At 33.9% G+C, this 133,285-nt stretch overlaps 3 protein-coding genes across 3 annotated transcripts; 2 read left to right on the forward strand and 1 right to left on the reverse strand.

The window, feature by feature from the left end:
- The first annotated feature begins 10,451 nt into the window (after nt 1-10,451).
- LOC107187315 lies at nt 10,452-28,039 on the forward strand. Its single transcript, XM_015575388.1, has 5 exons — nt 10,452-10,506; nt 16,110-16,328; nt 22,104-22,371; nt 27,808-27,942; nt 28,024-28,039. Exons 1-5 carry the CDS (start codon nt 10,452-10,454, stop codon nt 28,037-28,039), a joined length of 693 nt encoding a protein of 230 aa, XP_015430874.1.
- A 1,952-nt stretch (nt 28,040-29,991) lies between these two features.
- Nucleotides 29,992-121,607, reverse strand: LOC107187316 (chondroitin proteoglycan-2-like). Its single transcript, XM_015575389.1, has 3 exons — nt 121,583-121,607; nt 36,297-36,707; nt 29,992-30,302 (listed from the first exon to the last, which is right to left on the reverse strand). Exons 1-3 carry the CDS (start codon nt 121,605-121,607, stop codon nt 29,992-29,994), a joined length of 747 nt encoding a protein of 248 aa, XP_015430875.1.
- A 3,729-nt stretch (nt 121,608-125,336) lies between these two features.
- On the forward strand, nt 125,337-133,157 carry LOC107187317. Its single transcript, XM_015575390.1, has 4 exons — nt 125,337-125,463; nt 126,958-127,341; nt 130,278-130,420; nt 132,639-133,157. Exons 1-4 carry the CDS (start codon nt 125,337-125,339, stop codon nt 133,155-133,157), a joined length of 1,173 nt encoding a protein of 390 aa, XP_015430876.1.
- Nucleotides 133,158-133,285: the final 128 nt, after the last annotated feature.

Genomic DNA, 133,285 nt, shown 5'->3' on the forward strand with positions numbered 1-133,285 from the left:
ACATTTTGTACACTATTTTAATTTAACACGAATTAGAAAAAAAACTGCTTTCTCATTTTACACGATCTGTTTTGATTTAACAAGATCGACCCAAATTCTAAGAAACAATTTTTTATGAAAGGTCTTGAATGAAGGTCTTTGAACTGGCCAGTAAATTGGGCAATCCTTTGTCAAACATGATCCTAATGAGGAACGAGTAGGAAAGTTTCAACGTGATCTGAAGTAATTAATGGTCGGTTACAGAGAACTGTATAATGGCCTAACTAAAACACGAACACCCACGATTAATAACTGAATTCGTTCCTGAAATGAGTGAAACATCGTCACCACAGTAGACTAGTGCTAGTTTTGTTCAAGAGATCACAAATAGAATTTCACCAATGGAGCAAGAAGACGATGACCAAGATATTTTTGTTTTCTTGAAATGATAATTTACTTTATATAATACATTGTTATGTACATGTGTAATCTTTATAAAATAAGAACTGTGAACATGTAAAAATAATAAAAATCTAACATGAATTTTCATATGGTTTATTGTATTATTTTTGTTGATTTTTTAGGACTGTAACCAATCTCCTATTTTTCCATAGATATGTAGTATATTATTTTACATGAATGTTTTCTGTATGCATTCTTCCGGACTGTATCTATCGTGTGAAAATAGAATTTGGAAGTCTAGAGGACAAACGAAAAGTTTGAATATACAATAATGCTTGAAGCTATACCAGAGCTTACAAAGATTTATAGCAACTGTACGGAAAGTTTAACAAAATTTATCAAAAGTTCTGCGGAACTATAAGAAGACTTACAAAAATAAACAAACAAAATTTACAGAAGTATTTACAGGAATATACAGAAAGTTATTATTATGTAGAAACATGGGCGTAGCCAAGGGTGGGCAGGGGAGGCATTTGCCCTCCCTCTTGGACGGAAAAAAGTGGCTTTTGCCCCACCTTACAAGAAAAAAATTGGATTTTGCCCACCCCCCCCTCTCCCTTCCCAGAGTTATAATATTTTTGCATGATATAATTATATATAGTACTAGTGTTAAAAACAAAAGAAAGTGTGTCTGGCTACGTACCGCCTTTTTCACTGTGGCAGTCGATGTGTTAATATTTTTGTTCCTCCATGAGTGGTAACTTGGCTACGCCCATGTGTAGAAAGGAATCCGTAATTATTGATAAAATAACAAATAACGGAATAGGAAATAGAAACAGAGAACGAAATATGTAAGAATATAGAAAATTAACAATAAAAGATAATAACACACAAGAATCTAATTTATGTGTTGTGGAAAGTGGATAATACGGATCCTTTAAACGCAGGAGTTTCTATTTTGTATCACTTAGTAATAAATAAATTACAGAGATAATAATATTATTTTTTAGACTCATTGAGTTCTTATAAAGATATGGGGAATACAATATATTGATGCAATTAGTCTTACAGATTATTATTTACTTAATGTACTGACTGCCCGAATTTTTACTACTGCGACAATATCGTGAGAAATTATGTTTGTATAAATTATTACTATCAAATATTTAACTACTTCTGAAAAGACTTGTACAGTCATTATTTGAATTATTATTCTACCACTATATTTACGAGATTGTAAATAAAGCTCTTTAGAAATTCAATGTTTTTTTCGTATAATTAATGACACCAATGACCACCGTCGTCGTCAACGTGTTAGTTGGTACCCTAAATAACATTTTCATTAAAAAGTCTTCTATTACTTAAGAGAGTGTAAAGAATGATTAAGATTTAGAAATTTTAATAAATCCTTGTTTGTCTCATTCCGTAGCAGTAGAACAAGTTTTTAAAGTCAGACCATCGCTCTACGGATGATTTATAGTTTGAGATAAACGAAGACTTTCCGTATACGCATTTATGTGTGTGTTTTTTTAAATATTAAGTTTTCTTTAAGATCGCAGATCAACACTATATTATGAGACTCATGTTTTACAAATAATTCAGATATGAAGTATTTCTATGGAATAAATGTAAATAGTAAAGAAGATAAAATAACTGAAAATATAATTTTTAATTTGGTAAATTTTATGTAATATGGTTTTTAATATAGTAAAATTCAAAGTAATAGACTAATAACAAAATGGTGTACCTGTATTATTAATATTATCAATAGACTGCGAGTGTGTATGCAAATTCATATGTTTATAGGATAAATAGAAAAGTAGATACTGCATAGACAAATAAAGAATCATTGGTTTAAATCTGTAATAAAAAATGGATTAAGTCTTTCTTATTCAAATGCTACATACGCACAAAATTCGCGGTGTAATTATTAAAGCAATATTATTATTAATTAGATTATTCGATTAATATTAGAAATTAAATACACATGCAAAGATCAAGGATAAATTCAAATTGAAACAATTCAATTTAAGTAAAGTTAAATTATAAATCCTTTGCTGAATTTACAAAAATCTAATATTTATAAACATGATAGTAACAATTGTTTATCTTAATGTATGACCTTCAAAATCTGACAGTTTCTTCACCTTTACATTGTATGAAAAGTATAAAAACTCGGAATACTAAAGATTTCTTTTAACGAATGGATAGTTACTTCATCACTTGCTGCAATTATAATTGGAATACCTATTACCGATGCAATTATGTAAATGGCGATTATCTAAATAATTATAACCTAAGGTTTCCGCTTGTCTGTGCATACTGAAAGGTGCATGGAAATGTTAACGAGAAGGAACACATTACTCATGCAATGAAACATCACCTACCGGTTCTATGTGTTCATATGTAATCAAAGAGCATCATCGCGAATCGCGTTCATCGAACGCCGAACAAGTTGCTTCGGTCAAACGATTACAGCAATCGACGATGGGAACGAATTTTTTTTTCGTTCCATTATGTAATTTGGTTTTTGCGATGCTAGAAGCAACGAACAGTATGAAACTTTTTTCTTTTTTCCAACTATGAAGAAAGCGAGGACGAGTTCCTCTACATGTATCAAGTACCGTAACTATTTTGTTGGTTGAATAATCATTGATTAATAACCTATTAATAATTTCCATATGGGACGTAGATTTACAGTAAAAATTAATATTTATAGATTTACAGGAAATTTATATTTACACATTTGCAGAAAATTTATAATTCCGAATTACTGAAAATATATATTTACAGATTTAGAGAAAATCTACATTAAAGATTTACTGAAAGTCTGTATTTACAGATATTTACAGAAACTCTACAATTATAGTTTCACAGAAAATCTACAATTATAGATTTACAGACAATCTACAATAACAGAATTACAGAAAATGAAAAATTACAGATTTACAGACAATTTACAATAACAGATTTACAGCAAATCTAAAATTACAGATTTACAGGAACTCTGCATAATGCATTTTTCGAACGAAAATTAGTGTTATAAAATTTTCAGAGTTATAAAATTTTTGCCTAATATTTAATGTTGCAGTATAATTTGAGTCACGACTGACAGCTTCTATTAACAAAACAAATACATTTCCAACAATTTATGACTTACAAAACAAAATAAAGCGTGTCTTACTACGTATAGCCTTTTTCACTGTGGCCGTCGATGTGTTAATATTTGTGCCCCCCCTGACCAATAACCTGGATATGTTCATGCCTCTACAGCCCCGAATGTTGCAATAAACGAGCGTCTACTGTATTCCATCATAATCTAATGTCTATTTTACCTTGCAGAACTACATTACCGACTGATATTCAAAGGTAGCGTAACAAAGAAAGTTTACATGTATATACATATAGTACATACCTTGTAAAACGTCAAGGTGACCTATATTTTTTGAAATGGCATAAATATTTTTGACTTCATAGTACTCTACCTCATGTCAAGACGAGTTCAACCACCTAGTATAGTGTGACCTTGAAATGACTATGAACTGAACTGCAACTGAACACAAGAATTGTCTTAATAGCGCGATAGTTAAGCTATCACATATTTTTTCATTATTGTGAAGTATCGACCGTACAAGCAAGGGCTTCCAATTGATGTTGTGCAGCGTATTTACTTCCGACAAGACGAGTGTCCCCCGCGTTACAATTTTCCACGAAAACGTTTTCGTTCATTGATTCTACATTTCTGGATTCAAAGTCATTTCAAGGTCACAGTGTGTTAGGTGGTTGAACTCGTCTTAATATGAGCTACATTACTATGAAGTAAAGAATATGTAATGCCATTTCAAAAACAAAGGTCACCTTGATTTTTTATTCAAAAAAGTTTTCTGAAAATTTTTCTGTACCATATAGTCGATTAAAAACTGATAAACTTTTGTTTAAATCACTTTTCCGTCACATCATCGGAAGTGCTGGAAAAATCGTGGTAAGTCTTACGTGGGACACCCTGTGTATGTTCAAATATACAAAAATAATCTTTTTCCATACAAAGCGGTGCTGCTAGTGCCACTTCTGTAAAGCACCTTTTTAGCCGACTGTCTCCGGAATGACATTGATGACAGTCGCTAGGTTTGAACTAAAACAAGAAATAAGAATTTTTCATTTTCTGGAAGAATGCTGGCGAAATACCTAGGATTTCTTCGATATCTTAAAAACTTTCATGTGTTACTTCGTGTATAAAACTTTTTGGTCAAAATTGATTTTTCTATTTCAAATATTCACTATTTTTACAAAAATATTTTCAAAAAATCCTATGTACTTCGCCAGCCAATTTCTTCAAGAAATTGAAAAATTCTGGTTTTTTACTTTAGTTCAATCCTAGCGACCTTGACCGACGCCACCACGAAGACAATCGACCAAGAAAATGCTCTAGAGAAGTGGGACCAGGCACCACCATTTTGCATGAAAAAGAAATGTTTTTGTATATGTGAACATAGACATTTTATAGGCTTTGATTTTGTTTTCAGTGTATTTTATTGTATTCCCAGAAAAAATCATAAAGATACCCATGATTTTCAGGCGGTAAGAGTGGGCTAACCCCTTAAGGGGTCATTCTATTTTGACGGTCAAAAATGTTAAGCTATCTTTAGGCATTTTTCCCCCTGTAAATACAATATGTAATCAAATTCACCTTGTTAGTATTTATTGAAACACTTATAAGTAATATAAAAAGAATGCAAATATAATTTTATTATGTTCTGTTTTAAGTTTTTTCTTAAGCTGCGTCTACACTCTATATCACAATAGTGTTATACATATAAAAAATTGTTATATAACTTTACTATATAACATGTTTTTATAACTTGGTACAAGATTATGCCTTCTGGAAGAGTCTGTAACAAGTTTCTATAACATTTCGTATCTGATTATTTAATAATGGCGTCACATTTGAAGGATAACATATAACTTGCTATATAACACGAAAACTGTTATATAACATTTTTCTTCCTGATTTCGTAACAAGTTTTATAACTTTGCTATACATATAACGTGTTATGGTATATGTATAGTGTAGACGCAGCTTTAGCAAGAAACTGCTACGGTATCTACATGGCGCAGGTGATTTATCAGCACAGACTCATTTGAAACAAAAAATTCAAGAAGATTCTTAATTAGTATGAGTATCGCTATCACAGGAACCATAGTCATGTTTATATCTTCAACATATCATACTTTTTACATAACAAAATCACCGAGAAAAGTGCTTTTCTCTAATCTTTTTATCGGCCCACATGCCATTTCGTTATTATTTAAGAAAAATTATTAATTGTGGTTCCTGCGATGGCAACACTCATACTAATTAAGAATGTACTTGAATTTTTTGTTTCAGATGAGTCTCAGCTGAGAAATCACCTGCGTCATGGAGATATCTTTTTTTGAATGTCACTTTCACCATAAGCTACCATAAAAAACTTGAAACAAAATATAATAAAATTATGTTCGCAATCTTTTTATTTATTTATAAGTATTTCAATAAATACTAACAAAGATAAATTTGATTACATAGTGTATTTACTGAGGAACAAATTCCTAAACATAGGTTAACCTTTTCGATCGACAAAATAGAATGACCCCCTTAACAATTGAAAGGCTCACAAGGGAAGTCACGAATGTGTCCCTCTCCGATTTTGATGAAACTTCGTATGTTTGTTAAGCAGTCAAAAATAAGGCATACCTATTTTTTTTATCGGCTGAGACGCGACTTTAAGGGGTGAAACCACCCCTCTCGAAGTTTCAACCCGAAAGTACTATCTCGAAAACCAGAGGAGGTACATGAAAACTCCTAATGGACGAGGATTGCGGTGTTTTATGTAGAATAATATGGTGCTAACAAATTGTCCAAAATATAATTTATTTATAACAATAAAATTTCGGATCGAAACTTCGAGGGGTGGTCTCACCCCTTAAAGTCGCGTCTCAACCGATAAAAAAAATACGTATCCCTTATTTTTGAATGCTTAACAGACATACGAAGTTTCATAAAAATCGGAGGGGGACACTTCCGTGTCTTCCCTTGTCAGTAGAAAATGGGTACATGCCATAATACTATAAATTTACAAAACTACTTTTAAGAAAAATCATTTTCTCAGGAAATTTGGTATTAACTAGTAGTTATTTTAGTTAGTAATTAAAGTAGATGGTAAATGGCAGTAACTGTCAAATCTTGACTTTAAATTTATATTACATGACACGTCCTCTAATAATCTGAAAATGTTCCTCATTCACATATCAATTCGGATTGAATGAAAAGGGCACAATTATATGTCTGTACAAAATTTTTTTTGCCCAAATAGCCGTAATCTTTTTTTTAGATTATTAAGAACGTGTTGTATGATATGTACTTTCAAGTCAAAATTTCATACTGTAGTAAATCCTCGATGAGTGTTCGAAGGCTCCTCAGCACTGACAAGGAGAAGTCCCCAGGTGTAATGCTAGCTTTTCAATAAGGTTTAGCACAATGATAAAGCTTGGAATTCTGAAGTCAATGGTATTTGTTGCAGCTGAATGTGGCCGTTAGTTTATAAAATATTTAATGTTTAGTGCCAAGGAGCCTTCGACACTCACCGAGGATTTACTGTAATTGCTATTTACCATCTACTCTGTTACCAACTAAAATAACTTTGTTGTTATTGTAGATGGAATAGTAGATGGTAAACAAATTCTTAGCGGAAAAGAGACCCATGCCACTCTGTCTCTTTGGAGAGCTTGTAGCAAATGAAGGGCTTAGTGGCAAACTGACACATACCACAATACTATAAATAAATTTACACGACTACTTTTAGAAAAACAACTATAACTTAACTTGTGTTAATACTGAATTTCCTGAATTATAGTTGTTTTTCTAAAAGTAGTCGTGTAAATTTATTTATATTGGGTTGGCAAGAAAGTATTTTCGGTTGTGACGCATAGACAGCGTTGTAAGCGTTTTGAAGGACTCCTGTCTGCGTTATGGTTTTTTCCTTTTGACATTTGATATCAGTCACATTTAGGTTACTTCAGAAGCAAGTTGTGCAAATTTTTGTTTGTAGCTGTTAGTTCAAGGTCAATTTTAACATGGAGTGCAAAAACGAACATTTTCGGCATATTTTACTCTTTTATTTTCGTAAAGGAAAGAAAGCTGCTGAGGCCCACAAAGAGATATGTGAAGTTTATGGTGTTGATTGCATAACAGATCGCACGTGTCAGAATTGGTTTAAAAAATTCCGTTCTGGAGATTTTTCACTCAAAGATGACCAACGTTCTGGTCGACCTACTGAAGTTGATGATGACCAAATCAAAGCCATAATTGAAGAGGATCGTCACATAACTGTTCGAGAGATTGCAGAGAGGTTAAATGTATCGCATACAACAATTGAAAATCACTTAAAATGTCTTGGACTCGCTAAGAAGCTCGATATTTGGGTTCCGCATATATTGAAAGAGATTCACTTAACACAACGAATCAATATTTGCGATATGCATCTCAAGCGCAATGAAGCCGATCCTTTTTTGAAACGTATCATCACTGGTGATGAAAAATGGGTCATGTACAGTAACATTATTCGAAAACGATCATGGTCCAAGCGTGATGAACCAGCACAATCCACATCTAAAGCTGAATTGCATCAAAAAAAGGTCATGTTGTCAATTTGGTGGGACTACAAAGGTGTTGTGTATTTTGAGTTGCTTCCAAGAAACCAGACGATCAATTCAGATGTTTACTGTCAACAACTATTGAAACTGGATGAAGCAATAAAAGAAAAACGGCCAGAATTGGCAAATCGCAAAGGAATTGTGTTCCACCATGATAATGCAAGGCCTCACACATCTTTAGTAACTCGTGGGAAATTATTGGAGCTTGGTTGGGAAGTGATGTCGCATCCCCCATACAGCCCTGATATGGCACCATCTGATTACCATTTATTTCGAAGTTTGCAAAACTCTTTGAATGGTAAAACTTTTACAAATGATGATGACCTTAAGTCGCAGTTGGTTCAGTTTTTTGCTGATAAGGACCAGAAATTCTATGAGCGCGGAATCCTGAAGCTGCAAGAAAGATGGCAAAAGGTCATTGAACAAAATGGAAAATATATAATTGATTAAAGTTTATTCTTTGTATAAAAAAAATGAGTTTTATTTCACACTACAAAACCGAAATTACTTTCTTGCCAACCCAATATTATTGTGGTATGTGTTAGTTTTCCACTAAGAATTTGTTTGCTTTCAATATCAAGGAATTTTAATATGCTTCTGTTTACGAAAGTGTATGTGCCACGGAACCTGAAATTCATGGCATGGACGCCAGATGGTTAGAGTTTGTTGATGGTACAAATACCTAAAAATCGACGTAGATGTGGCATGTGCTCCTTTTCCGCTGAGCCCTTCAATTCTGTACCAAAAATTACCCTGCAGCCGTTGAAAATTCGGACATTTTTCTCTCTTAGTATTATACAAAACATTGTATAAAGTTCAATACAAAATTAGCAGTTAATAATAAACCATAAACTACAATATTAACAATATTACTCAAATGGTATTATTATAATACTAATTTTTCACATAATACTTTCTCAACGTTGCGCAAACTACGTAACTGACGTAGCACAACTTTAATCTATTAGTACACTCGTGTGTCTAATTAACAATATTATCCCTCGACAAGTTTCTCGGCAAATAAGAAATTACTATTTCGAAAAGGGCTTGCAATCGTAAAATTGTCAAAAATGGAGTGTTTTAACATACATTTGAAAACATTCAGTGTTACCCCTTAGTGACGCCACTGTCTACACTAGAAGTCGTGATTCTGAACGTGTATTAAAAGCATACGTGTACACGTGTATCTCACATACACGTATGTCAATACGTGTCATTTTAAGTACACGGGTACACGTGTACTCTTTCCGTGTATTTAAGTACACGTGTACTATTTCACGTATATTTAAATATACCGTCTGACTTTGCATTTCGATTCGTAGTAATTTTGAAAATACAGTTGCTAATTTTGGAAAGCATAGTTCGCATAGTTAGTTGCAGTCTAGTCATAAGTATTGTTCTAAATTTTCTGGAGATTTTTTGTCACGGTATGCCGTAGTTTTAAAAATCGAAACCCGTATTTCGATTTTTTCGACGTCTTTGCATGGAAATAGCGTACACTAGTACTTTGCATTTTTTAGTTTACTTTATTAAGTAAGTATATTATACGATTTTAAGTACATCTACATTTAGCAAAACAATATATAAATTAAAGAAGTTGGACAAACGTAATTAAAACTGTGCTTCAACTTTATACGTTAAAATATTGACGTTATTCCCAAGAACACCGTTGGTGTAGTCGGTTAAGCGTTCTACAATGTAACCGTAGAGAAGTTTTTGATCATGGGTTTGATGCCCTGCATATACTCTTTTTTATTACATAAATTATATATTTTAAAATTTCTAACTAAATGACATTTAAGGATTTAGGTAGGATAGGATTTAGTCATGTTGTTAAGAATATTACGAGGACCAGATTTATGAGGCTTTTATGTATATTTTAAGGCACGTTTATCCCCTTATTCGGCTTCACCCTATATTAATGGGACTGGTTGTTAAATTTAATTTTACATCTATTTTGTATAACTATATTTTGCTCTCGGAAATTAGTAACTGTATCCTAAAAATAAATAGGAATCAATATGCATGTGTATCCCTGTACTTTAAATGACACGTACTTAAATACGTGTACACGTGTATTTAAATACACGTGAAATAGGAATCTCTAGTCTATACCCTATCCGGGCCATAGCCCGAAACGAAACCGAAAGCGACGAAACGCGACGAGACGCTCGGCTCTATTCGCCATCGGACCGAGACCGCACGATCGCTTGCCATGAAATCCCGGTGAACGATTCTGGTGGGGTATCGAGATACCCAAAGAGCGTAGATGGCGGCAGCCAAGTGAAGGGAGGAGCACTCTGTCCCGAGGTCGATAACTAAGTGTCAGTAGTCAGAGTCGACCCGTGCCGGATCAGACCCCAGCAGTCCAGCTGTGTACTATGAGCCATCTGTGGAGCCTGACCTTATTGGCCCTGGCGGCTTTTCTGGCCTGCGGTAAGTTTTTTTTGCCACCAATCAGCACCCAAGTGCGCCACCTCGAACCACCAGCACCACCACCACCCATTCCACGCGTTTCTCCCCCATGGGACCTACGACGCATCATCCCATGGGGCCCCCACGATGCATCTCGAACGGTGCACATCGCCGTTCTCCGGGTTGCATCCCGGCAGGCGTATTATCTCTCCTCGGATCTTGTGCTCCCCTGTTCCACGGTGTTACGACACCCACGTGGCTGAATTTCAATAACTTTCACTAACGGTCCCAAGCCGAAGCAGGGCTCCTCTCTCGCCATATGGCTGCAACCGTGGCGACCTATGATATAATGGCGGCCGAGTCTGGTCTAGCGTTTTACGCCTTCCTAGTCTATTATTCCGGACGTGCATCGGGCGTATCGATGCTTGCCATCTACCCGTGGTGCATTACTCATGCGCACCTTGAAGACTATTCGTCTCTCGATTTTTGTTTTCTTCCTTCATTTCTTCCAACCCCCTTTCTCTTTCACTGTGGGTTTCTATCTTTGTTCTACCAGTGTGATTTATCATTCGTATGTCCTTACTATTGCGCTGCTGGAATCTTGGTGTTCAGGTTTGTTGGAGGATACCTGGCGCCTAGAAGTTCCTGAATTCAATTAGCCACCAGTACTGGGTTGTTTATGGCCTCAGGTGCTACTAGTCTCACCTATTATCTTGAATATCCCGGGTATTTATGACTTTATTCCCGCGGTTCATTAATCTTGGATCGACTATGTTTCCTGGGTGATCTATGCTCGTGATCCTTCCGGTTACTTGGGGCCTTAGGGGATTCAGTGTTGATGTATCGAAGATGCCTCGCAAAGTTCGCGTGAAACTATTCTATGCATTCATGCAAATTACAAGTATAATACCATTTTCTTAATTTTAGTGTTATTAACATTGTGATACTATCAATATTGTAATATTTTGGATATTATAGTATTTTCAATATTATAGTATCTTCAATATTGTAGTATTTTCAGTATTGTAATACTTTTTATATCGTAATAATCTTAATATTGAAGTATTCTCAACATTGTAATATTTTTAATGCTGTAATATTTTCAATATCGTAATATTTGCAGTATTGTAATACTTTTAATATTGGAGTATTCTTAATATTGAAATATTTTTAATCGAATAGCAGCAATTAGATAGTAATATTTTTCTTTTGGAAATAGTTATAATTGGAATATTTCAGTTACTTTATCCTGAATACCTGAACGAATTTGATAGAATTGTGTAAGGTGAATATTGTTACAGTGTGTGAGTTTCTCTTTCTATTAATGTATTAAGTTCGTTCCCTTTCTCTTTATTCCCTCGTCACTACTCTACTTCCTTTCTATTGTGACGGTCTCGGATATCAACGACGATTTTTGTGATTTCGTTTTCCGGAATTTTTCTCCCTATAAAGAAGCGGCGACTTTCGATTCGACGGTGCATGAACGCATCGTGATCCACTTTTTATTCAGTTTCTTTTACCAGCGTGCTCTCTCATGCAAGACAAAATCGTGAAGCTTCGTGACTGCCGGTCGATCGTCTGTTTGCAGCCTCCGATTGCTTTTACGTTTTGATATTCACAGTTGTGAATTTATCATTTCAATGTTTCGATACATTATCAGCATTGTTTCTAGTGGAATTTATTTTCATCGCAAAAGAGACTTACTGAAATTTCAAAGTGTTTTACAATGATTCTAACTGGATAAAGTCATGTTAATTCATATCAATACTTCTTTTGTAAAAGTATTGTTTTTAAAAATGTATAGAAACAGAACAAATATATAACGAATAATATACTTATCCCATAGAAACAGATGTAAACTACATGTAAACATAATACCGTAATTTAAAGTTTTATGAATTTTATTATGTACTCGAATAAGATTTCAACTCCTACTGATCCTATGTATTTAAAAAATTAAAGAACGCATGTTGTATAAACATTTTATAAACTTTGTAGTTCGGTTCTAATTATTAGTTAAAGTTATTTTAATTTTACACGAAGGTAAGACATTCTCTGTTACGGACTTAAATTTTGTTTGGATGTATAATTCAGAATCTGATCTTTTCATTTCAATAAAATTTTATGAAAATCAATCAAATGTACGATATTAGAACACAAGTTATTGATTTCAAAGATATTTCTGCTCTACCTTCACACCGTGATTGTCTGGCGACTGGTTTTCTGAATATATTTATGTATTTTATATCTTAGAATTGCAAATTACTAACAAAAAATGGAAACTGTCTAAACACATTCCGCAACTTAGGCACCATAATGGAACATCTATAAGCGTAACAACAGTAAGCGTAATTGTAAAAAAAAATATTAATATCATTAATTTATAATATGAAAGAACTCGTTAACTTACTCTCGATTTGTAAAATGTTAATCTTTTATAACAATACACAATTTCATTTTCTCAGAGTCTACTATCGATGCTATTTTATATTATACTGTGAATTTTGGGGCGTTTTTTTCTTACTTAACGAACAATTTGCAATATAAACCCTTTTTATAATTTATATATGAATATATAATATATTCTATTCCATAATTTTTTACAAAGAAATCGGGTTATGGAAAAGGATTTGCACAAACCCATTCTTTGAACGGAATTTTACAGGTTCCTATGTTATAAAAGTTTTAATTACCTTACTTAACGTTAACTATAGGAAGACTTGCAAATGATATATTTTATGTTATTGTATATTGTTCGTTTCACTCAATATTTTTATTATAAAAGATCTGCGTGTGCAAACACTTATTTTACCCCCTAGTTATTAAATTGTATAATTTTTAATGGTTGTAAATTGCCGTGAAAGTTTAACAGGGCGCCGATGTGCGTATTTTCTATGCACTATTTTTACGTTTTTAAGAAAAGTTCTTTACCTAGCCCGAATTTGCTGCACAGTATCGGATTCTGTAGACATTTCTGTAGCAGAAACCATCCAAATAAAGTGTCGGAACGGTTTTTAATTCGGACAGGTCGAGAAGATATCCGTCGGCAACGTGTCCGCGGCGTTTTATCATCACGCGGCCATTGTTCGCTCACCTGGACTCCTCAGTGCCGTAGCTACGCGTGATCGACACCGAAAGTACCAATGGAAAACTCAGGACCTGTATTTAGATACTTGAAAGCAAAATTTCCACGCATATCTAATGCGAAAATAAAAAAAGGCATGTTTGTTGGCCCTCAAATCAGGGATTTGATAAGACCAAAATCTTATCTACACGTTGAATAATTTGAAAAAAGCAGTATGGTTTTCATTTAAAAAAAACCCAGAAAATTTTCTCGGCAACAATAGATGAAAAAATTACCAATCGCAGCACGTAGCCAACGTTACCGCGGGAACTCGGCTGGCAGACTTGTGCTCTGATTGGTCGGGGTTTTTCATTAATATCCCGTTAACAAAGTCTCAGATAACATTTTTGCTAAGGAATAACTTGTTTCAAATCAACTCACGAGTCTCCCATTTCCGTACCCTCCAACATTTTTGTTACACTCTGTAGAGATAATAACAGATAATAATGCATTTTTCGTACTCAAGGTCACATGAAAGTCATACTATTATAGGTCATTGAATCGGTCTTGGTCTCAACTATTATGTCACGACAATAAAAACATCTAGAGGAAAGGTGTCTAGAACGATCCCTTTAAGGCGTAATTTATATAAAAAATACAAATGCTCATTATCTAAATAAAAATAAAATAGTTTTTGTAAGTTAGTCTATCTACCTTACCATTGGCTTAAATAAAATTTAGTTACCTGATCAATTATATTTTTTATTCACATTTCTTTGAAGGTATACTTAACCTGTCAACCGAGGAAAACGAGTTAATTCGTCGTTTACCTTCAATTGTATCTTTGGAAAATTCCAATCAATCAATTACAATGTCTGTGGTAGTGTAAATTACATCGTAACCGATGTCTACCGCATGCAGAGTCACATTAAATCGTCGTTATTCATTTTTAATTGTGTCCATTTGGAAGTTCCTCGGCGAGAAATCACCCGGTTAACAGGTTAAGGATCAGTTTGTAATGTATCTGTATAAAATGATCCCCGGGTATATGCCTACTGATAGTAAATACGACGAACATTAAAAAGCATTCCATTTATTGCATTTTATTTAAATAAAAACATCTTTGAAGCGTTGTTTTTCTTTTATACTGACGGAGCATTATGGTAACTAGAACAAAAAACAATAATATAGCATATGGGTAAAATGATTCCTGGGATTATTTTATCCTACTAGAGAGAGATTATATGACCCCGAACGCCCAACTCACATTCAGTGGTTGAATATAACCTCAACTTATTACATGCAGTAGCAAAACATCAATTAGCTTATTATTGAATTGTGGTTAAATTCGCGCAAGAAGCAGCTGTCACATTAAACCGTTTATGGCAAAAATTACACAACATTGAAAAAGATCTTATCTTAGATAAATTGCAGTAATTTTAAAACAAAACTATTTTTTTTATATTAAATTATTTAATTATATTAATTATATTAAATTATATATTAAATTTTTCTTGTGGACAAGACACAGAGCACTGATGACGTGTGAGGAGAACTATTGTGGAACCACATTACGATATAGCACCACTAATAGCCACAGGGCAGCCAGGAATCATTTTACCCCAAGGGATCGTTTCAGACACCTTTCCCCTACCTATGTAGTCCGATTTAAAAAAATATCGATGACCTTAAAATTTCCAAAAGTATGACCTTAAGAACGATTTGTTGATTATCACAGTATTTTCCCCTTCCAACCCAATAGTTTTGTGTTATATTTTATTCTATCTTTAAAAGCAAAAGAGATATTTAACCCTTGTATAGGCAACCGGGTACTCGGGTACCCAGGTATCCGTTTCTAAATTTCCTTTCACAGTTTGTTATGTTCTTGTCTAAAACAGCACTTGATATATTATAGGAAGGTAAAACTAAGAGTTTTGGTAAAGTATGAAAGTAAAATTATCTATGTTTAACTAATCTGTCAGAATAGGAATATTCCGATTGCTCAATAATCGTCAATATTTTCACATGATACGATCCTAATAACTCTCCACTCCCCGCACGAGTACTTCCCAACCTTGATGTGGCTCGGGCCTAAAAAAGCTGGAACGGTTGGAAAGTCGGGGGTAATAAGCTCCCCGGGGTAATGCCTACCCTAGTCCCAATTGAAGGGCTTTGTGAAAGCAAGTGTGCATGAGCCGAGTTGTGGCCTTGGAGGAGGTACCGAAACCTCCTCTCCCGGGAGACACGTTCTTAACTAACTAACTAAGTAGCTAACTATGGTTGGACATCCTGTATAATCCACACTGAACTGTTTGAGGCACACGATTTAAAAAAAAATAAAAACCCTAGTTGCACAGAATTGTCTTTAATATAAAAAAAATTATATAAAAATAAAATATTAAACTGTACGACGATGAGTAACTTGAACTTTTCGAGGTGGGTTAAAATATATCTCACCATGTATAAAAAGCTAAGCAAAAGGTGGGACAGTTTTCAACCCACCTAACCCTAAAGAGTTAAAGGGATGATTTGTTTGATTTTCGTTTGAATTTTTTGACAGGCAACGGAGCCACCCTTCTGGGCGCGCCACCCTGCCCCCAAGCGTACGGCGTCCAGGCGTACGCCCATCCGGAGAGCTGCAACGCGTACTTCCTATGCACGAACGGCACCCTGACCCTCGAGTACTGCGAGAACGGGCTGCTTTTCGACGGCCATGGAGCCGTCCACGACCATTGCAACTATAACTGGGCGGTGAAGTGCGGAGATCGCAAGGTTGACCGTAAGTATCGCGTTACGCTCTCGATAATCGTTGGATGGTGTCATAACTAGACTGCGAATTTTTATGGAAAATAACATTTTCTAAAGTAATTTATAGAGACAGGAGCAAATGTAGAAATTTATTTTTCCTCTTAAATATCTTATTGGGTTCAGAGGAAAACAGAAAAATCATTGGAACCGATGAAAGTTTTGTTTTTTATTGTATTTCACAGAGCCTTATGAGCTATAAATGTATAAAATACGCAGTCTAGTCATAACAAATGCGTGGCGAAGTGTGCGCCAAGGTTTTATTTTTTGTCGGTAACTATATGGATTTACGCGCGACAACCGTGGATTCGTTAATGAGAACAATTCCGTTGTTGGGTTATCCCATAAGTAATACGGTTTTTTCAGTATGTACATTCCCCTTCAAAAGTTTGGAAGCAGTTAATCCTTATATTCACACATTATCTAATAATTACGAAGAACTATTTCTTTTTGTACTTTTGTTTATATTACGCGACACATAAATAATTTACAACAAGATTTCGACATTTTATTATGTCTCAAAGTTATGTATAATAATAGACATTATAAAGTTATTATACGTAATAAGATCCATTTATGCTGCCTTTGATCGGTGAAACTTTTTGAAATATTTAAAAGAAATTACAGTTTTATAAGTTCTTATTGTATTGCTGACAATATTGAACACTTGAGTTCCAGCAAATGAAAGAAAAAAAGAACAATAATTCTTATTTTACCAGTAAGCCTTTAAAAGCATATAAAAATAATGTATCGTGCCATTTATTTATACAAGACCAGAACAAACTATTATGTACATACATACAGATACGAAAACATATATGATATTAATATATTATTTTGTAATTTCGAATACGTAGCCATATAGTAACAGTGATTTGCTGGTGGCTTTGCTGCTATTGAATATCCAACTTAATATTACGCACAGACCATTTTCAAGAAACAAAGTGAAATTATTCGTTAATTATTAAGTTTACGACTAATAGAGGTCAGTACTTTTTTACTCAAAATTTAACGCTCTTCGATATTTTGGCATAAAACATATAGCATTCCATTAAAAAAAAAGAAGTTGACCTTCAAATCTCTGAAACGCCTCCACTTACAAAAAAAATATATGCATTACATAATGTATTCCTCCAAACCATACAACTTTTCTACAAAAAAAATGTTTTCATACAATGCATACTTTAGAAGTTATTCAGGGTGAACAAGTTGCGTGGACCACCGTGTATATTGGAATCTGACAGTGAGGACGCCACTGTAGTTCCGAAGCTTTGCGATCAGGTCAGAATGGGACTCATGTCATACGAGCGTCGTATACCGTTATAAAGAAACGAATATTAAAAAAGAAGTTACAATAATGTTTCTATCGTTAAGTAGTTTGTTTGAATTTACAAATTCAACATCAAACCGTAGCAATTTTATAGAAGTAGAAAAATTAATTGATGCGAAGCAGTTAAATTATTACGGAATAGCTACCGAAAACGATGTCCAGTATGAATTAACGGCTTTTTGCCTGCAAATGTCCAATTTGACCGTAGGCCATTCTCATAAAGTATAAATAATTATTAAATAAAATAATATAATTGAATTTGCAAAATGCAGCTGTAAAAGTGTGATCTTAGTGAAAAGTGCAAGAATCTTGTTTTAAACATCTTCGTGCTTTCATGCTTCAATTTGAGATATCAAATGATAAAATTGACAATTAACTTATTGTATAAAAAATTAACATACATTGTAAATACAAATATTTATGATTGTGCAAGCATACGTACATTATCTGAAAAAAGTAATTGTATTTTTTGAAATACAAAATGCAGACATGCATATAGGATGACACTTTCTTTCCAATTTTTAATATTTCTTTCCACATTTTTAAAAATTTTCTCACAGGGTTACGAAATTTTGATTACTTATATTTATTATTCGTGAGGGAAAGTTAAAGCAAGTTTTTACAGATAATAGAGTGAAGGAGTAATTGAAATAGCTGAGTCTATTCTTGGACAGTTGATTGCGATTATTATTCATTAATTTCTTGGTTAACGTGTATTCATTTTTTCTGAAACTCGACTTTTTTGTTCTGATTTCAGTGAAAAGTTAATTAATTTCTACAAAATTTTTAGGATTATTCTGTTCGTAATGATAGAATCTTCCAATTGGATGGTTAAAGATTTTTTTTATATAAAATTTTTTATGCGATATTAGCCAGTGAAAAAATAAATAGAAATTATTGAAAAAGTAAATAACATTACCAGCTTTACAAGAATTTGCTATACATATAAAGAATCTATAAAAATATTCCTCTTTTGATGGAAGTAGGTAGTCAAGAATATTTCTTTATAAAAAAATTAATATTACCAATATAGAGCCTAGAAAACGTGTTCAGAACAACTCTAAATTTTAAGTAAAAGTTGTATTCTGAGAAAGTTTCACTCCCGATTTCGAGGCAAAGAAACTTATGGACACACGTGTATCATCTGTGTAAGAAAGTAAAAGTTGCATGACTGAACTGAATTTTGGTAACCTTGCTTCAGTGTGTCACGTCGGTACCATTCATCATGAACATTTGACGCGAAGTATATTGTATTTCACTCGGGTACAAAACTTGTTTTTGTCAGTTTACGTCGTTATTGAGAATTTAATGACTACTTTCTTCGGTACTTTATTTTCTCAATGTCGGATTCTAGTCTTATTTAGATGAAAGTGAAATTAAATAGATCAAAGTTTAACACAGTTTCATTTATAAACTGCTCGAAATAATTAAATGATTGTTACCACGAGCAATTTTATTGAAATGAATGTTGGTTTTATAAAACATACTTTTCTTATGGTCCTAACACCTAGATTTTCTTGAATAAAAAAAATTTCTCGGAATTGTACGCTATTATTGGGGGCACAACGGGTGCAATATAAGACCTGTAATTTCTTTTGAGCCATTTAAACATATAAAATGTCCTTGTTTACTATTAAAGGAACTAGTAAATAATCCACAATTATTGTGAAATTCCATGTTTCTATATAATTCGAATCTCTATCCTATTTTTACAGTGTACGTTATTTGCTTCCATTATCCACCCTTATTTTATCCAAGCAGAAGACAGGAAAAATATTCTGAAATTCAACTATACTGTTGCCATATCGAAGCCACAATGAATTACTTATTGGTGCATCTAGTAAATTTATTATTGTCCTCTTTTCTTCTTAATATTTGTACACATATTCTACTACTATCTGTTCCCCATTTCTTTGTCCCTAACTTTACAGTCACTTTCCTATCTAGACCTCGCCTTCAAATCTCCACCTCGTTATAATATATTAGACATTACCGCCTAAAAATTTACGTTTGCGGCTGTTTGCACAAGTTCACATTTCTGTAAAATAATTTAAAGATTTATGCACAGACTTAAGACTGAAGTTAAAAATGCATAACAGTAAAACAATCTACAGTCTAGTGATCATCTAGTCAGCTATTGTGCAAGGTATTTGCAATGTATTATATGGAAATAGGTACGAATTAATGTAAGAGCTTGTTCGTGTTCAAGTTATTAGCCATAACTAGAGAAAAATAGTAAAACAATACACAATGGGTGTATTTATATTATCCACTAACGGAATCGCCCACAATGTTATGCATGAGGCGGCATAATTCTATCACTAGTCTGCGGATCTTTAAGCATTATTCAGATTTTTATTAGTCAATTTACTGAACAGAAATTTTCTCAGAGATTTCTTTTCTTTATAGACAGTTTTTTGGATCCAGTGTAAAGTAAAATTCATACTAATCTTCACGAAATATTTTACTCACATTTACGAAAAAAGTATAATATTAGCAGTCTACCTAACAAGTATAATAATACAATATTTAAATATACGTAGCGTTTAAGACTCACCGTCCACTTGGCACAAGTTTTTAAAATTCCCGCCTCTGTCCGCTGCACGCGCGTAGTCTTCTGCGCAACACCCCCGAATTGTTTGAAATAACATTGTTCACTCACTCAAATTTTGTTTCAAAACTTCAGATATACACTCACAGAATGCAATAACTAGACTGTGAATATTTATGTAAATTTAAATTCTTCGAATATCAAAGATGATCAAAAGTTGGTTTTCTTCAACGATAATTCCATTAGGCTGAAAATAAATGGCGTCTTTATCATATTAAAGTCTCCATTTTATCGTGTTTTCTATATTTAAATATTTCAGTAAATGGATAAAATACACAGTCTAGATGCACGTAGAAGAGAAATTTAATAGAAAAACAGAAACAAGAGTAAGACGACAGAGTATTTCCGGAAGTGTGCGGACTTCCTTTCAACGCGACTGAAAGCGTACATCGATGCGAAGCGGCCGGATGCTTGCAGGAAACTGACCACATTTGACCTCCCGATATTTAATCGAGCTTAAGTTTTCCTCGAAGTAAGGTTTGACGAATATTATATCTGAAAGGGAATTGTTTTGGAATTGTTCTTCAGCCGACCTTCTGCAATGTTTTTGATTGGCAAATTCCAGGTGTATTATTCATGCAGACAGATGTGCGTAATAGGGCACGAAATAATATGAAAAAAACTTAATATTGTGGTAGTAATAAAATATATACGTTTCAAAGAACAAATTGTGATTTTCTGATTAAAAATCGGACATACAAAAATTACCCATTTCCATTTATTTTGAAAAATAGTATGTACTCAAATTTGTCACAAATCTAACCTACAAATTAACCATTGAATTATAGACTTAATACTAGGATTTTGCTTTAGAATATAGAAATTCCGAAGAATGTAATAACCTTTTAATAAATAATTTTTGTTTGTACTTATTAAGTCCTTATTCTTATTTACAATCTGTCATGATGACTATAAGCAAATACACGTATTATGTAGTTATTAAAGTTAACATGTAGCTCAACCCACCATTGTGGGAAAAGCGCTTAATTCAAAATAGTTACTATATTTTTGAATAGATCCTATCTTTTACTTGAGGAGATCTATGAAGTGTTTCCGTTTTAGTCTTCTCAAGATTGGTTCGAAGCGTATCAAAGTTGTTAGGTTGGTGTGAGAATCTATTCGTTCTTTGTGTTTTTTTGTGTGGCGGGTTATTTCTTCTAGAACTTGAGCTACTTTTACATCCATGCGGATGGATTGTAATATGTGTAGTGTATTTATGTAATTAACAGACTGTATATTTTTTTATATACGCTTTTTAACGCGTACTATTTGTACAGGGTGATTCCGAATCATTGTCACAGAATTTATCAGCGTATTCTAGACAGCGGAATACATTTCTTAGAGATAGATTTCTTTTGGATTTTAAAATAAATTGAGAATTCCTATGTATTTTAATTTATTTAAGTTACAAAAAAATGTTAATTAGGTATTATTTTTGACAAGTTCTTTTTTCTGTTCACTACTTCTTATGAAACTATTAATTACTTATGTTATGATAAATAACATACTCTTAATTAAATAAATATATCAATAATATAAGATTATATTGTTAAATAAAACTACTAACAGTTTGGTATTTTCATTTATCTTATGGAATTTTCCGTGGAACTTTTATTACACAGATTCTAAAATATCTGTTCCATGAGAACACTTATTAAACAAGTTCCCAAGGGTAATATTTCTTTCCATAAAAATTCCATAGGTCCAAATATTTTCTTAAACGAAACATAAGTTCGAACAAAATTTAAAAAAAAAATGAAAGACAACTGTTTATTTCGATCCCTGACCTTACGGAATATCATTTTCAGTTACACCCCTCAGCAGTCCCGGTTGCGAGTACCAATTCGGCTTATATCCCGCCAGCGATGCTTGCAGTACCACATATATCCGGTGTGTCCACGGTATACCGAAAGAAGCACACTGCGACGCTGGATTAGTGTACGAAGAAAAGAGTCACACCTGTGTCTGGCCAGATCAACTGTTGCCTTACTGCAATCCAGAGGAAATTGTCGGTTTTAAATGCCCCCACAAAGTGCCTTCCCACAGCGCCGCCGCTAAATTCTGGCCCCATCCAAGGTACGTGAATCACATAGGGTAAATGTTCCAATTACGGCCAGTGCCCCTAATATTGCCACTTTATTTATTTTACTTGATAAAAGCATAATGTATAAAGAATTGTGTACAAAAAACATATTATTAAATTGAGACTCTGATTTATATAAAAACAAACAAATACGTGTACTTGTATGTACCTGGTGTTTAAAAATTAATGTTGCAAAATGAAAATGGAATTTGAGCATCAAAAACGCAACTATGTACATACGTAAATGGGAAGCGATGGTGAAATCATCTTAGACAAAGAGTCGTAATTTTACAATTTAACCTGTATCTATTGCAGACAATGAATTGTTGAAGTATTATATACATATAAGTATTGCTTTAATTTCTGTGGTGACAATTATAGAGACAATGAGTTTGCTCGCAGACTTTAATTAATTATCAATTAATTCTTCATGTTTAATGTATGAAACTTTGCCTTTTACTGAAAGAGATGTTAAATAACATTATTGTCCAAACTGGGACGATTTTTAAGTTAAATAACACATAAAATGATTAAATGAAGTTATGCAAGAATCTTAAGGTGGCAGTAATTGGGATATCAACCCTACAGTATCTGAATTAAGGATACAGTCTGTTAAGAAATAATAGATTCAGTCATAGTTATAGCCATAACTCATGAACAGATGTATCAATGAATTTTGAAATTTTCAGGGTATTAGGCACTTATATTATCAAATTTTTCTGAATGTAGTTAATTTTTGACTGTTAATAAATGATAGGTTCACTTGTTAAAAAAGTGGTTATATGTATACGATGAAAATTAGTATTTAATAAACTTATCATTAGACTGCGAATTTTTATACAAAATTACATTTTATGAAGTAATTTATTAAGACAGGAGCAAGTGTAGGAACTTCTTTTCTCTCTTAACTATTTTACTGGGTTCAGAATAAACCAGAAAACCCGTTGTAAATGATGTAAGTTTTGTCCTTTATTGGATTTTGCAGAGCCCTATAGACTGTAAATACATAAAATCCGCAGTCTTCTTATTACTTTTCATGATATATTAAGTTTTTTGGCATTAACACATCACTTGACCACTTTTTTAGCAAGTAAACCTATCATTTACTCACGGTCAGAACTTGACTACGTTCAGAAAAAATGTTTAATTTTGTTTTGACACAATATCTATAAATAATGTTTAACATATAAATTTCATAATAAGTGCCTAATACCTGGAAAATTTCAGATTGATTGATACAGTTTTTCATGTGTTACGAGTTACGAACATAACTATGACTGAACCTATAATTTTTTAACACACTGTACCATCGATGTTACATTAAGCAATCAATGTTTGATTGTTTAAATAACCAACAAAACTGCCTAGTTTGTTTTGTTTAATTGTTTCTTTCTTAGAAAAGTAAATTTTTCAAGAAATCAGTTTCAATTTATTGTAGCAGAGAATTATTTATTACTCAACGGTTTAACAATACAAAAATTCTTTTTCTTTTACATTTTAACTAATAGTCTTTAGGTTTTGAGGAACTGTAATTAATTATTGTTCATGGCTTGCTACTTTAAAACAGCCCTACTCTGAATTGTAACAATGTTTTTGTTAAATAGTACAATTTTATGATAACAGATACAAATAGTTCACTTTTAGAGTGAATTTTTGCAGATATCTCGATGATTTTTTGATATGTCATTCTTCTAGCAAACCGACGATATGTTTTAAGCTTTGACGACATGTTATAAAGCCTTCAACCCTATCACGGATTAAAATGTAATACTCTATTCAAAAACAATCTACAATATGTACTCCCTAGGTTATCGTTACATTCTCCGTTTTCTGAAAAGAAAAACAAATTTTGATTTTATACCGGTTTTAAGTAAATCAGTCATAATGACGATTTATAAAGCTTTCAACCCCATGGTGGACTAAAACTTAATCCTGATTTCTTGATATCCTCCAATAAATGTTCTCTACGTGATCGTTACATTCTTCATTTCTCGAAAATAGAAGTAGATTATTACATTATACCGATTTCAAGTAAATCAATTGCCCTGTTGATATATAAAGCTTTCAACCCCATCATGGATTGAAACGTAGTTCTGATTTCTTGATATCCTACAATAAATGTTCCCCACGCGATCGTTAGATTCTTCATTTCTCGAAAATAGAAGTAGATTATTACATTATACCGATTCCAAGTAAATCAATTGCCCTGTTGATATATGTATAAAACTTTCAACCCCATCATGGATTGAAACGTAATTCTGATTTCTTGATATCCTACAATAAATGTTCTCCACGCGATCGTTACATTCTTCATTTCCAGACACCAGCAAAATTTAAAGTTTATCTTCCATTGATCTCGAGTAAATAAGTACCAAGGCTGACCAATCCTCAAGAATTCTTACTTCACATTATCCTAAAATATTTTCTTCCTGAGTGGGCATTAGCTTCTTTCCTCAGACCCAAAAGGAGGAAAAGACGACGCGTGTTCCCTTCTGCTTAAAAATACATACCCACGATCACTCGTAGATCGTATTTTTATCGTCAACGACTTACGCGACCGGCAAAAAAGGAATATCGCGTGAAAGTCGGGGAACCTTTCTCGATAAACAACATTGCCGGGTGAAAGAGTCACCGCGGCGCCGCAAGAAAATATACTGACCGGGTGTGTTTCACGTTAAAAGCAAAAAAAAGGAGCGGGGTACCTTTTAAATGTCAAGTGATTTGCGTGTACCTGGCGTGCAAATTAAAAACCGGTCTACCATCGCGGAGGGCTGAACCGAGTACACCCGCTGAGAGACAAACATGTGTTCTACGGTTACTCGGTTCATCGTCTGCCGTGTTAACATTAGAGTAACGACACCGAATATGAGACGCAATTTAAGTTTGATTAAGGTGGTTCGTGCTAAATTCGAAAGACTACCCTAGTAGCATTAATAGTTGGCCAACGGCATTCAACAGTTGGGAGTTAGTAGGGATATACACTGAGCGTCAAAATTAAGGGACCACTAAAATTTGCCGAAAATATGGTTTATTTTTAAATGACTATATCTCTGCGAAGAATAGTTATAAAAAATATTGTATACGACCATTCTGTAGCCTGAAGTTTTTAGTTTTTGAATAGGGAATTCACAAATTATTTTCATGTAGTTTGTTCCTTCTTTTATAAAGATGAAGCGCAGCAAGCAAATGTTAAAAAATGTTGGTCAACTGTAAGGGAATGCGTGGGCCAAATAAAATTTTTTCTGGTAATCCCAATGGAATACTTTTAGAGAACAAACTTTTCTCCTTAATTTCGTTTGTTTAATTTTATTGTACAATTTTTATTGGCTGAGTTATTCGTCATCATATGAGAAAAGGCACTTTCCACTTTGAGCGCCTGTAACTTGCGAACGCATGATCGTATAGAAAATTCCGAAAGAATTTTTGAAAGCTGTGAGATTTCTCTTTAAAGGCCTTCAGTTGCCAATTTGTTGAAATTTTCCTTCGTCGTATACAGTCCATTTCAAAATAACGTAAAATATTGCATAATTACCATTTTTCACAAAACACGATGCCATTTTAACCAAAATCGTGGAATCTTTCATGTGTCCACGTTTTTTTTCAAGTTAAATGTACACGTAACCCCTGTGCCAAAGGCCGAACTCATCACATTTTTTTTACCTTATGCCCTCGATAGTGAAACTTGCGATATGGTCTGAAAAATTGGTGAATGACTCTTTTGCGGTACGTTTCCTCTTTAAAACGATGTCGCAGCGTTTGAACTGTTATGATCCGTTTTTTTTTTTAGTTTCACTTTATTTTAGAAGAAAGGAGAGATTTCAGAAATTTAGCAAACACATTTCTAGCCAATCTCTTCGCAATGACAAAAAGTGCTCAATGCGAAGTGCAGATGGTGTGTACATCCTACCCTTCCTTAGTTATTGTGATAGATGCACTCTTTTTTTTACTGAACTTAATTTGCTTTTTTTTTCACCAAACTTCTTCCTTTCCATTACATCTCCTCGCCGTGTAATGAGATGAGTACCCTGGCATCTGCCGGCGCAAAAAAAAAAACGCTGCGCAAGTAAGTATAGTATAGCCAACTGTCTTCCTATTATTGGTTTATTGTAGATACTCAACAATTGGCCCTACAGAAAGAAACCTCCAGTTGGCCCTTCGTATTATAGTGACATGGGCCCTACGTTTGGTATGATAGTTGGCCCAGTTGCAAAAAAGGGTGACAATTTTAACTGTTGGCCAACCAATACTGCATCAAATGCTCATCAAAATGCCAACAATAATTGCTACTAGGGTAGATAATTAAGTAAAATTCATGCAGATTGTTTATTAGAACGAAATACACACACTTGAAAAATTTGAGACATTGTTCGCCGATAAAATAAATAAGAAAAAGCTTCTCGAAAATTCAGTTTTTCACACAGTTCTTATGGCAGTCTTACGATTTCTTACCGGAAGTATAATCTTTTCTTTTCACAGAAATTGGAACTTTTAATCAAAAACTAGGTACTGAAAGTATAAATCCTGATCTTTCTGATGATTAATTAAATCTTGTATTACGCCGAACATTACAGGAAAATCTTTGATAATAAAGTCCAGGATGTGTTGATTGTTGGATAGTTATTGGAACTATGTTGAGACTTGGCAACGTTGTTGAAGTAGTGTCATACCCGCGAAATTCAAATGAACTTAAAAAATATTTTTCTTATTTTGTGTTTTAGTGAATTCTAATTTTCTAAATTATAATGCACGAGAATACAATTAACTTTAGATATAAGAATATTGAATATTGACTATACGCGGGAAATCTGAACAGGCACAGACGTATATATAGGCATGCGTGCAAAAACAACATTGCCATACGTACCAGAAACGAGCACAGTGGAGTCATACGACTAACTAAAACATATTTTTTATTTATAATATAATGACGAATGATTATTGGAAATGTCGTTGAGTTTTATCCCAGATAGCACATGACACTTTGAAGACGGCTTAAATGCGCCTTAGACTTAAAACAGCCGTAAAATGTATGTCTTCAAGGCGTCATGTGCCATCTGGGAGACGTAGCATAATACAAAATTTTGCAACGTAACCTATAAAATATTTCAGGATAAATAATTTATGAAAATTGTGTGCATAGCAATACTTTTTGAAGCCCACTATTAATACGTTATCCTCTTCTTCTTCTTGATCCTTTCGTTTCAGGGCCAATCTTGTTCTGCAAAAGCAGAAATAGTTTCGAAAAGGTGACTACCATCTTGGAATCAAGATGGCGGTCATCGAGATAGGCTCAGAATGTCATAGAAAAGAATCAATGAACACAGTTCTATATTACATAAATACATCATTCGATTGATAATTGTTAACGTAAGACAACTTAAACGTTCATCGAAGGATATTCTGAGCATTGGGACACATTTATTTTTCAGATTCCCTGTACCAGGTGACTGCGGTAGACTGATTACCTGCGTCGACGGTTATCCCCGTTTGTTGACGTGTGGAGATGGAAAACTCTTCGATTCCGTGAGCCTGTCCTGTTTGGACCCCGACGAATTGCCTCACTGGTACTATACTAGTTCCAATTTCACGGTTCCAATCAACAATTTTCAATCGAGAATTACATGAAATAATATTTTCTTTTCCAGCGCTAACAACCTTTAAATAACATAGGGAAGTCAGTCGAACAATCCGAAGATCCCGAAAGTCGTCTTCTATGTTTACTTCAGTCGGCACTCTGTATAAATGGAAAATTCTAAAATAATAATAATATGAAAATAATAATTTGGAAAATTGTGAAACAGGGATATGGAATGAACTTAAAAAAATACATAAGCCTGTTACAATATCTTCGAAATTGAAAATTCGTGTATATCCAGGTTAAAGGAAAATTCTCTACCCGATGAAGATATTTTCTAGATAAATCTCTGCAATTAGTAATAATTCACCAAGAAATTTGTAAAACTTACCTGTATCCTGTATTTAAAAAGTCTTATTTAATAAGAGCAACGGTATGTACTACGAATATTATTCGAATAAAATGTGGACACGAGTACAAAAAAAAAATATACAACGTACACTTTATTTCAACGAGTCTACAATCCGTAGAAGTGTGAACGTTACACGATAGTACATCTTACGATTAACGCGAAGGGCAAGGGGGTGAGAGGAGATGGGATAGAAGAGTATTTACACTTCGACTATTATAAGAATGATACAGAACGGATGGTGATACTTGGTAAACGATCCTCGCGGTGATCGATGGGATTAAAGAAAATGTGTTCCTTACAATTAAATCCTCTTAACTTATAGAACGTGCACGAACAAAAATAGAACGGTCAATGGACTCAAGAATAGAAAAAGAGGAGACCAAAAACAGAGAAGGGTAAGAATATCTGTCCGACGAGAACGACTACATATATGCTATAACGAAGCGGTGAATACACATAAAAAAAAATCTTAATTTACCACGTTTCGCGCCGATTACGTGTAATTCACCAAAATATCAGACCCTTATTATTGTTTTCAATTTGCAAGTGTGTGGCGTAATGTCTCCAATTTAAATTTCACAATAAAAGTATTCGGTACACATTCAGTTATAACAACTTTTCTACAGTAAAATTTAACGCTTTGACTGTCGTGTCATCATCTTTTGGTCTGCAGCTAAAAATTAATAGTAAAGTGTCGAATGAAAAAAATTTTGTTAAATACAAATAATTTATGTTTCAATTATACAGTTCTCATTTGGTCGAAGAAAGGCTTCTAACCCTGTAGAAGTTTCACAGAAGCTGACAGTCGAAGTGTTAAAGCAGCGCGAAACGTGTGGACAACTGATTCACTCGCGAGACTCGATCGACAAGACATCATCCAATTGTAAAGTCTGCCAAGAGCGTACTGATCGTATCTACTAAAGACGATTCGATGATTCTTAATAAAGTTTCTTATTGTCGTGAAATGTTGATTTTCTGGGGACGAGTGTTGTCTATCCTAAACTGGTTCACGGGCCTCTTGGCCTTAGCACGTTTGCATACTACAATTTTATTTTGAAAACATCCGTCACAGACCACTAGAGCTTTCTATCATTCTATTCAGGGGGCTGTTCTTAGCTTCTTGATTCAGTATCAAAAGAACATAAAACAGAGATTAAAATATAGGTGAGCATTGCAAACCATATTCTGCTTTTGAACGTCACACACCTATGACACAGGTAGCAAACGTCTTAATTCAAGTAACACGAAGTTGCCAGATGCAAAACAGGTACCGCAGTTCTTTCGTACCAGAAAACAGAGTCTACATCTGATAATTATACTTCATCATTGACATCCATTAATTCGCTACAACCACAAGGTGTTAAAGTAAATCTATTTCAAACACAAAAACGCAAAACTGTGTGAAGACAGATGGCGCAGACCCCTACACGCAAAATAAACGATTATTATTATTAACTGACAGTGTATGCAATTTAATTCAAACGCAGATATCATTAGTACGCTCCCGCGCGACAGACAGCACCGTCGAATTTCGTGTTTCCGGTCACGATTCGCGACCTGCGTTTCCGTTTCTCCGCAACCCGTGATCGAACCGCCTCGATCACGTCCCTAGCGGATCACTTCTATCTAGTTTCTGGGACGAGCTCGAAGAGCAATCGGCAGTGCTCCTGCTGGCAGTGGCGGTACACCTGGCGGTAGATTTTCTTCTTCCGGTTCCTGTTCGTTTCGACCGTCCGGAAGGTCGCCGTCGAGGTTCGGGGGCGTCGTGGGCACGTCGCAGTCCTCCGTGGGCGGGACCACGCACCTGAGCGACCTTCGATCGAACACCAGCATCGCTGGACACCTCTGGAGCCGTGGATAGCCGCCTTGACATTGCCAGTAACGGTTGCAGGACTTGCCCAGAGGGACGTTGCCGTTCGCGTCGTCGTTGCAGAGAGCTGTTGGAGGTTTTTGGTTACGTGTAATTGGATACCACGGTTCAGTAAGAACGTCTTACACAGTGGAGCTTTGATACATTGAAGTTGGACTGTCCTGTTAACACTTAACTGTTCCCAGATAGCACACGATGTCTAATGACGCCTTGAAGACACCTTAAAGGCGTCTTAGATCTAAAATAGTCGTAAAATGGACGTCTTTAAGATGTCCTGTGCTATCTGGACTATGGTGAAATTCGAATACGTTAATTCTAGTGCGTTATCTGAAGTGTAATTAACCTGCTCATTGCATTTTTTTTGGTATCTTGTGTAAAAAATTTTTATTTTCATAAAATCAAGAAATAATAGACATTTCAAGACTATTTAAGATGGTTTCCGCGTTTGGTACGATTACGTTTGGTATGATTAAGATTTGAAACTATTTCAAAATACTAAAATGGAAAACAAAATGTACAAATAAGTGGAAAAAAAACAAATATTCTTTTCCTTATTGTCACCCGGAAGCACCACCAAAAACCAAACGCATTAAATCTTAAGTTTGCATAAATTGATCTTAATTTTTAGTTTTATTCGATCGTTAACATACATTTTTTTCATACCATCATAATCTCCGTAAAAAAAACAGCCAATTTTTTATAAAAATATTAAAAAAAAAATATATTCAAAAAACATTTTCTGTAGCTGAATAAGAAGTGATTAATCCTTCACTATCAACTACATTTTATCGTTGATTTCGTGGTTTTTGGTAACAATCGAAAGTTGAAGCTGTTAAGAATGTTCTGTTAAATTTTCAACTAAATTTATAATTATTATAAATTTGCGGAAACTACCTTAACACATTTTTAAAAATATTTTGATTTTCTTTAATTTTTTTTTTATAAGCATGTGTATAATCACGATAAATAACGGCGCTAGTAGTCACAGTACCACCGTTTTTGAAATGTTTGGAAGTTATTTAACGAAGGTTTCTACTGCAGATCGTCAACGCCCATTTTACGGCTATTTTACGTCTGAGGCACCTTTAAGCCGTCTTCAAGGTAGCATGTGCTATCTGGGAAGTGATAAAGTAGACGTCGACTATAATGGACAAATGCAATTAGCGGGTTAAGTTTAATTAGTCAAACACGTGTAATTGGTAAATTATAAGGCTTCATTTAACAAAAGATTACTAAGCCACTTAGCGCCACCTGCTCTACTTGAGAGCGAAATTATGACAATTTTTATACTGTTGGGGGTGCTCCAGGACCCCACCATAGCAGTTAAGGGTTAAACTCGTGTCGTCTTTTTAAGCTCATGCCACTTAATAAGTTGATTTCATTAGGTGTATGTGAATGTTGTGGCTACTTCCTTCCGAATATATAACAAAGGAAGTTACCCAGATATTAATTTAATTTCGACAAAAGAATGGTTGAGAGTTGTGGGACTCGATCTCTTAAGAATTGAAACATCAGTTGCCCGGAAAATTCACATATGGGTTAAAAAAATGATATCATAATCCGTCATAAGTAACTTCGGAAAAGGATATACATAACTTCTTGATTAAGATTTTTTGGAACTTTTTAAAAATAACTGAAAAATAAACAAAGAACACAAAATTGGAGTCCAAGTCCACATTTCCGAGTTTAAGGGATGTACAAGTCCAGCTCACCAGTCTGGTGGCACAGAAGATTTTGAAAGGTTGCACGATTCACAGCGTGGATAATTCGATCAAGGTGAATAAAACCCCATGTTGGTGATCTTTGTTTCTTTCTCAGTTATTTTATTTACATATATCCAAAAGAATCTAAAAAGTAGAAAAACCATTTATATTCATTTACAGAGGTGCATAGGACGGATTTTGACGCCATTGTTCTGGTCGATACTGAACTTTCGGAGCGAGTAACGCTTATTCCAGTCCTTAAGAGGTCGAGTTCTATAACTTCCAATTATATTTTCAAAACCAATTTAACATGTGGGTAACTTCCCTTGTTAGTCGAAATGTTACGCATGGCAATGAGAATTCAATCCAATAGGTTAATATGAATACTACAGGAATTATTTACATATGTAGTAAAAATAGAAAATAATGTTTTCTGAATGTTATAAATAGTATATTGGAGGACCTGGTTATATCTTAGGAAAATATTAACAAAAGAATAAATATAGTGTTTCTTGTAATCATTCTTCCCTATTTTATAAGTAGAAATAACCAGTAATAAACAGACACCAGTATTAAAAAGAACAGGTAATCGACTGAGTTTTAAAATTAACCTTTCCTATTCGGAAGTAATGTTGTTCCTCCGTTTTTGACTGATTTTTAAATTGTTCCTATTAAACACAATATATCTAGAATTTGTTAAAAACCCCACTGTGATGCAGTTAATTGTAAAACTTGTTAGCGTTAATGTCTAAGCGTTTCAAGCATTGCAGTTAGAAATTAGGTAGGGGATAGGTACATATTATGCATTGAATGATTATTGTGTTTAAGAACCTGGAAGTTTTATTTCAGAAATATTAGCACATTATGTTCTTTGCCACTGTCAAATGAACTAAACGGAGTAGTACTTTTTAAAAGTAATAAGGATAAAGATTGTTGAAAGAAAATAAAAATATCAGTCTCTAGTGCAAATTAACCTAGAATTATTTTCAGATAACTAACATAAATCTCAGAAATGTATTTATTAAATTTCCATTACAGTCTCTGATAAAAAAGTTGTAAAAATTGACCTTTACTATTTTCTTTGCGTTTCCAACTAATTGCAAATCTTTCAAAATTTCTTTTCAAACATTATTTGGTAAATCGATCTATCCATCACAAAAACACTCAAGTCCCTTGGTCGAATTTTAAAAAAAGTTGTTCTATTTTAAAAGGTTTGAAAATACTTTTTTTACCCGCTGTAAATCACAGGCGAATTTCAGAAATGCCCATCAGTGAAAGCCTCAAAATTTCGGTCAACGGGATTCTGCATCTATTTTCGTCCCGAAACAGCTGTTCCCTCCTCTCTTTCGCAAATCACATTTACCCGGGGGCGACGTTCGAGATCATTCTCACTTTCGAAAGCGGGCACCCGTTCGTGCGCGCGCGTGCACGCAGCTCACCTCCGTTTTTTCTCTCCTTGTACGATAGTTCGGCCGAAGTCACTGCCCTCCGCCGAGAAAAAGAGGCGAGCCGCTAATTAGCATTCAAAGCGAGTCCTCGTCGCGACATCGTCTGCCCCACGCGTCACCGACACGGTGAGAGAATGTCCTGACGACTTGATGGACGAGTTTCCCATTGATCGCGATGCTTTGTGAAGTTATATTGGAACGCTTATACTAATCACTATGATCCAAATATGAAACTAAAAAACGTAACGATTGTTGAATTATGATTGACATTATTTTCTACAATCTTCATATTATCTAAAACATTACATTTTATTATGCTACTATTTTACTGCTACATTTTCTGTAGTACTTTGTTTTCCCTTTCCCTAGTAAGGAAGTCGTCGTTTTTACTTTTCCGATCAACTAACAATTTTTTATCATTTTACAAAAATTAATGGAAAATGGAAATTAAGTGTTGCTTTTTCTAACGTGTGTAGTATAGTTTCAATTGAATTCAGAATTCTCTTTATGCATAACTTCACAACGTTTCTTTGTTATTTTAAGTAAAACAGTCTCGGACGACAGTAACTAGGTAGGTGGCAGTAAATGGGTCTTCTACCCTATCGCCGATTTTGCTTTGATTACGTAGAGAATTAGTTTTTTTTTTCACTTCTTGAGTTATCGAGAGTGTGTTAAGATTGACGCTGGTTGAGAGCATTCATTTCTTTGTCACCTTCGGTGCCGCGTGGATCACCGGTGATAATCCAAAAAAGATTACGGCTATTCGGGACTAAATTGTTTTTGGGGTGTCAAGGAGAAATATTTTTAAATTGTTAAAAAAACAAGTGTCATATGATCTGAATTTTCAAATCAAGATTTGACAGTAATTGCCAATTACCATTTACTTAAATTACCAACTAAAATAACTGCCAGCTAATACCGAATTTCCTGAGAAAATTATTATTCCTACGAGTAGATGTGTAAATTTATAGTATTTGGCATGTGCCCCCTTTCCACTAAACCCCTCAAGGTGGCAACTATTAAGGAATACAATTTATTTAACAAATATATTGAACATACTGGATGGGTAATTGGTGCTTGGAGAACAAATTACATGAAACGGGTTTGACACTGAATATCTTAATTGAACTGTTTACATGCCAAATTGACAGACTCCATTTTTGGAATCTTTTCAGATTTTAGTGCCGAAAAATTTGATCGGTGCTTGACGTTTTATATTTAAAATAAAATTCTTTCATAATTTTTGTGAAGTTGGCCATTGAAAGTCACTTCGGTACAAGGTGCAAGGGATAGGTTAAGTAGCAGAAATTAGAGGCATTTGGTTTAATATAGTGCGCTTCATAAATATACCAATCCTATGAAAACTCCATATTACGCGAATTTGTAATGACAGATTATTAATAGCTTTATTTTTTATTAATACGGGATACTACAAAGGTTTTGGTAAAACGTTCTAATAAATTTACGCATATACATGGTAGTTTTGGCTCTAAGACACTAATTTTCGAGTGTTTCATAAATGTAAAATATTGGGCTTAGTTTTCAGTCTACGATGAATCTTCGATTACTTTTGTTTTACATAAAATGAACAGCGTTAATTCTGTTAATATGGTTCAAAAGAATTTGTTACCATTTTACAAGCTAATTCATCGTTATACAGTCAATGCTGATCTACAGAAAATATTTAGTATGCCATTATTACATTGGGCTCCTCGAATTTAGATACCATTGAAAGTCATGGAACATTTAGTACTGCGTATATATTCTACTAAATCTCAAAAGTGTGGGAGAACGTCCATGAAAACATCCTCAAAATTGATATAAATTCGTATACACAAGTTAATAAATCTAGCGGTTAAAATAAAATCAGTTTTATTTGTGTTTGCTGCACGCACGAAATAGTCCACATTTAATTACTATAATTTTATACACAAATGTACTTATTCAGCATTAAGTTTTTTTATACAGTGAATGTTAAAGATTAATAATTTCGGAAACCATACATAGAAAGCGGACATCTTGTAGATTTTAAGTAGGTTCATAGTGGGAGTGTACATCCTGTTATGCACAGCAGAGTGCGTTCTCGATTCTACACATCCGGTTTCTCGTTCAAAACTAATAGCCATGCGTTTCCAAGTTGTAAGAATTATATCCGTAATAATCTTTATAATCTTAGCGTTCTAAACATTGATACTGTTAACTTTCTGTTATTGTGATTAGAAGTTTTTATGATAAATACATATACAGGTTGTTAATTTTAATTCGAGCACCTAAATTATTTCCGCTACTATTGGAAATAAGAAAAAAAATGACTAAATACGTTGTGCATGGTTTAAAGCGTGCATCTGATGGTGGTAAAAAAAAAATCCTGTGAAGGTCATTTTAACGGTTTTTTAAGGTCGTTGTATTTTTTTGCATATTAACATGTATTTTTTATAACGCGATATGGTAGTCGGCGTCAAGATGAGTTCAACAATCTACACACCACGACCTTGAAGTGACCTTGAAGGCGAAGAAATCAGTTTCAATTTCAAGAATGCAGAAGTAAATAAACGTAATAAGAAGTAAAAAAATCATTTTATCACCATCAGATGCACGCCTTAAAACCATGCGCATCCTATTTAGTTATTTTTTCTTACTTCCAATATTAGCGGAAATAAGATGCTCGAGTTAAAATTAACACCCAGTATACGTTTGTAATTATTTCCTTGTGTCTCAATTTCCAAAGTAAAAGTAAGTACCACGTTTCCGACAGTAGCAGTAACAAAGTCCTACACCGGATTCTTACATGATTCAATCTTTGGAGGTTAGCTATACTTATGCAGCGCACTGTAGAGTAGAATACGAGGGAAAGCAAACGAGCAAAAGAACTGAGCAAAAAGCAAAAGATCATTCTTCCATTTTACTCACGATGCTTCTGGCATCCTTCGACGTTCTCAGGCCAGTCGCAGGACCTGGCTCTCTCGTTGTACAGAAGTCCACCTATGCAAAGTTGCTCGGTCGCAGTTCCGTTCCAGCAGGTCCAGTACCTGGTGCAGGACGTTTCGTGGCCGAATATACCATAAAGCCAGTCGCAATGGTCCGCGGGAATTGGCGGATTTGCCTGACGTTTCGCGTCGCAATAGTTCGCCCTCCAAGGATAATCGCAACCCTCCGTCACGCCGCGATGTTTTCCAGCGAAGACCAGACCATTTGGACAGTCAAACAGCTCCGGGCGGCCATTCACGCATTCCCAGTAACGATCGCAGTATTCTATGTCGCCCACCACTCGGGACTTTGTTTGGCAGGGATCTTCTTGTTGCTGCTTCTGGGCGTACGATCCTGTAATAATAATGTTCAGTTAATTAACACTAGAACTATCGAATCCGTTAAAATGACGGATTCTAGATTTCGTATTCTACAATTATTGAAATCCTAGAGATACTTTCATCGGAATTTATGTTAACCTCTAATTTTTTATACATTCTTTATTATAGTATACTAAGATATATTGCATTATATATTAAACATTCAATGCTGGTAGTTCCAGTGTTAATTGAGGTTAACCCTTTCGGACATGAATTTTCTTTTAAGAGTAAACAAAAATTTGTTTACACAAGTTAACTCGGTAGACTGTTTGGATGATATTTTGTTTACAAAAGATGTTTATATGTTCCATAGTTTTGTACATATTAAATGTACATATATGTGTAAACTTGGATTCAAGTATGACATGACACCTAAGAGAGCACAGACGAGGAAAGGAACATACACAGCACTTTATAACACTTAATAATAATGTATTAACACCTGGAACTGAAGTTGACGTGTGGAAGATTGTAGTGCTTTCAGGATCCTATTATTAGCTGTCACTGCACAGTATGCAATGTTATTAAAAATATTCAGAATATGAAAAAATTCAAGTTTATAACAAAGATATGGAAATTGTAAGAAACTTCATGTACACAAATGTGACCACCAGGTTTGAAAGGGTTAATTGAATAAATTTCTGGGGTACTGAAAAATCACAAACTTGATTTATTTAAATAAGATAATTCTATTCGAGAAGAGGGTTGATTTGTACCAATATCGAAATTATCGATTGTACAGGGTGATTCTAGTAACTGGGCTGGGCTATAGCCTTGTGTCAAGTGAAGTTAAAAAAATCGTAGAGGAAAATATTGCGTTGTTTAACAAGCTCTATCATCCGACTGTATTAATTGTTATACAAATCCGTCGAGGCAATTGCAAACTGCAAAAAAATAATACCCTGGTGAATTTAAGGAAACAACAATATGACTCGATTATAGAACTTACTAATCTCATAAAATTGAGAGCAGGACGAATTTAGAAAAGAAGCGAATGGATCTGTTGAAAGACTCTCGTAAAAGTTATTTACAAGCAGAAATTCTTTCCTCGTAGTCGAACGACAACCATTACTCCGTTAACGAACGCCAATTACGAAACCTTTGGCAGTAGATCAAACGTCTCTTTAGTATGTTTCTGAACGAGAGGCGGCGTCGAGGGATTCGTTTACAAGTTTTTCTACCGGGAACAGGAAATTACGCGTTAATTCGATTGGGAAGGCCAAACGTCTCGCTGTTTAATATCAAGTTGCATGACAGCACACACGTTCGTTCTCCTCTTTCGATTCAGGTACGCGTGCCCGCTGGCCGTGAGGCATAGTAACATGATTTCTCGCTCGATCCGATCGAACGTTCCGTGAGTCATCCGTTCATTGGCACATCGATCACGGGGGACACGTTATGATCACGATTTTCTTTGAGATTCCGACACTTGAATGATAATGCATGTTTCTTTAGAGAACGTTAACATTTGCGATCATGATTATTTTTTCGAAATTCGAAAGAAAATTAGTAAATTAGTTTTATAAAATTCCTTAAGTTGTTAATAACTATATTATGCAAAACGCAATAAAATAAAGATTCTAGTAAAATTTAATAGTATTTATGTACTGTTATTGACATATTAAAACCCCTAGTATTAGAAACGAAATTCTGTTCAATTTTGTTTTTTATACATATATTAAAGTTCAAAATTGTAAATTTGCATAAACATCCGCAGTTTAGTTATTAATTATTGTATTGGAAAGGTACTTTCACTTTCCATGTTCGGTACATAGTTTTTGGGTTGCGTGTGTGTGCTGTTGCAGGTAAGAAAATTTTGAAGAATTTGTATTTGAATTCGAATAAGAAATATGTATTGAAGAATTTACAGGTTTTCTGTACTAGAAAGGTGCTTTCACTTTATTGCAGTATTCGTATCAAGTGATACATATGTATATGTAAGTAGTTTTTGAAGTATGTACATAGGTATCCGTATCTTTCACTTACTACTTTCAGTTTATTACTGCATACATGACTAATTTCGAAGAATTTATAATTTTATGAACATAAAATTTCGATAAATAATAAGTATCGATACAAATAATTTTCGATTTTATTATACTAATACAATGCTTTTACTTGGATGTAATTTTCGGATCATATTTATTTTATTCCATTTCTTTCTTTCATGCTTAGTGTTCAGTTATCTCTAATTGAGTTACATCTCATAGTGTACACATATATATTTGTAATAGAACAATAACAATTTTTGCTGATTATATTCCAATAATGTCTTCTGAATTCCATACCATTTTCAAGAAAATAGTGATTTTTTATTATCTCATTTATCCATTATAGGTATCAGTGTTTTGAAACGCCCGACGCCATCTTTATCAAACACAGTGGCGGAAAATGTATAGAATTTAAACTATGTTGTCACCTTATTAGCACACAACCAGATTGCTACATCGAATTGTATGCTTCCTAAGTTAAATATGTAGTTTTAAAGTAGTTCTTGATAAATTCCAATGATTTGTGTTATTTCAATAAAAACATGGTTTATTGTAGTGCCTACAATTATATGATGCATTAATCCTCGTGTATCGTTCAATAAATTGTTGCATTACTATTCCTTGAATTAAATTTGGCTTAAGTACAATTGAATTAAGGAAATATATTTGTTGCTTGATTGTTATACAGTGTAACGACAATAAATGAACAGTCAGTATTAAAGTGAAACGACGATTTTCGTGAAGTAAACATTTAATTTCAAGTACAGTAGAATTATATACATAGTACAATATATGTATAATATAATAATATAATTAATTTAGTATAATTGAAAAAACTAAGTTTTAACATTACATGTCAGTTGTTATTTATTAACGTAATATTACACGGTATAGTTTTTATTTGTTTTTTTGTTACATACTGTATATATGTATAAGCTGCTAGTGTTAAATTAATCTGAAAATTTCTCTGACAAAGAATATAATTAAAACTTAAAGTTTAAGTTCGGGTCAAATTGACCCCAACAGTGCACGTGGGTTAATAAGAAACAATTGAATAATTTTCAAAACGTTACCACATACAGTTCTGCAGTGCAACGACTGCGTTTCAATTATCCGCATTATAGCATGATTATGCATAGCGTCGTATCACGTCATCAACGCGTTTTAATAAAAGACGAAGCATGGCTATGTAGAATGCACGATTCCCCGTGCGATACTTTCTCAGATGCAATTCCGATTGGAGAGGCGTTAATATCTCTTATAAATATAATCGTATACCCGTGAGAAAAGAACGATACAATCGATGAAATAAGAATAACCGGATGGATTATGAAAGTTTTATTGTACAATGTATTGTTAATAAACAATTATCTGCATTAATCTTTTAATTTAGTAAGGGTACCGGCTTTCTACCCCACCTTCATTATTTTTCTTAATACTATGGGGATATAATGTTAATTAAAAATATTTTTCTGACTATTTCGTCGGTATAAATGTCGGTATAATAGATATTTAATTTTTTTTTGAAGTAACAAATGATGGAAAAATTATATATGAAAAATAAGTGTTAAATGTTATTGGCTTTGTTGACAATTCATGTGGAAAGTAATTGTGAGAATTTGCTTTGTTTAGTGAATCATTTAGTGCATTTCAAATGAATGGAAATCTATGAGAAGCAGAATTCATATATCTCGAGACAGATACAAAGAAATTAAATGTTTGAAAGTGGTGAAAGTCAAAATTTATGAAGTTCATAAAAAGTAGGTACATTAGCAGAACTAGTTTCTCAAATACATACCTAAATTATAATGTAATTTATTCCCAACCTATGTTAACAGAAAAGAAATATTAATTATAGTTTATTTAAACAATTGATTTCTTTGCTCATTTTTGTCTGATGTCTAATTAGAAAAGCAGATTTTATGTACTTATAACCTACGCGGCTCTATAGCCAATGAAAGATAAACGAATTTTCTACTTTTTTTCTGAAATCAATAAAGAAATTTCCACATTTGCTCTCATTTGTACGAATTACTTTATAAACTGTCATCTTACATAAAAATCCCAGGCCTACTAATTAGAGTATGAACTTCATGCTATGAAAAATACAGATAAATTCATTGAACCTTCTTCACTGGAGGACTAAAGTATCAAAAGTTGACTGTCTCAGTAAAGCTGTTTCGTGAAATTCCCTGTTCTTTCCCCTTACCCTTCACATGTACGGTAGAAAAAACCTGGAATTTGCATAAACATCCACGGCTAAGTCGTAACAAAGAATTAAAACCCGTGATGCCTGCAAAGATTCCAGAAGTGGATTAAAACAGCAGAGAATGTCTCCAACAGACCTGTCATTTCATACATAACCCATCATTTTGCAGTGGAACATGGAAATGTTCTCGGTACCAGAATGTTCTTGTGGAAGCGAAATGAAAACACAGTTGGTGCCTGGGTGTCGCGAAATTAATTTAGATCCTCTTGGAATGCTCATCTCTGGATCCAGCGCGACATAGCGCAATCGTTTAACCACGGGTGGGTTACACGTAGCCAGGCATAATATCTCTGGGCCCCCACTAATGGGTGTAATTCGGTCAACGTACGGAGTGGCCAGGTAGAAATGTAAATAGTAAAGTAAGGTGGGAAGCCAGCCTGTGGCGCGCTCCCAAGAGAGCCACGCAGCTTCGCTCGCGAGTGAAAGTGCCTAGCCTTGACTTGCAACCTTCAGGGCACCCTCTTTCCTACCGTGCTCCACAAAATCAAAGATTCGATCCGCCACGCTTCAACCGAGATCATTCTCATCTTTCGAGTTATAATCATTGAAGTTTTGCAGTCGCAAAACAACAATTACTACGTGCAATAACTTAATAGATCAAATCACAGTTGTGAGGTTTAGATCCTATATGATGGGATTTGTCCCATTAAAAATTTGTGAAATTTGCAGTTTTTAAATATATAACATTATTTGAGATTCGATCTTTTCCACGTCTATATAGCTTCGGAAAATTGTGTTGATATTTTCTTACTACAGTAAATCTTCGATTAATGCTCGAAATTCGGGACTGCTTTCGAACAGTTATTGTAGAGACAAATTTCAGGCCGAGTCTCGGTAGCTCGTCTTTGTATTTTGCCGGCCTTCGACAAAGATTAAAAGCAGTAGTGGGAATGAAGCAGAAGCATTAAACGTAGAGACCTTTCCGAGCATTTATCGAGAATGTACAGTATTACTTTCGTTCCATCACCGTCTTTAACGAAAATGAGCAAAACGGAGTAGGGTAAGTCCGGAAGAGATGAACCCCGTTTTTAAAAATGTCTGAAAATCGAATATTTTAGAAATAATAAATATTTTACTCAATGGTTTGTCTAGTGAATGATCTCTTATACAGGGTGTCTCGGCTATTAAAGTCGAATTTTAAATGATAATAATATTGATAGATATTCAGCACATGAAATTAGATTTTTTAATATTTATAGCTTTTATAACGTATAAAATTTTTCTGAAAAATTAAAAAATGTAATTAATTGAGTTCAAAAGAAAGAATACAAATTTCACCAGGGAATGAACAATTACCAGTAAACGAACATTTCTAAGGAATGGCGCAAAAATTGTTTGCATATAAAACAAAGAATTGAAAAAAATCAATATTTAATCATTTGCTTATTTTAATAACTTAATTTATTAGTTCTTATATACAGGGTGTCTCAACTAATTTGATCACCTCGAATAATGACTTAACGGTACACTTTATGAAAATTTTCAGGCGTAGAACTTAAATAAGGTACATGCTTTCTTGGTGGGTGGAGGCATTTCAGAGATTTCAAGGTCACCTTGATTTTTTTGAACAGAATGACCTATTTTTAAAATGCGTTATATGAGCCATGGTTCGTTTCTCCCGGATTTACCCTATGTAATTTTAAAATATTAATGAAATTTCGTAACGTCATGGTGTATAATTTCGGACATAACTTTCATGGAATAAGAATTTCATTCACGGATAATTAAATATATTTTAAATATAATTAAAACATTTTATGTTTTCAAACTTAGAATAAAATAAATTTTGTTTTTTTAAAGCTTATGTCAAGTTACATTACTTAATGTAAAATAGAGTGTTGTAAAGATACCATGTGTAATTTACTTTCACGTGCAAATTGCTGAATACCGGAGGTTTACGGCTCGAGGCGAGAATACCTTTACCATGCATTGAAATCACCAGATAGGACATTGGCTTCGGTGATACCGTTCTTACCGCGCGTTGAACTCACGTCAATAGGCTTTACATTATATGTATAGTCACAGTAATTCAAGATTAAATTATACGAAAACATTGTGACTCATTACTAGACTGTCGAAGTTTTTGCAAATTAACAATTATAGAAATTAATATACAAAAAAATTGGAAAAATTTTTTCCCTGCACTAAGGGATTCAGTTTCCTAGTAATGATACATAACATGATAATATGTATTATTAAAAATTTTTTTTTATTATGTTTTACAAATCAGAAAATGCTATGAATTCTGTGATAGTAGCTGTACTTTTAACTTTCCTAAATCTACATAATCCTGCATAATCTACAGTATCCTGCTATAAACATTACTTTTTAGTTATAGGTTGGACATGTGTGAACCATGTGTGTGTGACGTGTTAAAACGTAATTGTCTTTTATTCTTTTTCTTCATGATCATGATTAAAACTAAGACCATCATCGGTCTTCAGTATGAGTAGGAATGGTAATAAATATACGGACATATTAGCCATTTTTGAAAGTAGTGGGAGGCAAAGTATCAAAAAAATATTGTTATACACTTTTGACTTATGCAACTTCTTATTGTCAAATACTATTTTAGAAACACTAGTATCAAAGAAAAATTTGTATCATCAAATATGATATGCATATATGTATATAATTATGTCGGAATTACGATAATAAACTTCATATTGTTACTTAAATTCGTTTGTTGCACCGTATTCTGTACGATTGTACACTTAAGAAATGCATAAGATCCACAGTTTAGTATTACAGAATGGCGCAGTGAAATGTAATTGTGTTCATTTTACATGATACATTAAAAAAATGTCTTTTTTAATAATAAAGAAATCATTCGCTTATCTATTTAACAATATACTTACATTAGAATATTATACTAATAAATGTTATACTATTAGTAATAACACTATGCCTAATCTATGGTTTATTTAATTGGAAGTCGTTTCTTGTTTCAATGTTTAATTGGATGCAATTTCATCCTTCTTTCATTGGAATGTAAATCGAAAAAACAGAGGCTAGCAACGATCTATGTTTCTGAACCTTAAAAAAACAACTGAGGGACGTAGGTACCATCTAGTGATTTTCCTAAATGGGCCTTCAGATATAAGTTATTAAGCATGGGTCGTAGGGGCTTGCAGTTTTGTTCCTTTTTACTTAAAACGTGTTTCTTTTAGTAGATACGATGGACTTAAAATACAAGCCTGAATGTCAAGGATACACGTGCGTAAATTATGCAAAACGGGATAATCTTATGTGAAGGATCGTCTCCGCTTCGAAGTTGAAGTCGTTAAGCACTTCGAACTATTTTCCAAAAATAAACAATTGACTTGAAAATATTCTAACGTTTCTTCAGATGCTAAAGGGATAATCCTCTTCGAAGGATTATCTTCTGCTTTAAAATACGTACAAGGAAAATCATTTGAATAATTATAATTAGATTGTGTATTATTATGCAAATTCATATATTTTTAGATTAATTATAAGAAACAGAATTGGAAGAAAAATTTGTTTTTCTTATTGTAGATTTTGTTTGGTTGACAATCAAATACAAATGGTAATTATACCTTACTAAGGTATTTATTTTATTGCATTTTAAAAATTGCAATATTTTACAAATACATAAACTTTTGTAATCTTTTTACAAATATTTTTGAAAGCTGTGTTATACAGTTGAAAATATTCACACTACTGAAAAATGTTTTTGAATGATTTAAAAGCATATTTTAAATATAGCAGCATATTTCTAAATATTTAAATTATGGGAATGCTATAATTGTAGACTTTTTATTAAAATTTGCTTGAATAAATCTAAGTACCTTGTATCAGCAATAATATTATGTCCAGCCATATGTCAATAATTTTTACGAATGACTTTCGACTAAACTACGTTATGTATCTACAAGGTGTTTTTAAAATAAGTCATATAATTTTAATAGTGCATTTCAGTAGCTATAATAAAGAAGAAATACTACATACATCTAGGTTCGTAAATACTTTGTCATTAATAATGCATTTGAATAATGTAACTAGACGAAACAAACTATTTCCGTGCATACATCTGTATGAGATTTTTTATCATTGCTGTTAGTTATAGTGTAATAAATCTCTAAAAGTAGGCGAGATTTTTTATAAACCACCCTCTATACTACATATCCACCATTCATTTTGTTTTAAGATACTTCATATCTGTTAGACATTCGATATAATAATATAAGATACAACACAAAATTGTTCATATTTCTCGAAATTAATTAAAAATTATTTCAACATGTTATTCTCTCGCCTCACCTCATATTACTAACAATTACTCGAGTCTTTAAGAAAATTAACTCGCTTCTCTTGCTCAGTTAACCCTTTCGAGACTGACGAGACAGTATGTTCCAAGGTAACTTTTGTAATATCTGATGGGTTATATGCTCCCAAATTCAATTGTTTACCCTAGTTAATCTCTCTTTCTACAAAAGATATAGGTTAAACGCACCAACGAATGAACACTTAAGTGATTTTGTAGCCATTGAATTCAAATTTTAAATGATAATAATATTAATAGATATATGACACATGAAAGTTAGATTTTTTAATATCTATACCTTCATTTAAAATGTATAGATGTCAATTTGAAATTTAAAAAAATGGAATTAATTAATTTAAAAAGGAAAAATACAGATTTCACCATTGAATGAACAATATTAAGTAAATGAACTTTTCTAACGAATGTCGCGAGAATTGTTTCAATATGAAACAAAGAATTGAAACTTTAAAATTTGCTTATTTTAATAACTCAGTTTACTCGTTTTTATATATAATGTACATTTACTGGAACGTGTTCATTAACTGGTGCGTCCGCCCTATTAGATATTCAACAATTAAATGGGAAAATGGACTAGAACTGTATCTTCCAGCTGTAGAGTTGGGCACTGTAGTGAATGTTTTACACCTTACCATCCATAATATTATAATTAATTACCTTATTTCATCGACAATTTGACTTTGTCAACCATTTTGTAAATGTTCAAATTGTTATAGTTTTGTCTGTCACCATTGAGGCCTATTAGGACATATTATTATGATCCTATTGTAAATGACTAATATTTTTCAAAACCATGCTTAATCTATTCTTTTCTTCATACTTGAGTTTATTACAGGTCGTGCCATTATATCATTGAGTTCGTCGTTAAAGAAAAAAGTCCGTCTCGAAGGGGTTAAGCAATACAAATATTACAAATATCACAAATAATGCAAGTGGAAGTGGTAACAATCTATTCGATGACGGTAATTTCCCTGACGCGTAGTCATTCATAGCTAATGGAACGATCGTTCGAACGAGAGTTATTCCGCGTTCACAAGGAACAACATTCTATCGAGAGAGCGTTCCAGGCTCCTGAAAGGCGGCAAAGCGATCCGTTTTGAAAGGCGCGCGGATAGTTGCACTACCGTGTTGCCTTTCTTCAGGTATGCGATCCCCGTTACTCCACGAAAAATCTCGGTGGTACGTTACACTAACGCAATGAATACCGACCAACACGTTAGACGGACTGGATTTGATAGATAAGGGAAGGAAAGCCAGACAGCAGGTAAGAATCTAGACAACAACGGCTTATTTCCGATCGGAGAGATTTTTCTTTCTATCCAGGATAATTGACGTGTTTCTGTGCATCGAAACGGGAAGGTTAACCCCTTCGACGCGCACGCTCGGGTTAACTCGAACGGCGCAGAATTCTTGTGATATACAGTGGACTCTTACGATATTGCCGCTTGGCTTATTGCTGGAGTTGGGCGAAATGTAATCTAATTACAAAATCCCAATCAGAATTACAATGTAATTGCAAGACAATTACATTGTAATTAACTATACTAAATTTACAATAAAAATTACAATGTATTTATAAAATTAGAATGTAATTAACTATACTAAATTTACAATAAAAATTACATTATAATTGTAATTTAGATTTTTTAATTAGATTACATTTTGCCCAACTATGCATACAGGGTGTTCAGGCTATTACTAGCCAGCGATTCTTTTCCAAATGGTAAATATTAGAAAAAAATGAATGAGGGAAAAGTAATACTGTTTTTTGCGAGCATCGTAATGGCGTATGTAATTTTTTTATGCTTTTACTATTTTATCAGAAATGAAGGTGACCTTTAATTTTTTAAATAGGATGGTATATATTTTATTATCTCATATGAAAGCGTGTGTCAAGACGAATGCATTCGTATACGACAGAATGACCTTCAATGCCATACAAACTCTGCAATGGAAGAAACATTGTGAATATTTTTTACTAATATATTAGAGTGAACACGCAAATACTTTACCTCGCCTTCTTCTGGCGGTCGAACGGTACAAGTATTTCTTATTGATAAGAATTAGATGATGTTGCCATTCACTATCAGAGTATTTATTTCTGTTTTCACTATGATAAGACAATTTCAGTATTACTTAGTTCAAAACGTTTCTTCTATTTCTGACCTTGTATGACCTTGTAGGTCATTGTGTCGTGTACGAATGAATTCGTCTGGACACATGCTTTCATATGATATAAAAAAATATATAGCAATCCATTTAAAAAATTGTGTGTCAAATTTGTAATTTGTACAAACCAATCGATCTGTCCAGTCCATTGACTTGACTAGTACCATAGACGTTGAAACTGTGAAGACATCGTCGCTTCGCCTGCCGTCTTTGTAGGTGGACACATCCCTGGCTAGGCGGCTTGTGTTATGTAAGAGACACTCTTATTAGCAGTGTCGTGGCATCGGTTTACTTTCCCTTCCTTTACGACTCCTTGTAAAGAAGTAAGTGCTTGCAGTAGGTCAACAGTTACTTCTAACAATAAGATTCAAAGACGGGAGCGTTTCCACCGTGAAATCTTTAATTGTTTACGTTCTCCAGATAATGCGTGCATTTCCCCAATAATTATTATTAATCACCCGTTCCACGTTCCGTTATGGTTTATGGCGACAAAATTAACATTATACGGTAGAACGTTGTCAAATCAGGTTTTTGTTTACAGAAACAAAAGTTGTCGTCATTGGGATAAATATACAAATAATTTCACGATTAAGAAAAACAATAAAAGGTCAAGAATTTTTCCCCATTTGTAATGTTTAAATTTTAACATGTTGTCCCGTTTCACCTAGAAAATATTAGTGAATCAAATATTAGATGTATCAACAAAAAACTACATTCTTCAAACTACGCTGTTTCAGTGATATTTGTATTTGGATGTGATTATAATACATTTATGGTATTGGTGTCAAATTAATTTACAAATTTCTATAATAAAAAATATTATAAGTGGAGAACTAACATTTTTTTTCTATATGAGAAAGATTAGTATTTATACTAAAATTGTAGTATTAAAAATAAATATATGCTTTTATGTTTATTAGTTACTTAAATTAAAATTTTATTGTAACTTTTAATTTTACTATATAAGGTGGTTCACGTAACGTGACCCCCGCAATTACCCGTAAATTATTGGCTGTTGGAACAAAATATTTTAAACAAAAGTTGCATGTTATCAAGGGGGCCATATATTGTAACAATATGTTCTTTACTATGTTACATTTTTATCAAGATATAAGGGCCGCCTTCAGTTTTTTAAATGGGATGCCCAATATTTCTTTCCAAATTTCGATAAAAATGTAACATAATAAAAAACATATTCTTGAATTATATGTCCTGGATAGTTGGATACCATACAACTTTTGTTTAGAATATTTTTCCATACAGTCAATAATTTGTGTAAATTATTTTCAATTGCGAGGACTAAATACTACATTTTAAAAATAAAACTTTATTTTGCATCTTTTGTATGAGGGTTAGTTAAAATCATACTATAAATTACATTTATCTCGAAGATAAATCTGCTAAATATGTATAATTTTTTATGTTTTAATATAAATATAAACATTTATTTAATAATTATATATATACTAATTCATATTTTTAGATAACTATTTTTTTTCCAAGGACTAACAAAAAATGTATCATACTTTCATCCTAATCAACGGAACAAATTTTCTTTCAGTTCTGATTCTTAGTAAAATACCCCACAAAAACGGAACTTTCCTTCGTTACTATTACCACGCACATCAACATTTCTTTTCACTAATTTCCTCCCTTCTCTTCAATTTCTCCGATACGTCGAAAACAAAAAAAAAAAAGAACCATACAATTTCGATCGTTCGGTTAGTTAAGAACGATAGTGTAGAGAACTTTCTCGACGGTTCTCGTGAAATGTCTACGTGACGATTACGTGAATCCGTTGCTTTCCATAGAACACGACTGATCTTTCTCGCGATGTATACAGGTGGTTCTCAACGAGTGGAAAGTCGACGTAGTAAGTCGGGGAATGCTGACCAGTGAGGTGTCGTCCCACAATCCCGCAGAAACGTTGTCAGATTAGTCATGCGTAACTTCTTTTAACCACTTGCGCTATACACGTAGATTGCCAACTGTCTCAAACATGAACACACGACGTGCATTGATCAGGTCGCCTGTATTTCGTAAAATATTAAGTGTATGCACAGATTTCTATATTTTACAGAGTGCCCCATTTAAATCGACCCACTCTTTTATTTCCGAAAATATTGGCGATATTAAAGAATGTTTTAGACAAAAGTTAAATGGTATCAAGGGACACAATTTCTGATGGGAGTTATTTTTTTCTGTGTGGACGCGTAGAGGTCATATGAAGGTCAACTTTGTTTTTTTTAAATAGAATCCTATACTTTTTAATGCACTATTTGATGGTACTCGTTATTCCCTAGATAGGGTATTAAGTTACTTATGGCGAATCGATGCATTAAAAATGATATGATTCCATTTAGGAAAACAAAGTAGATCTTCATATGACCTCTATGCGTCCACATAGAAAAAAGCTACTCACATCAGGAAGTATGCTCCCTGATATCACTTAACTTTTATTTAAAACATTTTTTAGTATTGTCAGCAGTTTCAGAGATATTCGTGTGGGTCGATTTAAATGAGACACTATGTATACGTAAAATGTAGGCATAATAAGTACAATGGTTCTAAAAGGAAAACAAAAAATTAAAAATTGTGCTTTTTCCTATATCAGTACCGTAATGAGTAAAACTGATTGTTGAAAAAATAATAACAGTTGTAAATAAAGCAAACTTTTGAATTCGTTATTTCCTACATAAATTACTGAGTCACTTATGGTGAATTAATGCATTAAAATATATATGATTTCATTTCAAGAAACAAAGGTGACCTTCATATGACCACTACGTATTCACATAGAAATAGTTATATACATCATTCAATTTTTGTCTGAAACATTTTTTAATATAGTAAACAGTTTTGGAGATGTTCGTGTGGGTCTATTTAAACGGGACACCCTGTATACTAGACTGCTAACTTGCTTATATAAAATGTCTTCAAAAAGCATATACTGTGGGCTATGCTACAACGAACGAATGCTGCAGTGAACAGTTTTTATTATTACAATCAGAATGTTACAACCAACGCAGGTAAAGACGATCGGCCATTCTGTCGATTGTCTTAGTCCGTCTTTAATACCATCGTAAAGAAACAGCTGTACGATACGAATCTGTTAATAACAGTCGTGAATAGTATTAGAGGGTCAGTTGCCATATTTTGCTACAGTTTGGAAAATTACATGTGTAGTATTTCAATGTGTTGTGGATAACACCTTTATTAATAAGTGTATGTTGTGGATAATACCTTTAGTCAGAGGTATTCAATATGATGTTAAAAGAATCATCTTAAGAGTTATATTTCATATAGTAATAAAATATTGTGCACAAGCTAAATAAGAAAGAGAGAGTTTCATTTGCCAACCAAAAGCTAAAACAATGTAAATGCTACAACGAACAGATGCTATAACGAACGAGGTTTAGAATAAATTAGAACCTACTAACTAATTATTGAACGTACTACCAAAGTGTTTCTTTCTGCATAATACAGTCATTCTAACTTATAATTCGAATCTTTCTCACAGACTTCTATATTCTATACTAGACTGCTAACTTATACAAAACCTCCCTTCAAAAAGCATGTAACTAAAGTATCCATAAAAAAATATATACTGAAATCAATTACAATTAGTTATTATTACTTAATTTTTCGTATCACTTAATTTTTCATTCTTTACTTTGGGACTAGCGAAACTGAAATCAATTCTTATTTTACTAAATATCTTTTTAAGATGAAGTCTGATAAAACAATGACCCATACAAAAGTGTCTTCCTTTTTCCCGTAAAATACGAATCTAGGGAGAAAAATATAGGTTTCTTTTTAAAAAAAGAAACCTGACCCTCAAATAACCTTGAAAACGCTTAACAAAGAAAAAATAAGTGTTGTATTTCGCCCTCAGAACCGTGAAACTTTTGTATTCAACATTTTCCCCGAAAATGCGTTTTTTTCGAGATGCACTCAATTCTGTTTTTATACAATAGGTACATTCCGGAAGAATGCGTGTAAAAACATATACTATATGTATGTATAGAAACATAGAAGATTGGTTCTAGACCTAAAAAATCAGCAAAAATGATACAATAAACCATATGAAAATTCAAAGTTAAAATCTTATCATTTTTACGTGTTTGCACTTTTTATTTTCCATAGATTGCACATGTATATAAAAATATATTATGTCAAGAAACCATTAATGACTGTAGATTAGATTGAAACTCTTGACCTCGTTAAATGGATTACTCAATTTACTGGCCAGTTTTACCTTCATTCAAGATCTTTCATAAAAAATTGTTTCTTAAAATTTGGGTCGATCGTGTTAAATCAAAACAGTTCTTGTGAAAGGAGAATGAAAATTTTTTCTAATTCTTGTTAAATCCATATCGTGTAAAAACAGAATTGCGTGTATTTGGATTTGAAGTTTTCAAATGAACACCCTGTATATAAACGGGCGTGTATGCAACATCGGCGTGGCGTTATATCGCGAACGAACGGACCGGGAGAGAAAGGTCGAACTTTTGTATTTTTCTAAATAGACGCGTGCAAACTGCGAGCCCAGTGTACTTTCTCGATAAATAACCGACTGTTCGGGCTACATCTACTTTCCCGCGATGAAAGAATATTATTAGAATTCTTTCTGTGTTAGAAGTTTCTGGTTTTGAACATTTCGTTGAGTCAGATATTGTAATTAAAATATTTTGCACGATGCGGGGATAATATTCGGTGGAATTGAAAGTGGAATGATTATGCGTGTAAAGATTAATTGAAAATGTGAAATGAACTTTTTATGTGTAGACCTTTGATTTCTAATCAATTGGTTTACATTCAAATCACTGTTTGAATTATGGATAAGATGCTATTGATTACGATTTATTTTAATTTTACGAAGCTTAATCTTTATCGTCCTATAAAAATAATAGAAGTAAACATTTATATTTTGCAATAGTTGATGTGTCTAAACGTAAGTTATTGCCCATAAAAATTGAGTATAGATGCATTAAACTTTACTCATATACTAGATCATTGCTGATTGTTTCAATTTTTATTACATTTATAAATATTGACAGTGCTATAGTACCTTTCTTTATGGTATTATTTAATAGTGAGGATTAATTTATTATTTGTTTATGGTATTATTTATTAGTGGACAGACACATTAGTCAGTTGTATTGAGTAGCACGTGTACTGAACGAACTTTCAAATTACAGATTCACAAAAATGAAGTTTCACACGAAGAAGTTTTATCCACATTTTATTTTGTTTTTATATGAAAAATCACTTTCCTTTAAATTTTACTAAGAAGCATGCCCTATACGACACATATTCGTTATTTAATCGGCTATAGGATGATTGATATTTATTAAATATTCTCAAAATTAACCGTAGAACGGCTTATAGAGTAGCCGGCGACCCCTCGAAATAAAGAAAGCATATCGAATGAAGACCCTTTTGGCATACAGTTGAACATAACTTTTATATTTTGATTACCTTTCTTTAAATGAAAAGAATATGTTGTAGTTATCTTTCCTTGAAATGTCTACAAAAGAATGGAAAAAGATTTTTTTTTTAAATATTCAATAATATTTAAGATGTTTAATTTTTACTTTAGGTTGTCCACCACCCCACAGCGTCACATACGCCCGAAAAGTGTAACAGGATCGTTCTAGGGTTAATATGTTAATTAGAAAAGAGAATTCTACTGCAGTAATCGTCATCATGGACCCAACGTCGTCTACAATCGGCGACCAGATTTAGAATACTTTATATTTCAAGGTTAAGTGAAGGTTGATCAACTTCCAATATTGCCTTTCCAATCAAATAATATTTAATATTATATGTACTTCTCTGCAAAACTAATAACTTATACTCTTTATTTTTCTTTCGATTGGCACAATAATAAAATGCTAAACCACTTGGTGGTGGAAAAATGAAATAAAACTCAAAAGTGTAGATATTAGGTGTACCAATAATTTATTCACTAATTTTCTGACAAAATCGATATTTCTTTTCACAGGCGTTAATGATTTATATATATTTAAATTATTTTCACATTGATTTTCCCCCACGCTAGGTCATTGTTACTGAACGAAAGATCGAAAAGATACTTCTAATTAAAAATATGTTGTCTCAAAATTAAAAAAAAATAGTGGATTACTTTTTGGTATACCCAGTGATGGAATTAATAACGATACATATCGATGATACTCAAACAATTCGATACCTAAGTATGTATTCAGTGGAACGTATCGAAAGGCATTAAAGTCGTAAATACTTGGTATTAACTTTCAATACTGATACCTCGTGGAGCGATATCAATCAATACCAATTCTATAGCGATCAAGTAAGCGTCGATACCGCGAACAATAGAGTCGAATTTTTCAAGTTACTTTAAGAATACAAGAATTCAAAATTAAGTGTTATAGTAGTGGTATCAATATTATCGTGAAGTATGAAATCTCCATTGATACTTGCCTAGAAGTAGTAAGTCGGTATCGATAGTTTCGATTCCTTTTGATACCTACGTCTTTGATACTAGTCGATATCTAACCTAATTTACCGTCAGGTATTGTTAGCATTAATAGCACTAATCCGGCGCCATTTACGATTGAACGTTTATTGGAGGAGATTTAGAATGACCGATCAGGACCGTGTATAGTAGACGGGCAAAATATTGTAACGTCGTGCAATGAAACGTGTAGTAGGATCACCTATTGTTGTAATCGCGCCAAGAGCTACCAGGCCTATCAATCCTTGGCTGATGCACCAGTAGCCAAGGCTACCAGTGTCATTGTAAAAGGCTCTAAACATCCTTAGAAACGGACTGAATCTCCTGATATTTAAACATACTACGTACAAAATTTGGTTAAAGTTACACGGTATTTAGCCCCTGTCACCTCCTACTCAATAGTAGTTACTGTACTGATATAAATTAAACTGTAGGTATTAAGGCCCCTTTCACCGTTAACAGCTGGAAAAAAATGGTGCCACTTAGCAAGTTTTTTTCAAAAAAAGCAAAGAAGATATGGCAAAAAACCTTCCTGGCTTCCGTTTATTATACATACAAGCAAATAAGAAAACTTTTGTTTCAATATTCCTGCATTGTAGGTGGCGCTAACTGTGTTGATTCGAAATTACACTATATACAAACGGTGCCCATCATAACGTAAAAAGTTATTAACCGATTTTTAATATTCTTGTGGCATTCTTGTTGTAATTGAATCAGCTATCGCATGGCCTATTATTGAAAATTTTGAAGCATAAATTCTTTTGTTATTCACAATAATATACGTAAAATCCCCTCCTTTCTTTGCATGTCTTTGTTAAAGCACATACCAAACGCGGCCTTTTATTTTTTTCGACTTCATGATATATCGTACAATAGACGTTGAAGTAATATTCAAAAATCTGTTTGAATTTTTGATTTCCGGCTACTCGACACCGAGATATCGTGGGCACTGTTTGTACAATGCCATGTCGGATCAACAAAATTAACCAAAATTTTTTTTATTTACTTGAATATATAATAAATAAAGGCCAGGAGGTGTTTTTATCGTATCTTCTTTGCATTCTTTAAAAACATTTCTAAATATCACCTTTTTTCGGCCCGCTAAAGGGGAAAGAGGTCTTAAATTTATTTGAAAAAATGAAGAACAGTTTCGGATCCCGGAAAGTTGTCACGCCCGCAAAACCGGCAACACGACAAAATTCGTCCCGAAAAAAGTACATAATATGTATAACCGTTGCACACTGTCCCACGACCGCGTTCCTTCCTGAACGTGGGAATAAATAAATATCTGACGTCCTTCCCGGGACCGGTATAAAGCCCCACCTACTCGCGTTCCTTCCGTAAAGTGCAACGTTCCACGTCAAAAGTCAGCTCGTGTAATGAACGTGCCGGGGAACGCCGAGATACGCCTTACTTCCTTTTCTTCTACTTACGGTATTTTTAACCCATTAGCCTCTTGCTCCTACGGGAAATGGTACTCACAATTAATCTTTGGGCGGCAGACGGATTGTTCGTAGGGACTTCTACCGAGACGTAAAATACCGGTATTATACCGGTAAATACCGGTATTTACCGGTATTTTCGGTTGAACCTTCGCCCTATATAACCTTATATAAGTCCTACCCTTATAGAAACCGGAAAAATACCGGTATTTACCGTAAACTACCGGTATTTTCGGTTGAACCATCGCCCTATATAACCTTATATAAGTCCTACCCTTATAGAAACCAGTAAATACCGGTATTTACCGGTATTTATAGAAGGTTCAACCGAAAATACCGGTATTTACTGGTATTTACCGGTATTTTCGGTTGAACCTTCGCCCTATATAACCTTATATAAGTCTTACCCTTATAGAAACCGGAAAAATACCGGTATTTCCCGTAAACTACCGGTATTTTCAGTTGAACCATCACCCTATACATATAACTCTATATGATCCCTACCCGCATAGAAACCGAAAAAATACCGGTATTTATTTCGGTTTTCGATAATATATTGGTTTTGGTATAGCTTTGATGGCATAATACCGGTATCAAAATCATACCGGTTTAAGTTCCTGATTGTTCGTGATCTCATACAGGATACCGTCACGGATCCAGTTCCTGATCAGAACTCCATTCCTGATCAGTTTGGTATGTAGATACCATATAATAAGTTTATTATAACAAGAGTTATTTTCGAAAAGTTACTAATTAATTATTAACCATTCTGACATTTATATGTAAAGTTTGATAGCTCAGAGTGAGATACAGATATATGATTGTATGATCAGAAACAGTTCCCTTTGCACTTCTTGCTTTAAAAGTTAATTTATAATTTAATGATTACTATTTCGTCACTTTTGTTAACACCAAATTAAAGATAAAACACAGACTTATTGGAATAACAACAATTCTTTTGGACTTGGTTAAATTTTCTACATAAACGTTATAAAAACCGCGATACAGTAATGTCTCGATGAGTGCGACATACTCGAATCCACTTCGGAGCATTCATGGCAAGGCGGAAAGGTTTTCAGCCTCTCATAAATTTGTTTTTTGCCTAAGACGAGGTTCTGATTAACTTCTGTTTACTCTGTTTTGATTGGTTCCACAGGGGGATTCGCTCAGTGGTAGAAATAACGCCGTTGCTTGTGCCGCATTCATCGAGGAATCACTGTAGTTACTCTTAAGTGATCAGGAACAGTTCGTTATCGAGATTTACATCGTTGAAAAGAAAAGAATGGAACGAGTCGGAAAAAAGTGCATTCTCTGTGGCGATTGCTGAAATATCAAAGTGTCTATGAATGTTTCTGCCCTTGTATAGGGTTACTGGATGAGTCATAAATAGACTGCGGAAGTTTATGCATTTATAACGTCTCCTGACTTGCAAAACGTAGCAAAATAAAGATTCTTGTATAATTTAAAATTTTTTATGCATTATTTAACATTAGAACTAACAAGCCAGTCAAAATGACTTGTCAATACACTTTTACAACAACGATTAAAATGTTATGACAATACATTTTCTCAGATCTTTTGCACTTTTTATCACGATATGAAAGTGAAGAAATTAGTCAATTTCTAAATTTTCAAAAGTTTTTCACGTTTATCCACCGATCGAAGCAAGTATGCGTTTATCGTCGGTTGTTCCTAAAAAATTTCGTTGGAATTTTGTTTTTTTTTCTACCTTAGTGGTAAAAACTGCCATAAGCCTGTCTAGTCATAAACCTTTTCTAAGTATGAATTATTCCCAGTTTCTTTAACCCTTTAACGCCCAGTGTTGGATTGGTGCAACACTCACTTTAAATGTGCGTTAAGTTTTGTTACTGGTTAATATCTAAGTTTTGTCAACAAGAATTCGTAGTTTCATTGATATAAAGTAGATCTCCAAGTTTTCAGTTGCGAAATGCAAGTTTTTCCTCAAAAAAAAAAATAAAAAATAAAAAACTAAAAAAAAATGGGTCTGTTCAATATCGATATTTTCGAATTCAAAATAACAAGAACATACACAGAGTGTCACATTTAAATCGACTCCCTCGAATATGTCCGAAACTATTGACGATATTAAAAAATGTTTCAGACAAAAGTTAAATGGTATCAGGGGACACATTTTCTGATGTAATTGTTTTCTATGTGGACGCCTATAGATCATACGAAGGTCTGTTTTCTTAGTCGGAATCGTATATTGTTTAATACATTACTTGATGCTATTCGTTACTCCCTACATAAAATCCTAAATTAGTTAGGGCGAATAAGTGCATTAAAAAACTACGCGTGCACATAGAAAAAAGTTACTGACACAAGAAAGTGTGCCCCCTGACATCATTTAACTTTTGTCTGAAACATTTTCTAATATTGTCAACAGTTTCGGAGACATTCGAGAGGGTCCTTTTAAGTAGGACACCCTGTATACCAGTCTTATAACTTTGAAATAAAGATTGAAGGATCTGAGCATTAAAGGGTTAATTTATAATAAATAAGCGAACAATTTTTTAACAACTTCCGTGTAAAGATAACAAAATTCCGTCTTAATGAAAGATCCTTTGTTTCTTCGACAGTCTACCAGGTTTCTTCCTAGTCTCTGATCTACAAGGAACTGTAATCCGTTTTTGTCCGTCCCCTTTTACTTTCTTTTTCCACCGAATTTTTCTCTTTTCCTGTTCGAAGTCTCGTCGACGAGATATTTCTCCTTTGCATTCTCTAGGTTCCCGCCGTTAATTATTACCCCCCCCCCCCTCCTGCCGTAGGCTTAGATCAGAGCTTCCGGATCCAGAGACATATTCTCGGGGAAGCGTGGCGTTTTGTCCGTTTTACCGACAGGTGAATTCTGGACTTCCGGTCGGGAAAGCGGTCACAGAAACCGGCGGGTATAAATAAACAATTACGGGAGATTACGTGGGACACCGGTTGGCGGGGAAAAAAATAATCTCGATAATAAAACTGTGCGCGCGAACACGATAGAAAGTGGAATCTCTTACGTAAAACACTAGCAGTCAGGGGATCGAGGTGGGACCGATGCATGGAGGAGTAGAGTTCATCGAGATAAACACACTAGATTCTTGTTCTAAAAGATTATTCAGAATGTTATATTAACACCGATATATAATATATTAAAACAATTATTTATTGTTTCTAGAAAACTGTGGCGATCTCATCCAGGGCTTGAAATGGTTCCGAAAATAGCTTTTTCAAATTGTTAGGTACAGTAATGTCTTGATGAGTGCGACGAACATGGGTCCGCGTCGGAGCATTCGTGGCAAGGTGGAAATATTTTCAGCCCCTCATAAATTAGTTTCTTTTTGTGAACGAAGCCGAGCCTCCACTTAGTTTCTGTTTATTCTGCTCTTATTGGTTCCAGAAGGAGGGAATAACTCCGTTGTTCGTGTCGCATTCATCCAGGAATCACTACAAGGTTTCAATTTAAACAGTTCGTCGCTCGAGTTCTTAACTGTTCTAACTTCATCTAAAAAACAAATTTAGTTAATCGATCTATGTGCGACTCATTGGTCCAAAGAATACAAATTTACCATAATATAAAGAAAATTCAGCATAGAAAATAACAAATATTCTTTTAAGTCCTAACTCCGAAACTTTGAAAGTTTTTCTTTGTTAATGGTTGTACCTCCAAATACTAACAAGAATTAAAAATTGAAAGTCACCCTCATTCTCGTTTATATAAGAAGGGCTCGATTTTCATTTGTACGCTCGGGGCCCAAAAAGTTCTAGATGCGTCCCTGCTTTATTCTGAGTAACTGTTATGAAGAACTTAAGTTTCAGACTATATCAGTTTCACTTTTTATATCATACTCATGTTAGTTTTATAACCGTTACCCTTTAACGTCTGTATAAGTTCCAAAACGGTTATATTAAGTACACAAATTAATTTGTGGCCGTCACAATTAATTATTGATTTAAATCCGCCAGCATTCTTTCGAGAGAAGATTCGACGGCTGCTCGAAAAATGGCATAAATGTGTAGAAAGTGATGGACAGTATTTTCGAGACCAGACTGTATTTTGGCTTTCTGTAAATAAACAACAAATCTATGAAAAGAAGGCCACGAATTAATTTGTACACTAATACAACTGATTCTCATAAAAATTGTACGGAATTTTACGGTAAATGAAATCACAACATATTACCTATAAGCACATTTTTTGCAAACTCAGTATGGTAAAGTTTTGTTGAGCAGTTAAAAATTTATATTAACCAACACTTGTCATATTGCAAAATAATTGTACATGTACAAATGTGTACGCATACAGGGTGTCCCATTTAAATCGACCCTCTCGGATATTTCCGAACTGCTGATAATATTAAAAAATGCTTCAAACAAAAATAATAACAGGGTGCACAATTTCTGATGTAACTTTTTTTTGTGTGGACGGGTAGACATCATATGGAGGTCAACTTTGAATCGTAAATTTTTTAATGCACAAATTTGCCATAAGTGACAGTACCTTATGTAAATATATGTTTCCATTAAGAAAAAAAAACAAAATTGACCTTTCTATGACCTCTGCGCATCCAGGTAGAAAAAAGTTACATCAGAAAATGTACCCTCTATACCATTTAACTTTTGTGTAATATATTTGTTAAGATCGTCTAGTGTTTCGGAAATATTCGAGTGGGTTGATTTAAATGGTATACCCTGTATATATGTTTAATTGCTTATTCATAACAATTTTCAAAAAATTGTTCTTATACATAGTAATCTATAGTTGTAATATGTTGCAATTTTATTTTCGTTGTAATCGTTTTAGAACTGATGTATACAGAACCTAAAAAATAACGATTATAAAACTGATTTGGGAGCCGATATAGGAACCATAACTGAAGCTGATATAGTCTGAAATTTAGGTTTTTCATAACAGTTACTCAGAATAATGGTACTTCATGGTTGTTTCAAGAACCGAAGTCGATATTATAATAGTTTTCAAGCTCTGAATCACATAATCTAGAGCGAAATCCGTCGAAACTTTTGCACTGACCCAATATACATTTTTGTTTAATTTTTCCACTGGTTCTTTCATCTAATCAAGTGCAAAAGTTCCCTTTTGTCGAGATCGAAAGATTATCGAACAATCGATCGACCGGTTCCCGATTCACGGATGCAAAATAAGGGAAGGAGAGAAAGACAGAGAGAGGGAGAGAGTAATCTGTCCGCTGAGCTACTTTCATATTTTCACTCGCGAGACACGGGAGAAAGTTCTCGAGATGTGTGAAACCCGGTGGAATGGCCGTCATTGTTCTTACGAAGAGATGTGTGTAATAATTGCGAGGGTGGGGGCATTCCTCGAAGTTACGAATACCGTGTCAAACGTTAACGAAGATTGTGTAACTAGAGAAAAAGTCAACGAAACGCGAACTCGATGCGCGAAGAGCGAATAACGATTATAGAGTTTGCAAAAGTTAAATAAGAAACCAATAGGCAATAGAAATTTCTTGGAACTAATCGACTTTAGGAACTATCATTTCGTTCTATAAATGACAACTATTGATCGTTAATTACTAAAACACAGTCATTAATTAAACTTAATTCAATATGTGTTCACAGCAGATAACAGTGTAATAAGATGAAATTGAAATTTAATCACTGTGCTTTAGTAATTAATGACTAAAAGTTGTCATTCCAAAAGGAAACTCACGATCTAAAATAACTGATCTAAAAGATATTTATGAACTTTATGAACGTTAATTAAATTTTATTGAGTACTCAAAGCAGATAAAAGTTGTCTTTTAAAACGGAGACTGTAAATTTTGAATATCTGATTTAAAATAAATTTATACATTTTCTGAACATTAATTATTAATTAATAATTACATCTAATTTAATGTCCACAGTAGACAAAAGTGTAATGAGATGAAATCCAAGTTTAATATTTAGAAAATTTAGAAGTTTATTTCAGTTACTAATTAGAAATTATAAGTAACTACTTCTCGTACATTTTCTGCTAACAATATATAACAAGAACATATAATTAATGTTTGAAGAAATACATAAACCACGTTAAAAAATTTCGTTTTTATATTCTTTTCTGTTAGTGATCGTTAATTGCTGTGCCTAATTAATTATCAGTAAGAGTAGAGCAAACATTAGTAGTCTGCGATTCTATGATTGATAGGATTTATGTAAAACACAACGAATCCAGAAGTTCAATGAATATTAATGAAATAACTGGTATACTGTAATAAACATGTTAATTGAACGAATGAGTTTTCTTTCTAAAAAGTAACTCATTCTTCGAATTCTTCCTAAGTAGTCCATGAAGTCGTAGTTTGCAATTTAAATTAAGTGCTTCACATTATCGATCAAGAAAGTGTGATTAATTTCTCTCTATGAGAGACAAGTAGAAACGAACGACAGAGTGCACATTATTAAACGTACCAAGTAATCTTTGTGAATTTAGTGGTAGTATATGTCAAATTAAAAATATGTTTCCAACCTTTCGCTGGGTAAAAGGGTGTAGTAATAAATATTAATGAAGTAGTAAAAATCCTTCGTTTCCATAATATCGAATACTGACTTCGGTAAAAGAATCTAGTGAATTATTTATTTGTGCCTCTACTAATAAAATATTGAGCCTTCATTGATTTGATTACTTTCGTATATGAGACGTTGGTTTTGAAAGTGGTTTAAGTCTATTTATTCATACATTGAGATATTTAAGGGTCTGCGTTTAGATCAACTACAAAATATTGGCAAACGTTAATAAATTCGGGTTATGATTTTATAACTAGAAACTTGTTAAATTGTTCAAGAAAATAAACGATGTTTTTAGTTACAAACGGACTTATACCACTTTCAATAATAACAAATTATGAAAAACATGAACAACAGCAATTTTAAATTTATATTTCAATTTAAGTTGGTTTTTCTGAAATGTATTTTTTTAATGAAAAAAATCTTATTTCTCCTTTACATTTAGCATAGTGAAATATATATGGTGAATAGGAGATGTGTAAGGCAGTAAATTTATCATATCATGATATTTCTCTCTTGTTGTAGGTCTTCAAGTTGTGTACAGTAGTAACATAGCAATTTTGCTGAAATTTTTACGCCTTCCTCGCTTTCCAAATAAATCAAGAACTTTAAATTGCACTAACTTAATAATAACTTTAACTTCATCCGAACAGTAACGCCGTTATTTTATTTATGACGTTGTGTTTTCAAGACATTAGCTATTATCTATTATAAAGACTTCAGGAGCATGCACACTGAAGTCGTAATAATTAATAATTAATACGATTAGACAGTTGTTTCAATTATTGATTATTACGAATGGACTTACTCTACTTTAAAAAAAAAAATTCTGGCGGTATAATTATATTACAATGAATCATTTACAATGAAATTCTTTTGATTAATTTATGAGGATATTGTACACCGTTGACTGTGTTATTATAAATATAAAAAGTGGACATTTATGTCTCACTAAATCTATCATTAACCCCTTTTTTTCAAAACATGGACCACTTTAAAAAAAAACGGCTCATATATCACCCTCGGTTACACAGACGACGCAACTCGATTTCTACGTAGCAGTAGAACTACCAAAGCAGTCAAAATAAGTGGTTAGTACATTCTTATAACGATAATTGAAATGTTACAAAAATGCATTTTCTTAGATCTTTCACAACTTTTATTACAATGTGAAAATGGAGTTAGTTAATTTATAATTTGAAATATTTTCAAAAGTATCGTCGGTTGCTTTAGTGTTAAAATTCTATGCAGGTTGTTAACAAAGTTTCTCTAACTGCATCAACTATGTTTATATAAGTGTGATAAAAAAACAGCATAGATAGTTCGAAACTGTGTAGTTTAAGGACTAGTAAATTACCTAAAACGTATCAATAATACCTCAAACTACCTCAAACTACCTAAAACCATTTAAAACCACCTAAAATCTCCTAACATCACTTGAAATCATATAAAACCACCTAAAGTCGCCACAAACCACTTATAACCATCTGAAACTACCTAAAACCACCTAAATGCATTTAAAACCACTTAAAACCACCTAAAAGTACCAAATACGACTTCAAAATACATGAACTGCCTGAACTACCAAAAACCACTTCAAACTACCTAAAACCACCTACAATTAGTTGAACTCACGTGAAACTACCTAAAACCACCTAACTAAACTACTTAAAGCAACGTAAACACAGTAAATTATGAATTTGTCTGAACGTGTTACTATTAATGCCGTAAATATCCGAACCAAGTGATCGACATGATCATAAATAATAGAGCAAAAAAACAAATTTTGTTATTTATGAACGTAATAATGTGTATTTTCCAGTAATCGAGAGGCAAGCTGTTCATATTTGCTTGTCGTCAGGTTTACTAATTTTTGGACCTAATAATAAAATATTCGTCGCGAGGCAATTACGGCACGATTAATTCGATTACTTTCCTGTATGTTTTTAATTAAAGCATCGTCGTTGAACACGAGATCGCCGGGACGGTGGTTCCGCGAAAGTAGGCCGACGCGCACTTTTCAGATCCAGCCGGCTGCAAGAAACGCGCTCGTCTGATCACAGAAAGTACGTTTTCACTTGCACTTGCTGATGACTGTTCCCGATCTCTACCACTGCTACCCAACTGACTATTTAACATAAAAAACTCGATTTTCTTGTCCCTTTCGTGTGAACACTTTGTATTGGAATTTAACTGGTAGTTATAGAACAAACGTATTCAAGTAAATTAAATGTGTAGATTATGATTTTCTTCTACCAATAAGTAACTCAGTATTTTTCAATAAAATTGGAATTCTATAATATTTCATTTGTACTTATGATAGTTTTGCTAACATTCTATATTATTTTTGTTCGGTGAAAGGCTGGAATGATATTTATTATTTAAAATACTATGGTGTTATTGGTACACTTAATAATCTAATAAAATTGCGTTTGTTTTGTAGTCTTATTAATGTAAAGAATGATAATGTTTTCTTTTTTGTTATTTCATAGATTGTTTTATGGTGCTCTTATTCGAACAATAATCATGTTCATTGTCCTGTAAACTTCTATTTCACCTTAATGGTTTAATTCATGGTTTCTGAGTAAAGACGTTTTAATTGTAATGGGTACAATAATTTGTGATAATCAACGACCATTGTTTAAATAATCATGAATGGGTCGAATGTAAAAAAAAATGAAACCAGAGGTGGCAAAATGTTTTGTCTAGATAGAGATTTTCCAATAACAAATAAAATTCGAAAAACTTTCTGTCCTTTATTTATGACATCAAGATAGGAATTCAAATTTAAGGAAAATTCACGATTTCAACTATTCATTATCGCTCTTATTAATATTAGCTGTACCCACAAGTTATTTACTACTTTTGAATAACTGTCTTATTTTAATAATAAATATTTTAACAACTCATTTATGTACTACTTTTTAGCAACAGGTAACATAGCTGAAATTCAAAACACTTCCCGAGTCTTTTTATTTTTTCAAAATTACAAAGTTTATTGAGAAGGCGAATGAATATTACTGAAACAACACAGGCTGTTGATTTCCCAAGAAAAGAAATCTGTTATAATATGATAGTAATTAAATCATGTAAATAATATGAATACGTGAGGATGTCGTTAGTATAATTGCCGGAACTGTCAGTCTCACGAGGGTTAATGTTAGGAAGTGGTGTCACCTCATTATGCATTTGTTTATTTACTAACTATAATGATCACTACATGTCAGAAATTGGAACAATATATAATTATTCAAACAACATACAGGGAAAAGAAATAGTATTTTCGAGTTTCGTCCTGTTATTTAAATAATTAATTGAATGTTTCGGTGGTTTAGGTAGTACTTAGTTTATATTACAATTGGAATTCTGTTCGTTCAATGTCAAATCGACAAATGGACCAGTTTTTTATTCAAGCTGTTTATTCACAAAAAATATCAAACAAATTTGTTTTAAACACAAAAAGTTAAGCACCAATCTATTGCTTTGACACTAAAATCCGAAAAAAATTCACAAACTGGAATTAGTCACTTTGAACAGTGAACGGTTCATTGTTGACTCGTTACTCGAAATTCTTTATCTAGATAACACATTCTCCATTTTTGGTGTGTAACTCATATAAAAAACAAATTTCTTAAAAAAATTCGTCATAAACTTAATTTTTATTCCACAAGAATGGAAATTCAACCAGATGAAGGGGAGGATTGTTTCGACACGTGGACATATCGTGCACTTGATCATAGAAGGTTCATTTGAATATTTTCACATCATCGTTTGGAAAATGACATTAATCCTCGCGGTTCTACAAACGGGTCATAAAAGACCCAGTGCTTAACATCTGCTCCTTCAGCTGCTTTGATAATCTAGGCTGTATCAAAAATAACCCAGTCATCGGATTTCAATGATCCATACTTTGAGGGTTAACCGAAAACGTCATCTTAACGTGACCCCGAACCGAAACGTAACCTTCTCAGACCTGAATTTTCTTTTAAGAATAAAAAAAATATATTTGATTACACATTAATATGTACATGGTATTTTGTTAAAATTAAAAAGAAATTCTTTTTAGTTTGTTATTCAATTCCGAATGCATTAGACCTATTAAAAACATTGAGAACATGAGAAAATTCAAATTTACAAGAAAAATATGGGTCTGCAACACACTGTACCTAAGGTTTTGTGTGAAATTCTACGAAACGTCATGTACACAAATGTGACCAGCAGGTCATAAAATCTAAATTTCTTTCTAACAAACGTCTACCGCGTTCCAACGGTACACATTCACCATGGACGAACAATCCTGTTAGCATAAAAACTTCCCCAGTCAAACGTCCATTTAATAACCCGAACATATTTATGCACCAGGAAAAACTACTCCAGCCAGAATATATGTATAATTCCCTCGACATCGATAAGCTCCTCTGATCTATGCAACCGGCCGTCTAACAGCTGGATAAAACAAAGTCGCGTGTCTGTTTAATCCCCATTGGAAAAACAACGCCATCGAAACGTCCGCAGACACGAAGAAGACAACGATGAATCCGTAACAGATTGCAAAACGAACGCTATAACGGGCAACGAAGAAGCTAACCGAGGAGCAAGACGGATAAACCAGACGTAAAGGCGGAATAAAACATAAGCAAAAAGGAGGATGGTAACGTTGCATTAAAACTCACCGTGCGCGGCCAGGAAGAGCAGAAGAATCGAGAGAGCCTGGTACGACAGCATCGTGTGCGTTATACCCGTGGACGGCCTTCGGCTGGGCCCAGGTGTAAATCGAGCGATCCTCTCGTTTTTTCTAGACGATTATTCGTTACGTGTCCGCGGGTCCGTTTTACCAATCCAAAGACGGCGGCCTCTTCGTCGAGAGCGTGAAAGTGGACGTCTTTTACTAGAATCCCCGAAGAAGCTCGGCTGATGAGTTTTCGTGTCGAGACTGGTCACTGGGAGAGGCGTTTGGCTTCGTGTCTTATATGAGCTCCCCACTCTTCCGGCAGGTCCGATCTCGGGCCGCATAGGAAGGCCCCGCTGGAGAACACACCTGGTTCTTGTCGATCGAGGACTCTGCTAGGTGCGCTAGTCGTGATATCCTCGGCGATGATACTTGGAGATCGGTGGTAATTGTTTCGATCTGTGATGAGAAGACTGCGGATTTCTATACGAAATTATATTTTTGTAAAATAATTCGTGAAGACGAGAACCGAATTAGGGATTTCTTTCTTCCTTTGAAGTAGCTCACGCGTTTGGTGTCGTACCTGGCTGAGAATCCATACGGCGCTTTTTACTTTTTATCAATTTTACCAATTTAATTTGAATGATTAAAATATTAACGAACTTTCCAATTTTTTCTTACCAATTAAAAAACAAAATATAATTTTTGGTGCAATAATGGAAATAATACTTGTTTGTTCCGCTTAAACAAAAACAAAAATTATTTTCTGGAACATAAATTGTGGAAAACACAAATTCTTTTCATTATTGTAGATAAAATTTTATTTTATTTTTTAATTGGTAAGAAAAAATTGGAAAGTTCGTCGAATCAAAGGAAAACAAATGACGTTGACGATCATAGCAAACATTCGTAGAAGATACTACCGAACGCATTAAAACCTACGTTTGCATACTTTGATCTTAATTTTTCGTTTAATTTGATCGTTAACATATTTTCTTTTGTTTCATCATAATCTCAATAAAAAATCTATAACCACCTGATTTTTTATGAAAATGTCATTTTCGTAAAGTAATTCGCGAAGACAAGAACCGTGTTAAAGTTAATACTTATAACCACCTAATTTTTTATGAAAATGTCATTTTTTGTGACTAAATAAGAAGTGATTAACTTCTCAGTATCAACTACAGTTCCATAAGGCTCGTGTTAAAAGAAATTTTTATAATGTTTCTTTTTCAATAACTTTATCGTTGATCCTGCGATTTTTTGGTAGCAATCGAAAATTGAAGCTTTTAAGAATGTCCGGTTAAATTTCCATCTAAATTTATAATTATTACAAATTTGCGTGTGCCACCTTCACATACCTTTGAGTTGTCAAATAAGAATGAAAATTAAACAATTTTTTTCTATATGTACATATAGAATTATTGTTATTAAAAATTGAACATATAAATCTTATTATATGTTTGTTACAGAAGAACATGGCTGCCATTTAAAGGCGTTTTACTCAAAATGCATATTTACTATATTTCTGATTTACTAAAACTATGCACAAACAGTGTATTAAAGTTCATTATTCACTAAAAATATAACGTATCCTAACCTAACCTATGTTCTTATGTTTATTAAATAAGTAAAACCAATTTTCTATTAATTTGTTCAACTAAAGTATTTATTTTACATTATACTTGTCTCTTCCTAAGCGTATCACATGAAAATATAACCTAACCTAATCAATGTCCTTATATTTATTAAATAAATACAACCAATTTTCTTAAAAAAGATCCCTTAATTATCAAATAAAGTGTTACGTTTTCAGTTTTCATTTTTGTTCTTTAAATATACCTGTGCTGTAGGAAATGTATGCGTTACCTATGTAGTAAATGAATATATTTACTACAAATAGTATACATTCCTATATTCGGTTCATACTTCTGCTAAAATCGTACGTAAATGCATACATTGACGACATAGTAAGTGTATACATTTTCTAAACTTCACACTTTTACTGTGACATATATATTTCCTCAAGAAGTTAAATTTTTATCAAATCTGACTGCCTAGTCCCTTTAATGATGTTTACATATTATTTTCAACATAACAACCTAGATAGCACATGACGTCTTGAAGACGGCTTAAAGGCGCCTTAGACCTAAAATAGCCGTAAAATAGGCGTCTTTCAGGCGTCATGTGCTATCTGGGAAGACATCTAGTAGAGGAAATAAATTTCTATTTCGTTATTATATTTATAAATTGATGTTTAAAATTGTGTATTTGCGTGAACATCCGCAATCTACTCATCACTGATTTCGATCATTGCAACTAATGATTTAATCTTATGAAGGGGAGGGGAAAGCATTGTCCTTCGAAGACTCTCTTTCTTTCGTCACGCGTCTTCCGCGTCGAGGAAGTCGAAGGATTGATTTATTGTTGTGATTTATTACGGGAAATTGGTTCTGTTAGCTTCTTCTGGTTTTGATTGAATAGCCTAGGGCAGATTGATGACGGGAAGATGTGTATACGAGTTTTCTGTATTGATAATTCCAATGGACAAAACATGATGTGAAAGTCGTGGGTCAGTGCAAAAGGATTTAATGAATTTTTTCAAAATGATATTACATTTGTATGAAAACAATAAAAGATCCTGTTAATGTATTACGTTACAAACCTATGTCCTGTTCAGAATGCATATTTACGTGTCTAAGTGCGTTTTATTGTTTTAACACAAAGTTGAATATAATCATTTATAGGCTTAATTTGCGTGCCATAATTATATGTGAGTTTTGTACGGGAATAAACATTGAAAATTTTATAAAAAGTATTTGCGGACTGCTTAGATAATTTTCTTCGTCATCACTTTGACCGTTTAGATTGTTTAGAACAATGCCTCCTTCACACTGATCAGTTGAACTACCAATTTTTTACGCGTTTCTTTGAAATTGGTTGCGACGTTCAAGACTTCTCCGTAACGGAGATAGGCTGGGGTCTCATATTAGGAAAGGTCTAACATTAAGCTACTTTACCCTACCAATAGTAATAAATTCTCTTGTTCAATAGGAATAAGTTTTTTTTAACAAAACAAATACAATTCTATTTCATGTTTTGAGGTTATGTGCACCTTAATAGAAGTGCCCTGATAACCAGTTGCGTGCAGATTGGCAGCAAATAGTGGTCAAGTATGTCTACAAATCCGTAGACATGTTTCCGCATTTGGTTTGGGTTTTTCAAACAGATTTTGCTGACAGAATCGTGAAACAGATTGACAGTAGATGGACGGCAGATTCTGCAACACAATTCAGGCTAACTAACCGAGGTCAATTTATAACCTAGGTTACCTTGCACGATCTGTCGCCAATTTGCTGTTAATTTGCGCGCAAATTGTTATAGCAAATCCTGCATAAAATCCGTAGCCATTCTGGTTACAAAATCTTATTGCAAGCATTGGACAAAATCTGGCTGTGCAGATGAGACTGACTGGGTGAATTACTGATTAATATATTGGGTTGTTCGGAAAGTAATTTTGTTTTTTTCAGTTAGATCTCGTTAATCGTATTATTCAGAAGAGAAGTTCATTCGAACCTATAAAACCATTATATATTTTGACAACTGACATTTCAAGCTTCAGTTTAGAAAAAATTGCTTTTGAATCTGTCAAGTCGTTCTTATTTTTGTCGCATCAAAAGTGGAAAACCAGAGTGAGCATTTTCGACATATTTTGCCGATACTCGGCATATTTTCTTAATGCTCATTATTTCATTAAATGCTGGTGTTAAAATTTGTTTTCGAAATTCCATTCTGAAAGAGGCCAGAATTGGTGAACGGAAAAGGTGTAGTGACCATTAAGTACCTACACGAATCTAATCCACTAAATATGGCTAAATGTCATATGCTATTTTGGGCTCTCTATAAAGATAGTTCCTTCTTGTATACGAGTGTTACAAAGATTACATATACAATTAATTTGATTAAATATGTTGATCTAAAATTTGCATAATCATTGGAAAAAAGTTTTACATATAATAAACGATCTGCGGCTGCCCCTGAGATTGGCCACCCAGGTGTGGGGGCACCTTCTGTACCCCCGCCCGAAACAGCTTCTTGGACTGGCAAAACTATTGATTCAAATGATCTTCTTCAGTTTCAAGTGTTAACACATTATTATTAAGTGTTATAAAGTGCTGTGTATATTTGTTTCCCCATTTGTGCTCTTTTAGGTGTCATGCGATACTTGAGACCTAATGTACACATATGTACACATTTAATATCTACAAAACTATAGGACATATAAACAGTTTTTTTTTTAAACAAAATGTCATCTAAACAGTCTACTGAGTTAAAATGTGTAATCAAATATTTTTGTTACTCTTAAAAGAAAATTTAACTGTATTCCTGACATAAAATATTGTTACGGAATACACAAAACATTAGAGCGTGCTGTAATTTCAGATAAGAAATTAACTTAGCTCTTTCACGTAATTGATATCAACTTGATTTGACTTCAGGTGTTGATCCTCTTTTACGCTTTAATTTCCGGTAATTATCCCGGGTGTATCACTCCCATTCCAAACGGAACGCCGCGATCCGTCGTCTCGATTCCATTGTGCATGATTTAGCGACGAAGTAATTGAATTTATCGCGGCGATACTTCACGCTCGGATACATCGTAACGATGCCGAGCAAATTGCGTTCGATTCTATCGTCGCACGCGATCGTATTTCACTCCCGTTTTCTTTCCCTTTTACGGGGACGAATATGCAGAAATCCTTCCTGCTTTCTATGTCATCTCTTCTATTACGCCTGGCTAGATGGTCGCGACCACTGCACAACGGATCGATTTAATAAAATACGATCGATAAGATGCGATGATGCGATCGTAAGCCACCATTGCGAAACACCTTGTATCCTCGATTCTTCGTTGAATTTCCGCCTCTGTACACTGCGTGGCAAAACTATAAAACCAACCTAAAATTTTCAGTTCTTATGTACAGTGGACTCTAACTATATTGCCATTAAACATATTGCAACGCGAGGCACTTCCCCTTCACACGCACTTTCGCGCACACAAATTCGCTCTCCCATCACGTTGCGTACGCCGGCGCACCAGCACGATTCAGCTTTTGCGCAGGCGCTGAGGCCGTGGCTATCATGGCCCTGAAGGACGGTGCATAAAGTACACTTATAGACGGGGGGAGGGAAGAACTAGGGGTGCCGTGGGGGCACGGTCGTATATACAGGTCCGGAAACTCCCGTGGTGGGGGTGATCCCTTAAAGAAACAAAGTGTACTTTCGAACTTTGCCACGAAGCGAGGGCAGTACAGTCTTTACATCCAATCATGGACCTAGGAATGGGACCTTCCGCTCAGTCTTCTAAATCCTAGGTCCATGGGTTCAGTCGCGGTATACATTCCCAGATAGCACACGACGCCTTAAAGACGCCCGTGTTATAGCCATTTTAGGACTGAACGACTGAATGTCCTGATTGGTAACAAAGGCGCCTTTAAGACGCATTCCGGGCGTCTTGAAGTCGTATTCTAGGCGTCTGTAAGCGCCATTAAGAGGAGGGAACGGACGTATTTAAGGCGCCATCTATACTGCCTTCTTAAGCCATTGTCTATACATATATGTATTACCGACGCCTAATTTGAAGACTGCATGTAGCGTCCTCTGCTTATGGACAGCGTTCAATTCCCAAACTATTCTAAGATGTGTGACTTGTTCAGAGCGTGAAACAGGAGGCAGGTATCGTCACGCGGTGTTTTAGCTTGTAGCTATTTGATTCTATTACATTAAATATATTACACTTATTGTAAGCATATACATTTATAAGTAATTCATAACATTTTCGAAATTATATAACATCTTTAATTGTATGTAAAACGTGCAGAACATAATTTCATTGAGGTTAAAAAACTAAGAACAAACATTTGTATGAATTTCCAAAAAATTATAGATTACAACTCATATACAGATTCCAAGTTAGTGTGTTGTGCTTTAATAATTTCACGAAACACCTTTACAAATTTGAGGAACACTAGTGTTAAGAAGCACTGACATATACTCTATATGTATATTCCTCATATTCTGTATACTATTTTGTTCTGTATATTTTGTAAAATTTGTAATACTCTAACTCTAACGTATGGTATTTGTATTCTTTATATGATATTATATATATTTGACGTGCATATATTCTATGTGTTCTGTGAACTTTGTATACTCTGTATATTCATTACATACCTCTTGTAAGTGTAGTCTGTATTCATTTCGTGCATAATTTAATCTTATAATAGACATATATATTATACATGTACGTGCCCGTATAACAAACAAGTACTATTTAAATATTGTATAAATATAGCTCTTCAATATTTGTAAATATACGGTGGATGATGTATTTTACCAAGCATTGTATGTAATAATAATAATAAAAATAAATGTGATCAAATTTTAAATATTGTATAAATATGGTAAATCGAAATGAATTGTTATTAAGTTTGATTTAATTTTGATAATGCTTTCCTTGATTAAATTTATATTACAGTTAATCAGTTCAATAACCATTTTTAATATGTGCTAATGGCGTTTTTTAAAGAGATGCATTTGACCTAACTTACATTCGATAAATACGACGAATTACGTATTTTAAACGACTGTTTCAGTCCTAATCCAGGCCTGTTTAAGACGCTTTGAAGGCGCCTTGACTTGTCACATTAGGCGGTCAGAAGCTGTGCCTAAGCTGTTCGTAAGCTATTCACGACGCCTGAAAGGCGACTGGAACGACTGAAACAGGCGTCTTTAAACCGTCGTAAAGCCGTCTGTGTGCTATCTGGGACGCGATGATGCGATTGTAAGCCACCATTGCGAAACACACTGCATCCTGCATCCTTTGCTGAATTTCTACCTTCATATACTTATTCTACTTCCTTTCAAGGACAATTGGTTGTCTTTACAATATAGGTCACTAAGCAACCGGAAGTCATGCAAATTTTTTGAAAATTTCAAAACTGTAAAGTGCAATGAAAAAGGCTTTTATCGATTGATGGATGAGCAACTTACTTACTAGCCATGGTATATGAGGGAGCTAATTAACTGGTATGATCGAATTTTTGACCGTTGAGAATGTTTCTTCTGAGGACATTCATCGCCACATGCAGTCTACATGTATATCTGGACCCCACAGACAGAATGTATTAAGTCCACTTTAAAAAAAAAATGACAATTCACATGTTCCCTGTATAAAATTTTTCTCTCTTTCCGATTGTAAAAATTATTTCGTTCTAAGTCGTTTACTTTTCAATATAGTAGTGTAACAATGATATTAAGTGCATGTCTTGTTCCCAGCCAAATAGTGTGAAGTCCATCACATAGGGGACTTAACGTAATGTTCACCATTTTTATATATCAAGATTTGTCTCAAATCCATTCAGTAGTTCGAAGGTAGCGATCGTTTCTCGTTGAATTCTTATCGAATGGTCCCAAACTCCCAAGGTTTTTGCACTTTTGATTTGCTCTGCTCGAAAGTTTGGATACTATGACTTACAATTAGTACACTTTGATTCTAGGGTCCAGATATATGGTTATTGGGGGATGTTTGTTTTATGATAATTCTCAGACTAGTTATTCCGAAGACATTCATAATTTCGATATACAGTGAAAGTCAAAAGTGAGTATGTATACACTTTGAAAGTGTAAGATTTATTCATATTTATTTTTCTCAATTATTACATTGAGATCTCGCAACTACAGAGGAGGACTGAACTGATGTGATGTGTTCAAAAGTGTTTTCTCGCAAACAATTTTTAACTACTTACCTTTGCTGTATATTTTGTGTCACGATTTCACTAAAAGACTCGTTAATGCACTTGCAGCTACATTTGATTTTTAAATATTTGAATATCGAAATTTATCCATAATGCTATGAATAAAAACTAACTATCTACTAACGTCCTACACCACAGGTTGCCTTGCTGCCCCAAACCATAATACATTCATTGTGTTCAACGATATTTACAAAACCTTGTGGTTATAGCTTCGAATTTCATTTTTTTGAATTTTTTCGTTGCCTATTCATCCTGAAAATGTTAAGAAAATCATATCCAACTGTATTACTGCCATGATCTTACAATAGTAGGATGCTACAGAAGTATTTCACTAACTTCACCTTCGTAAGAAGTATACATAGCTTTGACTCTCACTGTATCTCGAAAAATATTTCTATATGTTCATCCTTCCACGGAAAAGACATTTTCAAACTTTACCAACACAGTTAACTGGATGGCAAAACAGTGTGTTACTTGAACGGCTGTTTACTTGTTACTGGTCACGTTTAGATTTGTCACTGCCCCTTCACTACGAATGAATCATTAATTCATGGAAAGTAGAGACTGACTTTGCTTTGTTTGCTGGTCACTTTGGATATTCACTTTGGATGAAATGCAGCTGAAAACAACCTTTACACCTTTCAGTGTAGATGAACCATTCGCGATGCACATCCAAAGTGTATAGTGTAAATTCGCCTTTATAAATACTTTCGCTGTTCACAGTTTTTAAAGATGAACCGATCCAAGTAAATACATATATGTAATCGATACTGCCGCTTCGATACCGAGTATTTTTAGTATCGATACTTTAGTTTCGATACCGAGTATTTTTAGTATCGATATTTTCGTTTCGATACCACCTGTTCTTAGTATCGATACTTTCATTTCAATACCGAGTATACTTAGTATCGATACTTTCGTTTCGGTACCGAGTATTTTTGGTATCGATACTTTCGTTTCGGTACCGAGTACTTTTGGTATCGATACTTTCGTTTCGATACGGAGTATTTCTAGTATCAATATTTTCCTTTCGAAACCGACTATTTTTAGTATCGATACTTTAGTTACGATACCGATGTTTTTCGATACTTGCAGTTGCGTTATATTATTTTGTTAATAAATGTTCGTTAATAAAATGTGTCTTCGTTGATAAATGTTCATTAATAAACTAGGTATATCTTCGTTAATATCAGAGATGGGCAAATTTATTATCTAGATTCTAGATAAAGAGTTTCGAATAATGAATAAAAGATAAAAAGGTACTTCGTCATTGTTTATCGTTTAAAGGTAGAAATTCCAATTGTTACAAGAAAATAATACTTCCTTCTGAATGAGTCGATATTTGGAAAACAATCATTTAATCTCATTAGCTGTTTGAAGTTCAGAATGACGCCCTTAGATACTGCAGCTTTCCATTAAGAATTGTTTTAATAAAACTCTGCAGAACTCTGGTTACAATATATTATATTAATAAAAAAGAACTTTATATTCATTTTCCTTCGATACAAGTAAGTATCGATACTTTTGATGCGATACAAAGTAGATATCGATACCTTTTTCGAGATAAGCTATGAGTAAAAGTATTTATACCTTGGCGGTGTCGGTTTATCTCTGGCTGTATTTAACGGGAACAATGAAGGGTGCATTCACCGAATCGGAATAATCTTCGATCTAATATCTCTCAGATTTGACGTTATGCAAGATTAACGGCAACCGCGGTGCGCAGCTAACGATCCAGATCGTTTTTCATTCTTTCGAAACCGCCACCGGAAGGGAAGGGGAGGCTTTGCTCGATATAAAGCCGAGATTACCTCGCGGAGAGCATCGGTACCGTTAGTACTTTGGTGAAATCTCGCGGATGATCTTTCGCGATCGTGCGGAACGAACAATCTTTACCGCAGCCGTTGTTTTAATATTTCTTTGAACAAAGAGGGTGATCTTAATAGCCGTAAGAGTAACTGTCCAGTGCTAAAAAGGGCAGTTAGCAATTGGAACCTGTTTGATGTTAGGTCGTCAACTAAGTTCTGTAGATTTTTACCATTTTATTGTTATTAAAATAATACTGTTGCAATTTTTTTAATGTTAATTTTAATTTTACGACTCCTAGGTACTTTGCAAGTTTACTGGTCAATACAGTGGTCTCTTAATATATTGCCACGGATGGGGCTGTAAGAGAGTAACAGTCGCAGAAGCGGCAACACATCGAGAGACCCCTCCATGCCAAGTTCTGCCGTCGTAGTCCCGGCACCAGCCCACAGTGGACCGGAAATCCGTTTCTTGTGATTAAAATTGAACTTTCGAAGTTCAACATTTTGAAAAAATTTTCGTATACTTCAATTGATAATCCTTCAAAGCTTCAAAATCCAAAATATTAATAATTTTAGTTAATTATGTGTTCGGGAAATCACTCTGAAGACAAAATTCATAAATTCAAAGTGAAAGCAGTTATTCTAAGAACTCGTTATAGAGCATGAAATAAGAGGTTTGAATTAACGTTTTCTAGATATTAATTGGCGTATTATCATTATATAATTAGTTCCTAAGCACTATTTCATCCATGTACAAATGCCGCAATATTTATAACAATTTAAACTTTGAGAAGGGTTTGAAAAAAACGTTTAGAAATGTTAGGAATGGGGACTTGTTTTATATGAAATTTTAGACAACTATGAAAAGCAACACGCAAAGTTCATGTGGAACTACCAGCAACTTCTAAAGTTATGCGAATTAATATTTAATTATTAAGTAATGAAGAATTGGAATTCGCAATAGAGAAATTATAATAATTATATTTTTACAACTTTAAGTTACCGTTCTGAATATTTTTTAATTTATTTCTGTTAGTTACATTAATGGCATTTTTGTTGAAAATAAGTCAATATAAAGAAATTTTTTATTATGGCCACAGAAAGTCACCTTCCAGGCCACTTGTTAGCACTGTTAGCACGTATTTTTAAGACTTTTCCGATGATCTAACAAAAAAATGTTTTGAACAAAAGTTGACCAGTATTTACTTTCCTACAAATTTCAATGTAAAAATGTTTGAAGAAAATTGCGTAAAACTAACTTGAGGTAAAATTAAAGAAAAATATAAAATTAATAGGGTTCGAGGATTTTAGAATTTTTGTTAAAATCTAGTGATAAATCCAAAGGCTTTACTGGATTTGCAACAGTGTGATAATAATGGTCTTTATAGGAAAGAGTATTGTTGCAATATACGCCAAGATCACGCCCTGTATCCGAAGAGGATAACTTAGAATTGCCAATATGACGACGAAAATGGAGAGGATTTGTGCTACGCGAGAAGCGTGTAACATGGCATTTACTAATATGTATTTAGATCCATATGGTTTACCCGACACCATTTCTCTAACCGCAGTATGTCTTGTTGGAGATCCTTACCATCCTAAATAGTGGTGACAATTTTGTCAGAGCAAGTCACAATCCAAATAGCACCGTACATCCAAAGGTCGCCCGTTTCATGTCCAGTTTATATCCGAATGTCGTACGTCCATTTTGAACGTCCCTAGGAATGTCCGTTTCTTAAGTCTTACGAATGTTCGTAGGATTTAAATTACGGACTGTTTCGTTTAGTGATTTTGGCTCAATTGCATTCGTGCAAAGTGATGGATCCCCATGAGCAAGGTGTCATTCTTCAGAGAATCAATGGGGAAATGTAACGACACTACGGCTTTTGTGTGGAAACCTCACGAAATTTGAAAAAACATTTTCTTTCTTAAACTGTCTGTAACCAACACAGAATCAATATTTTGCTTTGAATACGTGTTTTTTCCCTTTAAACTGTGTCTAACCAACACAGAATCAGTACTTTGCTTTGAGTAAGTGGTTTTGCTTAAACTGTATTCTAACCAACACAGAATCAGTATTTTGCTTTGAAAATAAAAATAAGACCTATAATTTTATTATAATTCCTTATAGGAAATTCTACTTTTTCTTTATTAACACGAACTAACTTAATCTAATTTCGACTAAATGCGGGAACCACAGGAATCTTTTATTTATTTAACACAAACCAAACTAACCTAACTTCTATCACCTTGCGCAGAATGAAATCTAACCGTAATTATAAACATCTGCGAAATGTTTCTTGTACGCCTTTTCAGATTACCATAGCGTTTTTAAAAACTCTTTAAACGTTCCCAAACAGTATAAAGAATATTACTTTTACACATTTTGAAAATGTTCTGAGAATATTGACACAAGACATCTTCGGGACATTTCACTTTGGAAATAGAACTTTCCTACGACCTTTAAAGATTATAACGAGGACGTAGGGGGGGGGGGCACCTTTAGGAGCATTTATAGTTGACCAATGGTATCCAACAGTTGGGAGTCAGTTGGGAAATAGTTAGTGTTTTTGTCTACAAATTCCCAAAATAGTGCCTGCGACGAAAAAATTATGACAATTTGTCAATGAATATCCAATGTTGGGCCTACAATTATTATAGTCGGTTAATTAACTAGAAATTTGCAATGGTAATACAACATTGGCAAACCCAAAGTTTTCCAACATTTAAATATCGTCTTAAAGACGTCAGAAACGTTGCTACAACCAAAAACTTATTACATTTCAAATTGAGTTTTTTGTTTTTTTATTTATGAATATACTCACAATTTATTACTGTCGCGCAACACGTTTGACATTTGACATTTTGTGAAAATAGAGTGAGGGGACAGAAGATTGGAAATAACTTATAATAATTATTTGTAATAATTAGGTACATGTATAAATTGTACATAATAAATTGTAAAGGTAACTTTGCTGGTAAAACACTTGTTTACCTGTTTAATATACATCTACAATTTGTACATGTATATAATTATTATAACAAGTAATTATTATAAATATTATTTCCAGTGTTATATTTCTTCAAATATTTACAAAGGATTTTATGGAAGTGTAATATAGCCGACTGTCTTCCTATTGTTGGTTTATTGTAGGTATTCAACAATTGGCCCTACAGAAAAAAATTCCAGTTCGCTCTTCGTAGTATAGTGACGTGAGCCTTACGTTGGGTATGATTGTTGGCCCAGTTGCAAAAAAGGGTCACAATTCTGACTGTTGGCCAACCAATAGGGCATCAAAGGCCCATCAAAATACAACAGTAATTGCTACTAGGGATGTGGACCTTTTTTGTACATCCGCCGAATGTACTGAACGTCCAAAATGTACGTTCTCCGGACGTACATAGGACGTTTTTGCGTTATTTGGGAAGTGTTTAATAGTTTAATACTATTGGACACGGTGTCATAATTTGCCAAGTTGGAATCGATAGTATCGATTTGGTAGATTCCAATCGGTAACTGTCCTTTATGACCGTGTCCACGTTAAGCCGCGCTTGGTCTTGTTAGAAACGGCGGTGCACCATCGCTGAAAGAAGGCCTTCACGGTTTCTTTCACCGGTTCGAGACGCTTCACGCGATAACTCGGTGATAATAATGGTGAAACACTCTTGATTACCAGATGAAATTCACCAGGCGATCGTCTTCGTGTTTTTCCATCCACGGACTGCGACGCTTCTTGCGCTGGAACGGCTAATGACGGAAAAATGAGTACAATGCCGACGAAATTGAGAGTAATTCGATAAGATGTACAGGGTGTCTCATAATGGACAGTTATTCGATATAGATAGCTCATTCGAACAGAGCAACTTTTACTTGTGAAATGAAATTATCAATTTACAGCTGTTTATGGAATTTTACGTTGTCGAGGTACAGTGGACTCTAACTATATTGCCATGGTCGGAGCTCTAGGGGAGTAAAATGGCAATGAGTTCAGAGCCCCCTCCATGCTAAGTTCTATCGTCATAGACTCGGCCTCAGCGCCTGCGCAAAAGTTGCATCGTGCTGGTGCGCCGCCGTACGCAACGTGGTGGGAGAGCGAATTTGTGAGCTCGAAAGTACATGTGAAGGGGAAGTGCCTCGCATGGCCATATGTTTAGTGGCAATATAGTTAGAGTCCATTATAATTTAGAACAACTGCCCTAGTAGCAATTTTTGTTGACGTTTTGATGGGCCTTTGATGCACTATTGGTTGGCCAACAGTTAGAATTGTCACCTTTTTTTGCAACTGGCCTCAACAATCATACCCAACCTAGGGCCCACGTTACTATACTACGAAGGGCCAACTGGAAGTTTTTTTCACTAGGGCCAATTGTTGAATACCTACAATAAACCAACAATTGGAAGACAGTTGGCTATACTACATTTCCATAAAATCCTTTACAAATATTTGAAGAAATATAACACTGGAAATAATATTTATAATAACTACTTGTTATAATGATTATAAACAGGTAAATAAGAGTTTGACCAGCAAAGTTACAAATAATTATTATAAGTTATTTCCTATCTTCTGTCCCCTGACTCTATTTTCACAAAATGGCAAATGTCGAACGTGTTGCGCAACAGTAACAAATTGTGAGTATATTCATAAATAAGAAAACAAAAAAATCAATTTGAAATATTAACAACAAGTTTTTGGTTATAGCAACGTTTCTAACGTCTTTAAGACGATATTTAAATGTTGGCAAACGTTGGGTGGGCCAATGTTGTACTGTTATTGTAAATTTCTTGTTAATTAACCAACTATAATAATTGTAGGTCCAACATTGGATATTCGTTGGAAATTGTCATAACTTTTTCGTCGTAAGCCCTATTTGCGGAATGTGTAGGCAAAAACACTAACTATATCCCGACTAACTCTGAACTGTTGGATACCGTTGGACAACCATAAATGCTACTAGGATGGTGTTCAATAGAAATGTATTTCGTCCAGTGAAGATTTTATTAGAAGTGGACGCAGTGTTCAGGTCGGTAATGAGATTTTATTTTATTTATAGGTTCGAAATTTAACTTTTTAAAAAAATGTTGCAGAAAGTGGGTAGAACTATTTCGAGTGACTGTTGTTGTAACAATTGGTTGATATTGATAAAGACTTGTTAAAGATTTTGCATAGAGAGTAGAGCACATAACAGGAACCACTTCGATAATGCGTAACTGATAATTTTAGTGGAAAATGTTTCAAATAAAAGTTATGTGGTTTCGAGGGGGGCATAATTTGACACGATTAGTTTTTTATATGGAGATGCATGGAGGACATAATAAAGTAAAGTCTGTTTTTTGAAAGTTGAAACTATACATTTCTTATTATGTTACTGAATCCAGCTTGTAATTCTCTATAAAAAAAGTACTGACCTGTTCATATAAAAAAACCATTACTCTGGAGATATTGTATTTTAACTTCAATTATTCGAAATGGCATACGCAAACCACTGCGATAAATTCCGAAGTAATAACTTGGTCGGAAATTGCAACAGAATAAATCTGTATGGGTGAAACAGTATTTTTCGAAATTTCAAGGTTACTTTAAATTTTTGAAATGGAAGTCAAATTTTAAAGCACTTCCTAAACTAATCGTTGTTTGATACGAATAAGTTGATGCTTATTTTATACAGAAATATTTTTTACAAGCTGGATCGTCTAACGCTACGTAATAAAAAATATACGATTCTAGTTAAAAAACAAACTTAACCTTCGTATGTCCTCTATGCATTCTCCTAGATAAAAACTACTCAGGTTGATTTATGCTTCCCTCAAAACCATATAACTTTTATTTAAAACATTTTTCACTGAAATCATTAGTTAAGTAGTATCGAAGTGATGCCAATGTTACATGCTCCACCCTGTACAGTAAACCCTGGATGAGTGTTCGAAGGCTCTTCAGCATTGACAAGGAGAGGACGCCTGGTGTAACGCTGACTTTTTAATGAGGTTTAGTACAGTGATAGAGCTTGGAATTCTGAAGCCAATGAAGCTGGTTTCAGCCCATGTGGCCATGAGTTTATGAAATATTTAATGTTTAGTGCCAAGGAGCCTTCGAAAACTCATCGAGGATTTACTGTATATATTTTATATTTGACTGAAAACTAAGAAGCTAGTCATATCTTAGTAAAATAGGTACTTTATAATACGAATTGCATATTCATTGAATTTTACGAGTGCGTTCATAATTATTTACAATTATTGTTATTGTAATTATATAAATAATAATTATTGATACAACCAATATTATACATGAGCGGATTGCTTGTAAATGGTGGTACGGTATACTGACACGGTGTATTTGCGAAGTGATGCACGCCGTTTTTTTTGTAACTTTGCTCAACTGTTTATGGGACTAACCTAAAAATTTTGCCGTACTTAATTGTTACTTTTGTTGACTTCAACAGAGAAACTTTTTCAGAAAAAGGTTTGAATTTTTATATTGTTTTTAGTTGTTCATACATCAATAGGAAAAAGTTTTCAAAAAAATAATTCTTTTTGAAAATAATTTCAACTGTTTTGCTAACCGAAATGAACGTTCTCACTTGGGGCGTTTAAGAATTCTGGAAATCCTCTGGACGTTTTAATGAATTTCAGTAATTAACTTAAGTAATTAACTGTTAGACAGCAGGGCCGCGTCTAGGGTTCTCTGGGCCCTAGGCATACGAATAAAAATCGTGCCCTTCTTATATAAACATAAATGCGGATTTGTTTAAAACTCTACACGTTTTGAAGTTGTGTTATTTTATATTTTTATATTATGAAATTACAAAAAAATATGTAAATAAGAATAAAAAATCAATAAGTATTAAATTATTTTTAGAAACTAAAAATTTTTGTTTTCGGTTTATTAATAATATTCTCATAATGAAGAATTTTCAAATTATCTTTTTTATGTACAGTATTGCCAGTGCGTCAAGCTTTTGTTTCGAAAGAGTACCGCGTAAATAATGTTTTAATACTCTTAGTACGGAAAATGAGCGCGCTTTTTCGACATTGCGCATTGGTAATGTCAAAATCTTAAAATTATTTCGACGTTAGGAAATGTGAACATGAGTTTGTTTTATAATTGTTTTACCTACATATTATTGATATATATTTTTAAATTGAATTTAGTAGTCGAAACCAGAGGATATATTTATTTCATGCAGTAATGACAAATACGTTTATGTGGACCCCTCTTTTCAGCGGGACCTAGATACGTGCCTATTTTGTCTTAAAGGTAAACGCGGTCCTGCTGTTTTGTCAGGTGTAATCAACTGTTTTCACGTGGGGCGTTCAGAATTCTGGAAATCTCCGGGAGGCTCGAGAATGACAGTGAAACTGTAAGAGAGTTTCAGTAATTAGCCGTTAGACACTTTAAAAAAAAAACCAGGGTGAGATTGAGGGAAGCGAAAGGGGGTTGGCCGTGCGCGCCTAACCGCGAGAGACTTTCGAAACGTCGCGGCTATTGTTTTCATTCTTATGTGTCTCAGTTTCCTCTTGTGACCATTCCCACCGAGCATCGTGATAATCTCTCTGTCCTGGGTAACAAGGTTCCCCTCCGCCGTCTTGCACAAGGCGGCAAGGTGAAAATCCTTGTTAAATTCTGCGCCCGACGCGTTCCTTCTTCCGGGAAGTGTGTTCGGTTTCCTTTACGAAATCTCATCGTTCTTTTTTGTTTTCTTTTACTTTATGCAAATCCGCCGTATATTGAAGGATTCGATCCTGTGAGAAAGCTAGCAGGCACAGCCTTGGCGATGTTATCGCCGTGGTACGCGCGAGGACATCGTCATTGACACTTTTAGTATGCCGGTGGTTTGTGTCTTCTGAATTTTTAAACGAATCGCCTGCTGACATTATCACGAGTAGACTGCGTATATGCAGTTTGCAGTTTCATGATCCATTTTTACTAGAACTATAAGTATTTAGATATTCGAGCTATTCGAATATTGGAATAATTTTGAATACGAATAATTTATTCGAAGAATTCGAATAGTACGAATACTTCGAATAGTATGAAGTATTCAAATATTTGAACATTCGAGTAGTATGAAGTATTCGTATTATTTGAATATTCGAATAATAGAAGTGATGGAATTTCAGATTGTACCGAATAGGAATTTGTAAAACTTGTAAAGACCAGTGTGAAAAGAATTTCCCGATAAAATGTGAAAAAATATATTATGTTCAGATTCCTATTCAGTACAGTCCAGAATTTGATCACTTTGTATATTTCGAATAATTCGAATAATCGAATATTCAAATACTTGTAACAGTTATAATTTTTATAGTATTCAGGACAAGAGAAAAGTTAATTTTACTTGCGAAAGAGTTTAATAAGAAACTTCTTAGTAACGTTTGCTAAAGATCACGTTATAGTGTAGTTGAGTATTTCAGATGCAGTGTATTTTCAATATTTAAGTGTAGTGTATTTTGAGTATTGAGGTGTATTTGTGTATTGCAAGCGTAGTGAATATTGAGTATTCAAATGTATTTGACTATTTCAAGTGTAATGTATTTTGTGTATTTAAACGAATTTGCGCATTTCAAGTGTAATGTATTTTGAGTATTTAAGTGTACTTGAGCAATACAGACATAGTGTACTTTGAGTATTAAAGTGTATTTTAGTAATGCAAGTATAGTGTATGTTTGAGTATTCAAGTGTATTTAAGTATTTCAAGTAAGCTGCATTTAGCCTGAAAGGCGTGTACTTCTTGTCCAGTATCCAGTTTTACTACTTTAATTTTTCCAAAAAATATCTCTCTCTCTAAAGCGACAACCATTTAAAACCTTGAAATCCAAAAATCCTGAGGAACTATCCGTGGTGTCGTGATTTTGATCGGAATGAGTGTGTCAAATTTGGTGTCTTTTTAACAAATACAGTATTCCTTTTGGAATCGCTTCTTTCTGTTTCTGTGGTGATTCTCTATTCTATAATGTATTAATTAACCCTATCGTTCACACTGTAGTCGTATGGTTATGTATTATAAATTACAATGTAAAAGAATAATATCAAGTATTTTCTTATATCTATGAATATATAATACTTTCTTCAAGTGTTACATAGATGGCATGACATAAATTTTGATATGCATTTAATACCTTATTACTGAAATAAGACATTATTGTCCTTTGTTTCTTTTATTTGCTGGAATTCAAGTGTTGAGCATTGTTTGGCAGTAGAATAAAGGCTCATGTAGTCTTAATTTCTTTCACGTATTTCGAGAATGTTTATTGATCATAGATAAGAAAAGTAGATTTTACTATATGAAATCATTGTACAAATTATTAATATTTAAGTAGTAATTATTATACATAACTAAATTTTAGTAATACTTATTATACATAACTGTGATAAAGGTAAAGAATTTTCCAAATGGCAATAAATAAAAAATGGTATTAAACGCTTAAAAAATGTTAAAATGTTCTTGGGAATTATTTATGTGTCATATTATGCACACAAACGTAGAAAAAAGGAAGTTTTCTTTGTAATTGTGACATAGTTTGGGAATGAAAAAGTTAAATAATCTGAAGAAAATAAAAGTGCGTTCCTTCCTATTCGTACAAATTCGTAAGATTTTCCGTACACGTGATCCTGGGTATTGCTTACAGTCTTCATTATGGACTTCTTAAGCTTCCTTGGATAATGCACCTATTGGTAACCGGAGAAACTTTATAATTTCTGTGCTCTGTAATAAGATCTTGTACACCATCACAGACAAAAAAAATAGTACCAATCTAATAATAAGTACATATTTTTCGTTTGTTCGACTGATTATCATATGTTACACTATCCTAATTAACAAAGAAAAAGTGTTTACACTGGCAATTTAACATTAGTATTTTTTATGTAAGTCGTAATTATGTACTTTTCCTATTACTATGAAGAAAATTTTTAAATATCTAGTAACACTGTTCAACAGCCATCTTGACTTTTAACATTTAATAGCCGTTTCTTATACATTTGTGTGTCCTGAATATGAATCTGCAAACGATTCTTCGCCAGCACTCTCAGTTTTTGAGAAATTCGATTTTAAAAAAGAAAATGCAAATTTTCAACTTTCAACATTTCCTGTGTCCAAACAATAATAGTTATTCGGTTGATTGTTATGTCAAATTATTCTATAAACTCACCCGAATAAAATGGTATATGTTATTATTTTATTATATAAAGATTAAACATTAAATATTCTTAATACAATAACAACCTAAGTACACCATTTCATTCGGGAGAGTTTATAGAATAATTTGACGCAACAATCAACCGAATAACTATTACTGTTTGATCACAGGAAATGTTCAAAGTTGAAAATTTGCATTTTCTTCAAAATAAAGTTTGCAGATTTGTTGTTAGGACACAAAAATCTATCATAAAGGACTATTGAATGTTGGAAGTCAGAAAAAAAATTAAAACTTGTTGAACAGTGTAATTAGAGAGGAGAATATTAAATAAATTTAATAATCCCCGGGGGATGTTAATGTTGCAAGTAGAATATGAATTTATGCACTTCAGGCAGAACTTGTGAAATATAGTGGAGTAGGTATATAGAATTTTGGTAAGAATTAATCAATAGGTTTGGTTTTATTTTAAATTTAACAATTTATTTGTACATAAAGGAATATTCTATATCAAATTTCGATAGTTATATAGAATATTCTTTAGTGACGTAATACTATTGCAGTGACTTTATTGTATACAACAAATTTGGTGTTTTGAACTAAACGAAGTCATAGTAAATTGCATTTTTAAATTATCTTTCTCTATACTGTATTGTTTTTTAATGCGGAATTTCACGCGAATAGTATTACTTTATCAAATCAAAATTTGAGAGGAACTTGATATGAAATATTATATGAAGACAGTATGCTGTCCGATTGGAGATTCATAACACTTGCAAAAACCTAATGAAGTATTTTTTCCGAAACTGTATCATTTGACGTGATTAATGATTAAGCAATAATTTGAAGAAACATATACATGACATATACGTGTATGCATTAATAAATTAATCATATATACGTGTAATACATATTCCGATGTTTTAATAAAATTCTAACGAAATATAAAATTCAATGAAACACAATTTGGAGCAAATTGAAGAAAAAATAACATATAAATCAATTAAATTTGGTAGGCATGGATGAAATTGAATAAATAACGATTAAACTGTGTATGTTTATGCAAATTCAAATTTTTATACATTAATTTACCAAATTGAAATTATGTCAAGGCCTTGTTTCCTTTATTAGAGATTCTTTTTGGTTTAAGGTAAAGTAATTTCATACTAAAACTATTACGACAATTTTTACCGTCTTCCTTTTTTCACCTTCAATTTTACGATAAATCTATAAAATCCACAGTCTAATAATGACAGAGAAAGTATATTTAAATTTAATTTAAAGGAAATCGAATAAATTTTAATAATTATGCTAACTACATTCAAGTTGAACCAACTGTTATCCACTTACTTAATTATATGACATAAATCTGGATAGTATACTCAATTTTTTACAAGCTAGAAAAAATAACTTTCTTACGATCAAGCGCCTGAAGGAGAGGCAACAATCGAACATTCGTGCAAACCCAGTCACGGTATGGCACCAATCATCTCTACCACGTATCCGGTGTAAAATTTAACAGACCATTCTTAAAATCTTGAACTTTCGATTGCTACAAAAAAATCGCAAAGTTAACGATGATATTGAAAAAGAAACATTATAAAAATTATGGAACTGTAGTTAATAGTGAAAAAGTAATCACTTCTTATTTAGTTACAGAAAATGATATATACATAATTAATCAGGTGGTTATAGATTTTTTTACGGAGATTATAATGGCACGGTAAAAAAGATACCTTAACGATCAAATGAAACTAAAATTTTAAGAAACCTAAGTATGCAAACTTAGGTTTCAATGCGTTTGATAATATCTTCTACGCATGTCTGCTACGAGCAGAAATGTCACTTGCTTTCCTATTTGGTTTCTTCGACGGACCTTCCAATTTTTTCTTAAAAGTGAAAAAAAAATTTTTTTTACAAGAAGGAAAAAAGTAATTTCCACTCATTTGTAAATTTGTATTCCATTTAAATATTTTGAAGTAGTTTAAAATATTAATCATTCAAATTAAATTGGTAAAATTGATAAAAAGCATAAAAAGCCGTATGGAGTCCCAGCTAGATACAACACCGAACGTATAAGCTGCCTTAACATCTTCTTCACAGCATAAACCTACGTTTATAATTTCATTGATTTAATAAATCAAAGTTTTTAGATAAAAAATAAGTTCATTGAAAAATTGGCTTTATTTACGGCTGTTATTATTTCAACAATCAGTTTCATTCATTGTGGTACTGAAACAGAATAAGGTAAAATTCTTAATTTTCTGTTGTTCATAGCATAATTGCAGTTATTCTGTCTACACTGTGTATAATTTGACGAAGTAAAGTTAATGGTTTTCACTAAATATTTTATTTTTTATCATCATATGTGTCAGTAGTGTAGAAAAATATATTCGAATAAAGATTTCCACAAATGAAGAAAAGTGATTTTGTACGATTTATTCCAAGAAAAGCGGCATTAAGGGATTAATAATTTCTTCACACTAAATTCCGAAAGATTGTTTCATGTTTACCTGTTTACACCAGGTTTTCCCCTTAAAATAACTACAATAATCTGTACACAAAGTGATACAGACATTTTATAAAATTTGTATTATTGTTTATCTGAACTTGAGAATCGTTGCCTCGAAAGATGCAGCGTTGGATGTAAATCAGATCGTGGCACGGCCGCGTATTTTACGAAATGTTCTCGTTCCACAATCTGACGATGGTTAAGTATCTTATCTACGTGTTAAATTAGACATTCGAGGATAAGAAAAAACGGCAATTATGACGGAAATATCTGGTGTTTTCTAGTGCGCGAACGATCTCCACGCGGGGAGTCGTTCACTGAAACTTTCGACACAGTGTCGTGGTTACGCAAGTGGATAATTATGATCGGGTATTTATTTAATATCGACAAGAAGTTAAATTATTTTTAGGTATATTCAAGAAAACCTGAGTAGCATTTACGATTATCCCGATGCAAGGAACACACAAAGCAGAGATGGGCAAATTTATTTATCTGAATAAAGAGTTTTCAATAAAGTATAAAAGATAAAAGAATACCCCGTCATTTTTAATTGTTCAAACGTGGCAATTCCAATTTTTATAACATAATAATACTTCCTTCTGAATGAGTCGTTATTTGGCAAGCAATCATTTAATTATGGTATAAAGAAGGGGTTATTATTAAAAAAAGCATTTAATATTTTAAGTAAGCATTTAATAATTTTAATAATTATTGCATCGGGTAGTAGAGACCCTATGAAGTATCCATGAATTTTCTCAGATATTTTTATAGCCTACGAGATAAAAAAAATAGGTCTGCACATGAAAAACCCAGTGGGTGGCGGAAGCAATAAAATTGATGGAGATCACTGAGGGTAAAACGTGAAGATTCCAATTTTTATAACATAACACTTCTTCTTCATTGACTAGACACTTGGCAAACAATTATTTCATCTCATTAACTGTTTAAACTATTATTGATAATAAAGTGGATATGAATTTTTCAAACTACAGGCAACCCCGTCTTTTAGTTAAAGGTCAGAACGATATAGAAGCCTTTACCTAACAAACATGCATACATATTTTCACTTTTATATTGTATATCTGGACCCCACAGTTAGAGTGTATTAAGGGGTCTCCCAACTGTGACGAGTCAAAAATTAAGAGAAATTCAGGTATCCTTTTAGAAAAAACTATGAGGTATATCGATGTTAAATTTTTTTCTATGAATTCGTATACACTAATAGGATAAGCTTAATTTTTTCATTTGAAAATGTAGTACAGAATAAAAGTTATTGTAATTTTCCGGGACTGTCTAAAAAAAAGGTGCCTCCATGGCTGCCATTATATCAGCTGTCTACGTTATCTCAAATTAAAAATTGAGATAGATGCTTAATTTGTATGACCGTGGCTATCACCCGTACTAGAATTTATAAAAAATATTTTAAAATAAAGAAATGGTGGAGTCTTGCAAAAAAGTGTCGATTTTCGCGAAAAAAGTCGTTCGTTTTTCAAGTTGCACAATTCGAATTTTGAAAATATCAACTTCATTCTAGTACAGCAGAGAATTATGCACCTACTAAACATACCTAGATAGTTTCAAGTCAATCCGTCAAATAGTTTCTGAGATATCATGGTAGCCATTCAGAAAAATGTCGTTTTGAGAAATAATGCGTTTAAAGTTTCGATTTGAACCTGCGTGCTGTGGCGTGACGCTTCGGTTAAAGGCTAATAACTTCCTTATTATTTGGAATCGGGCGAAGTCCTTTTGGGATTATGGTTTTGAAATATTAAACCGTGAGAAAATGTAAAAGAGACAAAATCGAGTTTTTTGACCCCTTAAGTCACACTTTCCAAACTTTAGAGGAGAGAAAATCAAAGATGTGAAAACTTGTAACTTTGGAAACATTCAGTAAAAATTGAGCGAGAAACAATCGCTACCTTCGAATTTTTGAATGGATTTAAGACAAGTCTATATGTAGAAACGAAGAATTTTACATTAATAAATATGATGGGCTTTGCACTGTTTTAAAAATATGAACTTAATATTATTTTTATATTGTTATGTATCTATGTATATTGAAAACTAAACAACTTAGAACAAAATAATTTTTACCAACGAAAAGAGTGAAATATTTGGTACAGGAAACATGTAAAATGTCATTTTTGTAAAAGGTGGACTTAATACACTCTGGTTCTGGGGTCCAGATATAGATTTATAACACATGAACAATGAAGATTTTTTTCAGTATAACACGGATTAAGACAATGATGTAAACGTTGATGTTAAGTGATGGGTGGACTATAGATTTTATGTATTTATAGTATACTCGATTGTTCAAAATTCAGTACAGTTAAAAAGTTATAAAGCATAACGCGAGGTTTCTTGAATTTGGAACCTGGTAGAATCCTTAGAGTAGTGAAGAGATATTTATTTCATCATAGTTTTGATAAGCTGTTCCAAAAAAACTTATATTTCCATAAACATCCGTAGTCTAGCAATAAGAATTGAAAACTATTATCTTAAAATATAAAAAAAGAATTATTTTTGTAAACTATGCAATGTATGTAATTTCGTATACATTTAACGCTGGCAATTCTAATCTGATTTAGATTTTTATATACAGCTAATGATATCGGACATCAAGGAGCATTATATAACCTTTAACGCTCAGACCCTTAAATTATTATTTCAAGATTATGAGACTGATTGTACTTTGTTATTTTGAAATAAAAAATATCGGTATTGAGCAGACCTATTTTAAAATTTTTTTTCGTTTTTTATTCATTTTTAGGGGGAATACTTGAACTTCCCAACTGAAGACATGGAGACCTACTTCACATCAGAGAAACTACGTCAAGTGAAAGGGTTAAAAATTATATAAGGAAGAATTAAAATATCACATGTGAAACATATACTATTTCCATATTATTTACAATAGTTAGAAGCAGTTTGAGTCATTGAAAAAAAAAGTTTATTTTACGACATTTGATTAATTTAATGAGCAAAGTGTTATTACATATCCTAATATTTACGAATAGACGTGTATATGTGTACGTATGTTACTGCAATATTGAAATAATTGGTTTTTAATTCATACACACAGTTATGACAGGTTAATTATTACAAAATGAATGGGAAATGTGTTCGTGAATTTTCGAAGAGAATTATAGTTTGTTGAGAGCCCGACGACGGCTTCTTATCGGTGATTTTATTGCAGACTTCTTTACCAGTTGAGCGATTAATGGATCAACACCCTGGTATCTCGGCCAGTCGAGTGCCGGAGGTGCTGAAGGGATGACCGTATTAGGGCGACGTTTCAATTAAGCGATTTTAAAGTGTTGTATCTCAATTACGGGTCTCCTTTGGAAAGGAAAGGAAACTAATGGAGTTTTCACACAATTTAGATTGCGAATTTTTCTGCACTTATAGCGTATTGAATTATATAATATTATTATAATAAATGGCTTACTAAACTTTCATGTAATTTTTATTTTATTTTGAACCTAAATAAACTAGTAATGGAGTAATGAAATTTCTGTTTGTGTTCAATTTGTGTAAATTAATCCATAAAAATATATGTTTGTATAAATATGGTACTTGTTACCTTTACTATTGCAGTTTCCTATTTAATTTTAAATTCTACGATGTTTTTGCTAACATTTAGTGAAACAGACAAAAAACACAAATATTACAGTAAAGAAAGGAATTGTTCAGATAAACATAAAAACAATTAGTCGTTAAAGTTACAAATATATTGATAGTATTGAATTGTAAATTTTGTGTAGACATTTCTGAATTAGTTCTACATTGACTGATAATATACAATAATATAATTATATTTATATTATGTCTATCACATTATTCTTCCGTGGTAATTCGTGCATATTCGTTGTTTATGGAAACAAGAAAAATATAATACATAATATGTATATATATTTATAATAATTTTCAAATACTGGAAAAAATAGGGTGTTTCCAACTTCTTAATTGTTAATGTGACTTGCACTGTTTAATTATATTAGAAATAGTTTCCAAATTCGTTTCTGCATGAACTATAAAGAAGTGACTCTTAAAAAATGTTTTGAAAAGTCAATTTAACGATTAATTACTTCTGACTTTAGTCTTGCTACTATTACTGAAAAATTGGAAAATTATATAAACTGTTACTTCTAATGAGAAATAAACAAACAAATAATTTATTAAAATAACAAATTGAAATGAACAAAAATAAAAAATAAAAGAAAGAAATTTCAATGTATCTATTAAACCTAACGAGATAGTATACAACTCTACGTGTTAAGTGCACAATTTTAATTAGTGTATAATATCCATTCAAATATTTTTAAAAAGAAATACAAATTAATTTAATAGAAATAACGAATATTCATATAAATTATCATTTTCATAGGCTATTTTACGAATAAGGAAATCAAAGAAAATTGATTATTTATCATATTATTTGACCAATCGAATATCTTCTTGGTCACTAATATTTTTATTCTAAGTACCTCACAATTGTCTATATACACAGTAGCCCCAAACATTCGACACACTCGATAATTTTTATTAAAATCATATCTTATAACAAACTTTCTCCTGATTCAAACATAATACTTTCAGCGATATTAACCGAAGCTTTCAATTCTTAACTCCCGTTAACGAATACAATTATTTACACTTACTTCAGTTCGTTTGTTTACCGTGGGAATCTTTGGTTCTCTTGCATCACAGACTGATTCCACGCTTCTACTAGCAACGTAAACGTTGAAATCTCATGAAGACGAATTTCTTTTATCCTGTTCTTTCTACATTGGAAATATAGCTTCGTCAGCAGTGAGACGTATCAAATGGACGTTAGTAAGAGAATAAATTTCACATCCTCAAACTCCAATTTTTTCGTCGACAATGTGAATATTAAAACTTCACGTGGACAAATTTCTTTTATGATGTTCTTTATATATTGAATACACACAGTATGTCTGAAAAATAATGAGATTAACAATATATTAATTCAAACACTGATCATATTTCGAAACAGTGTTCATTCTTTTTCGAAGTATGTTCCCTCAACATTAAGGGGTCAGATTCAGTAAGGTGGCCGAAAAAAGAGTGATTTTTGTTGAAATAGTGTATTTTAAAAAGTGTTTACATAAAGAATTGTTTCTTTCTTTGCACATTTTTTTTATGACCAGAAACAACCGATTTTTCTGCCAACAATCACAACTTTGCTTTAAACCGTCCACCATTTTGTCCTAAATCAATATTTCGAAAAGTCCTTCGTTTAAAGACTAGATAATTTAATATATTAAATAAATTTTTTTGAATATTAAATTTCAGATGATGAAGTACCGAACAACAGTGGTCATTGCAAAAAATCTTTTTTGAGGGGACCTTTGGGTGATCGGCCACAACTTCGTTATCGATGGATATCTTTAAATGAAAAAAATAGTGAAATATTCTCTAAAATACATTCTTTCAAATACGATAATATTTTTTTAAAAAGGCCATACAGTTTTTCAGAAAAGAATTCCCAAATATTACTCTCCTTGGCCTCTTGACTTACAATAGTATAACTCTATAGGGGGTTGTTCGAAAAAATCGAAAAAACTTCTTCTATGTTACCGTACCAAAAATAACTTGTATGCAGCAGGAGAGCGTTTAGTACATGGGCCTGGGAAATCGGATTAAACATATGTATACACTCTTTACATCAGAACATATGTTACAGCTTTAAACTGGTTTTTCTGAGAATCATATTTTTTGATCTGGCATTGAAGATAACTGGAAATGTTATGAACCGATTTACTTGAAAACTGAGAATAAATTGTACAAAATGAACGATTTTTGGAGATATGATCAGTGCTTGAATTAATACGTAGTCGATCCCGTTTATTCTTCTGACATATTGCGTACAGCTTCGTCAGCAGTGAGATGGACGGTGGCCAAGTGTGTCGTTAGAAATAGGATAAATTTGAGAGCCTCTGGAGATGTCTGATGTACAGAAAATGTTGTGAGTCTGTGGGTTGCTATGACCCGGGGAGCAAGGACCTCTGGTCCTTGACGAGTTCGAGTCCACAACTTTTTCTCTCCTCTTATTTTCTGCTCTTATCCTTTATTTTTCTCGGTTGCCGGGACCCTCCCGCGGCACGTCTCATCCTGCACTGGTCCTTTGGAATCCTTTTTAATTGTTTTACCGCAACCTCCTGTCCTTCTTTTCGCCAAAAGGCATTCGTTTCATTAGGTCGTCTAACCGAGCCATGGGAAAAGCCCAGCCTCGTGTTCGAATGTCGCGGTAATCCTTAAACAGCTGAATGTGGTCCGAAGACTCATCCGAATACGCCTCCAATATGTTCCGAATACTTTTCCTTTACGTTCCAAATGAGTTAACAAAACGTTCCAAACACATGCCGAATACATTCCTAATACGTTCCAAGTACGTTCCAAATATATTGTAAATACCTTTTCAATACGTTCTGGGAAGGTTTCTAATACATTCCAAATACATTTCAAATACATTTTTAATACGTTTCGAATACGTTCCAAATACGTTCCAAATACATTCCAAATACATTCCAAATACATTCGAAGTACATTTTTAATACATTTCGAATACGGACCTAATACGTTCCAAATATATTCCAAACATATTCTAAATACCTTTTCAATGCATTCCCAACGTTCCTACTACGTGCCAATTGCATTTTTAATACGTTCTGAGTATGGTCTCAATACGTTTCAAATACATCTCAAGAACATTTTTAACACGTTCTGAGTAAGGTCTTAATACGTTTTAAATACATTTCAAATATATTCCCAATACATTTCTGATACGTTCCGCGTAAGGTTCTAATACGTTCTAAGTACATTTCAAATATATTCCAGATACCTTTTCAATACGTGCTGAGAAGGTTTCTAAAAATAAAACATTTTTAATACGTTTCGAATACATTCCAAATACGTTCCAAATACGTTCCAAATACATTCCAAATATATTCGAAATACAATTTAATACGCGCCGGATAAGTCCTTAAAACGTTTCAAATACATTCCAAATACAATACATTTCAAATACCTTTGGAGTACGTTCCTAGTACGTTAAAAATATATTCTGAATACGCTTCGTGTATGTTCCGGTAAGTTCTGAATGAATTCCAAATATATTCCGAATACGTTCCGATTAAGTTCCCAATACGTCTCCAATACATTTTGAATACGTTTCGAGTACATTGCAAGTAACTTCTGAATACGATCTCCATACGATCGAAAGAAAATCCATTTTTCTCAACGCAATCTTTATCTCGTGAATAATGAAACTTTATCACAGGTTCTTACATTCATTCAATTTCAGTAATGACGCTCTTTTTTAACTTCTTCATCCACTAATTTAGTGAACTAGAATACAAGTGTAGTAAAAAATATAATAGATACTGATCAGTGGATTGTTAATATTTGTAAAAATTCACATTTTCGAAGAGTAATTTATAAGCACTGCAATTAATATTTATTTCCTTTATTAAATATAATAAAAAGTTGGTGTTGAATAGAATAGTAGGAGTTGGTTATTAAATAGAATAGAAAGTTGGTGGTGTTTCGTTAGAATTTTTATTAAGGGTATCAATATGCAACCCACTACTTCTTTCTGATAAGTTGGTAATATAGTTTAAACTCAAAGCACCTTTTTGCTTTTGCCCGTTTCAAATATGACGCCGAGCAAATATTAGGTACTAAAACAGCGTAACCTTCTGATTCCCTAGGAAAAAATTAAGGCAAAGAATTGAATTTAACAAAACATAATGGATTATCTATTGATACACCTAACAATAGTAATTTTTTTGACGAAACTTAGTACTTGTCAAGTAGGAAAGTAAAAACTTAGTACGATTATGGCGAAATTCGTTTAATACCGTGTAGCCTGAAGCGATTTTCGAGATGTGACAAAAAAATACGTTGAACTTTCATTCTGGCAAACAGATTACGTAACACACGTAGACGATAACGGTACAGAAGCGCGTGACGATAGTCACACACAAGCCGTGGGCGAAGGCGTAGCCGCCATAGTCCACTAGTCCACCAACGAAGGTGGGTTAATTCTGACCCGTGTTGTGTCTTTTTCGTAAAACGTCTCATATACGACAATAAAACTTGGGCAAAAACCAAAGAATTACGTTTCTGGTTAGGAGTAGTACATAGCAAAAGACCCAATTACTGACATTTTAAGAAATGATACTGACATTATTGCATAACTTTTGTAATAATTGACCAAACACAGGTTTCGTTTTGCATTTATTATTATTTAATATGTTTAATTGAAGACAAAATTTGTTGTAATTTTCTGAACCTCTACTTTTGTTCATAAATTCATTAGTTTCAAAAATACATCTCAAATGCACTACTGTCACCCGTAAAACGTGTTCAATCGAATTACTGACATTCCAATTACTGCTACGAATACGTAACCAAATATTGTCACCTCATATACCTAAATATACCTGTCACTTTGTTCAAAAAAATATTTTTATGTTGCATGTTTTTATACATAAAAGCATATCATATATTTTATAAGGATTGTATTAACAAAATATATTTGTATATAAGTATGCAAAAATATATAATCTATACTAAAACAGGTTAGATTGCACGTGACTGCAGACGGTATTGGTGACATTAATAGCTTTGTTTTCGTAAGCAATTACTCCCATGACAGTAATTAAAAAAATTATTGAAACGCTTGCACCAATCACTATCATCCAAATATTAAACTGAAAAATTGAACGAATCGTTGAACTATAATCGACATTATTTTCTATGATCTTTATATTATCTAAAACATTACAATTATAGCCATGTCTTTAGTACCTTGTTTTCTCTATCCCTAATAAAGGGAATCCTCTATTCCAATCAACTAAAATTTTTTGATCATTTTATAAAAATTAATGGAAGAAGGAATTTAAGTGCGGCTTTTTCTATCGTATGAATTACAGTTTTAAGTGTATGCAGAATTTTCTATATGTATAACTTCACAAGGTTTATTTATTATTTCGAGTAAAACAGGTCAACCTAGTATTCTGTCTAGGATGACAGTAATTCGGTAGGTGGCGGAAAATGGGTCTTTTACTCTACTACAGACCAGTAATGACAAATCCATGATCCTCGAGATAATTTTAAGGTACAGGCGTAAATCTTCAAGACGCTTAAGACTTGTAAATTATAAAAAAACTGAGATTCCAAATCTTTGTGAAACACAAAAAATGTTATATTACTATTTATTTATGTTACTCGGTTCGAGTATTTGATCCACGACTTTCATTACAAAATTTTTCATTCCCAGATAGCACATGACGCCCAATGACGCCTTGAAGACGGCTTAAAGGCGCCTTAGACCTAAAACACCCGTAAAATGGGTGTCTTCACGGCGTCATGTGCTATATGAGTTTTATTGTGGCCTACCGCCAAAAAACGTACGCCATCGCTGTTACAGACTATACCTATATTTTTAGTTTGAATTTCGTAGAGAGGGAACATCCTCAAATGTCATATAAACGAAAGCGATAATATTTAGAATACAGTAAATCCTTGATGAGTGTTCGAAGGCTCTTCGGCACCGACAAGAAGAGGTCGCCGGGTGTAACGTTGACTTGTTAATAAGGTTTAGCACAGTGATAGACCTTGAAATTCAGAAGCCAATTGTATTTGTTTCAGCCGCATATGGCTATTAGTTTATGAAATATTTAATGTTCAGTGCCGAGGAACCTTCGGACGCTCATCGATGATTTACTCTATAGCATTTTCCTTTAACCCTAATCTGGTGCGATTTGTTCTTACATGAACTGCTAGACAAACAGATTAAAATTTATATGGCTGCTTCCCAAACAATAGATGCTCGTCTCGATTACGTGACTTCGAAAGGCGGAATCGCCACTTCTAACCTCTAAATCTCGCATTACATTCAAGTCCATTCTCTTCATAATCCAGCAGTATAATCGACTGTAATAGTATTTTTCAGTCAAAAATCTAAAATGCACTATTTTTTACAATATTTTGTGCAGGTATTCCTCGTGTTCTTATGAGTTGCTTGTGCTTTATTTGTATGCGAGGTGGCATCAGAAAGTTCCCGGACTGTATTGTAAGACGATACCACGCGGAACATTGATGATCATTATTTCGAAGCCTGTTCAATTAGTTTGCCAAGCAATATCGTATTGTGTACATGTGTTCTTTAGTCTGTACGTACGATTTTATAACCTCGTGTCAGTACCAGTCTGCGATGGCTGATAAATACGAACAACGTGGTTGCATCAAATTTTGCGTGAACCTTGGGAAATCGGCCATCGAGACTTATAAAATGCTTTGTGAGGTTTTTAAAGTACGTTCTTTAAGTAACCCAGGGTTTTGAATGGCATGCACGTTTCAAGGCCGGTCGCTTGAAGACAACGATCGTTCGGGGCGATAAACCATCAGCAAAACAACAGGTAAACTACAGGTAACAGGTGCCCTAGTAGCATTTATAGTTGGCCAACGGTATCCAATAGTTGGGAGTTGGGATATAGTTAGTGTTTTTGTCTACAAATTCCCAAAATAGGGCCTACGACAAAAAAGTTATGACAATTTGCCAACGAATATCCAATGTTGGGCCTACAATTATTATAGTTGGTTAGTTAATAAGAAATTTACAATGATAATACAACATTGGCCAACCCAAAGTTCGCCAACATTTAAATATCGTCTTAAAGACGTCAGAAACGCTGCTATAACCAAAAACTTGTTGTTATATTTCAAATTGATTTTTTTGCTTTCTTATTTATGAATATACTCACAATTAGTTACTGTGGCGCAACACGTTCGACATTTGACATTTTGTGAAAGTAGAGTCAGGGGACAGAAGATTGGAAATAACTTATAATTATTTGTAATAATTAGCTACATGTATAAATTGTATATAATAAATTGTAAAGGTAACTTTGCTTGTAAAACACTTGTTTACCTGTTTAATATACATATACAATTTATACATGTATATAATTATTATAACAAGTTATTATTACAAATATTATATCCAGTGTTATACTCTGTCAAATATTTGTAAAGGATTTTATGGAAGTGTAGTATAGCCAACTGTCTTCCTATTGTTGGTTTATTGTAGATACCCAACAATTCGCCCTACAGAAAGAAACCTCCAGTTGGCCCTTCGTAGTATAGTGACGTAGGCCCTACGTTGGGTATGATTGTTGGGGTCAGTTGCAAAAAAAGAGTGACAATTTTAACTGTTGGCCAACCAATAGTGCATCAAAGGCCCATCAAAATGCCAACTGTAATTGCTACAAGGGTGGGTAGTCCTCCTCTGGAACCAGTCAAAACAGAATAAGTAGAAGCTAAACACGAGCCCGTTTCGGGAAAAAAACAAATTTATGAGAAACTGAGAACCTTTCCTTTATGAGTAATAAATAATTGTATGTATAAAAATCACCTTATTACTTAGGACTTAAAGGCTCCCACAAACCAACGCGATGTATTCGCAGCGGTAGCGAATATTTCGCGGCGATAGATTCGCAACAGTTTAAAATGCGTGGGGTCTTATGAGACTGTTCACACCAATGCGAAAAATTTCCACAAAAATTTATCGCCGCGAAATATTTGCTGCCGCTGCGAATATTTCGCGTTGGTTCGTGGGAGCCTTAAGGGGGAGCCTGGTGTAAACAACTAGAAATGAATGAATTTTTGGGAATTTATTATAAATCACTCTCTTTGAAACTTTGAGAATACTTTATCGTATAATTAAACTGAATACAAAAATTGTTATTTTCACGGTAAATCCATAAATATTATAGTTATAAGCGCTTACATGCAGCCCGTGGGCAAAAAAGGTGTTCCACGCCAGAGTATGTAACTCAAAAAATATTCAAACCAACTGACCCAGCTTTGCATGCTCATATTCTTTAACATCTTCTTCACAGCAAGAACCTATTTAGAAGCTAAAAAATGCAAAAATGCAAAAATGATGACATATTTAAAAAGAAAGGCGACTTTTTTCAAGTAAAAAATACTAAAAAATTTATTGAAACAATAAAATTATAAGTATATGTTCATGCTGTGGAGTAGATGTTGTAGAATATATGTATATGTGCAATGCTGGGTCAGTTGCTTGAATATTTTTCGAGTTATATTTTCCGGCGTGGAAAAATTATTGTATTGAGTTTAATTGTACAATAAAGTACTTTCAACACTTCAAAGAGATTGGTTTATACTTTGTTCACAATAAACTCCCAAAAATCCATTCATTTTTAGCCGGTTCACACCAGGTTTAATAGGTTAATTCAAGGAACAATAATACAATGTAGATTACTGAACAGTTGTTAAATGAACGCGGTAAGTATTCCGTGGAAGGAATAATGTGTACGGACAACAGAGAGACGGATCCTTGACCTTCTATGCAGTTCTCTACGAAGATCTCCGCCGAAACCGCAACAAGCCGCCACAGTGGAGGCGCATCAGAGGAATGTAACCCTGCGTAGGGGGAGTTTGTCTTCTCGGAATTGATGTATTTCTCGGTAATTCCGCACGCGCCAGTGCTTGTAATCCTTTCGCGAATAACCTGTTAACAAGGGTTCCTTTTTATTTTTAACTCAGTGGTGAATATACCTATTTTCGTTGTTACCGGACTGTAATCCACCGAGTGAACGACCAGCTATTTCTGTCACAGAAATAGCCAAACGAGAAAGACGGCCACTTTTACGTAGGTTGTATTCTGTACACCATATCATTTTCTGAACCTTTTTCCTCGTATCATTATTATTTTACGTCATAAATATTTTTTGTCTTGTTCTTTTGTATTTATTATCTAGTCTGTTGTGTTACGTGTATAAATGAATTCGGTTCATTGATATTGAAACAGTTATACAGGGTGTTAGTTTTAAATCGAGGAACTAAATTACTTCCGCTAGGGATAAACCGATACCGTCAAGGTATTGATACTATTATTCATAACTTGTATCGATATCTACTTACAAGGGAAGACATGGAAGTGTCCCCCTCCGATTTTGATGAAACTTCGTATGTCTATTAAGCAGTCAAAAATAAGGGATACGTATTTTTTTTGTATCGGCTGAGACGCGACTTTAAGGGTTGAAATCCCTCGAAGTTTCGACCCAAAAGTACTATCTCGAAAACCAGAGGAGATACATGAAAACTTCTAATGGACGAGGTTTGCTGTTTTTTTATGTAGAATAATATGGTGCTAACAAATTGTCCAAAATATAATTTGTCTATAACAAAAAAATTTCGGATCGAAATTTCGAAGGGTGGATTCACCCCTTAAAGTCGTGTCTCAGCCGATAAAAAAAAATACGTATCCCTTATTTTTGACTGCTTAATAGACATACGAAGTTTCATCAGAATCAGAGTGGGACACTTCCGTGCCTTCCCTTGTTAGTATCGCCTCAAGAGTATCGTTACCTACTTATACAGACTTAACAAAAATGTTGGAGTACCCGGAAATGAGGACTCGTTAGGTGATTTGAAACAAGTTTTTCCTTAGCAAAAATGTTATCTGAGGCTTTGTTCACGAGATATTAACAAAAAACCCCGTCCAATTAGAGCGCGAGTCTGCCGGCCGAGTTCCCGCTGTAGCGTTGGCTATGCGCTACGATTGGTAGCCAACGCAACCGTGATATATGGGTGACTTTGAAATCTTTGAAGCGCCTCCATTTTCAGAAAAGACACATGCAATACCTGATGACGAATGTTCCACTGTTTTAACGCCACGGATTGGCCTAGTTGCGTGGTACATTCTTATTGTATGTACAGTAGGGTGGACCTTGTTTTTCCACCATTGAATTTTTTTGGGGACACCTCCTAGAATTATACCATTAGATGAAAAAATAATCTGTACCAAATTTGAAATCGACTGGACAACGGAAAGTCGTGCCACATCGACTTTGAAAATTTTTCATTTTTGCAACTCGTTTTTCTCCATTGTAATGTATCGTTAGTATAGATATATGAAAAAATTTCATAGATGAAGGTTTTACTGCTCGAAAAAGTAAATATAATGCCGAAGAAAAAATTTTTAAGATTTCAAGGTCATCATTTTTTTTTTACTACAATGACATATTTTGTTTATATATTCCTATAGAGCGAGAAAATACAAATCCAACGATATACAAACACGTATACTAACGTTACATTACAGTGGAGAAAAACCAGTTACAAAAATGAAAAATTTTCAAAGTCGATGTAGCATGACTTCCCGTTGTCCGATGGATTTTATTTTTTGCACACATTATTTTCTCACTCAGTGGCATAATTCCAGGGTGTGTCTAAAAAAAAATCTCAAATAAAATTTTTTGTCAAATATTGCTAAGGTCCACCCTAATGTACAGGGTGTCTCAGCAACTTGATCACCTCGAGTAACTGTGTACTTATGAGAATTTTGTGGCATGGTATCAAAGGACAGATCTTATGAAGTACGTGCTTTTTTTGTGGGTGGAGGCATTTCAAAGATTTGAAGGTCACCTTGAGTTTTTTTAACGGATTGACCTACTTATTGTACCATAGATCGATATGTCCTAAACCTAATAGTTAACGAGATATTTAGAAAATAGTTTTTAACACGTACTTACTATCTGGAAGCTATACATAGGTACTCGAACTGATGCCCCTCAACTTCAATATAGCGATTTCAATATAATGACTATTTTGTAAATATTTCATTAACTGTTAGGTTTAGAACATATGAAGGGCAACACATTTTTACTCAGAATTTGCTATCTATAGATCGATAATACAAAAAAATAATCATTCCGTTAGAAAAAGTCGAGGTGACCCTGAGATCTCTTAAATACCTCCAGCCATAAAAAAGCACGTACCTTGTAAGGTGTTTTCCCTTGACGCCATTTAAGTTATACGCCTCAAATTCTTCATAAAGTGTACCGTTAAGTCATTATTCGGGGTGATCAAGTTAGCTGAGACACCCTATATAAAATGAGAAGAGTCATATAACCTTATTTTATTAGATGTTTAATATACTTGCCGCCCACAACAAGATGTGCCTACACACGATGAGTAAATGATTGCCAGCATTTGAAAAATATCAAAACTGACTCCTCACAATAAACGCATGCAATTATATATTCTTCCATAAGTTCCTTTCAAGAAGCAACAACAATCAGATGTACTGATCAGTAAAACTCGCCGTCTCACGGACAATAGCCTTGCGCCAGGGGATGAAGAAGCAGATTATAGTAGCAAGTTTCTTTCAGGCAACTTTCCTCCAGCCGAAGACCGCGAAAAAATATGTGGAAGGTTTACGACGCTTCGAAGAAGAGTCTCATCGCCATAGAAAACGTCCCGATGGCAGAGCCTACACTAAAGAACAAAACATTGTTATATAACAAAGTTATAAAACTTGTAAAAAACGAGAAAGGAAAATGTCATATAACATTACGTTGAATAACATTTTTTATGTTACAGAAGAAAATATGGTAATATGGACAACTGCATTGTCTTAAGCTGCGTCTACACTATATAGCAAAACAGTGTTATATGGCAAATTGTTATATAACCTCGCGACACAACATGTTTTTATAACTTCTTAGAAAATTATACCTTTCGTATAAGTACAACATTTTACTGTAACAAGTTTGTACAACATTTCGCATCCTATTATTAACAGTAGCGTCACACTTCATGGATAGCATATAACTTCCTATATAACACAAAAAATGTTATATAACCTCATGTTAAATAACATTTTCCTGTCTGTTTTTCTAATTTCGCTCATGGGCGTAGCCAGGTTATCAGTCGGGAGGGGGGGGGGGGATATTAACACATCGACTGCCACAGTGAAAAAGGCTGTACGTAGCCAGACACAGTTTATTTTGTTTTTAAAGTTATAAATCGTTGCAATTGTATGCGTTTTGTTAATAGAGGTTGTTGCAAATTATACTGTAATATTAACTATTACGCAAAAATCTTGTAACTCTAGGAAGGGAGGGGGTGAGGCAAAATCCAATTTTTTTCTTGTAGCGTGGGGCAAAAGCCACTTTTAGGCAAGTGCGCTCCCCCTCCTTTCCCCCCTTGGCAACACCCATGACTTCGCTATAGTAGATATAACTTGCTATACTACACGAAACGTGTTATATGACACCGTATTGTATAACAGTTTCCTGTCTGTTTTTCTTACATGTTTTATAACTTCACTACATAATGTGTTACGCTATACAGTGTAGATGCAACTTAAGGCAAGTCCTATTGAATTGCACGCGTCCCCATCAGATTTTTAAATTCAATTGTCTTGGAAACGAAGTATTATACAACAAATTTTTATTCTTGCATGTTGAATCACATCCTTCCGGGTTGTAAATACCACCAGTTCGGAAACACCTTATATAGTGTGGACCCGACTTATAGCTCGAATGTTGGACGTCTGAAAGAGGAAGCGCCTGAATGGCGATCGAAAAGAAGAAAAAAAGGCGAATCTCCTTTGCTTGTGATTGGGCGAGTATAAATAAAATTTGTCTAAATTTATTGCACGAAATTTAGAATGCGGATTTTCTGCATTTATCGTAAATATAAACGTGAAAACTACAATACAGTAAAAATTTCAGTCAAGACCGCTATAAATATTATTTTATTTTCGACCAACGAAACCTTTAATATTAGAGCTACCAAAGCAGTCTGGAAAAATATGGCTGATTCGTGACTCCTGTAAAAATGACTAAAATGCCGTAACAGTGCTTTTATGCGATTCTTTGCAACTTTTATTACCCATCTAACGTGAGCACTTTTAATATTTCATTTATTTCTGAGGATAAAAGAAATTATGAGAGAAAAATGTTATATGGTTGGAAGGGGCATGTGCTGTAAATTCATCAAGCTAAAAAAATTTCTTAATGACATATTTTTCGAAATTTCAAGGCCATTGATGTTCTTTTTTTTGAGGGGAATACATATTTTTATCGTCATGGCGTAATTGTGGAGTTCAAGACAAACCCAATGATCTATATTAGCATGACTTTCATGTGACCTTCAGTACGAAAAATTCGCAAATGTATAGGAGTAGATTTGAACAATAAAATAACTATAATAGATGAATTAGCGCAGAAAATTAATTTCAACAAATGCTGACAGTGATGTCCACCAGCTTCGACACATTTTTATATTAATCCCTCTATTGTAGTGACTTTATTATTTAAATCTACTCCCATACATTTGTGGATGCTTCATACTCAAGGTGACATGAAGGTCATACTATTATTGATCATTGGATTAGTTTTGACCTCAATCATTACGCCAGGACGATAAAAATATGTAGGCCATTAAAGAAAAACATCAATGGCCTTGAAATTTCAAAAAATTGTTTAGTTTACAACAGTATTTGCCCCTTCCAACCATTTAACATTGTTTTCTCATAATTTTTTTTGTCCTCAAAAATAAATAAAGTATCAGAAATGTTCACGTTAGGTGGGACATTCTCTATACCAACATTGATGACTTTGAAATTTCGAAAAATATGACCAAACAATTGTCGCTTATCACAATATTTGTCTCTTCCAACCCAATAATATATTCTCACATGTTTTCTATTATCATATATAAAAATAAGTATATAAAATATACTTTTCTATTTCGTATATAAAAACAAGTGAAATATTTAAGGTGTCCATGTTAGATGGGACACCCTGTATAAGCGAAGAGATCCGTTAATATTTCGTTTTGCATATTTACAACAAGTTGTTCCTTCTACCACCATGATATTAATAGAAACAAGTTCATCTTCGACAATTCTAATGTTAATAAAGAATATAAATCTCTGATATAATTTCAGTTCAATGAATTAAGCTATGAAGATTTGCATAAAAATCCGCAGTCTGTTTATATTTGCCGATGGCGCGTATTTTCAATGTAAATCTCGAGTCTTCGATTGGTACGCGATTGAATTTAATGGGGGATGGCCGTTATTTACACGGTGGGATCGAGCCATAAAGGAATTAATGTCGATGCTCCTTTTCGAAAGACTCGGTTGTTTACTTTTTTCGTCGCATGTAGACCCTTCACGGACCCGGCCAAAATTCTTTTCACTCGCGAAAGAGCCCCCCGAACGATGAAAATGCACAATCCGTGCCGGGATACCGTAATGCTCGTTCAAATTCATCGAAGTGACTCCGAGCCGAGGCGTAGGCAGAGAAGAGACTGAATTAGGACCAACGTTACGTGTTTTTTGGCCCCTCTCGCTAAAGATCGTTTGGTAATAAGTGGTGGGGAGAGGATATAAATCGTGGGAGAAGATACGAGCACTCAGCTTAATCGCTGTGGATGACTCTGAATTTTCAATAATTGCCACTTGTACATTAACGAGCCGCATTAGGAACCTGCTCAGATAATAGATTTGTTAGACTGAGGATGTTTATGCAAATTCACAATTTTAGAGGATAGTATACAGGGTGTTAGTAAAAATGTGGGATACTCACAGGGTGGATTCTATATGTCAAACTAATTGTAAGACGAAAATCAAGAATGAAGAAACTGCGTTCGAGGTTTCGTTCACGAGTTATTAACTCTTTAGGGTTAGGTAGGTTAAAAACTGTCCCACCTTTTGCTTAGCTTTTTATGCATGGTGAGATATATTTTAACCCACCTCGAAAAGTTGAAGTTACTCATAGTCATACAGTTTAATATTTTACTTTTATATAATTTTTTTTATATTAAAAAAAATTCTGTGCAACTAGGGTTTTTATTTACTTTTATTATAAAATTGTCATCGTTTGGGATTCTTTTTTCGGTGAACGAAATGTTCAGCATAAATGAAGTGTTGTGTACTTATTGATATACTTACGGAGAGTATAAAAATATTTTCTGTTGAAACCTTTTTAATAGCTTTTTTTTTATATGTATATCGCAGTGAAGTGAGCGCCTTGAAAATATTATGTAGTGTTAGCGTATTTTTAATCAGTATGAGTGTGATTATCGTCGGAACAAAAAAATAAACAAAATGGCAGAGATGCCATTTGTTTATGATCATAATAAACACGCACCCCTCGACAACAAAAGCAAAGTGAGTATAAATAAAGAGTTGTAAAACACATCTATTGAACTAAATTGTATTTTCTTTAGTAACTGAAATGTATTCAAGTTTATTAATAATTTATCGATAAATAATTTATACGGTTTTAAAGACGAAGAAAACATGACAGTTATTTTTATGAAAATATATCTTTTGGTAAATCTAGGGAGAATAAAGTTGCATGTATACACAAATCAAGGTTAAACTAACTTTTTGGAAAGAATTTACATACTTTTCACTGTACATTACTACACCTAATTAAATTATGTATATATTGTTTAGTATATTGCTAATTGGAGAAATATTTTTAACGAATTAAGCGTTGTTTTTCTTGCTTTCCTAATTCATTATCTATTATTAAACCGTAGATCTTTATGCAAACTTTAGACGTTTCTAAATCATTTATGAAACCAGGAATTAAACATAGACAAAAGAGACAAAAAATCCTTAAATATTTACTAAGCTACTATTTCACTGTCGTGTATGCTTTAAATGTATAAAATTCACAGTTTAGATATTATTCAAAAATAATATTTAATATTATATTTGTAATTTAGTTCAATAGAATTACATTTTTCCATCCGTTCGTTAAAACTTTAAAGATTAATTGATTGGTCCTTACGATTAGAAGAATTAAGTCGTACAAAATTGCGATTGATTTAATCGATTGATCCTATGCCTATTCCATAATCGACTTTGCATAGTTCTGTACGTCGACCTGTAATTTTAACGCACGATTCATCAACCGGTAATGAAACTACCGGTGTTCACCTCGACACTTCAAGTTTTCACGTAAGCTCTGGTTCTTGTCTTTGCAACCGAGGAAAGTGTAAATTGACTTTCTCTTAAACTTCTATCGCACGATCGTCGATACCAGTCACAGCGGAGGGAAAAATTATTTTTCTTTTCGGTTACAGCGTTAAAGCACACGTGTGCTCACGTTATAACCGTTCGACCGGTAGAAAGTGGTCCGACATACCTGTTTTACCTCTCTTACTGATTAGAAGAATTCTCCAACGTTACAGAGATAAATGTCGACTAATAAGGAACTAATTGAATGGAATCTAAAAAATACTCTACATTAAGTTTAAACATTGGGCACATATTTATAATAAGGGAGCCACCCCAATTTCGATGATTTTTCAATATATGTTGTCAAGGTCGTCACCCTGAGTAATGCTGTGAATGTTTTAATGGAGGGTCGTTGTTTATTAAAAAGTTATTAACAGAAGCATATTTTCGAAATAGTTTATTTAGTTCTGATTATTTATTCATTTACATTTTCTGTTACTGGGTATGTATCTGCAATTATTCAGAAAAAAACATCTAATCTGACATCGAAATCAAAACAATTATCTCTAACCAACTCTGAATTACTTTTTTTCTTGGACTATCTCTAATCAACACCGATTAGTATAATGCTTCAGAATTGGTTAGACAGTTCAAGAAAAAGGTATTATTCTCTTAATAACTTTCCAATAAACAACATTTGATAAATGAAACTTGCTGAAGGTCACTCAAAAGGGCGACCGTGATAACATATGTCAAGGTCAAGGTCATCGGCCATTTTTCATATCAATATACTAAAGTACAATACTAAATATTTTTTATAATAACTTTTTAATAAACAACTGTACTCAACTAAAACCTTCACAACACTACTCGAGGTGATCATATAAGAGACCTTGACAAGATACAAACATTTTTTAATATAATTGTATACAGTGCCGGACCAAAGTATTCGTACACCGTATAGAACGGAACAACTTTTTTAAAATTAGTCCAAATGACTCGAGTTCTGTTGTGAAGTCACGGACATTAGTCTACTAAATAATGTGTAAAAAAAATTGAAAAAGTTGCAATTGGTGGGAATCGCAAAGAAAATAGTGAAGGTCGTTTTTTACAACTTTTTCATGTAAGGCTATAATGAAAATTTAATAAATACATATCGAAAATTTATGTTAGTTATATAAATGTTGAAAATTTCGTCAAAATCGGTTAACGTTGCTACGAGATACAAATGATTAAATATGTTGAAAAACACAGTATTTCCCGACTTTCGAACTACAACTGTAGTAAATCTAATAATTCTTACATCTTTTGATGCCTGTCGCTCGTTTCTGTATCAACCGATTTCAGCGAAAGTTTCAGTGTGTATATAACTAACATAAATCTTCGATATGTATTTATTAAATTTTCATTTTAGCCTCAGATTAAAATGTTGTAAAAAACGATCTTTACTATTTTCTTCGCGATTCCGACTAATTGCAACTTTTTCAATTTTTTTACACATGATTTAGTAAACTAATGTCCGTAACTTCACAAAAGAACTCAAGTCATTTGGACCAATTTTAAAAAAGTTGTTCCGTTTTAACGGTGTACGAACACATTTGTCCTGGTACTGTAGGACTAATTGGAATAATTTCAATTTAAGATCTTAAATTGAATTTAGGTTAGGTTTTGGTTAGGTTTATTCTTTTCTTTGGAGTATACAATAGTATGTATGTACCCTCTCGAGCAAACTCGGCTACGGCTAGGGGAAAAAGTGATGTAAAGGAAAGACCTCCTACCACTTTGTCTCGGAGTTATTGAAATTTATGCGAAATTAACATTCGGTTTAACATTTATTTCAGTATTCGTAATAAATTTACCAAGTAGTAGAAGGCCCTAACTCCTACATTGCTTTTTCCCCTAGTGGAAATCGATTGGAAAAGGGCCTCCTACCATGCTTGTACCACTTGGTATTTGGAATTATTCAAATTTATGCCAAATTAACATTCGATATAACATTTATTTTAGTATCTGGAATAAATTTACTAAGTGGTAGAATGCCCTTCTTTTACGTCACTTTTTCCCCTAGCGGAAGCCGAGTTTGCTCGTCGGTGTATGTCCAAAGGTGGCATTTCAATAAATTAAATACACTGTTGTAACGTTTGAAGCCGCGAAGTTACATGTTACAAGGAGAGGATTGATATGTGGATCGTGCGGTCGTTTCGTTGGAAATGAGGATATATTTAAAAAGAGAGTCTGAGATGTGACATGTTGGAGAACAGATGTAAATAGTTAATGCTGTACAATTATACAATTCTGAATAAATACTGTTTTACGTTACAGTTAACAAAATAACATCGTGTCGTGTGGTGGAACTCCACGGCGTAATATTGATGTCAGAAGTAGGATGATCACTCACTCATCTGCTGCTGAGGAACCGTCTTCGTTCGAGTGTTTATTCGCAGGATTACAACGAACACTGGTTGAAGAATTGAAAAACCAACAACGTTCGTTCGACGAGCAGATGGAAAGGTACCAGCGTCTTGCTCAAGATTTTTACTTAGTTTTTCTTTGAATCGTTGGAAAAATGTCAAGGCGTCAGCTGTCTGAAAAAGGCCACGTAGGTATGAGTTTATTTGACACCTCTTTTTCAGACAGGAGTACAAAATCAGGATTGAAGTTGCTGCGACTTAAATGTATGCGAGCAACATTGAGGTTAAAGATAAAACGTCATTTATCAATCGAGGATTGAAGTTTGCGCAGTCGGGATGACTGCTCGTCGAAGGAGGGGAGCAATGTTATGACGTTTGAAGCCGCGAAGTTACACGTTACAGCTAAAGGTGCCTTCGACATCGAGAATTGATATGTGGATCGTGCGGTGGTTTCGCTGGAAATAAGGATATATTTCAAACGAGAGTCTGAGATGTGACATATTAGAGAATAAATGTAATACAATATTTGACGTGTATATGTATATTTGTAAATAGTTAATGCTGTACAATTGTGAATAAATACTGTTTTACGTTACAGTTAATAAAGTAACATTATATCCTGTGGTGGAACTCCACGGCGTAACAATATTTTAAGTTTTAGGTAACACGACAAATTACATTGCGGGAGTTCAACAAATTGAACAGAAAAATGATTATTTTTCAACAGACAATGAACTACCAATTATATTTAGTATGGCCCTTACAATAATCTTCATATCAACATACAATAATCTTCAATAAAGACTAAGTATTTAAGGCTAAAATCATATGAAGCTCGTAGCTCGAGGCTCGAGCTTCAGGGCTCGAGTCGTCGAGGCTCGAGGCTAACGCGGTCACTGCCGAGCGTGTTTCTGCTGGTTTTGTTTTCAGCGCCATAGAGTGATTGCCCATTAGAATCATATAATAATATATTACACAATATGATTATATGTATTGTGCAAACTTATCATGCGTAGTACATTAATCTTGCTGCCGGTCATCTATGACTCCCACGGCGTAAGAGTATGTTTCCAGTCGATCAGATAATACTATATTTTGAACATTACAGACAAATTTTTAGCAATGTTTCATTTCGTCTACTATTCAATGGTTATTTTGTTTCAATTTTCATTTCCCTTTCTTGGTATCAATCTCTCATGTGTTTGCAGTCATGGCTGTATTTTTTAAAAACTGTATAAAGTATAATATTATAGATTTAGTGTTAATTCCATTATTTAACACTTAAGGGTTCTAGAGGGTTGAACCTTAAAGCTTCAGACTTAATGTGGAATAACACAGTGGTGATTGGAAAAAATTAAGTTTTTTATATATACTTCCAGGGTATAATTTTTCGAAAATATTCTACTATAATATTAAGTCGAATACCACGTGAATAACGAAAAAAAAGGCCCAACTTTGTCTCTCAGATCAATGAACCGTGAACAAATTGAGAAACTATTTTGTTCGACGCGTAACATCCTATGACTCGTATATCTTGCTCAAGTATACATAGGTATTTTGTAATAAAAGAAAATTTAACGCATTGTCCAAAATATATATTTGATCACCCTATTAATAATAGTTTAATGAGGTTTGGGTGTTGCAGATATAATTTAAAAAAACTACGCTTTTCTGGACGTTTTTGGATTATTCCTCCTTGAAGCTTTAAAAGCTTGAGATTCTTGTAATATTAGAGTTAAAAACTGAAAATTTTTAGGTTAAGTTTTAAGGCTTCGAAAACTCAAGGTCTGTACATTACTTCACTACATACAATTTATGCGACTCGAGCCTTCAAGCTTAAAGGCTCGAGCGTTAAAGACTCGAGCTTTCACGACTCAAGCTTCGAACCTTGAGGGTTCGAGCCTTTAGGGTTTGAACCGTGACTTGAGCTGTTAAAGCTCAAGACTCGAGGCTCATTTTAACAATACTATTTTGAAGAAAGTTCTATATTCTTAAAAAAGTTGCACAAATTAATTTTAAGCAATACTGCGCGCGACATCTAGCATCTAACATTGAATATCAACTTTAAGACGGTATCATATTAACTGATACCACTTCGTAATTTTTAAATTAGAATATCTCCTAAACTTATCGTTTTGCGACACAAGTATCCTAATACTTTTTTATAGCGAATAAACGAACACATCGACTGATGTAATGAAAATATATAATTCTATGTTAAAAATAATGGTGACCCTGGAATGTCTGAAACGCCTCCATTTTTGGAGGAAACATGCACCTTGTGATGCACCACATATAACTACATAATTTAATGAAATTTTCTTATATATTAACGTTGTTGTTGATGGGAGGACGAATTCAGCCACTCATAGCATGGAAGTATTAAAAAAAAGATGGTTGGAGCAAACTCAAGGTCACCTTGTTATCGCACAAAAAAAATAAAATATGAAAAATCAAATTGTATCCATCCGATGCGTCCCTTAATGTGCTGCATATTTCATTAAGACGTTTTTTGACACAGCGAGATATTTTAATAGGGACTTAAACCGGTATGATTTTGATACCGGTATTATGCCATCAAAGCTATACCGAAACCGATATATTGCCGAAAACCGAAATAAATACCGGTATTTTTCGGTTTCTATAAGGGTAAGGCTTATGTAGGGTTATATAGGGCGAAGGTACAACCGAAAATACCGGTATAATACCGGTATTTTACGTATCGGTAAAAAACCCTGATTTTAGATAGTAGTTCTTATTGACTCACTCTGTATATTTTTCCTAATATGATATCACAAAACTAACCAAAGTTATGTAATCTTAATCAGCTATCGCGTTTTGTATCAAACCAGCAGGTGTCCTTATACTTGTGCACACAAATATATACGTACAAAAAATGGAGTAACATTGCAATAAAAGAAAATAGACATTTTTCGCACAACCAAAAGCCTTGCACCTACTTCCAAGTCACTGTCCGCCCCTTCCATTCGCTTCGTGCGAATAATAAGGACGCGGACGCAGAGACCTGGGCCCTAGACGCGATAATAAGATTCCAGAGTCAGGACGAGTGGAGCACTTCCCCCCGGCCATCAGAGTCCTCAGAGGAAATTGAAATGTTCTACGGCCTGCCAAGATCAGGATCTAGGGACCGCTTGAGTATGCGAGATATACATTGGTCTTCGTATTTAGGACCCAAGTGATGGATCGTATAAGCTGCATCGAATTTATAGTTTTATTCGACACTGCGCTCCATTAATCTCTTATCGGGCCACGGTAGTCCAGGGGATCAGTCGCCTAAATTAGTTGCACGAAAGATCGGTACAATAAATTCTCGATAAATGTTCGGGAAGATCTCTATGTTAAATGCTTCTGCTTCATGCCCACTACTACTTTTAATCAGCCGATGCACAGCGGTATATAATGAGTTATTTTATTCAAATTAGTCTACAGGTCGTAATTTGTGAGTAAATTTTAGGCTCTTTTTTTGAAATTCTTTGTAATGAAGTTCTCTATCGATCTGTTCAGCTTAAATTTTCAATTCCGTTGCTGATTTATTTATATTTAGCGGAACATACAGATTTTTAAGATAATCAGTATCTGTGGTCGTTTTGAAAGTCAGATTTACGAAATTCAAAATGGCAAATCCAATATGGCGAAGTGAAATTTAAGGAAATCAGCTTATTTGGAAAAAACTTCGGGTGCATAGATTTTCGGGGACAATGTATAGTATCGTATAAACTCATATGAAATAGTGAAATAATTATAAAAAAAAACGTGCAACGAAATTGAAAGTTTAGGCTAGACAGTTTGACAGAGAATTCATTACGAAGAATTTAAAAAAGATAGCTTCAGATTTACTCTCAAATTACGACCTGTAGACTGATTTGAAAAAGATAAGTCATCAAATTATGTACCATTGTATTACATCAGAAAGTGTACCGCCTGATACTATTTAACTTTCGTCAAAAACATTTATTAATATCGTCACTAGTTCGGAGATATTTAAATGGGTATACATAAATAATTTTACTTTCGTTTAAAAGAAGTCTTACGAAGATTTTCACAATGGCTAACCGTTTGGACTGTATTCTATTTCTGTTTTATTCCTCCTACGTTCTATTTCGTGGTTTCCACGCAGCGTCTCGTGGTCTCCGTCGACCACCACACGCTCATATTTCTCTCGCTCTCCTCGGACTCTCCTTTATTTTTCGATTCCTTTTGGTTCGGAGGCCGAGCCTACAGGTTCCTACCGATTATCCTACCTCATCTCTAGGCATACCGCGGCCAGGGGCCGAGGGAACACTCTAAGAGGAAACTCTCGGCCGAAACAAGAGTAACAGGATGCAAAGAAGGGTTGAACGACGTGGGAGAGAATACGCTTGGACGGGCAAAATGAAAACGATCACGAACGAGATTAATCGCGGCGTGGGATAAATGATTTAACACTGTAAGCGTTCGGGATACATGTCAGATTAGGCTCCGATGTCAGTTTAAATATTCTTTGACACAATGCCTGGATCGCGACGACGGATTTAGCGTCCACTGAGGAAAATTTTAGGATTGCAAGATCGTCGCTTGTGTGAACTGTCGTTCCTTTATACGGGGTGGTCTGAAGAAAAAAGGTCTATGAAAGTATGAAGATATCATGAATAATACAAACAAAAACATTCTGCCCCTATATTTTGTTCCACATTATTATACAGTGTAAAATGTATTTGCACGTACGATGATCAATTTGGGGATCGAGTGTAAAGCTGTGTCTACACTACCATATATAGCAAAACAGTGTTATACAACAAATTGTTGTATAACCTTAGTATACAACATGTTTTTATAACTTGTTACAAGACTATACCTTTCAGACAAGTCCGTAACAAGTTTGTATAATATTTCGCGTCTCATTATTAATAATGCCGTCACACTAGATGGATAACATACAACATTGCTGTATAACATATTATGGTATATGTATAGTGGAGACGCAGCTGAAGAAGGAGCTATGTGACAACAATAGCGTTTTGAGATGTTAATGCTTTTATGGAAAGTAGTGAAACTATTCACTAAGATTGCCTACGTTTTACGTACACAGGGTGTCCAATTTAAGTGGACCCACTCAAATCTCTAAGAAACAACTGACGATATTAAAAAATGTTTCAAACGAAAGTCAAATGATATCAGGGGCCATACTTTCTGATGTAACTTTTTTCTATGAGGACGTGTAGAAGTCATATAAAGGTCAACTTTGTTTTTCTAAATAGAATCATATATTGTTTAATGCGTTAATTCGCCATAAGTGACTTAGTCCTACGTTAAGAATAGCGAGTAGCATTAAATAGTGCATTAAAAAATATACGATTGCATTTAAAAAAACAAACTTGACCTTCATATGACCTTTACTCGTCCACACAGAAAAAAGTTACTCAGATCAGAAAGTGTGCTCCGTGATTCTATTTAGCTTTTGTCCGAAAAATTGCTTAATATCGTCAATAGTTTCGGAGATATTCGAGTTGGTCTATTTTAATGGGACACCCTGTATACAATATAATACAATACAATACAATATAATACCATATAACACAATATAAAACAATATCATAGTACAAGCAGGAAGCTTACATGCAGTTATAAGTTATTGGATAGTAATTAAACACGAAAAGGTGTCAGAATTAGTACAAAAACCTCATTTTTCAACATTTTGTAACATAGCTTCCCCTTGGATTGGACTCATCAGTTAATACATGTATATTCAATACAGCCTAAAATATATAAATATACATTTTCTTGTGCTGCTTTTTACTGTGTATGTTCTTTCTGTATTTTATTTATATTATTGTAGTTATTGTAATGGAGGCTGTTTCCGTTTAGAAAATTTCAATGTTTGTTTTATGTGGTCTCGTAGTGACAAAGTATATTGTTTGTTTACGTAATTTAGTTATATAAAGATTTTAAGATTTACACAATCTAAGATTTAAAATACCATAAATAAAACTATGGTACAGTTTGGCAGGGTGGATTCTACACGCCCAACTAAAACGGAAATCAAGAATAACGAAATTGCAAAATTCGTTTCCAAATTATTAATTGTTAAAAATACGGGCGAAATACGCGTAAAGCTGCGTCTATACATCGAAACAGTGTTACATAACAAATTGTTATATAACCGTGCTATACAACATGTTTTTATACTTTGTTATAAAATTATACCTTTTGGACATGTCTGTAACGAGTCTGTGTAATATTTCGCATCTCATTAATAATAATGGCGTCATACTTGATGAAGAACATATAACTTGCTATATGACACGCTGTATGTTTTTCTAACAAATTTTATAACTTTGCTATATAACGTGTTATGTATATGTATAGTGTAGACGCAGCTTAAAATACGTGTGACACGACGGGTTATTCTACTTGAGAAGCGCGCTCTTCAATTGTTTCATGAGTTGGTTTGATTGATTTGATTTTATTTCATTCATAAACTTAACTAGATCAGCTGGGAATCGACTGCTCAAGTTCTCTTGTAAGCCCTTAATCCTGTTTTTCTTAATCACCCTATATGTATGGAAGGAATAGATGGACAAGAAACTGGCTTAATGGGAGAATATTTTCTGTCATGGTTCCATAAAATCGTGGAAGGGTTTCAGAAGAGTCAAATGGAATCGGAAATGCAACTCACGAACGCCTACCGTGTTCCATATTCTTTTTTCTCGGATGTCCTCCATATATGGGAAGCTTATAATTACGTACATGTGGCAATCCAATAAACGAAAGTGAGCAGTTTCAACTTGACAGAAAGTATTTCCATAATCTTGTTACATGTTTAAATAAGATAATATCTGCAATGAATTATTCTTAGGCTTCGGTGATGAATTGAACAATTACGATATTTATTTAATTTGTAATGTGTCTTTGTACACACTTTTATATAATGAAATTTTTGTATTATAATATTTAATTTAAGTTTTATTGCTTGGAAATTTTATAAACAATGTATTTACAAAACTTCTTTACGATTAATAATTTGATATATTACCTTGTGTTTGGAATTTCACACTTTTAGTAATGCCTTAATAATTATTCACAAAATCAGATTATGTTTTAGAATCGAGCGTTTTAATTAACTTTCAATGTCGAGGACTGGTGTTTTTTCTGCGTTCTATTTTTTTATAAAGACTTTTTTAACTTTATATACTATTTCGAAATTTCAGTAGGACTATTTCAAACTGAACTAAAATATCAATCGTTCTAAACTAAATATCAGTTAGTCAAACCTGCACAGCCGAATTTTGTCCAATACTTGTTTTAAACATTTGTAACCAGAATGGCTACAGATTTGATGCAGGATCTGGTGTAAACAATTTGTGCGCAGATTAGCGGCGCATTGACGGCAGAGCTTGCAACATAGTCTAGGTTATAAACTGACCTAAGTTAGTTAGCTTGGGTTGTGTTGCAGGATCTTCCGCCAATCTGCAGCCAGTTTGCTTCGCGATTCTGTCAAAAAGGTTCTGTTTGCAAAACCCAAGCCAAACGTGGTAACAGATGGTTACGGATTTGTAAACAGATTTCCTCACTATCTGTTGCCAACCTGCTGCCAATCTGCACGCAAATGGTTATCAGGGTGCTTTAAATTTTCTTATAATCTTCACTATATTTTCTAAATAATACTTGTACAGTCAGTTTCTCAGTGTATACGAGCCTGTTTCGTTTTGTCTTTGGAAAAGTTGAAAGACACAAGTTATTCAGCACCTTAATATTTATTAAGTTGTTGCAGAATAAATGTCGTTTTTAAGCTGTAGAGTTTTAAGGATTACATCAGGTGTACCAGTAGGTAATCCTGTGGCGACATACTTTACATTATCAGTATCTTCTCCATCTTCAGTTGAGTAACAATGATGTAAATCAAACAGTACAGATCCTTAACTTCTATAGCAATTAGTACTGATTTCGTCATAAAATAGTCGATTACTTACTGGTAAAACTAACAACTTATCCCAAAAACAAGATTTGCAATTGGTATACAATCAATCTGAATCAACATTTGTGCCAATGAGTTACAAAATTTGTATACTTACGTTGACCGATTTTAAAATGAGTGAAAAGAAACACGTTATATAAGCTTGCGTTAACAAAATTTTGAAGAAAATGAAAGAAACAAATTTTCAAAATTTTATCAACGCATATTTTTTCTATCTCTATTACTTTAAGAGTTACAGGCGAAAAAGTGGGAGTGCCTATTGGACTTTGAGGTTAGTTTTCACATCCTTAAAGAGCGATTGGGCACGAATCAAGCATACCGTTATAGTTGTCTTGAATCACTCTATAAACCCACGTAAAAACTTTTCAATTAATATTGACTAATTTTAAAATGATCAGTACCTATATGTATAAAGGCAAACTTCATTTATCTAACGACCTAAATATTGTGCTTTAAACATTTTAACGGCTTTGTATACAGTGTCGCATCTAAGACTGAATAAAAGTGTACGATTGCCACTGAAGAAATACATATGATCCTAAACAAATTTGGAAACAAATAATAAAAAAAAAAAACAATTTCCCATTTAACGATATTCTCTTGAAATCATCGAAACTGTGTGTTGAAACATTTCTCATATCATTAAAAATAAAGAAGATACATGTTTATGGAGACACCCTGTATAGTGTACTACCGCCGACGATTAACATAAAACCTGTGAAAATTATTTCTTCGTTCCGGTTTTAAAGTAAAATCTCGACGTTGAATAACAAAACTTTGCTTCATTTTCATTTTATGACCGTTTAGTGGGCACACCTTTGAACACGGAATTTACCTACACAATTATGCAGCGTTCCTTAAACGAGACTAACAACCAGCGAATTCTCCTCACGAGTGCGTTCAGTGTTTTACATTTTATCTGCGCAAAACGATGCTCTCGCAGATCTTCCTGGCCATTTAACTAACCGTAAAATCTCCCTAAACGGGCATGCTAACGACTAAATATGTGGGAACTTGAAAAATTTCTTGGAAATTACCTCTATGTTCATTACCTTATGAATTATTGAGAGTTATTCTGGTGCACTACAGGGTATTTCTAAAACATTGTCCGATACTTGCAACAGTTTCTATTCTCGAACCCTGTAACGCCGATTGTTAAGTTTTCGCAACGTTTTCGTTATAACGTGTACAATACACAAGGTAGAATATTCTTGAGTTAATTGAAGGATGTATATAACGTTTTTATAACATACGAAAAAAAAGTAAACCTGCCATTTCGAGATGTGTTTCAGAATTTATGTTCATAAATATGAAAACAAAGAATAAAAAAGTTTTTGTCTTACAATGAAAATTCAGGTGTTATAGGGCGTTTACCTCGAAACGTAATTTTTTCACTCTGGTGGAGTAAAAACAAAAAAATCATGTGATCAATCTTTCTCAAATCTTCACATATTAATCTGTATATCAGTGGCTATCTCCTGAACTAGAATTCTTGTTTACGTTGTAAATTTCATATTTTTTTAATGGCAAAAGTGTGAAAAAAATTTGGGCGATTCTGGACTTAAACTTTAAATACGTGCCATTTTGTTAATTTTCCGCTTACGTAGTTGTTTTTCGTTTCAGATATGTCACCCATACAGATTAAGAATATTTTTGAATGATTTGTTTCGGATGAATCTTATTCGTAATTACACTTCCGCAGTCGAGGTATCATCGTAACATGTATTGAAAAACGTAACATGTTCAGTACTAATCTTCACTGTTAATTCAAGTTGGCCCGGCATTGGTAGCACATCCGACAAGGGGGTGTATTTTTATCGAAAAATAAATTAATAACAAAACGGTTGGATTCCTAAGAAATATCGTCTTATGGGAATACCGTGTTATACAGGGATTGCCTGTATAAAGCTGCGTCTACACTATACAATAAATCATCTATGAGTGTTCGAAGGCTCCTCGGCACTGCTACACGGAGAGGTCCCCAGGTGCAATGCTGGCTTTTTAATAAGGTTTAGCACAGTGATAGCGTTTGAAATTCTGACGCCAATTGTATTTGTTTCAGCCGTATGTGGCCATTAGTTTATGAAATATTTAATGTTCAGTGCCGAGGAGCCGTCGAACACTCATCGAGGATTTACTGTTGTGGTCGATTCGACCATATATAACGGAGTCAAGTTCAATAACACTGGGCTACGAAAAATTTCCATTTACCACACATTAAGTCGATCAGTAGCCGCCAAAAATGAATCGAAAATCAGAAAGAACATCGTCTAACTGTTTCGAGCGGTCCCAGTAAAATGTAAATTGTCGCACGCACGGTAAACCAAACGTCGAGGTCACGCGTGACTCACGAGTGTGCGCGGAATTCCTGGCAAAAAAAGCCACGAGGCCCCGTGGGCCCATCGGCCGCTGGGTATCATCTGAATTTCAGGATTACGAGAATTCGCTCGTTGCCTTTCTTTCTTTTGTTTCATTTTTTTTCGTTACCTGGTCCCCCTGGCTTCTTCCTCATTGCTGTATCATAAAACAGCCGATGATCCCCGCCGCCTGGGCCCTGGCAACGTAACCAGTACCGTAAAACTCGCATAAAATTCACGCAACGCCTCGACTCGAGGGTGGAAGGGCAGGGTCGATTTTGGGAACTGAGACGTTCGTGGACCCGTGGCTTCTTGCCCAGTATCAGAACGCGTTTCGATAATGAGGATTCTGGCTAAAAGGGAATCTTCCGAGTACGTCTACCTCTGCATTCCTTCTGTGAATTTTGGAGGAACAGCGATTCTTTTGGATTTTTTGTCTTGTGCTTCGGTGGCAATACGATTATGATTTTAGGGAAAGTGTGGAAACGGAAAGTTTCTTGAGGAAGACTGTAGAAATTTAATGAGTGGACTGCAAATGGTCTTGACTAATACAGTAAATACTCGATGAGTGCACGAAGACTCCTCGGCACTAAACATGAAATATTTCATAAACTAATGGCTATTTGCGACTGAAACAAATATCATTGGCTTCACAATTCCAAGCTCTATCACCGTACTACACTTAATAAAAGAAATATTGAATTGAAAATGTATAAACCCCCGGCAAGAAGAAATCAGAAATCTTCATTTTCAGATACGTTATAATCATTCAAACGTTTTAGAACAAGAACAATTGGTTTAACCAATTTTGACCAAACATAGCTATTAACCTTCCCAGAAATATACACTTTAAAATAAAAAAAACGACACCAAAATCCGGTAACTCGTTGATGTACTACGGAGCCATACACAAGACACACACACATCGAGGATTTACTTTATATTAATCTGTCATATAACAGGGTGAAAGAGGCTCTTATAACACGATAAAGAAGTTTACATTTTCACATTCTAATTGCAACTAACACACGAAATATATTGAATCTCTTAAAGCGCTCACGCTCGAGTTAACTTGAGCGAATGATTTGGGCAGAAATGTGCACACTCGAGTTATCTCGAGCAGGGTAGTATTTTACATTACCATAACGTACATGCCCTGATAAACACGAGCAATGAAAAATAATCTGAAGAAAGTCATGATTGTATAAAAGAAGAATTATTATTTTGGTATTTGCATAATCATTTTTGTAACTTTCCGCAAGCCTAAAATATCGTGTTTATTCACATACACCTATAGATAAATACTAAGGTCGGGAGAGAAGGTGTTCAAAAGATTGCTTTACTTACGACTGTTATTATTTTTTCAACAATCAGTTTCATTCATTGCGGTACTGATATAGAATAAAGCAAAATTTTTAATTTCTTGTTGTCCTTTTAGAACCATTGTACTTATTATGCCTACATTTTACGTATACATGGTGTCCGATTTAAATCGACCCACACGAATATCTCCGAAACTGCTGACAATATTAAAAAATGTTTTAAAGTAAAGTTAAATGGAATCAGGGAGCACACTTTCTGATGTGTGTAACTTTTTTCTATGTGGACGCATAGAGGTCATATGAAGGGCAACTTTGTTTTTCTAAATGGAATCATATATTTTTTAATGCACTAATTCGCCATATGTAACTTAATACCTTATGTAGGGAATAACGAGTACCATCAAGTAGTGCATTAAAAAATAACGATTCTATTTAAAAAAACAATGTTGACCTTCATACGACCTCTACGCGTCCACATAGAAAAAAGCTACTCACATGAAAAAGTGTGTCTCCTGATACCTTTTAACTTTTGTTTGAAACATTTTTCACTATTGTCAATAGTTCCGGAGATATTCAAGTGGGTGGATTTAAATAGAACATCCTGTGTAACTCGACGAAGTAAAATTAATGTTTTCGATTAAATATTTATTTTTTGTAAGTATTTTACAAAAATATGTTCAAATAAAGATTTTCACGAATAAAAAAAACTGACGTTCCGTGACGATTTAAAAGCATTCGTTAAGGGGATGATCTAATGAGGTATGGAAGACAAGAAGGAACCCCCTACATTAGTCGATACGAATTATTTTAGAAAATCTTATTTTGCCTGAAAATTTGCAGTCTACTCTCGGAGCCCTCACACAGAAGACAACTCCCACCAATGCACCGCCAATTACGTAAGCAACATTGGAGAGGATCACCAAACCCACCCAGCAACGAAATCTACGTATATGGACAGTCGCGACAATACCGTTACAGAATATTGTTAAAAAATCCCCAGTGTCCAACTACGTCCGTCCCATCCGAGACCTTGACATCCTACGCGGTCAAGACCACTAACTTTGCGGGACCGCTTCGTGATGCCTTTTTCACCAGTGACCGCACACGACACTTACACGGGCAACGAATGATCACCCGTCGAACTATGGTCGACGGGTAAGATATTGTGTCTTCGTAAAACCATTAACTTGAAAGATACCCCCGTTTCGGTAGCCGAAACTTTAATTTGGACAATCAAGCCTCTTTAGGACTGTGCAATGTCAATTCGGAATAGGTACTTTTTTTTGGTATACTTAAAAAAAATATTGCATACCATAGCATTTGGAAAAAAGCTTGTAGAAATACATATCTTGTATAACATTGAAAATTAATTTTAATAATTATATACATGTAACTTGCAGAAATCAAAAAGTCAGCAATCTAGTCCCAAACCCCTTGGATACATTTGACGACTGAGACTCGCCATGCACTTGTGTTGCTTAAGTACAAGATAACAAGTCTAACTCGTCATTCGAGTTGGGATAATATTTAACATGTGCATTCTTGTTCATTTCAAAGTAGTTTGTATCAATTGTAAAAAAAAAAAGTTAAATTTGTTCCATATGCTAAATTTTTGTCAAATAAATCGGTACCCAAGGGCTATTGTTTATCAAATTTTTGTCTACCCAATACCTACAGTTTAATTTTTACCAATACAGTAAGTACCATCGAGTAGGAGTTGGCAAGGGCTAAATACCGTGTAACTTTAACAAAAGTATTATTAGCAGAATGTTTAAATATCAATACAGAAATGGCGTTTACAGTCTAAGAGTCAGCGCGCTTCTAGATATATTCAGAGTCCTTTACAGTGATACTGGTAGCCTTGGCTATTGGTACATCAGCCAAAATACTAGTACATCTGGTAGCCCTTGGCGCGCTTACACGAACAGGCGATCCTATTAAACGCTCAATTTCACGACGTTACAATATCTTGCCCGTCCACTATACACGGACCTGACCGGTCATTCTAAAACTCCTCCAATAAGCGTTGAACCGTGAATCGCACCGAATCACGCGCGCACAGCGGCGTCCTTGCCGTGGCTCCTTCGACCCCCGGTTGACGAGTGTCCGCAATGTGGAGAGGGGAATCCCGAATGGCAACAGGAGGTGGTGCAGAACCGTGCACTTCCTGAGCAAGCGAAACCACGGCGTAGAATCCTGCGGCCCGTGTAATTGGGGTCCTGGCGAAGAAGCTACTCCCTACGGGGCCCAAGAAATGGTGGGGGGCGCCCTATGTAAGCCCTCCGGCCGTCCAGGTCCAGGCCATCCAGCATCAGGACATCGTGCACAAGGATTCAGAGACACTGGTGGTGCCCACACGGCGATCGTTTCGAGAGTTCAACGAGTTTAGGGGCAAAAACGAGGGGTATAAGCTAAGACGTACCATCCGACATTAGGACATTGTGCAAGGATTCCAGAAAGGTGGTGGTGCCCACACGGTGATCGTCTCGAGAGTTCAACGAGTTTAGAAGCAAGGGGTACACGTACCTTGGAATATCATTTATCCCACGGGCGTAGATCACGATGAGGTTCATCTTGATATTCCTGACCCTCGTGCTCGGCCTCTGCGACGCTGGAAGACGACCCACCACGGCGGCGACGGTTGCTAACCATCAGGAGAGGCAGCTTCGACGACGTGGCCAACGACAAGGTTAGACTTTGAATTTTTTCCAACTGAACGACAATGATCTGGAATCAAAATTTGGCAGCTGAAATGGTCAGAAAGAAATTTCTTTTGTTTTTCAATAATGTCGCGTCAATCTTTTTTTAACGGCTCAATTTATTCGCTAACTGCATACGTCCACTGCAGTGGACACTGATTTTACCACTTTAGTGACAATATATGGAACATTTCTTGACGATCGACAGTACGAAAGTTCTTCAAATGACATCTGAACATTAGGAAAAAAGTGTACTGTGACTATAAAAAAAAATTTGCTTATAAAAAAATATGATTAAAAATGTTTTAAATAGTTTTAAAATGAGTATTTGTTCTTGATTTTATGAAAAAAGATTGTACAGGATACCAAAAAAATCTAGTGAGCGGGTTAATAGTCTTAGCGAGTTCGAAATAAGATAAAGTGTGTGAAATTTAGTGGTTCTCTGATTTCTTCGGAAAATTTGTGTAAATCATGGGGTATATAAAAAAGTCTACTGGTAAATTGGTAGAAAAATAGTAGTGATTTTCTAAGATGTGGTATGTATACTAAATACTTTTTAGTAACTTCTGCGACGAAAAAACTTTCAGTGACTTTTCCAAACGCACGTAGTACCTTTTTGAATTTGTTAATCGACAATTGTATCGTGCACAATCTCTTCCTAAACTCATGTTATTATACACGTTCAAATGCTGCCCTGATTTTAAATGAATAAACAGACGATTCTCAGTTTATATTCATTTTTGAACTGAAAATAAAGTTCAACGACTTCTATTTTTCTATTCGTTTTCATTAACTTTTTTGTTCTTGGTTTAAATATTTCTTAACTTACATTTCTCCAGAAATTAAACTAATTTATCGTAAATAGTTATACATGAATGATTCGACACTGTTTATATTGGTCCTCTCAGAAATAGAGTCAAAAATCAAATTTCTCCTATATGTTGGAAATAACTATTTTCACTGTCCAAAATTACCTTTTTTTTTTAAATAAAGTGAATCTCTTTAAATTGTTAATTTCACGTTTTGTGCATTCTGAATGCTTCAGATACCTTAAATAGTTCACGACTTCAGAATTAATTGAACATAATTCATCAAAAATTCAAACTCAAAGTTTCAATTTCAAATGGAACGACAATTCAGAAATACTTTTTCTATTAGAAACAAAAACTTCACGAAACAATTCGACAGATTCAAATAGAAAGACGTTGTTTCAAATGTCCATACCCAATTTCTCCACAACTGTTTCTGTCAATTTTCCTTGACAGAGCTACTTCAGATACCTTAAATATTTCACAACTTCCGAAATAATAGAACGTAATTTACAAAAATTCTAATAATATCAAATTGAACGAAAATTCAGAAATAATTTTTCTATTAGAAACAAAACCTCACGAAATAATTAAGCAGATTCAAATAGAAAGACGTTGTTTCAAATGTCCTCATCCAATTTCTCTACAACTGTTTCTGCGATTTTTCCTTGACAGAGAATGCGTGGGACCTGATAGAGCTGCAGAAACTGGACAACCCGGAGTTTTGGAACAAGAATCCGACTTCGCCTCCGAACATCACGGAATCGGGCGATTCGATAGTGTTTAGCGGAAGACAGAACTATCCGACCGTTCCGACCCCAGAAGTCTCAAATGAGCTACCAGGACCCATAGTAACCGTGGAACCGATTCCGCCACCAGGATGTTGGGCTCTACGTGGACAGTTCCCCAGTTCGAAGAGTTGTGCCAATTATTTGAATTGCTGGGACGGTGTTGTCATCGAGCAAACTTGTCCTGACGGTTTACTGTTCAACGCGGTCAGTCTGGTCTGCGACTACGATTACAACGTGAACTGCGGTGACCGGCCACTGCCAACGCCAAGTAAGCATCTGTGCCTTTTTGTTTGTCTAATGAAGCAATATAACCTTGAGACTGAATAATAGTTGTCGCCATTTAATATACACGGTGGTAATAAAAATGTGGGACATACAGGATGAGTCAATGAGAACTACTATCTAAACTTTTTAAAACTACTACCTACAGTACCGGACAAAAGAATTCGTACACCTTTTAAAACAGAACAACTTTTTTAACATTGATCCAAACGACTTGAGTATTTTTGTGAAGTTAGGGATATTAGTTTACTAAATGACGTGTAAAAAAAATTGAAAAAGTTGCAATTGGTCGGAATCGCGGAGGAAATAGCGAAGGTCGATTTTTACAACTTTTTCGTCTGAGGCTATAATGAAAATTTAATAAATATATATCGAAGATTTATGGTAGTTATATACATGTTGAAAATTTCATAAAAATCGGTTAACGTTGCTACGAGATACAAACGATTAAAAATGTTGAAAATCACAGTTTTTCCCGATTTTCGACCTATAACTGTAGTAAATCTAACAATTCTTACATCTTTTGATGCCTGTCGCTCGTTTCTGTATCAACCGATTTCAATGAAAGTTTCAGTACGTATATAACTAACATAAATCTTCGACATGTATTTATTAAATTTTCATTATAGCCTCAGATGAAAAAGTTGTAGAAAACGACCTTTACTATTTTCTTTGCGATTCTAAACAATTGCAACTTTTTCAATTTCTTTTATACATCATTTAGTAAACTAATGTCCGTAATTTCACAAAAGAACTCAAGTCATTTGGACCAATTTTAAAAAAGTTATTCCGTTTTAAAGGGTGTACGAATACTTTTGTCCGATACTGTAAATTATTGCCTATTAGTTGTATCAAAAAACATTTTAATGAATTATATAGCATTTTAAAGGACGTATCGGATGGATACAGTTTGATTTTTTTATATCTCTTTTTTAGATATTAAGGTGACCTTGAAATTTGTCAAGGTCAATGCATCTTTTTTTTTAATACCATTATTGTATAGGTCGTTAAATTCGTCTTTCGGCTGACAATAATGTGGTATTAAACAAAAGATGCATTGACCTTGAAAAAACTAAGGGTCACCTGGATATCTAAACAAAAGGTCAGATAAAAATTCAAATTGTGTCGATGCATTCCTGAATGTGCTACATAATTCATTAAACCTTTTTCTGGTACAATCAATAGGTAACAAGTTATTTCAGATAGCAATTCTGATTGACTCACCCTGTATATTTCACATATGTTGAACTAACAAGGGACGTCACTCAAGTGTAACACTCCGATTGTAATGCCGCTTGATACACAGACAGTATCCTGACAAATATGTTTTTGTAGCTGCTGATATTCACATCTAGGGAGTGAAAACAGCCCTCAAAGTCATGGGTGAAAAATACATTTTCCTTAATATCTCGTGAACTATTCGACTTCGAAAAGACATTTGTTAAGAAAAATTGTGTGTTTCTTAATAATAAAAATAACGACTTAAGTAGTTTTTCAAAATACCAATTTGTTTAAACAATAATTTTTTATTTTTTAGCATTTCGAAAAACTACTTAAGCAGTTATTTTTATTAGTACCAAACACAGAATTTCTGTTGACGAATACCTTTTCCAAGTCGAATATTTTGCGAGATATTAAGGAAAATGTACTTTTGATCCATGACTTCGAGGGCTGTTTTCACCCTCTAGATATAAATGGTGGCAGCTACAAAAAAATACGTGTAAAATATTTTTCAAAATATCTCTGTATCAAATGGCATAAAAATCGACATGTTACATTTGGGTATTGTCCCTTGTAAGAAAATCAATCTGTAATAGGACCAAGGTTTATCCCGGCAAATTTACAACGCTATCGCTTGTCCCGATGGTTTCTTTTAAATCAGTGATATCTTTTTGAAAAATCGAATGATTTGTTTTGTAAAATAGCTACATAAATGAAGTACTTTGCATACATACTATTGTAGTTTCGTCTGATTTCGAACGCTTGACGTATATTTTGAGCTGCTTATAAAAAAGCATACCGCGATTTGTGTGTATTTAATTCATTTTCTATTAAGTCTAAACTACGAGTAAATTCTATAATGCAAACAACCTTAAGGCTGAAAAATGGAAAATTTTGAAAATTTCATTTGAAGTTTAATTGTGTTAACCGTATTTATTTAAATAAATGAAATTAACCGTTCATTTTGAAATATTACTTATTTCAAGGAAACTTGTAAACAATATAATTTTTCATGTAAATAATGTAATTACCAAATTATAGCAACTCAATTGTTATTAACAGACTGCGGAAATTTCTGCGAATTGACTAATATACGTATGTATAATACCTAATTGAAAGTGGACAGAACATTAACTATTCTACTAGGGACTTCACTACGGTAATAATAATACATATAGTACTATTGAAAATTTTGAAGCATAAATTCTTTTGTTATTCACAACAATATACGTAAAATTTTCTCCTTTTTTGCATGTCTTTGATAAAACTCATATCAAATGCGGTCATTTTATTTTTTCAACTTCATTATATGTATATCGCACAATAGACGTTGAAGTAACATTAAAAAATATGTTTGAAATTTTTATTTCGGACTACTCTACATCGAAATATTGTGGGTACCGTTTGGACAGTGCAATTTTGAATTCAACACGATTGCCGCCACCTACAATTTACCAGGCTACACGAATATTGAAACAAAATTTTTTATTAATTACTTGAATGTATAATACATGAAAGGTCAGAAAGTCTTTTTTATCATATCTTCTTTGCATTCTTAAAATGAACCCTAAATATCTTGTTTAAGGGGGAAAGGAGCCTTAATTGTAAAATGTTTGATATAAATTGCTAATCGGTTTGATATAAATTGCTAAAAGGCAAACGGAAGTTATTCATGACTCAAGCAAATATATTTTTGTGCAGAACCACCGCTGCCAAACGGCTCGACATTATGCCCGGACCCGAACGGCCGTTACAGAAGTGCGACGAACTGCTCGGAATTCTACGTGTGCGTCTTCGGAAAGCCCATCAAGTTCAGCTGCCCTCGTGGACTGGTCTACAATGACGTAAGAATCTCATTCTGAAATCGTTCCGAGGAAGCATTCGTGGAATTTTAATTTGCGAAATCCACTGCCCCTGAGAATCTCTTCAAGACTCCCTCTCACGTCTCTACGGTCAAAGGCCGCGTCCACGACTTCCGTGTTGTTTCTTCAAGTCAAATTTGACATTAACGCTGCTTACATCTGCATCTAGTGAAACACGTCATTTTACGTGATGGTTGAAACATTTTGTAACGATCTACTTGAAAATTACATACAGGGTGGTCCACCTAATGCTGCCACCTAAATTACTTGTGAACTGCCCAGATAGCACATGACTCCCAATGACGACTTAAATACGGCTTATAGGTGCCTTACAAAGGAAGGCACGGAAGTGTCCCCCTCCGATTTTAATGAAACTTCGTATGTCTGTTAAGCACTCAAAAATAAGGGATACGCATTTTTTTTATCGACTGAGACGCGACTTTAAGGGGTGAAACCGTCCCTCGAAGTTTCGATCCGAAATTTTTTTGGTACAAACAAATTATATTTTGAACAATTTGTTAGCACCATATTACTCTACATAAAAAACCACAAACCTCGTCCATTAGAAGTTTTCATGTATCTCCTCTGGTTTTCGAGGTAGTACTTTCGGGTCGACTGTTCGAGGGGTGGTTTCACCCCTTAAAGTGGCGTCTCAGCTGATGAAAGAAATACGTATCCCTTATTTTTTACTGCTTAACAGATATACGAAGTTTCATCAAAATCGGAGGGGGACATTTCCGCGTCTTCCCTTGTTAGGCCTAAAATAGCTGTAAAGTGGGCGTCTTCAAGGCGTCATGTGCTATCTGGGTATTTGTTGTATGAAAAAATGTTTCGGACAAAAGTTGTGTGGTATCAAGAGTATAATAATTGTTTCATTGCTATTTTGATTTTTTATTGAGATATGAAGGCCATTTTAAGTTTTTTTATTGTAATGTAAACATATTTGATCGTGCCATTGGAAAGAATGCTGAATAGGGTGACTCTTAATAGTCTTTATAGTCCTTTAACGTTCGACGTACAAAAAAAAAACACATTTTCTTAGTCTTTAGTGATGATCAGGTCATAATTCAATTTTCAAAATTAAAAAATTTTTTCTAGATATTTTCTTTATTTTCTTCGAAACCGGTGGGGCGCACGGAAGGAAGTATATAATATAAAACATGCTCTTTATTTAAATCTACAATTTTTGCTTGGCATGTTTTTTGATATAAACAATAACTGAGAGGAAAATCGAATAAAATCGACTTTGTATGTAAGTAATTATTTGAATGTTTAATGGCCCGGGGCCACCCTTTCTTCTTATGCAATCGGGCGTAAACGTCACACAGATTATCTTCTTAATTGGAAGTATTCTGTAGGATACCGCGAAAAAAATATTTAAAAAATTCCTATCAAGAGTAAATAAGAGCCACCCTAGTATTGAAAGCTGCGTAAAAAACTATTGGAGCATATAGGGCTAAAACTTAATAATTACTAAAATATTCTTCAGTGAACTGTGAAAAACTTTCGTAACTGTAAAATGCGTATACTTCGGTCAAGATATCTGAATTTGACGCCACTTGTCTACTTTCTTTGGGACATGTAAAAAACGAAGTTAATCGTGTATTACCAATGAGACCCAATGATTGCCCATAAATGCCCCATTAGAACATGTAATTCTATAACTCAAAAAACACTTGGGCATGTGTCATTTGCATTTATTGAACGACTACGAACTTGTATTGATTCATGGACTGTAATGAGTAATGACCAACATTTTGAGCATTACTTACAGAAATACCTCAGTAATGGATACATGACGGTAATTCATTTGATTATAAACCTACTCATTTGTTTTCAACGCAAAAAAATTAAAAATGGCAAAAAATCTACATCCAGTGCGCAATACAATAAGTGCTTCTATTATTAAATAAAAACATTCAATGCAAAGACTCTTTTCTGCTCGATTATCGAATAAAAATTGAATCGCTGTTCCTTAGCAAAAACAGCTAAAACACGAAGACAGACGAATTTCTTACTTTAGAATTTTTTCATTGCTTATGCTGCACTTTGTTTAGCCTCGAGCTGGTGCAACACTCGCGTAAATGTTGAAATAATTTAGTATTATTTTATAATAGTAACATTTATAATAGTAAGGAAAATATGAAATGAGTAGAAATTGAAATATTTACCTGAATCCATAACTTATTCTTTTCCCTAGGTACTGAACGTCTGCGACTACCCGTACAACGTCGACTGCAAGGGTGCAGCAACGCCTAAGCCAACACCTCCTCCACAAACAGTATCCCCAATCACATTGCCAGCAACTCAAGCACCAACGTACGCGCCGCCGTCCCCATCCTATCCCTCGAATCCGCCATCTTACTCCATTCCTTGGTTAGGCAGCAAACTCAGTCCTGATCCCTGGCATCAAAGAACCGCGATCACGCAATCAGAAATTGAGAAACAAGAGGACGAACAGGTGGAACTTCAGCAACCCGAACAGCAATCTCAGTCGCAGTCAGAGACGCCCAAAAACCCTTGGAATCTGATACAGAATATTCCGGCGAGTCTGGTGTCCGTGCCCTGCGAAAATGGAGACGTCCACAGGTTGAACGACTCGTGCACGAACGTCGTGGTTTGCAGAAACGGTCGGCCGCAGTTGGTCCAGTGCACAACGGGACTAGCGTACGACAGATCGTCGGACTCTTGTACACTAATCTCCGTTGCCAAATGGTAGGTATTTCTGACCAGAGTTGGGCAGAATTTTATTAGAATAATACAGGGGCCTCGCGATTATTGACTCTTTGTTGATATGCGATTATTGTCCAGGCGTCATCCCCACCACTGGAGGGGCGGTGGGGGGGG

This window comes from Dufourea novaeangliae, unplaced genomic scaffold, assembly GCF_001272555.1.
Source record: "Dufourea novaeangliae isolate 0120121106 unplaced genomic scaffold, ASM127255v1 scaffold110, whole genome shotgun sequence".
NCBI lineage: Eukaryota > Metazoa > Arthropoda > Insecta > Hymenoptera > Halictidae > Dufourea > Dufourea novaeangliae.

Excerpts from the sequence above, each read along its gene's own strand:
- LOC107187315 (XM_015575388.1), top strand. The coding sequence starts at position 10,452 with ATGAGCCATCTGTGGAGCCTGACCTTATTGGCCCTGGCGGCTTTTCTG. Across the intron at positions 10,507-16,109 it reads GGCGGCTTTTCTGGCCTGCG|GCAACGGAGCCACCCTTCTG; the intron begins GTAAGTTTTTTT and ends ATTTTTTGACAG. Across the intron at positions 16,329-22,103 it reads CGGAGATCGCAAGGTTGACC|TTACACCCCTCAGCAGTCCC; the intron begins GTAAGTATCGCG and ends TATCATTTTCAG.
- LOC107187316 (XM_015575389.1), bottom strand. The coding sequence starts at position 121,607 with ATGAGGAAGAAGCCAGGGGGACCAG. Across the intron at positions 36,708-121,582 it reads GAAGAAGCCAGGGGGACCAG|GATCGTACGCCCAGAAGCAG; the intron begins GTAACGAAAAAA and ends TTATTATTACAG. Across the intron at positions 30,303-36,296 it reads CGAAGGATGCCAGAAGCATC|CTCTCTGCAACGACGACGCG; the intron begins GTGAGTAAAATG and ends AACCTCCAACAG.
- LOC107187317 (XM_015575390.1), top strand. The coding sequence starts at position 125,337 with ATGAGGTTCATCTTGATATTCCTGACCCTCGTGCTCGGCCTCTGCGAC. Across the intron at positions 127,342-130,277 it reads CCGGCCACTGCCAACGCCAA|AACCACCGCTGCCAAACGGC; the intron begins GTAAGCATCTGT and ends ATTTTTGTGCAG. Across the intron at positions 130,421-132,638 it reads GTGGACTGGTCTACAATGAC|GTACTGAACGTCTGCGACTA; the intron begins GTAAGAATCTCA and ends TCTTTTCCCTAG.